The sequence below is a fragment of the Trichosurus vulpecula genome, chromosome 7 (assembly GCF_011100635.1).
Source record: "Trichosurus vulpecula isolate mTriVul1 chromosome 7, mTriVul1.pri, whole genome shotgun sequence".
In the NCBI taxonomy this organism is placed as follows: Eukaryota; Metazoa; Chordata; class Mammalia; order Diprotodontia; family Phalangeridae; genus Trichosurus; species Trichosurus vulpecula.
Window position 1 is genome coordinate 46,187,292 of NC_050579.1, and position 121,896 is coordinate 46,309,187.

General features: G+C 41.1%; 2 protein-coding genes across 2 annotated transcripts; both read right to left on the reverse strand.

The window, feature by feature from the left end:
* Positions 1–11,070: 11,070 nt before the first annotated feature.
* On the reverse strand, positions 11,071–23,553 carry PLEKHO1 (pleckstrin homology domain containing O1). Its single transcript, XM_036769242.1, has 6 exons — positions 22,921–23,553; positions 21,957–22,103; positions 16,165–16,305; positions 15,220–15,324; positions 14,754–14,855; positions 11,071–12,760 (listed from the first exon to the last, which is right to left on the reverse strand). Exons 1-6 carry the CDS (start codon positions 22,948–22,950, stop codon positions 12,065–12,067), a joined length of 1,221 nt encoding a protein of 406 aa, XP_036625137.1. The 5' UTR covers positions 22,951–23,553; the 3' UTR covers positions 11,071–12,064.
* A 23,108-nt stretch (positions 23,554–46,661) lies between these two features.
* Positions 46,662–113,538, reverse strand: VPS45 (vacuolar protein sorting 45 homolog). The gene is made up of 15 exons (XM_036768881.1): positions 113,293–113,538; positions 111,169–111,303; positions 110,354–110,414; positions 106,456–106,535; positions 103,471–103,539; positions 103,218–103,355; positions 102,575–102,685; positions 100,100–100,234; positions 99,436–99,549; positions 98,874–99,041; positions 86,574–86,732; positions 78,880–78,987; positions 77,578–77,699; positions 68,698–68,829; positions 46,662–47,333 (listed from the first exon to the last, which is right to left on the reverse strand). The coding sequence occupies exons 1-15, from the start codon at positions 113,383–113,385 to the stop codon at positions 47,246–47,248; spliced, it is 1,713 nt and encodes a 570-aa protein (XP_036624776.1). The 5' UTR covers positions 113,386–113,538; the 3' UTR covers positions 46,662–47,245.
* Positions 113,539–121,896: the final 8,358 nt, after the last annotated feature.

The following is a 121,896-nucleotide window of genomic DNA, read 5'->3' on the forward strand; positions in this document are numbered from 1 at the left end:
CTCCTCAAGGTGGTTATAATCTAACCATGGCCCATACACTTGCAGCAGTTATGTAGGCAAAATTCTTTACCTCTTCCTCCAGTGTCTCTGCACCCTTGATTAACCTGGTAGCTGCTGACATTCTTAAAGTTCAGGTCTGCTCATGGTTTCTCCTTTTCTCAATTAACTCCGGTGGTTCCCTATTGACTCTAGGATCAAATATGATTTCATTTTTATCTCATTTCTTTCTAATTTGTATTTTTGTGTAGGTTTTGTGTATACAATTATTAGAACAGTAGTACAAGTATATAATTTAAGAAATAAATAATACAATACAATTATACATACTGGGAATGTGTGCTCAATTTTTTTTTCTTATTAGGGGTATGTAATCAAAAAAGTTTAGAGACCTCTGCTCTAGAAGACTATTTATTGTCATTGGTTCTCAATCTGTGGGCTGGGGACTCCTAAGGGGCTGAAAAGTTTGTTATAAAGGGTCTGGGAATCTATATACTCACCAAGCATTGCCATTTTGGTCACTACTTATTGCTGAGAAAATATGTAGCTTGACTGAGTATGCCTTCTGTAGATTGAAAAATGACTTCCATATATATGTGTATGTATATAACATGTGTTCAGGTATTTATCGATGCTGTTATGATTAATAAAATATAAACTAAATGGTTATTGAATTCATAGTGGTTTTTGATATCATGTATTCTCAATGAGTAGATATTAATTAGTATTTCTATTAGTAGCTACTATCATGTGGGGGTCCATGAACTTTTTTGCTATTAAAGGGGGCTTTAATTTTTGAAAAGGTTGAAAACTACTGTATTAAGTTGTAGTTGCAAAATTACAGATTGAAATATTGAAGTAAGTATTAAGCCCTTTAAGTGTGAGGTATGTAAAGATCAAATCCCTTCTCTTGATAACTCAAAAGTCTCTTTGAGGACATAGGGACATAAGTATGAAATCACTAAAAAAAAAAAACCACTTTAAAAACAACATATCAGTAAGTGAAAATTGGGGCAGCTAGGAGGTGCAGTGGATAGAATGTTGAGCCTGGAGTCAGGAAGACCTGAGTTCAAATCCAGCCTCAGACATTTATTAGTTGTGTGACCCCGGGCAAGTCACTTAACCCTGTTTGCCTCAGTTTCCTTATCTGTAAAATAAGCTCGAGAAAGAAATGGCAAACCACTCTGGTATTTTTTGCCAAGAAAACCCCAAATGGGGTCAGGAAGAGTCAGACATGAATAAAAATGACTGAACAAGAATAAGTGGAAGTGAAGGTATGAGCAAGACTTGGACTAAAGGAAGGTTTAAAGGTGAGCAGAAGTCTGGAAAGTTGAGCGCCATGCCAGCACTCAGGGTAGGAAGAAGGCCCTCGTCACTGGGTTGTAGAGTATGTTTAGAGGAGTAAAACTTAAAACTAGAAAGATAAAAAGGAGACAGAATCTGAAGACATTTAAAAGCCTGGAGCCACTGGAGTTTATCGAGTAGGTCAGACCTGTGCTTTGGAATGTCACTTGGGCAGTTGAGTAGGGAGAGTCAATAGTGCAACCATGAGGTAAGGAGAGCCTGAACTAGGGGGATGGCTGCGTGAGAGAAGAGAAGGGGGCGTATATGAAAGATGTTGTGAAGGTTAAAAACAAGAATTGGCAACGGATTAGATGTGTTGAGTTAATGTGAGAAAATCGTCAATGATGACATTGAACTTGGGAACCTGCATTACTGGAAAGATGATGGTGCCCTTGATAGTAATAGGGAAGATGGGAAGAAGGGAGGGGTTGGGTGGAAAGAAAATCAGTTCTGTTTTAGACCTATTGGGTTTTAGATACCTACAAGACAACCAGTTTAAGATGTCCAAGAGGCAATTGATAATATGAGACTAAAACTCAGGAGAAAGACTAGACCTGTATATATAGATGTAGGAATCATCTACAGAGAGAGGATTGAAACCATGGGATCTGGTGAGATGACCAAGGGAGATAGTATAGAGGAAGAAGAGAAGAGGGCCTGGACAGGGCTTTGGGGGACATCCATTGTTAGTGGATATGACCTGGATGAAGGACCAGCAAAGGGACATTGAGAAGGAGAGATCAAACATGTAGGAGGAGAACCAAAAAAAGAGCAGTCTCATGAAATCTAGAGAAGACAGAGTATCCAGAAAGTGATCAATATTGTCCAAGGCTGTAGAGAGGTCAAGAAGGATAGATTGAGAAAAGGCCATTAGATTTGGCAATTAAGAGATCATTGGTGACTTTGGAGAGAGCAGTTTCAGTCACATGCTAAAGTCAGAAGGCAAATTTTAGAAGTTTAGTGAGAAGAAAGGAAAGGGGAATTACTAGTTGTAGATGGTGTCTTAAAAAGTTAAGCTTCGAAGAGGAAGAGACTTAGGATAATAGCTAGCAGGGATGGTGTGATTAAGTAACAGCTTTCTAAGGATGGAAAGACATGGGCATGTTTGTAGGCAGGAGGGAAGGGGCCAGTGGACAGAGAGAATAAAGATTAGATAGAGAGTGGAGATGATAGAGGAGGCACTCTGCTGGAGAAGGTGGGAAGGGATGACATCAAGGATACGTGTAGAGGGCTTGCCTAGGCAAGGAGAAGGGCCTCTTAATGAGAAACAGGGATGAAGGGGAAGATAGTGGGAGAAGACATTTGAGTAATGTGAGAAGAGGTAGAAAGAAAGTGGGAAGTCTGGACAAATGGGCTCAATTTTGTCAGTGAAGTATGAGTCTAAGTCCTAAGGGAAGAAGAATGGAGAGGGGATGCCATGCAAAGTCTGAGGAGGGAAGAGGTTTTGGAGCAGCCATTGTGTTGACTGGGAAAGCAAGTCTTTTAAGGAGGTGTGAAAGGCTTGCCTTGCTGCAGTAATGGTCCAGTTAAATTATGTAACATAAATTTGTAGAGGAGTTCGTGATTTTCTCCAGCTCCAGTCAGTGGTGCATAAATGAAGGTGGCAAATTGTGGGAATAATTCATAGTTGGGATTTGGGAAGGCATTATCAGTGATGAGGAAAGGAGGCAAGTGATTAAAATGTGGTGTGGATAGTGTAGAGTTGAATTGATTCACTGGAGCATCAAGATAGGGAAGGAAGGTGAGTAGAGCCAGTGCAGGGGTGATGGTCTGGGAAGAAACTGAGGGTGAAGTTATTGAAGATTATGACAAAAACAAGATTGGGGTGCTGAGGTCCAAGAAAAAAAATGGAATCATAGGAAGTTATGATCAGATAAATGAATTTCAGATTTCATGAACATGGAAGGGGCAAGATTAAAGGTATGACCATCTCTGTGTGTAGATAAGGTATTGTGTAGGAGTAGGTCATGGAAATTGAGTAGATCAAGAAATGGGAACTTGGGGTATTTGAGCTCAGGGTATTTGAGGGATATTATTATGCTGAAGTCTCAATATGAGGGCAAGAGATGGGGAGGAGAGTCAGACACTGAACTCATTGAGGAAGGAAGGAATGTCCTGAGGTCATTAGATAACCACCAGGATCTGGATTGGGGGATAAATTTGAATAGTGTGAACCCCATAGGAGGAGGAGTTGTTGAGTCATGATGGTAGAGGGAGTATCTGGATTTGGCAGGGGGAGAGCAAGAACCAGTTAAGGGGTATGAGTAGAAGCGCAGCCAGTACTGGAATGAGTGACCAAGGATGCTGTGTAATCAGGGCAGAGCCTTGTGTCCATCACCACCAGAAAAAAGGAGTGAGAATGGAAAAAAAATTTAAGACAAAAGCAAATCGTAATTCTTGAGCAGGTATTCCAGAAAGTACAGGAGAAGAGATCGGTAGATCTGGAGTGGAACATTGTGGGGTGGGAGTAGGGTTATAGGAGTGAGAAAGTAGGTAGCTGGGGATGGGGAAATGGGGTTTGTACTTCTGTAGCTGGGTATTTAGAATTACTGGAATGGAGAGATTATAAGTGGATGGGAGTGCCCATAAATGAGGAATGAGTTTAGTAAGGGTATCAGAGAAGTCTGTTGAGGGAAGCAGGTGATTAGATTATTCAAGCTCCTCCCCTGAGGTCCATCCTTATAGCAGGTGGTGACACTGTGTCCAAGTAAGCCCATCTCACAGTAGGTAAGAGCTGTCAATTCAAGGTAGAGCAGATCAGAAGAGACCTCAGGAGACCAGTTGAAGTTGCTGGAATAAGGAGGGCCTAGGGGAATGACCTAGGTCCAGGCTGATGAATTGAAAGCCTTCCTGAGAAGTCTCTGGAGAGGGACTAGGAAATGGATGTCCTAGATTGGGGCTGAAGTAGGGCTCTTTGGGGAAGCCCTGGGGTTAAAACAGAGGGCAGGAGTTGGGTGACCTGGATCCAGAGCCAAAGTAGGGCTCCCTGGGAAGTCTTTAGAGAGAAGATGAGTGGCTATTTCAAAGTTAACACAGAATTCCTTGGGAGAAGACTAAGGGCAGGAGGTGAGTGGCCTGGATACTCTGACTGACACAGAGCTCTCTGGGAAATCTCTGGAGCTAGGCAGGTGGCTAGATTTGGATTGGTTGAGGCAAATATTCTGTATATGTGTGTATGCATCCTCTCCATTAGAATATAAATTCCTTGAGGGCAGCCACTATTTCACTTTTGTCTTTGTGTCTGGGGCTCAGCACAGTGCCTGGTGCTTAATAAATGTCTATTGAATGGTTCTGCCTACTTCACTCTGGGACATGGTATCAGTTCAAACAAATCTCCCCATGTTTTTCTGAATTCCTCTTACTCTTGGTGGTGTTTTTTTTTGGTATTGCTCTAATTCATTCCTTGTCTCTCTAGAATGAATAACCTTAAGCATTGGTCCAGCATATGGCAGACTTGGATTGAGCTGCATCAGTGAGGTTGGTCTGGCCTGGATTGGCCTTTATTTTGGTCTTTGTAGTTCACACACAGGTAACTCATTTAGGGCCACATGGAGTTAATTCTCATACCTCTGAGTGCTCCCTTTGTCCATATCTTCTTTTTCTACCTCCCGATTAACTAGACTGGTTCTGAATAGTTGTTTAGGGACCTGTTCTTGCTAGTCATGCGGTTCTATGTATAACAGCCTCTGTTCCTCTCAGCGCATATGAGATAGGGTGAGGGAGAGAATGGGAAAGTGGAAAAAACAAAATTAGGGAAATGGGAGGAACTAGGAATCTCTCTAATCAATCCTTTAGGTCTTTTGCCTGAAGGTTCATTGACCTTCATAATGAGCACCTGAGATTTTTGCCTAGAGCCAGGTGAATTTTAAATCTTTTGGTGGAAAGTGCTTGGAAAGACTAAGCATATAGAGCCAAATCCTCCATGCTACTTATGTATTAAGTTTCCACATTCACATTGGCAAATTTCCTTTTTTCAGAGAGCTCTTGTTGGGAGCCAATTAGACCAGGAGCTCCTCGAGGAAAGAAAGCATGTTTCTCCCAATAGACAGAACTTTACGAAAGAAAGGATTCCTCCTTTCCCCACGGAATCACTCTGTAGTGCTGAGACCCAGGGTTGTTTTGCATGCTAACATCTTCCAAAAGGAGACACCCAGCCCCTCTTTCCCCCCATTTCATGGTCAGGAAAGCTTATTCTGCTACCAAAATCGTCATGTCCCAGCTGCCCCTTTCCCATGTTTTGTTCCTGTTACTCAAATGTCAGAAGTTGAATCTGGGGGGAAAGTCTGAAGACTTGAAGGGATTGGGAGGACAGGAAGAAGGGGTCTATAATCCTCTTCTACTGGTAGTTTTAAATCTACTTCCCAATTACTAAACAAAGCATCAGATTCACTCTCACTCTCCCTTTCCTAGCTCTCCCTGACAAAGCCTAACGCGGTGGTGGGGCACCATTTATCTGTTTTCTCTCTTCAGACACTGAGGGGAACCCAGGAAGATGGGCATGCACAGGAGGACAGAGATTAGGATGACACCTTCCCTCCACCTCATATTTCAGTCCTTGGGCAGAGAACATTTGTTCATATGTAACTGGGTTCCCAATTCCTTCGACTTCAGATCATTTCCTCTTTAGTCAGATAATAATAGCCAACATTTGTGCAGCACTCACTAGGTGCCAAGCTTCTCGCTAAGTACTCTGTCTCATTTGATCTCCACAACAACCTTGCGAGACAGGGGCTATTATTATTCTCACTTTACAGAGGGGGAAACTGAGGCAGACAGGTTTAAGTGACTCTCTCAGGGTCACATAGCTGGCCAGATTGGAACTTCAGATCCTCCAGCACTCGATGGTGCCACCTAGCTCCCAGATAATAGTGAGTTGGGATCTGACTAGGGGTGGACAACCCTTCCCCCTCTACTTTGTCCTCTTCCTACTGTAGTCGTTCTGTTTTGTTCTCCTCACTCCCAAGCTGTCCTCCATTCATCGGAGTAGCAGGGAAATTCTTTTCATGCGCTGGTCCAGTTTTGTGTCCTCTTGAGTAGTAGGTGTGCAAGGCAGCTCCACGCAGATAGCACATGGAGTCATTCAGAACTGCTGAATGCTCCCTCAGATACTTACCAGCTATGTGACTCTGAGCAAATCATTTAACCTTTGTCAGCCTCAGTTTCCTAATCTATAAAATGGAGATAATAATAACCTCATCAGGTTGTTATGAGGATCAATGAGATCTGTAAAATGCCTTGTAAACCACAAAGCACTATAATAAATGTGAGCCATTATTATTATTAGGAAGGGGAGGCAAGAATGCGACAGGGGCTTCTGAGAGCGTTTCTCGAAGTATCATTGGTTTCTGAGAAGTCCCTGACTGGTGAGAATGACTCAATGCATGATCTTCCTGTTCTTTTTCTCTCTGTCTTCAAGGAAGATGCTAAGGTGGGGGGGGGGCGGGGTGAGGTGGGGATAAAGAAATTAAAGTCCCCGAGGTACGAGATGCCCAGAGACCACCCTCTCAACACACAGATCAAGTTCCCGTTGCTGTTTGTTTTTCTCTAAGGTTACTTTTGTCTGTGAATAAGGAGTCCTAACCTGGATGCCTCCTAAGCCAGCTTGGGGAGGGGGTATAGTCGCTGAGCTTGGGAAATTGATACGGTGGGAATGCAGACGCATCTGGACAGCAGCATACAATCTCAACCAGTTCCCACCTATGTCCTCCTGTTGGAGATGCCATCTGTCTTCCCCGTTCATTCTCCCAGGTCCCTTGTCCTCTTTCATTTCTGCGCCGCCCCCCTCACCCCACCCCATCTCAAAGATCCAACCTTCAAAGAAACATTGATGATTTCCACAGGGTAGAGGGTGGAGGGTGGGTGTCTCTGGCTCCATCTCATTTCCTGAGCACAGCAGAGCTGTGAGCTGCTCTAATTGACCTCCAGGGTCTCAGCTGTGCTAAGTTGGGTGATGGGTGGATATAGTTAGGCCTGTAATTAGTGCAGGGGAATCTAGGTCAGAGCAGTTGGAGTGTTGATCAAGGGGGTGCGGTGGGGGTAGTGATGGGCAACAAATAGGTTCCCCAAGGGGTGGGGGTGGGGAAAAGGGAGGTTGCTGAACTGAGGAAATAGATGTGGTGAGACACACGGGCACATATGGACTTGAGAATATGGTCACAGGGACAGACTCACAGTTTTGTGTGTGTGTGTGTGTGTGTGTTCCCGCATTCATTTGGGTTTCTTTCCAACTTCTCCATATATGGTGCTGCTCTAGAGCGGGCTGGGGATTGGCTGCTGTAGTTGGGAGACCGGGAGGTAGGAAGAGAGCAGAAAAACAGAAAAGGAGCAAAGCCAAGGCACTGAGGTAGAGACGCTCCCCATGCTAGGCACTGCAGCTGGGCAGTCTGTGGCTCGCAGAACTAGGCAGTGTCAGCTTCCTTTGGAGGTTTGTTTGAGGGGACTCCCCCACATTGATTTTCGAGAGTGAAGAAAGGGGAAGGGGACTAAGGGACCCTGCTGCTTCCTAGCTCCTTGGGCTGCGGTGGGGTCCCAGCTCCTGTTTGAATTGGGAGAATAGCAGAAAGCCTTGAGGGGCGGGGAAATGATGGGGACAGAGTAGAGGGAGCTGGGCAATTTGGAGATTTCTGATACCTGAAAGAACATACAAATGAGACAAAAGGTGCACAGGAGTTCTTCCACTTGATGAAACAATAGCTCTTCTGCTACTCTTTGTAGTAAGACAGACCAGAAACACCCCCCAGCCTTCTGCTCCAGTCCCTTATTCCATAGCCCACTTTACAGGCTAGGAGGGTAGAAGTAGAGGGTTATGGCAGTGACTGGATGGTGAAGCAGGGGGGTGATCCTCCTCTTTCTAATGCTTCCCCAAACATTGGCAGCTAGTTCCTTGTCTTAGACTGCTCACTTTTCCCCATCCGGAGAACCCTGAAAGTTATCCTCCATCTCCCAGAATATTTCTGTGCAAAGATAAGACAGTAAATTTGTCATTGGCAAGATGGGAGTGGAGGCAAGGAAGGGGTATGTGTGTGTCTGTGGTTAAATATTTTCTGCAAATTGGCTGATAGCTCATAGACTCAAAATTTTAGAGCCGGAAGACACCTTAGAGATTGACACCTCTCCCCCCTTCTTTTTTTAACAGACGAACAAAGTCAGAAGAAGTTTAAGAGACTTTCCTAGGAAGACTAGGTAGCGGTAGAACTAGCTCTATGCTTCGGATCTCCTGTCTCCCCATTTAGTGGGTGAGCTTAGGATCTGACAGTTTCTCCAGCATCCCTGACTTACATGCTACTCTCTTCCTTCTCCCATCAATGCTGTCTTGTTAGGGTTCCTATGTAATTCACACAGCCACAAAAGACAAAGAATAATGGGGAAAGGGCTGGAACTGTGTGAGAGGGATGAAATATCCTAGGAGCAGCTGGATAACAGTGGATAGAGGGCTGGGCCTGGAGTCAGGAAGGCCTGAGTTCAAATGTGACCTCAGACACTTACTAGCTGTGTGACCCAGGGCAAGTCACTTAATCCTGCTTGCTTCAGTTTCTTCATCTGCCAAATGAGCTGGAGAAGGAAATGGCAAACCACTCCAGTAACTTTGCCAAGAAAACCCTAAATGGGGTCACGAAGAATTAGACGCAACTGAAATGACTGAACAACAATAACACCCCAGGGTGGTGGGAATGGGAATGATGGAGTCTCATTGCAGTGTAGGGGGAAAGAGGCTAGAACAAGGGTGGGGAACCTTCGGGACAAATCCTCGGGATTTGTTCTGTGAAGTTTGGATTCAGTCAAAGGGCCACACTTGAGGATCTAGAGGGCCACATGTGACCACAAGGCCACAGGTTCCCCATCCCTGGGCTAGAAGAATAAAGTATTCTTTGTCTTCATTTCAGTAAGTAGAACTGCCTGAGCTGTTGATCTAAAAACATGTCTATAAAGGAAGATGATACTACTGACCTGCTGTTAGCAGGGCATAAACTTTGAACTTCTTTTCTAGTAACGATGGCAGACTTGTACTAATCCATCCACACAATCACAACTGTAAAATAGTCAACAAAGATTAAAAGGGCAGACACTCTAGCCTTGAAACAGAGTGAAACAATTTAGGTTAAGCCAGGATTGAGCTTGTGAACTTGACCTCATTAGCGCCACATGGTAACCAACTGAACCAACAGGTCTATGGGTAACAAGAGTATGAGTGACAAAGATGAATTGTCCAGTTTCAGCATTTCGCTAGGGAGTTGGAGACTCACTCCTGGGTACCTGATTAATGTGTGAATAAAAAAGCATTTATTAAGTGCTTACTATGTGCAAAGCACTGGGGATACAAATTGAAAATTAAGATAGTCTGTTCTCCCCAGAAGCTCAGTTCTAATGGGAGAGACAACACAAATGGAAGGTTCTGGCTGCAAATCCGATGGAAAGGTCCCTGGGCTTTAGAAGGTACCTTAGAGCTCAGTACCTAGTGCTTCCATTACTTCTCACTGGGGAGCCTACTTTTGCTTTTCTCCCTTTTTCCTCTTTGGCTCCCCTTTCTTTAGTGTCTCCCCATCTCTCCAGTCCCCTGGGAACCAAGACTAAGTGGCATGTTTTAGGAATACGTGTCATTCTTACTCTTTGTCTCTCCTCTTGTTACGTGGGAGTGACTAGGAAGAAAAAAAGGAGAAAAGGGGAAAACGTTGGTAAAATAAAATAAAATAAAATAAGATAGAAGATTTAGAAATAGAAAGAAAGTGTAGGTTGAATCCAGACTGGGGGTGGCCACAAAATGGTTGCTTCTGTTTGCTGGGCCAGGGGGTTTTGGAGGTCTTATACCTTTAGCACCCCACAATTGTATTTTCTTCTTCCAGTACCCCCAAAAGATCTCTGGCATGGGCTGTGGGGAAACCAGTCTTGAAATTTAAGCCCCAAAGCACCATTCTCTGTTCCCCATCAAAGTGAGTTAAATTCCCTTCAGAGAAGGTGCTTGCTAAAAGCTTGAGAGGGAATTTCCTGACTATGAAGAAGTGGAGAGATGAAAGATTTGGTTGGTGGAGGTAGGAGGGTTATCTTCCTGACTGGCTTGGCAGGAGGTGACATCAGGAGGAGAAATGGAATGATCTTAAGTGCCAGCCTTGGGTTTGTGAGGCAAAGGTTTGTGTTCCTCCAAGTACTACTTTTCTGCCTCATCTTCAGATAAATTGGGGAGTGAGAGGGAGACTGTTGAAATGGGAATGGATCTTTCTGTTTGGTTTGTCTTGTCGGTCATGTCCTCTCAGAAAATTCCATTTTCCCACACACAAACATTCCTGTCCCCTAAATCCTAGATTGAAGGGTTGAAAGACACCCTGGGGAATAGAACCAAGAGGCTAATAGTGCAGGTCTCTCTCTCTCTCTCTCTCTCTCTGTCTTCCAGAAAGAGCCAGTTTTAAGCTCTGTCTCTGTCTCTCCTTCTTGAAATCACTGACATTTCTTTTCTCTCCTCTCATTATTGTTGCAAATGGCAGACGACAAGAAGCAAACAACTTGAAGTCTAAATTGTATAAGACCTCTCATAAACAAAAATGCATGGAAGCCTGGCACCTGTTGATGGACCAAAGAGGTCTGATTTAAGTGGTGTGTGTATGTAGACAAGAAGCAAACAACTTGAAGTCTAAATTGTATAAGATCTCTCATAAACAAAAATGCATGGAAGCCTGGCACCTGTTGATAGACCAAAGAGGTCTGATTTAAGTGGTGTGTGTGTGTGTGTGTGTGTGTCTGTGCGAGTGCGCGTGCGCGTGCTCGAGCAAGCATATACACATGAGCTCCTTCCCTGGTAGTGATTCTCTTTCAGAGACAGGACAGGCAGTCTTGGGGGCAGTCAGAGTAGGGGGAAGGACTCAGAAAATTCTGGCTTGGCTAAAAGAGGAACATGAACATGTGTTTGGTTTTTCCCCTCTTTCTTACCCAGCATGCTCCACAACCAAGTTTCATTCTTAGATCAGTTCTCCCTTGGGGTCAGCTGTGCCTCGTTCCTCTACTAGAGAAGCCCCACCCTCTGAAGAAGCAAAGAGAATGCTACCATCTCTTCATGGTTACACCATAAGTAAGCATCATGTCTTTAAACTCATTTTGGGGTGGGGGGGGAAGTAAACACCAAAATAAGAAATAAAAGAAAAAGAGAGGGAGCTCAAATAGCAATGAGGGCTTGATGTTAGAAAGATAATGTCTGATTGCGGTTTGGATTCTACAGACTATCCTTCTGTCCCCTCTCTAAGCCCTCTTCTCTTTCCTGATACCAAGGGCTGAAAGTGGAACCCACCTCCCTAGAGTCTGGACTTTCTGGCTTACATGTCACCCTTCCGAGAGCAACCCTGGGTGGCAGCATAAAATGATTATTCCCTCTGCCCTCATCAAAGTAGGATTTGAACTATAAGCACATAGCCTCTGTGTTGGGGCAGGGGACTGCAGAGAGTCTAATTCTTATTTCTCCTCCCCACATCTAGTACTAGGGTCAGATAGCCTCCAACATCTCTTCTCTCCACCATTCAGTAGGGAATACCTCTCCCTCAAATCTGAGTCCAGTCTATGGCTCCAGAGGGAAAGGAGGAGGGAACAAGGGAGGATTAGGCACCAGCAGGAGCCATGAGTTGTTTTTTTTTTCTTTTTGGATTGTGGTAAATTAAAAAACAAAATAAAACAAAACAGCCCCTATCCCAATATCTGCCCATCCCTCCCCCCAACATGTCCCAGGTCTCTCTTTCTTGCCCCCTCACATCAGGCTTTTCCGGTACTGGCTGTGCTGAGGAGTATGTCTGAGTTGGGAGTCTGGGGTCTGAAGGTCCATCTGTCTGTACAGGTCCCTCAGCTCCCTCACCTCCTGCAGTACTCTCTTTGCCTGGCTCCAGTTGGATGATGCCTCCCCAAGTAGTCGCTCTGTCTCCAGCAGCAGCTGTTCAGACTCAGAGTCAGGGGGAGAACGTGGAGGGTCCCTGGCTTTTCGCTTCCCATCCCCCAGCCCCTGCACCTCCGCCAGCAGCTCCTGAGTCTTCTCCAGTTTCCTTGCTACCAGGTCCTGGATCCGAGACAGCTGTCCAGGGTGAGGTGGGGTTGGGGTAGAGTGCTCCTCAGGCTGTAGCAGGCCATGGGCTGGGGCAGCATCCCGTTGAGACAAGATTTCTTCCAAGGAAGCACATCGGCCTTTCTCTGAGGGTGTCTGCTTCTTGGGAGCCTGGGGAGTGTAAGGGGCCCCCTTCTCTGGCTTCTCCCAGGGCCGGGGAAAGCTACGGCCCAAGGGGGTATGGATTCTGTCTGAGTCTGCCCGTCGCCGGCCTTCTGCCAGCTGAGCCATCGACTTGTCCAGGTCAACACGGAAGCTCTCAGCACAAGAAGTGGGATCCTCAGGGGAGGGGTCCTCCTCTTGGATCAGGTCCAGGGTCAACATTCCATCAGAGGTAGAGGTTGAGGCCTGCATCAGGAAGTACAATGATCATAGTCATGAATAGAGATGTTGGGAATGACTACCCAGGCAAACATTCCTCCTCCCTGGCTGATGCTTCCTCCAATTCAATTCTAGGCAGCAAGTATTTATTAGGTGCCTATTTTGTGCTAGGGAATTAAAGACAGGGAGGAAGCAGTCTCTGCCTTCAAAGTTCTTTCCAAATTGTATGATGATAATTTACACTTGATTATTTGAATGGATATAAGGATTTTTTTGTGTGGAAGGAGGCACGTGTTGCTTCTCTTTGCCCCAAGCACCCAATATAAGGTTCCATACAGAGAAGATATTCTGTATCTCCTCATCCACATCCCTCTGGGGGGTGGGAGTGGGAGGGCAGTGGTTACTGAGGCATCTAGTGGTATACTGGATAGAGTAATGGGCCTGGAGTCAGGAAGACTTGAGTTCAAGTCTGACCTCTAGTAGCTCGGTAACCTGGTGAAAGTCACATAACTTCTATTTAGCTCAGTTTCCTCAACTGTGTAAAGGGGATGATAATAACACCTACCTCAAAGGGCTGTTGCGAGGACCAGACGAGGTCACATTTGTAAAAAGTGCTTAGCACTTTAGACTGGCACACAACGGGTACTGTATAAACGCTTATTCCCTTCCTCCTCCTAGCTAGATGACTTCAGCTCCCTCTTCTAGCCTGACCTCCCCAGCCTCATACTGGGACCTTAAAACAACAACAACCACCCAAAACAAAACAGCAATGTTCAGCATACTGAACCCCTCTGAAACATGGACATATATATGGGGGTTAGCAAACATAAGAAGATGTTAATTGAGACACATTTATAGAGTGCTTTGATATACACCGTCTCACTTGAGCCTAATAACAACCTGGTGATAAGCCACCTCGTCGATGTTTTCTCATATATTACCTTATGACATCTCTTGTAGTTTTTTTTTTTAATTCTTGTAGTGTTACTTAAATTTTCATATTTTTCCTCTTTCCTTGACTCAGGGGTCTTCTGTCTCTAATCCTTCTTAATACTAAAGTCATGTTCCTAAAGTACTAGACCAGGGATGAGGAACCTTTGGCCCTGAGGCCTTGAAAAAAGGATTTGTTCTGTGAAGTTTGGATTCAGTCAAAGGGCCGCACTTGAGGACCTAGAGGGCCACATGTGGCCTCAAAGCCTCAGATTCCCTACCCCTGTACTAGACTGACCATGTCACATCCCTGCTGCTAGGATCATATGTAAACCTGGCATTCAAAGCCCTTCCCAATCTGGCTCCAACCTACCTTTCTAGGCTTCCTATCCATTATTTTCCTACAGACATTCTTTAGTCTAGTTAAACTGGCCTTCGGCTATTTCTCATATACAGTATTTCATTTCTCATCTCTGGGCCTCTGTCCTCCATATCTGGAATGCACTTCCTCTTTACCAAATTCTGCCTCTTAGAATCATTCCTTCAAAACTCAGTTCAGGTATCGCCTCTTATATTTTGATTCCAAACCCTGCTGACTCTAGCTACTAGTGCCTGGCCCCGCAGATTTCCTTTATTTTATTTATACTTATATGTGACCAGGCTTTCTCCCCTGATAAAATGTAGGTTTCTTGAGTCCCTGGACTTTTGTTTTTGTCTTTGCATTTCCAGCACTTAGCAGGGGTTTAATAAACGCTTGATGATCCATTGATCTTTCAATTAGACAGTGTTCCCTGAGGGTAAGGACTTTATGTATTATGGATTAAAATTTTTTGCATTTCCTACAACCTAACACTTTCTAGGCAGGTGGTATAAGCTAAGTATTTGAATATTTATTGAATGAAGGGTTTGGTAATGATCCACAAAGCATTAGGGGAAACTAAGATGTTCTACGATGATGGACACAGCCTGGCAAGGATGATTATCGCACCCATCTACAAAGACGTACCCTGGTGCCCTTTTATAAGATAAATCTTGACCCGGATGGAAGAGGGGTCCCAGCTAGTATGGAAATTTTGATGTTCCTACTTACCACGGCCATTAGGTGTCCTCGGGTTGGGGGACGTCGAGAGTGCTGAATCTTTGCTCTGTCACGGGTGGGATGGGCAAGGAAGCTGTCCTCTTCAACAGTGACCTGGGGATGAGAAGACTCGTGTTCCTTACAGCCTCCCTCCTTCTGTCCCAAGTTCCCTGAAAATACCTGCACTGGGGAACAGATTCCATGACCTGTCCCACAATACATCCCTTGGATTTCAGGATCTCCTAGTTTTGAAAGAACCTCTAATCTGGCCCCTAAGCTCTGGTCCTCACATCCTAATATGGGAATAGAAGACCTGGGCAAGAGAGAGCTGGGAAGGGGGTAGGAGGAGGTAAGCATGAGTTTGAGAGAGAGAGGGAGTTGGAGGGGAGCAGGTCAATGGGGCCAGTTAGTTAATTCGGTTTTCCTCTTGGTACTAGCTAGACCTGCCCATCTCCACACTGATCCCAACCTCACCAACCTCATCCAGGATTCGGTTCTTGGCTCGAGTGATGGCAGAACTGAGGGCGTTAATCCAAGACTCCTTCTCCTCTGGACTCACTGCCAGGAAGATCAGGTTGGGTGCCTGGTTGGGGGTGGGGGTGGGGTGAAGATTTTTGTTATAACCTGGGGATTACACTTAATGCCCCTATCCCTGAGGGTACCTTGGAGACTTAATACTAAGATGTCTTATCTGTTTTGGCCCCACCTTTTCCAGGAGGGAGATTCTATTTCTGCTGTCATCCCTTCTCTTCCCCTCCCCACAAACCCACACCACCTCTTTGGGGATGCTACTATGTCCCCTCTACAAAACTGCACAATTGGGCACTCTGTCTTAGGAGTGATCATGAATTGAAAGGGGAAAACATTTTGTATAGGATAGAGTCTTGGGCTCTGCTGTCCTGGCCCCTAAGCTCAAATGAGGTATGGATGTGAAGGAGAGAATATTGAGAGGGACACAGGTGATTATGGGGCTGGAGAAGAGAAGGCTGGTGGTGGGGGCAGTGAAGGACAGGCAAAAAAAAAATCTTTACATGTATGAAGGGACATTTTTTCCAGGAAATGGGAGTAGCTGCTGTGTGTTCACTTAGACAAAAGGAAATAGGCTTAGGCTACAACTTGCCTCTTAGGGACAATGTAAGCATTCACTCCCAAGAGAAGTAAAGGGGCTTTCTTTTCTGGGAAAATTTAAGAAAATAGGATGGGTATCAGTGGGTAGAGGAGAAGAGCCTGAGGGACTGGGGGAGACTGAGAGATGAATACTTTCCAAGAAAAGGTCAAAGTTGACGGGGAGCCTGGGGACTCTAGACTTGGGAGGTAAGAGAAGTCACTGAGAGAAACAGTGAGCATGTGTGTGGGAGAGATCTTCTCAACACGGCTGTGTACAATAAGCGTCCAGGGGGCTAAGACGGTAGGGACGACATACCATGTTCCCAGGCTGTTTGGAGTGTGCCAGGGTAAACTTGCTGTGATTCTTCTTGCTCCGGCTCTTGGATTTCCGAAGCTCCTCGCATTTCTCATAGTCGCTCAGGTCAAATACTTCCTGGACATTTTTCTCATCTTTTATCTAGGGGGGCGGGGGCGGGGTGAATTGGTGTGGGGGGAGATAAGAATTATTTGGCCCTTTCCCCTATTAATTCATTGGTTCAAACCAGCCCAGGGAGAGAAAACAAAAACAAAAACAACAAAGTCTGGGATGGTCGCATGCCAGGAGGCTCTGAGAAGGTATCACAGAGAGGGGAGGAATTGGGAGGGCTCATTTGTTAACTCCTAGCTGGAGGATTTGTTCACAAATACCCTGCTCCCCTATTCTTTTCCACCAGGGCAGAGATCCCCTTTTCTCAATCCCACTCTTCTCCTCTTCTCCCTTGTCCTGTAGGGGACATGGCTGAAGAGGCGAAACTCATCCCCTTAGCTTGGAGAAGGCAGGGATAGCCTCTGGAATCTCTAGAAGCTCGCAGATCAAACTCTCTTCACCTTTCTCCCCAGGTTCCTTTTTAAAACTTTCTCTTAGGATCCTCTCATATCCTTTCCCAGAGTGTCCCGTACTGTTTTCTGAAGCTGGGGGACCTTGAACTGGCTCTTGGGTTCATTTGGGTCTGATTAGGTCAAAGGCCAGCAGAAATAATCTTAATCAGTTCTCCAAATGAATTAGTCCATGATCTTAAAAGGAAGGAGGTAAGAGGTTAAGGCTAAGGAGGATCCACCTGTAGCATCCCACTATAGTGACACTCACTGTGGGTGCCCCTGGCTCTGCCCCGTCTCAGCCCCCACCTTTACTACTCCTTTTTATAAAGACAATCATCTGCCTCTTGTATTTCAGGAGCCAGATTGCCATAGCAACAGAAACTCACTCTCTGTACTGCAAAGTTTGCTCAGTATAGTTAAAAACTACAAATGCTTCCTCTCTTCTCAAGCGCCCAGGCCCCCCTTAAGGGTCCTGTGTCAATTCAACCTAGACTCATTGAATCTATATGATCCCCTAACGACAATGACAGCTACCACGAACACAACACTTTACAGCCTCCAAAGTGTTTTCCTTACAACAACAATGAAGGAGATATCGCAAACACTATTAGCCCTATGTTACAGACAAGAAGACTGAGCTCTTTAGAGGTTAGATGACTTGCTAAATCAAGATCATTGGCCAGGAAGTGGTAGCAAGACCCTTACTTCTTGCCATGAACTTCTATTCCAGCTCTTCCCGAGCTACCTCTTCTAGAGACACAAGACTCTTCTAAAGAAAACACTTCACAATCTCCTTGCACCCACTTGGAGAACTAAAGGTTCCTTACTGCTGAGAAGTTATCTCTTGTATCTAATCTCAATCCTTCCTGATGCAGTTTCCTTCTAAGAATCTACCCTTATTCCCCTGGCCTTCTCTGACCACAACAAATCAAACTTCCTTAACCTTTCTCCCCACATTCATTTTAAAAAACTTTTTCTTAGGATCTTCTCATATGCTTTCCCAGAGCATCCCCCTTTGTCTTCTGAAGCTGGGAGACCTAGACCTAGCTCTTGAGTTCCTTTGGGTCAGAGTAGGACAGAAGACAGAGGAAGCACTCTTAGTCAATTCCCCAAATGAATTAGTCCACTCATTGTGCCTGTGCTTAAGGGCTTTAGAGGCAGTTAGGGATCTATAATGGGTGTATAGTTGGGGAGAAGGTGGCATCTGTTACTGTTTCCCCACTAGTTGGGAGGTCTGGTGTGAGGGGTGATTTTGAGGATAAGCAGGCCATGGTTTCTGGAAGAGAAATAGCTGGGATGAAAGAAACACAAACCAATCTCCACGTGTGTCTCCTAGTGCTGGCCTGGTTGTAGATAAACACACAACTACATGTAGCTACATGTCTGCCAAGTGTCCCCTGGGACACAGCCCCATGCACAGCAGAGTCCCCTGGTCAGAGATAACAAAATGCACATACTCAGATACAGAATTCTGAGTCACATATGTTTTAGAATTACAAGCCTGGCACCCTAGAGGGCACTTTGCCCCTCCTCCTGCTTCCAAATAAAACTCTTGGCAACATCTCAGATAAATGCAGGTTTCTCTACCAGTCCCTAAGCCCTTATCTCCAACTCCATTCTTCACCGTCTACCTATCCTTTGGAACTAAGAACTGCTTTATAGTGTTGAGCACTGTAACAAAAAGTTCATCCTTCCACGCTCCCGGCTCCAATCTGGCGTATACATCTACTTGGATTTTTTTCATGGTTGGGGTCTCTTAGACCTCTTCTCTTCTTATCTCCTTAGACTTTTGGAGAGAGGAAAGGAACCAAAGACTCTGAAGCCACATTGGTAGAGGTGTGGCCAGACCCTCCTAAGTCAAGAACAATTCCCAGAAACATGGGGCAGGGACATACAATGATGTGTCACTTCTCTTCCCCCTCCTTTCCGAGAGTTGAGAATATCAACAGAGACCAGAAATTATGGAGAGGAAGGCAATGGGTGTGTGTAAGGGAAAGGGCATAAGAGTGGGTGGTTTGTTCTTTTTTCCCCAGAAGAGGGGAGTGGGTTCACCTATAATCAGAATTGAGAACTTGGAAGAGGCTATAGGTAAAAGGGGAAATTGAGCTGCATCCTAGGTAAGAAACAGAAGTGGTCTAAGAGCAAACATTCTGAGGGGTCAGGGTCAGGGAGTCTAGACCTTGGTTTCCTTCCTGCATTTTATTATTTTTTTTAATCAAAAAAATCTCTAAAAGCCACCCACAGAATTATTGATCTTTTGAAATTGCCTCTTCCCTTCTTTTGCCTCTATGTCCCAGGTCTACAAAGGCATAGATGTCTATTAAAAAAAAGACCTGGCCTGACCCCCTTGCTCTAGCTATTCCAAAGTCTTCCTGAGTGAGATTTCTCTTCCTGCAGGGTCAGCACCACTTATCTTGAGGACCCTTAGATCTTTCTGGAAAATGAGACCTTAGTCTTAGGAACTGGAAAACCTATCAACAACACAGACAGGCTGCTTTGGGGCAGGGCACTTGTGGGAACTCAAATCACCCCTAAAGAAACTCTCTCTTGGCATTAGAGGGTCCCTTCCCTCCTGGGGTTGCCTGTCTTTTCTGTGGTCCCAGGGCTGAAAGGGAATTGGAGGAGAAGGACAAATATGGGAAATTCACTAGGAGTGGTAGGTATAAAGATAAAGACATTCTTGCATCATCATTATCATCACCATGACTTGCATTTATATAGCACTTTATATATGTTAATCTTGTATGAAACAACTTACAAATGAGCTAAAATACAATATGCAGTGTGTCACAAAAGTCTTACTGCATTTTTAAGTTAACTTTAAGACGAAAGTCTATTGACAACTATTAAAGCTTAAAATTTCACTAGGATGTCCACCCCTTAACTTTCCCTTTAAACTCATATTTATTATTCTGAATCCTCAAGACTCAGTCCTGTTGGTGCTCAAATATTTTGGGGAAAAGGGCTGCTTTGGCCTGAGATGGGGGCATGATCACCAGTTGGGGTGCTGGGGAGAAGTTATGAGGGAAGTATGGGAACTTTCATATCCATCTCTATGGGCAAGATGAAATCTGGGGCCCTGTTACGGGCCCCTAAAACTTAGGCTGATTTCTGCATAGAAAATGCCTCACAAAAAGAGAAAGAAATTGACCTATTTGTTTCCCAGATCACCTAATGCCTCCTCCTACCCTAATCATTTCTGTTGGAGGAGCAAAGTCACACTTTGAATCCCTCCTTTTAGATAACCTCTCCCATAACTAGCTAGATGCTGCTGATTCATAGAACACCAGACATCTCTGCCTGAGGTCATTCCATCCCTCCCTCTGCCTCCCCACTCCAACCTTCCTCTCCTACAGGCAGGGGTGGGTCACCCTGACCCTCCCCATGACTACTCCCTTGCTAAAACATGGACAAGAAAGGGATGCCCTGTTTCTTTTTGTTCCTTCCTATTCCCTCCTCCCCCTCACCATACTTGTGTTTCCCCTCGTGATGTGACGTGTGGGAAGTCCTCCCTGACTGTTCTCTGACGTTTCCTGCCATTATGAAGTTCAGGGAAAACAGACGATACACTTTGACACTTGTTCAGGAAAGCCAGAAAACTGTGGAGCAAATCCTCTGCAGGAACTGTATGTATGTGTCTATGTGACATTGAAGGGATATTTTCCTGTCAAACTCCCTAAAAACAAATCAACTTGATTCTTTTTTCTTTCTTCCTCTCCTCCAGGCCCAGACTTTCTCCAGTACTCAGATAAAGACCTAGGCCCCACACTGATTTGGACAATTGAAGTTTCCCTCTTTAAAAGAAATTTTGAGGGTAGAAGGTTTCCAGGTCTTTCCTACTTTGCTACAACCTTGATTGCTCCTGTGCCTTTAGTCTCTAGTCTTGACCAGAATGTATATGAATACCATAAAAGGATTTATTTAGCCAAGCACAATCTTCAGAATAAGAAATGCTGTTCTTTAAAGCAGGGGGCCCTGGGAAGTCAGAATTCAAGGAGGACTCCCCCCAGTCGGTGCTGGGTAGGGAGACAAGGGAAGGAGGAGAGGAGGCAAAAGAAGTCACACTATCTTGACTGGAAAGTCCAGGAGCAGGCTTCTAGCTGTGTGACACAGAGGTAGTAAGAGAGATGAAATGACTTCTGGCCAGGGGGTCATTTTAGATTTCTCATTACTCTATAAGCTAAGTTCTGTCTGTAAGTCATCTTTTTTTTTTTTCTGGTTTGAGATACTAAGTCCTTTTCTTCCCTCCAAGGAAACACACAGAAAGCAGGGAGTAGGGGAGAGGGAGAGGGAGTATAGTGTCCATGGTCTATGACCAGGACCTGGGTATCCTAACCCAACATGAGTTGAAGTTTGTAGTTTAACAACAGAGCTGGAGCTGGCTGGGGAAAAGACAAAGACTGTTGTTGCATTTTCCCCCTGTGGTTTCCTCCTTCAGGGAGGCAAAAATTGGGATAAGCAACCCTTCCTCTGGTCCCCAATTGACTTGGAAGTTTTTTCTGTCCCTTTTATTTTCCTGGGAGGTGAGGGAGGGAAAAAGAGCATAATGGACACATAATAAGAACTTAATAAATGTTTGTTAAATTGAATAGCAACAAATAGAATCCCCACAGCTCTACCCCAGGTCATGTTGAACTGACTGTCACATATCCCAGTGATCTTGGGCCCTATGTGTGGCATTATTCTATCTCCCTTATGATTCAGTGCAGCTGAGTTGTTGATATGATCAATGTATGGGCTCGCTAGAAACAGGAAAAGGGAGGGAGGTTGGCTAGGGGCTGGGGGTTGGGGGGGTGGTGGTGGACTGAGCAGAATGTTTTAGCAGCAGCAGAGGAAACAATTCTGTCTGCAGATGGAGGCTGCAGACAGGACTGGGGGTGGGGTAGCAGGGGACATTGGGGGAAGGGCTCCCCATTTATCAGAAGGGTGTTTTTTTTTAAATCTTGGGATAAAATTACCATTGTTATCAGAAAAATGTATGCAAAGGAAAAACCACCAACTAGGCTTTAAACTCAACGTCTGCCACCCAACTCAGGGCAATTTCTCAGCGAAGGGCAACCTTGTCATCGGACAAGGTGTGGTGGAGGATAGACAGTCTGCTCCCTCAACTTGCTTTGGGAATACTAAAAATGGTTTATGGGGGTGGGGTGGGGGTGGGGAGATAGAAGTGAGGGGATGTAAAAGGCTGATGTAGAGAATGAGGGAATGTGGAGAGGAGAGCTGGGGTGGTGGGAGGCAAGGGGATCCTACCTCCTTCTCGGAGATGTAGAGCTGGTCCCCTTTCAACACCACGTAGCGGTTTTTCCAGATCTCCCTAAAAATCCCTTTCCCACAGAATTTCCGCACCCAGCCGACCTTTTCAGGCAGTGCAGACTGATGGTTTCCATCCTGGGGCCCCTGCCGCAGGGGGTGGGGGGTGGGGAAGATAAGAAGCACATTATTAAGTGTTAATTTCTTCTTTCTCCCACTCTCCCCTAGCTGCCTCCCTCCCCGCCTTCTCGATCACCCTAGGGATTGGAGAGACTGGGGGCAGCCAGCGAGGTTACCGCGGGTCCTCACTCTTGGCAGTCAGTCCCCTTCCCCATCATGACCTCTCTCAGCCTGAGATAAACAGCTGAAACGACCCAGGAGGGGTGATGCAGAGGCTGGGAGCTCAGGCCTTGGGGAGGGAGAGGTGTGAAAAAGTGGGGACTGGTGCCTCTTTCTCCCCCTGTCCTCCTTTCCCCCTTTTCCCGCCCCCGCCCCCATTTCCCCCTTTCCAAAGCGCCTGGGGTTAAAGGCATTTTATTCTATTTTCATTGTCTTTTTTTCCTCTCTCCACCGCAGAGCACGATGCAAACTGCTGCTGGTTTCCCAGTGGAGAGGAGGTGGGGGTAGAGGAGAAGCTGAGGCAAGTACTAGCCATCTCGACCAGCCTTCCCCCAGCAAAAAGCACCCCCGAACACCGAAGGTTCTTGCTAGCAACTAGGGTGACAGGCTCAGGGATCCGTGGGAGGTAACTGCATCCCATAGATTGAATGAAATGTAAAATCTTCAGGCTGGGATGGCAAAGGGGGGGGGGGGGAAAGGGAGCGGGCGCGGTGGGGGGAAGGGGACAAGACTCTGTGCTCCCATGGTCCCTGCCCCCCCAAAACAGGCCGGAACCCCGGAAGGAGATGGAGGGGGTCCTGGTAGGAGAAAGTCAACTGAATTAGAGGAAGCAAGAGACACTCACCCTCTTGGCGGAATTGTTCTTCTTCATCATCCCGGGTGGGCTCGGGCAGAGGGGAGGGGGTGGGGGGGCCGGCCCGGGGTCCCAGTGGCGGAGGCCGGTTTGATGTGGCTCGTTCCAAGGGGGAGGGTGTTGGAGATGCCCCGGCGCCGCCTCCGCCTCCTCCTCCTCCTCCTCCTCCTCCCTCTTCTAGACTCTCCCTGTCTCCCTTCTTTGTAGCTCCGGTTACACTAAGGGCCAGCCTCCCTCGCACTCACACTGTCACACACACGCATGCCTGCCCCCCCTCGGCTCCCTCTATCCCGCCCCCCGCACACCTCCCATCCTGATCCCAGCGCACGCACAAACACACGCCCGCTCGGGGTCTGCTCTCTCCTCCGACCCGGCTCGCTCTGGGCAACCCAGTCCGCTCCCGGCAGCTCCATCCACAGTTGCCCGCCCGGGCCCCGCTGACGTCGTGAGTTCAGAATAAAGGGCGAATCGCGGAGCCCGACCTACTGTGCAGCTTCCCCCTCCCTCCTTTGTTTCTGACTCACCAGGGGTAAAGAAGAGAAGAAGCGAGATCGAGACAGAGAGACACACAGAAGAGAACCACAGAGAGGGCCAGATAGATGGAGATGAGGCACACAGAGACACGGAGAGGCGGAGCCAGAAAGACTGCTGGAATCAGCAAGACAGACAGAGACAAGCTGGGGAGGGGAACCCTAGGAACAGAGAGAGAGTCCCAGGGGCAGGGGGCGCAGCAAGAAATCACAGGATCAGGACAGGGTTAAAGAGACATAGATTTTAAAGAATTGGTATTTGGGAATTTCTCCCACAAGGGGAGGGCTTGACATTTCTCCATTTTGGACTTTCCCTCCAAACAAGGGAACGTGGAGGGTAGGAGAGCTGTAGGAGAAGGGAAGGTGGTAGAGAAAGTAGTCTAAGGAGTTTAGGTATTAGGGAAAAGTTTTCTGTTTTTTCTCTTCCAGAAGAAGACTGTGGGTGGGGAAGGGCATCAAATGGGGGAGGGAGGGACTGAGGAGAGGGAGTAAGTTCTGATTGGGGGAAACCCTGCAGCCAGCCCAATTCCAGGAGAGCCTGTGGTTCTGAACCTATAGCCTCAGTGTCCTCAGCTAGTTGCTAAAGGAGAGAGGACTGGGAGTGCACCAGTCTCCCTTCTGCTCATAGGTTCACTCACCAGGTGGCTTTGCCCATCTGTAAAGGGGAGAGAATAGTGTCTTCTCTACTTTCGGGGATGTTGTTAGAATAAAATGAGATTAGAAATAACAGCTCTTTGAAAATTAAAATACTGTGGCAGTGAAACGGATAATTATTACCGTTGGGAAAGAAGGGCTGGTCAAAAAGGGAGAGGTAAAAGTCACAGATGGACAGAACCTGTGCTCATGCATTGTCAGGCTCTAGTTTGGAGGAAGGCCACCACCCATCTCCACCGCCAGTACACTGGGTGGACCTCCCGAGAAGGATCTGTAAGAGGACATGGACCAGTCACATGGGATGAGAAGACAAGAGTAGTTTGAGACGTGCGTGTTGTCACATTAATGAGATCCTTGATCCACCAAATTATTGTTAAGAACCCAGCTGGTGGGTGGGAGAGTGTCATTTCCCCCCTGGAATTCACTTAGGAGTGGGGATAAGGGTTAGGGGATGTCCTCCTTAGAAGTAGATAATAAACTGGATGAGTGTTTCCCATTTTTTCCAGTGTTCCTGACATGCCTATAACTTTTGTGACAAAGACCAGGGAGAAGTCTGCCTCTCTACTATCCATATGCCTTCTCACACTGCACACCCCAGCCACGTTAACCAATAATGACGGCAATTCCTTACATTTATATGGGCTTTATGGTATCCAATAATTATTTTTATTGTATCCGCAGAAAAGCTCATAGAGCAGGTGATATCCCATTTGACAGATCAAGAAATAGGTTGAGAGTTGTGATTTTTCTAGTCTCTGAATTTGTCCAGTTTCAGTATCTGAACTAGGACTAGGAAACCGCAGCCCCCCCCCCCTCCTTTCTCTCTGTTTCTCCTCCTCCTCTTTCTTCTCCTTCTCCTCCTCTTTCTTCTCCTTCTCCTTCTCCTTCTCCTTCTCCTTCTCCTTCTCCTCCTTCTCCTTCTCCTTCTCCTTCTCCTTCTCCTTCTCCTTCTCCTTCTCCTTCTCCTTCTCCTTCTCCTTCTCCTTCTTCTTCTTCTTCTTCTTCTTCTTCTTCTTCTTCTTCTTCTTCTTCTTCTTCTTCTTCTTCTTCTTCTTCTTCTTCTTCTTCTTCTTCTTCTTCTCCTTCTCCTTCTCCTCCTCCTCCTCCTCCTCCTCCTCCTCCTCATTCTCCTCCTCCTTCTCTCTCTCTCTCTCTCTCTCTCTCTCTCTCTCTCTCTCTCTCACACACACACACACTTATTAAATATCTTTCTTGCTTTTGCTACCTTGGTTACCCACAACCCCTGTCTTCTAGCCTACTTGTCAAAACAAGCAAAAAAGAATGAGGAAACTCAGGCTATTTCGATATGACATCAATCAATCAACAAGCAAGTAACTATTAAGCACCTGCTGTGTGCCAGGCAACCAGGGAAGGAGAACAAGCATTTATTGAGTGCCTACTATGTGTCAGGTGCTTTACAAATATCATCCCATTCGATCCTCACAACAACCCTGGGATGTAGGTGCTATTATTATCCCCATTATACAGTTGAGCAGATAGGTTAAGTGACTTGCCCAGGGTCACACAGCTAATAAGTATTTGAGACCAAATTTGAATTCAGGTCTTTCTGACTTCAGGCCCAGTGCTCTATCCTTTGTCCTACCTAGCTGCCTCTAATCAGTATACAAAGACAAAAATAAAAGCCCTTGTCCTTAAGATGCTTATATTCCATAGAGGAAACAGTATGCACACATGAAAGCAAATACAAAATAATTTGGAGGGACACTACTGTATCTTTTTTCTCTTTTTATTGTGAACCTAAACATTAACAAACATTTAAGTATACTAAGAACAGAAAAGAAGATTACATATGAAATGGAACTTTTTACTGTTTCTTTCCCTCTTTCCCTCTTCCTTCTCTCTTTTATAAAATTAAATTTTATTTTATTTTCAATCTGAACTTTCTTCCTCCTCCCTCCCTTTCTCTTCTCCTCCAATTAAGAAAAATAAAACTTGTTACAAGCATGTGTAGTCAAGTAAAACAAATTCCTGTATTAGCCATGTCCAGGAAAAAATGTCTCAATCTACCCTCTGAGTATCATCTTTTTATCAGTATGTGGTAGCATGTTTCATCATAAGTCCTCTGGAATAGTGCCTGGGCATTGAATTGGTTAGAGTTCCCAAGTCTTTCAAAGTTGTTTTTCTTTACAATATTGTTATAGTATAAATTGTTCTCTGGGTTCTGCTCACTTCAGTCCACATAGTTTTGTGCAAGTCTTCCCAAGTTTTTTTTTAAGATTATTTACATTTTTGTTTATTTTTAAAACTTTTACCCAAGTTTTTACGAAACCATCCATCCTCTTCATCATTTCTTACAGCACAAAAATATCCCATCACATTCATGTACCATACCTTGTTTAGCCAATTCCCAAATGATAGGCATCCCCTCAGAAAATAAATTTCTATTACATACTATTCTATATTAAATTTAACATGATAGTAAGAGCCCTGGACTGCTTGTTTGTGTCCCTTTCTGAAATTCTCATCTTTTCTGTGAAATTTTAATGTTTTGTTGACGCTCTTTTCTTTCTTCTTTTTGTATCACTGTTACTGCCCATCAACTCCTCCAATAGAAACTCTCCTTTTAAATAAATATAGTCAAGTTAAACAAGCTGACACATTGGATATTTCTGAAAATGTATGTCTCATTCACACCTCTAGTTTATCATCTCTCTGCCAAGATGTGGGAAGCATGCATGCTTCATCATTAGTCTTCTTAAGTCATAAGAGATCATCAAATATATTAGAGTTCCTAAGTCTTTCAAAGTCTTTTTTTTTTTACATTATTGTGTTCAATGTAGAAACTGTACTTCTGGATCTGCTCACTTCACCTTGTGTCAATTCATACAAATCTTCTGAGGTTTCACTGAATCCATTATATTTGTCATTTCTTCTAGAGCTGTAGTATTCCATTGCATTCATATATCATAATTTGCCCAGCCATTCTTTAGTCGATGGATATCCACTTTGTTGACAGTCCTTTGCTACAACAAAATGTCAGTGGTAGCATCTTTATATTGTTAAATTCATAATTTAAAAAAAGGAAAGAAAAAAGGCAAAAAGGAAATGATAGTTTGCTTGTGCTCATAGAGGGCAGGTGAGGGACTACTAAGGCAAGAAATTGTATATATTGTCAGACATGATTGTTGTATTAGTGGTTTTTACTTAATTGTTTTTCTTTGTTATAGAGAAGAGTTTAACTGAGAGGTTGAGGGGTAAGAAAGAAATGACTAGAGAGACAGAAACAAACTTTTAAAAAAAGGTTAAAAAAAAAGAAAACAGTGGTTTATATTATTTCCCTAGGGTCTTGCTAGCAATGAGGTAGAGCCAAGCCAAGTCAACAAGCATTTATTTGGTGCCCACTCTATACCAGGCAAAGATATACAAAAAAGGCAAAAAAAAATAGTCCCTGCCTTCAAGGGCCTCACAATCTAATGGTGGGGGAAGGAAACAATATGCAAATGACTATGTGCAAACGAGAGATCTACAGCATAAATTGGAGAAAATCTAAGATGGAAGGCACTAACATTAGGGAGGACCCTGGGAAGGCTTCTTGCAGAATGTGACATTTTAGCCAAGATTTGAAGGAATTCAGGGAAGAAAGGAGAGAATTCCAAAGTATGGGAGATTGAATCAGAAGATGGAGCATCACTTGAAATGTAGTAAGGAGGCCAGACTCACTGGCACATAGAGTATGTGGAAAAGAGTAAAGTGGAAGGAGATTGGAAAGGTAAGAAGAGATGAAGTTATGAAGGCCTTTAAAAGCCAAACAGAGGATTTTATATTTAATCCCAGTGGCAACAGGGAAACACTGGAGTTTATTGAATAGGGGAGTGACATTGGCAAACCTGCACTTAGGAAGAACACTTTGACAGTTGGGTGGAGGAGGGAATGGAATTAGGAAAGACGAGGCTGGGAGACCAACCAGAAGGTTACTATAATTGGCCAGCTGTGAAGTGATGCAGGCCTATACCAGGACAATGGCCATGTCAGGGCAGAGAAGAGAGTGAATGTTGATAAAGTAGAAGCAACAGCACTCGGCAAGAATTTGTATATGGAGGGTAAGAAAGAATAAGTCAAGTATGACACCTAGATTGTGAGGATGGGTGACTGGAAGGACAATGATACCCGGGACAGTAATAGAGAAATTAGGAAGAAAGGAGGGTCCTGGGAGGAGAAAGATGAGTTCAGTTTTGGACATGTTGAGTTTAAGATATCTCTGGGATGTCAGTTCAAGATGTCCACTAGGCAGTTGGAGATATGAAACAAAAGAGAAGGCAGGGCTGGACAAATAAATCTGAGAATCATTAGCATGGAGATGATAATTGAATCCACAGGAGCTGGTGGGATTACCAGGTAAATAGTACAGAGGGAGAAGAGAGGAGGGTAGAGGAGTGATCTGGGGTTGTAGTTCAAGTGGTTTCTGGTGAAAATAAGCACTTTTCTTTCTCATTTTTCTCTGTACTGTTTTTTCAACACCATACGTGCATGAATACATTCATTAACTTGGTAAGTGGTTAAGTTCAAGGCATTGTGTTCCCCAGACATTGCTTTGGTTAGGAGAAGATGGAGCTCTATGAAACATTAAGTAGGGGGCTGCTAAAAAAAATCCTAAAGTAGTGTTCAGATGCCAAAGCAGATCCATGTGGGCTGCAGAGTCTTCCCTGCCTGCTTGCTCCTTCCTACGTTATATAAATCTTGGGCTTCCCTTATAGATGATGGCTTCTTACCCTGTCCCCTCCATTTGTTAATTTCCAACTCCCCTCACTGCAACCACCCTCTCTCACTCCTTTCTCCCTTTCTTGTCACCTCCCCCCCTTTTCTTAATCTATCCTATTATCCTGTCTCCTCTTTCTTTAGGCTTGCTGGTCTTTTCCCACCAGGAAAACCCAGGTGGAATCTGACTTTGAAGATTGTTTCTAGGGGCCAAGTCTTAAATGAGCAGTTTATTAACAGGACTTCTGGATTTCATTACACATTTCCATAGCACCTTTCTATCCTTGGATGCAAGGTAGTATAATAGTATATAGTATAGTATATATACTGTAATAGTAAATAATAGGCACTTTAATTTCTATACAGTTTACAAGGTATTTTCATATACATTGGTCCCATTTAATCCTTAAAACAATCCAATGAGCTAAGTAGACGGGCAGATGTTATTTTCATTTTACAGACGAGGAAAATGAGGCTCAGAATAGATAAATGACTTGTCCATAGTGATACTGCTAATAAATGGTGAAGCCAGAACTGGAACTTGGGCTTCTGCATATACTAGCACACTAATAACTCCTCCCCACCTCAAAAAAAAAATCCAGCATTTATTTATGAAACAAGGAAGTGAACACTTCCCTGCTGAGAAAGAGAGAGGCAGAGATTAGTATGGCGTAGACATGAGAAACAGGAGTCCTGAGTCACTTTGTCAGCCTCACCATCATGGGTCAGAAGACATTAAACCTCATGAGACTCCCACACCTCACTTCCTCAAACGGGAATTTACTAGCTCTACATCCACTTTAGAGAAAAGGGAAGGAAGGTGGGAATAAACAGTTGTGAATTGCTTCTGGCAAATTGGTTGGTAGGAAGTTTTTAAACCAAACAGAGAAGAGAGTTGTTATTATTAGCAAAAGTAATACTCCTGGTTTATGTAGAGAGCACAAGGTTTGCCTGGACAATATGCAAATGATGTAGGAAAGCAGACAGTGGGTGTTTAATGAAAAATGATGCTGTTTTTTTTAGGAGAACAGGTGAAAGGAACAGGAAGGGAACTAAGACTGGCAATCCTTGTACAAAAAGTGCCTGTGTTCTTGTCTTTTAATTAGGAAATGATAATTTTCATAATAACCCCGAGTCTCTTGAGGATTGGCCCTAGGTTTGTATGTCTTTGTGTTCTCAAATCCTCGATCTTAAATACTCTCTCTCTCTCTCTCTCTCTCTCACACACACACACACACACACACACACACACACACACACACCAGGTACTTATAGTAAGTATTCAGTGGTGATCATGATTCGAACAATTGCAGCTTACTAGAAAGAAGACTGGTGAGAATCCCCCTTCTGCCAATTACTACTTGGGGGACCTTAGGTAAGTAATTTAATTTCTCAGAGCCTCAATTTCATGTGTGAACAGAGTAGAAAATGTTGGTTTTTTTAAAAAAAAATAATTTATTGTTTATTTATTTTTAATATTCTTTTCTTTTAAAAATTTGAGTTCAGAATTTTCTCCCTGCCTCTCACACCCACTGAGCAACATGATATCAATTATACATGTGAAATCATGCAAAACCTAATTCCATGTTAGCCATACCTATTTCCAAAAAAAGCGAGAAAAATAAAGTGAGAAAACTATACTTCAATTTGCACTTAGAGTTCATCCGTTCTCTCTGGAGTTGGATAGCATTTTTTCATCATGAATCCTTTGGAATTGTTTTGGATCACTGTATTGATCACAGTAGTCAAGTCTTTCAAAGTTGATCATCATTATAATATTGCTGTTACTGTGCACGATGATCTCCCCGTTCTTCTCACTTCACTTTGCATAGTTCACATAGGTCTTGCCATGTTTTTCTGAAACAACTTCCCCTTGTCATTTCTTATAGAATAATACTACTCCATCACAATCATATGTCACATATGTTCTGTCATTCCCCAACTGATGAGTATCCCCTTGATTTCCAGTTCTTTGCCACAACAAAAAGAGCTGCTATAAATATTTTTGTACGTTATAGGTCCTTTTCCTTTTCCTTTGAACTCTTTAGATCTAGTAGTGGTATTGCTGGGTCAAAGGGTATGTGCAGTTTTATAGCCCTTTGAACCTAATTCCAAATCATTCTCCAGAATGACTGGACCAGTCCACCAACAGTTCATTAGTGTACCTATTTTCTCCTCATCCCTTCCAGTATTTTCATTTCTGATGAGTGTGAAGTGGAATCTCAGAGTTGTTTTAATTTGCCTTTTTAAAATAAATAGTGATTTAGAGCATTTTTATATGACTATATACATAGCTTTGATTTCTTCTTCTAAAAACTGCATGTTTATATCTTTTGACCATTTATCAATTGGAGAATGACTCTTCTTAGTATAAATTTAGGTATAGACTCAGTATATATTTGAAAAATTAGGCCCTTATCAGAAAAACTTGTAAATTTTTTTTGATATTACTTCATTGTCTATGGTACCTTTTACCAAAATGTAGTTTTGCTAATTATCGCTCTTAATTAGGTCTGTTTTTACTTTTGCTTTGTCTAAGATCATGATTGCTACCCCTGCCTTTTTTTTTTGCTTCAGCTAAAGCATATTAGATTCTGCTTCAGTCCTTTATTTTAACTCTGTGTGTGTGTCCTTCTGTTTCAAGTGTGTCTTTTGTTAAACAGCATATTGTTGGATTCTGGTTTCTAATCCGTTTTGCTATCCATTTCCATTTAATGGGTGAGCTCATGCCGTTCACATTCACAGTTATGATTACTGTGTATTTCCCTCCATCCTATTTTCTTCTGTTTCTTCTTCTTTTCTCTCTTTCTTTTAATCATGTCCCTCCTCAAAAATCTATGAGTACATGAGTCATCTCCTCATGTAGGAATATAAACAGTTTAACCATATTAATTTCCTTATGATTTCTCTTTCATGTTTACCTTGTTATGCTTCTCTTGAGTCTTATGTTTGAAAATAAAGTTTTCTATTTAGCTTTGATCTTTTTTATCAGGGATACTCGAATGTCCTCTATTTCATTTAATATCCATTCCTGCCCTCCCCCACCCCCGCCCCCCCCAGAATCATATGTAGTTTTCCTGGGTAGGTGATTCTTGATTGTAATACAACTCCTTTGCCTTTAGGAATATCGTATTCCAAGACTTCTGATTCATTAATGTAGAAGCTGCTAAATCTTGTGTGAGCCTAACTGTGGCTCCATGATATCTGAATTGTTTCTTTCTGGGCTACTTGAAATATTTTCTTTTTTTACCTGGGAGCTCTGGGATTTGGGTATAATATTCTTGGGACTTTTCATTTTGGGATGTCTTTCAGGAGGTGATCAGTAGATTCTTTCAATTTCCATTTATCCTCTGATTCTAGGCTCTCAGGATAGTAAGTCCTTGATAATTTCTTGAAATAGGATGTTTAGGCTGCTCGCAGGTTTCAGGTAGTCCGACAATTCTTAAATTATCTCCCTTTAATTCATTTTCCAGGTCAGTTGTTTTTCCGATGATATATTTCACATTTTCTTCTATTTTTTTCATACTTCTGACTTTGTTTTTATTGTTTCTTGATGTTTCATGGAGTCATTAGCTTCCATTTGCTCAATTCTAATTTTTAAGGAATTATTTTCTTCATGAGATTTTGTACCTGTTTTCCATTTAGCCTATTCTGCTATTTAAGGAGTTCTTTTCTTCAGTGAATTTTTGTGCCTCTTTTACCATTTGGCCAATTCTGTCTTTTAAGGTGTTATTTTCTTCAGTATTTTTTGTGCCTCTTTTACCAAGCTGTAAATTCTCTTTTCATATGGACTATTTGTGCCAGATGTGTGGTCAAGCCTTCTGAGCTCATATTGGTTTGATCAGCCACAGCTAGACACACTGTACTCTGACCTTGACATGGCAATGTCATTTTGGTCTTCTTCAAGCATGAAGGACAACAACCAGTTCTCTTGTCATAATTTTCTTGCATCACTCTCATTTCTTTTCCTAATTTTTCTCTACCACTCTTACTGTTTTCTTTAACTCTTCCAGGAATTCTTGTTGGGCTTGGGTCCAATGAGCATTTTTCTTTGAGGATTTGTTTATAGCTGTTTTCATATTATGGTCTCTTCTGAGTTCATGTCTTGGTCTTCCCTGCCACTGTTGTAGAATTTTATGGTCAAATTATTATTTTTTTTTGTTGTTTGCTCATCTTCCAGCCTATTTCTTGATTTTGAACTTTATGTTAAAGTTGGGCTCTGCTCACCCCAGGGTCGGAAGGCATTATCCCAAGCTTCAGGCTTCCTCATGGCTTTTTTCAGTGATAGTTCTGGGGGTTGCTGTAAGTTTTGGTGCTTCTAAGGTGGTGTGATCCTGGGAGAGGTATGGTCGTTGCCCTCCTGGTCTGTGCTCTAGCCTTTAACCAGGAAGGGTCACTGGTCCCTGGCAGCCACAAGTGCTAGTGCTCCTCTTGCCTTGGAACTGAGACCAGGGCCCCTGCTCCCTTGTGACTGACCACCAGCACTCCTCTATGCCCTGAAATTGTGATCTAGAACTGCATATGGGCAATAGAGTTGCCAAGTGGCAGCAGCTGTACCCAGTGCCTGAAATTTTTTTCACTAATTGAGGGGATGCCCATCAATTGGGGAATGGCTGAACAAGTTGCGATATATGAATGTAATGGAATTCTATTGTGCTATAAGAAATGATGAGCAGGCAGACTTCAGAAAAACCTGGAAAGACCTATATGAACTGATGCTGAGTGAGGGGAACAGAACCAGGAGAACATTGTACACAGCTGCAGCCACATTGTGTGATGACTAACTTTGACAGACTTGGTTCTTCTCAGCAATGAAAGGTTCTAAGACAACTTCAAAAGGCTCACGATGGAAAATGCTATCTACATCCAGAGAAAGAATTATGGAGTCTGAAAGCAGATCGAAGCATACTGTTTGCTCTCTCTTTTTTGTTTTGTTTTGTTTCTTCTTTCTTGTGGTTCATTCGTTATAATTCTCCTTTGCAACATGACTAACGTAAAAATATGTTTAATGTGAATGTATATGTAGAGTCTATATCAGATTGCATGCTGTCTTGGGGAGGGTGGAGGGAGGTAGGGAGAGAAAATTTGGAACTCAAAAGCTTGTGGAACTGAATGCTGTAAACTAAAAATAAATTAATTAATTAAAAAAAATTTTTTTTCACCAGCTGTCTGGCCTGAGAGCTCCCAAAGCTGCTGCTGCTGCACCCCTTGTTGCTGCCCTCTATGGGCCTCCACCCAGGTGTCAGAGGTGTCTCCCGCTGAACTCCTAAGTTTGCTAAGGCTGGTCAGATGTCTCACTCTGACCTTTTGTTGGCTCTGCCACACCAAAGTTTGATTTGAGGCATTATTTTAAAGCAGTTTGGAGCAGAAAGTTGAGAGAGCTCAGCCGAGTTCAGCTAATCCACCATTTTGGTTCTATCCCTCAACCTCATGATGCTATTTTAAAGATCAAATGAGATAATGTGTGGATATAAATCACTTTGTAAACCTGAAAGCATGACATACATGTGAGCAGTTAATATTAATCTCTTTAGAGCCTTGTAGAAGAAGAGGAGAAAAGGCAGGAGTGATTTTTTAAAAAGTCCCTTAAAAACTGTCCCCACCTTTTGTGTAGTTTGTAAAGGGTTCTGATACCCATCCCCCCAATCTGAATCTTGAGTCAAGATCAGAAGGAAACCAAAGGTACGTTGCCTCTTCATAGAGTGCATTCACTTGAAAAGATCTTGTATTAATTTCAAAAGTGTAGTTCAAATGACATACTCCCAGATATGAGATTCTCAAATGTTTGAATGGGTAAGGAAATTCAGAGTTTAGGTTCTAGTTGGATACATACTTAGATATATATGAGTATGGATTTTTGGGGATGGATGAGGTTACTTATCAGGGTGCCTAGCCTCTGTTTCACAAGGGGCCGATTTCTGGAGGTAGGTTAACATCATCTTGTGTTATGACTTTGCATTCCTAAATCTACTTAAGGGAAATTGAAAAAAAAGAGGTGAATATATTGGATTGTTTACCATCTCAGGGAGAAGGGTGAGGAGGGTGGGATAGAATTTGGAATTCAAAACTTAAAAAAAACTGAAATGTTAAAGAAAATTAACATTTAATTAGGGAAAATAAAATATTATTTAGAAAAAGAAAAAGGTGAAAAAGAGGTGAAAATTGTTTTCCCCTGGCCTCAAAGAGTCTGTGTGTGTGTGTGTGTGTGTGTGTGTGTGTGTGTGTGTGTGCCAACAATATGGGTGCATGACCTGAGATGGGGAAAAGATGAATGTAATTCGCTTACCCTGACTTTTTTAGTAGTGAGGACCAGGGAGAAAGAGAATATCACTTCAGGGACCTGGAGTCAGCACCAGAACATCAGTAGGGGAAAGGATATTGGTAAGAGAGTGATTGATATATTAGGAAACCCTGGACCTAAGGACCAGAAGAGCACAGAGTCACATTATAGAGAAGTAAACCTGGACCATGACCTTCACTGGTATTGCAAGTCATGTGGACTATGCATGACCAGAAGAGTACCTTTTAGTGACTCCAAGTTTTTACTCCCATTGGTGAGACTTCAACCCTAGAGTGGTATCACAAGTCTAGAGCAATTATGTAGGTCCTTTGGGGAAGATGAGGCTCACTGGGGGTTACTTGACTCCTCAGCAATCCCAGGGCTTTTTCTTCTATGGTGAAGGACTCATCCTCATTCATAGAGTGACTATATAGGTACCTGGGGAAGGTAGATTCCACTAAAGGAGAAAAGGTTTTTTTGACTATCTACAAGTCCTTCCTGTATTCTTTATATGCCTTATAATGAATGTTCTGTGTTCAACTCCTTATTGGGAGCTTGTTGCTAGTAGCAGAGTTGAAGCACACCTAGCTGGGACTAATAACAAGTATAATTCAGACTGAACCCTCAGTGGGGGCAATACAAGTTTGATAGATTTTTTTTGTTTTTTTTCCAGAGTAAGTCCCAAGGCTGAACTTGGTCTGTCTGCCAGAGAAAAAGGATCTAGGGGCTGATATGATACATGTGTTACATCTTAGGAACTCATCTGGGGCAATGGGGGCTTTTGGGGGTGAGGGAGAAGAGTCTTTTACAATAGTTGAGTGTCTGTACAAGCCATGCACTAATCAGTACAGACCCTGTAAACATCAAGACAATATACTTGGTATGGTTCAATTGTACACTGTACAATCATGAGTTCAGGGTTGAGTACCTAGGCACCATGGCTGCCTAGGTATTAAAGGGCTGGTGCATAACAATGAGTATAAATCCTTAAGGATTTATATGTTTATATTTGTATATATTATATTTTAAATAAACATATATAAATATATTTGATTTATAAATATATTTTATTATTATATATTTTTATATTATTTGTATATAATATATTTATATTTATATAAGTGACACCCCTTAACAACTGATGTTCAAAAGACTTTAAATACTCTTTGGGGGGATAAAAGGTATTGTTAAAAGTGTTTAGGAATAAACACAAAGCACTTGCAGCATTGTATGAACTGCTTGAAACTGTGCAGAAAGATATCTCTTAGAGGAAGTATTATGAGATTAATTAGGGCAAATAAATTATTAAACTCTGAACTTTTGGTCAGGATTTACTAAACAAGTTCAGGTCCCTCACAGATAAGGAAGGATAGGCAACAAAAGATGTTTGGGTGTTTCCAGGCAAGAAAGACAACCTATTCTTTTGCCAGTCAACACAGAGACAGTGACTTGGCCCATGGAATAGGCTGCCAGTCAATTAATATATGCAGAACGGACTCATTATGACAGTCAGGGTTATGTGTGAGATTTTTGGAGGGACCAAGTGTCTGTTTATCTGGAAAGAAGTCACTTGAGTCTTGGCTAGAGCCCACTAAAGATATGATACATAAGAAGGGGAAAATAGGCAATACAAGAAGGGAGGGGTTTTGCCTTTGACATTCAAAATATCTCTGTGACACAGGTAGGTGATGCTGCAGAAAGTATTTGATATTATCAACTTCCTCCTCCCTTCTTGAAGAAGAGAGAGTAGAATCTCATCAAGGCTTTGCCTGTCTCCATCCTGTTCCTCTTCCTTTTTCACAGCAGAAACTGGTGATTAAATTAACCATGTAATTACAATGGCTAACTCACTTCTAAGGGCAGATCTAGGTGGTCTCTTTCTCGGCTTATGTAATTTATACCATATAAAATTAATTTGTACAATCACAATAACTTAGAGCCCCCAGTTAGAAAAATTCCTAACAATCTGCCCTAATTTAAAATTTTTATGTCTTTTTAGCTGACTCTTGACCATTTTATATTCAAGGCGAAATCAGGATAAATGAAATATTTAGGTAAAAGAAGCAAGCAGACTACATTACAGTGTCTATTACTAGACAAGTATACGGAAGGGAAATTTGGAAAAGAGCAGATCATTAGAAAAACCTAACAATTTCTCTGTCTCCTTGAAGAGGTCTGCTTAGTCTGATTCTCTGTTCTGAGAAGCCTGCAAGGAGCCTAATGGCCTGCCTCAGTCTCTCTCTCTTCTCTGTTGTAGCTTAGTCACTCTTTCAGTTTCTTCCTTCACCTGTTGCCTCTGTGTTGCCTGATCTTTCTAGATCAGCAGAAAGTCCCCAGAAATGCCAGGAATACTGTGTCCCCACTCTTCCCTCTAGATGCACTCTCTTGAAGGCTGTGTGTGTCTCTCTCATTTGAATGTGAGCTCCTTGAATCCAGTTACTGTCTTACATTTCTGTTTGTATCCCCAGCACTTGGCATAGTGCTTTGTACTTATTAAATGCTTCCTTCCTTCCTTCCTTCCTACCTGGACTCATAGGACACTGTAAACAAAGACAATAAAAGGCATAACATCTCCAGTGAAACTCATGTGAGAATTACATTCCAGTCATTTTGTGAAGAATATGGGAAGACATTCCTCTGTTGACTATGTAGGGGTTGGGCTTCTGTGGATTGACTGAGAAGGACTATAATACTGAGACTAACAAAAAAGTCACTGCTGCAGTACATTCCATAATATCTAGACTATAGTTCTATATCTCTTTCTGTAATGTATATAAGGATATGTCCACTATTTAGTGCTTTTAAAACTACAAATGCTGTTCTGTTGAATGAATTAACATTGTCTATTAGAAATTTATCAAGGAAAAGCTGTAACTCTTTAAAACAAAACTTGTTGTCTTTTTCATGAAAAGAACACATCTCAAGGCTATTCTCTTCGGCAGTGGTCAAGTTAGTTAGAGATAAAATAACTCCTTAGTATACTTTGTTGTTTTTCTGCTTACCTATATAATTTATTGCCATTTCACTATTTCGCCTTATATCCCTAAATGCTGGGAAGATCTCTCTCTGTTTCAAAAATGATGATAATGCTTATCTTTTGTCCAAGTGAGGTAATTTCCTGCAGGACACTAGTTCCTAAATATAACAGTTTCTGCATCTGAAGGAGAGATAAGAAAGATGAACTTTCCTGAGGAATGCCATCAGCATTTTATTTAGCAAATCATTGCCCATGAATCCTTGGGAACTAGAGAGTTGAAACCTGCCTAATATGTATCAGAGATGAGACCTTTTTGCATATGTTGAGGAATCAATGAGGGCCCAATCCTTAAAGTATGTGCAATATTCTCTGCCAGCTGCCAATCCAACAGATGGAATTTTGGAGAGCCAGTTCTACTCCAAACATTTATTAAGCACTTACTATGTGCCAGATGCTGGAGATACAAAGACAAAAGTGCGGGAAGGGAATAAGCATTTATATAGTGTCTACTATTTGCCAGGCACTGTGCTTTTTACAAATAATTCATTTGATTCCCACAACAATCCTGTAAAGTAACTCTTCTTGTTAGAGGAGAAGCTGGAAAGACTAATGACTTGGTAGAGGCTGAGTCTAAACAGGGTGCATACAAAAATTTTAAGAGGATAATCTCTCACTCTCTTCCCTGGAGGCTTTAGAGTGAGAAGGAAGAAATGCTATGGGCCTCAGGGCTTGGTACAAGTTCACATCATCTCCCTGTGGCCACCATGTGGCCATGAATGCATGATATATTTCTTTTGTTTCTTCCATTTGTTTTTGCCTGATCGTAGGTTGCTGACTATTTCAAGGCATAATTGACCAAGTTAAGACCCTGTGAACTCCAAAAAGGGGGGAGAGCCATCAGAAGACTAGCAACTAGAGTTGGAAACAGTGTGCTGGTAGCTGTAACAGTTGATTGTGGTGAGGAGACTGTGCAGCAGTTGGGTGATCTGCTTGACCCATTACAGAAATAAGCCAGCCTGCTAATCAAGGGGGTATCCATTGGCAATGCTACACCCAGAAATGAACTTGATGTGGACTCTGGAAGGAAGAAGGGGACTCCCAGGTGGTATCTCTTGGACATACATGTTCCCTACATTCTGTACAGGTGTTTCAGTACCTTTGTGCTTCTAGTTTGAGCCCACTTTCCATGTATATGCTAGAAGGAGAGGGAACCCCTCTCCTTTGGGGCTGGGCAGTGTTGTGTATCCACCGCTTAAAGTTTAGAGCTCATTTTCTCCAGAGATTGAGTGGGTATGGGGTGAAAGGATGAGCCTTCCAGCTTGAGGAAATGCTTTCATACTTTATTTTTATTGTTGTTTGGTCATTTTTTAGTCATGTCTGGCTCTTTGTGACCCCATTTAGGGTTTTCTTAGCAGAGATACTGGAATGGTTTGCCATTTTTTTTCCAAGCTTGTTTTACAGATGAGGAAACTGAGGTAACAAGGATTGAGTGATTTGCCCAGAGTCACACAGCTAGTAAGTGTCTTAGGCCAGATTTGAACTCAGGAAGATGAGTCTTCCTTACTCCTAGCTTGGTGTTCTATCCACTATGGTGCCACCTAGCTGCCTCATATTCATATTCAAATCTTCATGACCCCATTTGTTTTCTTTTGTTGTTGGCAAAGATAGGGGAGTGGTATGCCATTTCCTTCTCCACCTCATTTTACAGATGAGAGACTGAGGCAAACAGCATTAAGAGACTTGCCTAGGGTCGCACAGCTAATAAGTGTCTGAGGCTGGATTTGAACCCAGGTCTTCATGACTCCAGGCCCAGCACTATTTACTGTGCCACCTAGCAGCCCATATATAACTTTGGTTATGCCTTCTCAGTAAATATCCCTTTGTAAAAGCTAATTGATATAAGTTATTTAGTTGATATTGGAGAGACATCAACTGGTTAACTGATAACTAGGGAGCATACCAGTTGGGAGCTCATGAATTACAGTTCTAGAAATCACCTTGAATCCCTCAGGGTTACTCCTGGAGCCCTTTGCGGGGGAAGCAGTGAGCTATACTCTGGGGATCTGACCTGAGAGTGTGGGTAACACTTGGGAGGTGGCCTGAGAGGTACTCACAGAAAAGGAGAAAGCTTGAGCAATGGGCTTGGGGGTGGGTGGTAGGGCAGTGTGAAGCCCTGGATTTAAGGCTAACTCCAGGTCTCTGTGCTGCTCAGTAACTGGTTGGTGCTGTACCCTTCCCAATATGTCTGGAAGGAGCCACCTTACCTCAACTGGTTAATCTGGGAATGTAGGTCTCTGTGCTGTGCAGATAGTGAGTAGAAAGTCACTCTTGGTGCTGCCACCCAATCAATGGTATTACTACTCCTACTAGCAGAGCTGCCACTTCCCCCCTTTCCCTGCTAGCTGACCTAAGACTGAAGGCCTCTTGTGCTGCTCACATGGCTGGTGGAGACCAGGCTGGAGACACAGTCCTGAGAAACTTTCCATATCACCTTCGGCTTTCCCAAGACCTCTGCAGGCTACAAAGCATATCCTACAACAAATCTCATTAAGACCAACTTCTCTGCAGATGGCCTGTTTTTTCTTTCTTGGGTGTGGTGGCTAACTTATCACAAAGTCATCCATGAGAAGGCAATTATTGCTAAAAATAGGAATATAAAGATGAGAATGTATTCAATTCTCATTTTCAATTATATTCTATAAATCCTCAAAGTCACCCTGACTCATCTGAAAAAAGGAGTAAGGCACTTAAATGACTACTCATATTTGGGTTATGTTACATTCTGTCATTAATTGCAAACGTTTATTAAGCACTTACTATGTGCCAGATGCTGGAGATACAAAGACAAAAGTGCGGGAAGGGAATAAGCATTTACATAGTGTCTATATTTGCCAGGCACTGTGCTTTTTATAAATAACTCATTTGATTCCCACAACAATCCTGTAAAGTAGGTGCTATTATTATCCCCTTTTACAGTTGGGAAACTGAGGCAAACAGAGGTTAAGTGACTTGCCCAGGGTCACACAGCTAGTGTCAGACTGGGTTTGAACTCAGGTCTTCCTGACTCCAGGGCAAGGAGCACTAGCAGGAGTGGAGACCCTGGTCACGGTTCCAGGGAGAAAAAGAGTACTTGTGGTCACTCACAGACCAGAGCACAGGCCAGGAGAACAGTGACCACACCTCTCCTTAGTCATACTACCTTGCAAGCACTGAAAAGTTATAGACGGCCCATCCCCATCCCAGGACTCGCTCTGAAAACAAGCAGCACAAAAACCTTGAAGCTTGGAACAGTACCCCTCCACCCTGGAGGTAGAGCCCAGCTTTAATATGAAGTTAAATATCAAGAAATAGGCTGGAAGAATGAGCAAACTACCTCCCTCCCCTGCCCCAATTCGACCCCTGCAAAATACCTGACCAGAGAAAAGTTACTATGGTAACAGGGAAGATCAAAATACAAACTCAGAAGACAGCAATTTCAAAACAGCTACATGCAAATTCTCAAAGGAAAATGTCTCAGGCCCAAAAAGAATTTCTGGAAGAGTTCAAAAAGGATTTTAAAAACCAAGTAAGAGAGGTCAAGAAAAAATTAGGAAAAGAAATGAGAGTGACAAGAAAATCATGAAAAAAGTCAACAGCTTGGTAAAGGAGGCACCAAAAAATGCTGAAGAAAATAACACCTCAAAAAACCAAAATAGGCCAAATGGTAAAAAGAGGCACAAAAATTCACTGGAGAGAACTCCTTAAAAAACAAGAATATCAGTCTTTCCCGAATTGATAGTCAAAGGATATGAACAGCCAGTTTTCCAATGAAGAAGTAAAAACAATTTATAGTCACACGAAAAATGCTCTAAATCATTATTGATTAGAGAAATGCAAATTAAAACAACCTTGAGATATCATTTTACAACTACCAGATTGGATAAAATGGCTGAAGGGGAAAGTGACAAATTTTGGAGGGGATGTGGAGAAATTGGGACACTAACTCATTGCTAATGTAATTGTGAACTCATCCAACCATTTTAGAGAGCAATCTGGAATTATGCCCAAGGAATTATTAAACTGCCTATCCCTTTTGATCCAGCAATACCCCTACTAGATCTATTTCCAAAGATGACTGGGGAAAAAAGAAAAGAACCTTTATGTTTTAAAATGTTTCTAGCAGCTCTCTTTGTGGTGGCAAAGAACTGGAAATTGCAGGGATGTCCATCAATTGGGGAATGGCTAAACAAGTTGTGGTATATGATTGTAATTACTGTGCTTTAAGAAATGATGAGCTCAATGATCTTAGAAAACCATTGAGAGACGCACAAAATAATGAGGAGTGAAATGAGAAAAACCAAGAGAACATTGTATGCAGTAACAGTAATATTGTTGTAAGAACGACTTTGAGCAAATAAGTCATTTTGACTATTATAAATACCCAAATTAATTATAAAGGCATATGAAGAAAGATGCTATTTGTGCCCAGGGAAGGAACTGATGAATATCAGCATACATAGAATAATTTTACATATATGTACCCACTTGTGTCTGATGGTAGCTATCTCTACGGTGGGGAAAAGGAGGGGAGAAAAAAAAAGAAATTTACATGATAACTTTATTGTATAGTTAAAAGGAATAGCAAGTTGTATGTAATAGATTTGCAGTTTCATGTACAATAATCTTTTTTTTATTATACTATGTTATGGAAGTGCTTGTTTTATTCCATAAATTAAAAATAAAATAAATTACAATTAAAAAAGCAAAATTGGCCAAATGCAAAAAGAGGTACAAAAACTCACTGAAGAAGAGAACTCATTAAAAAGTAGAATTGGGCAAATGCAAGCTAATAACTCCATGAGACATCAAGAAACAACAAAAGAAAATCAAAAGAATGAAAAAAATAGAAGAAAATGGGAAATATCTCATTGGATAAACAACTGACTTGGAAAATAGAACCACGAGAAATAATTTAAGAATTATTCAACTACCAAAAGGCCATGATTAAGGAAAGAGCCTAGACATCATATTTCAAGAAATTATCAAGGAGGATAAAATAGAAATTGCAAGAATCCATTGATCACCTCCTGAAAGAGGAGTCCCAGGAATCCCAGGAGTTCCAGTCCCAAAATGAAAAGTCCCAGGAATGTTATAGCCAAATTCCAGAGCTCCCAGGTCAAGTAGAATATATTTCAAGCAGCCCAGAAAGAAACAATTCAGATATGGTGGAGTCACAGTCAGGATCACACAAGATTTAGCAGCTTCTACTTTAAAGGATCAGAGATCTCAGAATATCATATTCCAAAGGTAAAGAAGCTAGGATTACAATCAAGCATCACCTGCCCAGCAAAAATGGAGTATAATCCTTCAGGGGGAAAATGAATATTCAATGAAATAGAGGACTTTCAAGCATTCCTGATGAAAAGATCAGAGCCAAACAGAAAATTTTACTTTCAAACACAAGACTCAAGAAACATAAAAAGGAAAATATGAAAGAGAAACCACAAGGTATTCAATAAGGTTAAAATGATTACATTCCTACATGGGAAGATGATATTTGTTACTCCTAAAAACCTTCTCATTATTAGGGCAGTTAGGAGTATACATAAATAGAGAGCATGGGTGTGAGTTGAATATGATGGGATGATTATCTTAAAAAATGAAATTAAGGGGTGAGAAAGAGGAAGGCACTGGGAGAAAGGGAAAGGGAGAGATAGAATGGGGTAAATTATCTGACGTAAAAGAGGCATTAAAAAGCTTTTATAGTGGATGGGAAGAGGTGGGAGATGGAGGGGAGTAGGTGAACCTTACTCTTATCGGAATTGGCTCAAAGAGGGAATAATATACACACTCAGTTGGGGTATAGAAATCTATCTTACCATACAGAAAAGTAGGAGGGGAAGGGGATAAAAGAAAGACAGGGTATGACAGAAAGGAGGGCAGATTGGGGGAGGTAAAAGTCAGAAGTAAAACACTTTTGAGAATGGACAAGGTGACAGGAGAGAGAGTAGGATAAACAGAAGGAAAATAGGATGGAGGGAAATACATAGTAATCATAACTGTAAAAAAAATTTTACAAGTCTCTTTGATAAAGACCTCATTTTTCAAATATATAAAGAGTCAAATTTGTAGAAACAAGAACAATTCCTCAATTGATATATGATCAAAGGATAGGAACAGGCAGTTTTCAGATGAAGTAATCAAAGCTATCCATAGTCACATAAAAAAATGCCCTAAATCATTACTGGAAAAAATGCAAATTAAAACCACTCTGAGTTACCATCCCACACGTATCAGATTGGCTAGTATGACAGAAAAAGAAAATGACAAATATTGGTAGGGATGTGGGAAAATTGAGATACTAATGCACTGTTAATGAAGTTGTATACTGATTCAACTATTCTGTAGAGCAGTGTGGAACTATTCCCAAAGGGCTATAAAACCATGCATACCCTTTGACTAAGCAATACCACTACTAGGTTTGCATCTCACAGAGATAAAAAACAAAAAGGAAAAAGACCTATGTGTGTAAACACATTTATCATGACTCTTTTAGTGGTAGCAAAGAATTGGAAATTGAGGGGATGTCCATCAGTTGGGGAATGGCTGAACAAGTTGCTGTATATGAATGTGATGAAATACTATTGTGCTATAAGAAATGACAAGGAGGATGCTCTCAGAAAAACTTGGAAAGACTTACATGGACAGATGCAAAGTGAAGTGAGCAGAACCAAGCGAACATAGTACATAGTAACAATATTATATGATGATCAACTGTGAATAAGTTAGCTATTCTCAACAATACAACAATCCAAGACATTTCTGAAGGACTCATGATGAAAAAATTCTATCAACATCCAAAGAAAGAATTGATAGTGTCTGAAAGCAGATCAAAGCATACTTTTTTAAACTTCATTTTTCTTGGGGTTTTTTTTTGGGGGGGGGGTCTTTTCTTTCACAACATGACTATCATGAAAATGTTTTCTATGACTGCATATGTATAACCAATATCAAATTGTTGCCTTCTCAATGTGGAGTAAGGAGGGAGAGGGAGAACTTGGAACTTAAAATTTTGAAAAAAGAATATAAAAACATTTTAAACATATAATTGGAAAAATGTTTTTTAAAAATGAAATGTTTTCAGTAAACGAAAGTCCAACTTTTTTCCTTTTTCCCTTCCTTCCTCCACCTTTTCGCCAAAGGAATGGGGAATGACTTCCCTATTTGAGAAAGCAAGAAAAACAAAATCTGTTACTAGTATGTATAACTGAGCAAAACGAGTTCCCACATTGGCCATGTCCAATGCAGGAGAGGTGAGGAATCAGGCCTCAAAGGCCCTTCTACTATGATATTTGGTAACTCATTTATGTAGGATTCAGGTCAAGACATATAGGAAGAGGAAGCTATGTGATGACATCCTCTTAGGGGCTGCGGAATCTACTAAAATGGCTATACCCTGAGAAGGACCTTTACCCAGCACTGAATCCATAAACTATCCCTTTTCTGCCCAATACTCCAGCTACGGAGGCTAGATAGCATCATTCAGCCTAGGTCCCTTCATGGACACAGAATTAGGGCTACAGGCCAAAGAGCCTGAGACTACTTACTTTGCCACAGTATCTGTGGGCTAACCTAGAAGTCTGGCCAGTGACTGAAATAAGATGCATGTATTGAGGATCATAGCTTAGGATATCTAGGAAGGAGACAGAAAAAAGGAGTATATGACAGAGAAAAAAATTTCTGCTTTATCCTCTTGGCCTGGGGTAAGAAGGTCTCATTAAGGATATCATGGGACCATAGAGCTGAAGGCACTGGTGGTGGCAGCAGCATGGATGGCAGACAGAGGTGTCAAACATCTGAGTGCCTGGTGGAAAGGATGTTGGACTTTTACCTCCCATGGGACTGGCAAGTGTGGTGTACCCAGGCTCCTTGACTTCCCTAAGATGGTCCCTTATTGGTGTTGTAAATCTTTCTGGAACTGAGAAGTTATTATGTAGGAAGGGGGAAGGGGAAAAAATGGCACTTGCCTGCAAGTGAGATAGATATTACGTGTTGTGTTCTTTGGCTAAGTGGCTGAAACACCAGTCCCTTCTCTGTTAATTACTGTCCTAAATAAATATCCTGTGTTTAAAGGCTGATTGGAAATCTTGGTTTGCTTGCAGGAGGGAAATTGAACTTAACCCAGGAAAAAACTAGACATGAGTCAGATTCTGATTTTCCCAGAGAGATTCTAGATAGGAGCACAGACAGACCAAGGATATCAATTGTTAAGAATTTCCAAGATCAAAACTGGGTCCTCATGTGCCCAGATGCTTTGGTAAGGGGAAGCAGGTGATGGGATAATAGTGTTTTTGCTGTTTGTGTTTGCTATTTGTCGAGTTGTGAGGTACCAGTTAAGACTACTGTCATTAATGACCCTTCATTTCCCACTGGTTTCCAATGGGAAGTAAAGATGACACTAGATTAGGCTCTGTTGTTTGTCTTGGCAGAGTTTAAGGCTACTGAAGGAAAGGACCTCATACATGTTCACTGGAAAGTCAAGTCCCCTTTGAATGTCCATGTACGTGAATTAAAACGGAGACAATAAAAACAAACCTTCCACAAAATTGACTTTATTTTATTCATACGTAGCTTTTCAGGGCCAAAAACAATCAAAACAAGGGGGTTGAACGTTATTAGATAGCTCTCTGAGGAAGTACTGCTTTGGAGTTTTCAGAAATTAGTTGTGCAGGAATGTAGTTAATGAAAAATGAGTGGGGAAGGTTAGGGAGGGAGTGGGAGAGAGGAACGAGGAAATGGAAAGTGAAGCATGTATAGCGAATGCTCATAATTTGCACTCCCTTCTGATCTACTATACTGGTATCCCTTCTTTCAAATTAGACAATCTCACCATTCCCCATTAGAAACTGAAGTGACTGCCATGTCAAACACATAAAGAACAACAGGTTTACTGGACCACGAAAAAAAGGATTGAGTGTGGACATAATTCACTCTTCACACATCTGTGACAGTCCTGGAGTGCCAGTGTCTTAGTGAGTGGTGACCGACTGAGAGTTCCTCTGGCCTGGACATGGTTACGCAGTGGCCAACTTGAAATCCCTAGTTCTGTGAAGTGCTGCTCACCACATGGGAAGTCTTGTAGTGTTGGTGAGCAGGGAAGCCACCTCCTTCTTGTCACTCTCATCGCCGGCTTGCCGGTCTCGATGTTACCTGAGTAGACTCTGTGCTTCGCTTGTGCAGCCCAGCCGCTGAAACCTCCTCTAGGAAACTGACAAACAGATGTGAGATTACTCAAAGAATAAAAGTAAGTCATACTTTCCAAAATAAGGAGTAAAGTTCTCCTACCCAGGTCAGAAACAAGAGTTGTTTAATAGCTGATTTGACATTTGGGCTGAGCCTAGACCCTGGCATCTCTCCCCAGAGCACTTCTGGGGCTGAGTATACCAGATATGCATAACTCATAACTGGTGTAATAATTCTGGATTCCCAACACAAATTTCCAAAAGATTATCCCCTTATCCTTTAATTACTGCAATATAAATGGAGAGAGGGATGCCCACTGGGGCCCTCTCTGTAATTTAGGGGATGCTCAGATAGTATTCTTACCTAAGCTTAGGTTTCTTTCTTAATAGGAACAATTTCATAGCACGATAGTAAGTTAAGGGGTGGGTGAAATGGTTGAATAACTTTATTACTACTCTTTATTAGGCTTTTATATTTTTGCTGTGCCAAGAAGTACACAGCAAATGCTATGCAGGCTTCGGTGGCCAACATTTTAAACTGGTCATGCAAAAGGTAGAAGTGGGGGCAGGGGGAATGGGAGAAGACTCCATCTGATCAGCTACGCTAGCCTACTCACGGCTCCATGCACAAGACATTCCATCTCTAGTCTCCATATTTTTGCCCTGTGCATAAGACACTCCATCTCTGGTCTCCATGTTTTTGCCCTGGCTGTCTCCCATTCCTGGAATGCTCTTCAACCCTTCTCACTTCTGTCTTTTAGTTTCCCTGGCTTCCTTCAAGACTCGGCTCAAATCTCATCTTCCCCATCCCCCTAGCTGCTAAAGCCTTTCTCTGTAAGATCACCTTTCATCTACTCTGTTAGATAGCTTGTATCCAGCTATCTATTCTGTATACAGCTTATACCCCGCTACTTGTATCCAGTGAACTTCTTGAGGACAGGGGCTTTTTTTTTAAACTTTCTTTTCTTTTGTATTCCCACAGTCCCAGAATTTAGCACACTGCCAGGCACATAGTAAGTACTTAATACATGCTCATTGCCTGACTGCCCTTATACTGATATTCAGCTGCTTTTGCTATCCAATTGATTAGAAATGAAATAAGGCAATAAGTGGAAGCCAGAGAAAGGTAGATTTAGGCTTGATGTCTGGAAAAACTAACAATCAGGGTTGTCTAAATGTAGAACAGGCTCCCTGGGAAGAAAATGGGTTCCTTTTTTACTGGAGGTCTTTGAGTTAAGACTAAATGACCAGAATCACAGAATCTGTGGGTTGGTTTGGAAGGAGCCTCAAAGATCATCTAGTCTAATCTGTGCCCTGAATAAGAATCAATTCTACAACATACTTGGCACTGAGCCAAAGAGCCTTGGCTTGAAGAATGCCAGTAAAAGGGAGCCCACTAACTCCCAAGGCAGACCATTTTATTTTTGGACAGCTCTAATTTTTAGGAATTTTTTTTCCTTTTAATATTAAGCCTAAATACGATTCTCTGAAACTTGTACCCACTGATCATATCAAGTCCCATTCATCTTCCACGACTCCTTTAATTACTTGAAAACAGTTATCATGTCCCGCCTCTCCCCCCCACCCTGCCAAGTCTTGTTTCTGTAAAACTAACCCAAGTCAACCCTCAAATGGCGTAACTTTGAGATCCTTCATCATCCTAGTTGCTCTTTTCTGGAAAATTTCAAGCCTAACAGTTTTTTAAAATGTGCTACAAAGAACTGAACACAACCCTCCAAGTGTGATCTAAGCAGGGCAGAGTATATAGGAACTGCACTAGTGCCCTTGACACCATGCGTCTCCCTATGCAGCCTAAAACGCTGTTAGCTTTTAGGCTGCCTTATTGCCCTAGGCAGCTAGGTGGTGCAGGTGCGGAGTCAGGAAGACTTCCCCTTTCTAAGTTCAAATCTGGCCTCAGACACTTAGTAGCTGTGTGACCCGGAGCAAGTCACTTTTCCTCGGTTTGCTCATCTGTAAAATGAAGTGGAGAAGGAAATGGCAAACCACTCCAGTACCTTTGCCAAAAAAGCCCCAAATGGAGTCACGAAGAACTGGATGTGACTGAACAACAACAAATCACCCTACTGACTCACATTGAGGCTGTGGTCCACTAAACACCTTTCCCTCCCAGTCTTTCTCTAATACACTATGACTAACCAGCCACACCACCACCATGTTGTACTTGTAAAACTGATTTTTTTTGAACCCAGGTTTAGGACACATTTATTCCTGCTAAATTTCATCTCAATAGATTCTGCCCAAAGTTTTAGTCAACAAGCCATTTTTTAAAGGGTCTACTATGTTCCAGGAACTATGCTAAGCACTGAGAATACAAAGAAAGGCTGTAGACAGTTCTTGTTCTCTTACAGTCTAATGGGGGAAGACAACCTACAAAATAACCCCGTACACACAAGAAACGCACAGGATACACTGGAAACAATCCACACGAGTAAGGAAATAGTGTCGGGGGAGGGGGGAAGGCGGGTCAGGAAAGGCTTTTGCTGAAACTTTAAGGGGAGCAAAGAGATGGATATGAAAAGACAGGTAGTTCCAGGAATGGGAGACAGCAAGTAAAAATCGAGAATCAAAATGAAGAGAGTGTTCGACAGTGTCAAAGGCTGCAGGGAAGTCAAGAAGGACGAGGACTGAGATTTGGTGACTAAGAGATCATGGGTAACTCTGGAGAGGGCATTTCTGCTGAATTATGAGGTCACAAGTCAGACTGAAGACTTAAGAAGGGAGTGGGAGGAAAGTCAGTGGAGGTAGTGATTGTAGATGGCCTTCTCAGAATTGGCCATAAAAGGGAGGAGAGATATAGAATGATTGCTAACCTGTCAAGATCTTTTTGGACCTTACTGTAATCCAGTGTGTTAGCTATCTTTTCTAGCACTGTGTCACCTACACATATAATAAGCCCATCATCTACTGCTTTATCCAAGTCACCGATTAAAGATGTTAAAGTAGCACAGGACCAAAAAGGCTATCTTTTGTTTCAGTTCTTACCAAGCCCATAGTCATTCAATGGGCACTGCCTCAGACAAACTGAGACCTGGGAAACACCTTTATTTAGAGAGGTTGAGGTCACCCAGTGCATCCCGGGCCATCACCACTTGTCTTGACTTTCTCTTGTCACTGGATTTCAATGACCGGAGGAGAGAATGAGGCTGATGACTTTGAGCAGCTCTGCCTCACTTAAATCAGTCAAGACATCATCCTTGTGATGTGACTGGTCCTCTTTGAGAACGAAGGACAAACGACAATAACAAGTGGAGATCCCTGGAGCACCCCTCTAGAAGCATCTTTGTAAGATAATACTTAAATAATTAATGACCACTCTTTTAGGTCTAGCCATTTAACCAGGTATGAACACATCTAACTGTACAATTATTAGCAGATGATCTCCCCATTTTGTCTGTAAGGACAGTACAAGTGACACTGTTCAGAGCTTTGCTAAAATACATTTGACAATACTCCTCTAATCCATCAGTTCAGTTCATCAGGGTCAAGGTTTCAAGAAGCTATGATTTTGTCAGCGGTGGGCATTCTCTCCACCAATCCAGATTGTAATCAGACTATAATTTATGGTCTTAAAGAGTTACTTGGGGCTCAGAGAGGTGAAATGACTTGTTCTACGATCACACGGTAGTTATGGGTCACAGAGGCCAGGTATTTCTGACTCCAAGGTCCAGTGCTCTATCCCCCAAGCCACTCTGCCCCTCTTCTATGCTGGTTACCTTGTCCAAAAGGAAATGAGCCAAGCCTGCCACAACCTGTTCTTGAAGCCATGATTGTGCTTTCCTTTTCTAGCTGTCTACTAACAATCCCTTTAACAATGTTATAGAATTTCGCTAGGAATCGAAGTCAAGCTCATCAGCCTATACAGACTTTTCTCCTTTCTGAAAATTAGGACAACACTTTGCCATTGAGTTCTGTGGTACCTTCTCAGTTCTCCAGTCTTTCAATAATTACTGACAGTGAATCAGTAATCACATCTTCCAGTTTTTCAGCACCCTATAATGTAGCTTGTTTGGGCTTAATGATGTGAAATCCTCAATGGTGGCTGGGTGTTCTCTTACCACTTTCCTATTTATCTTAGGTATCAACTCCCTATTAGCGATTTTTGTTTGGCCTTTCCAGTCAAAAGATTATTCTCCTTGTTAGCAAAAACAGAGTAGTTTTGTCCTCTCTCTGTTGCCTGTTTTCACTGTTCCACTTGCTGTAAGCAGTGGTGAGGTTTCATCTTTGATTCTTCTTTCTTCTCACCCTAAAAATATTTTTTTTAAATCCCCTTTTTGTCCTTAGTTTTCATTTTGAACTTCACTAATTATTTGTACAGGGCTATACCACTGTTTGGATTCCTCCTCAGTTACCTGTTCTTGCTTCTCTCTTCTGTAAATATCTTTTTAAAAAACCTGATGAGCTGATGAATTGGTTTCCTGAATATCTACAGGGACAAGTTTAGACAACTTCCTTTTTTTTCCTCCTGTTTGGAATTGTTTCTCTTTGTACTTTCAGAATTTCAATCTTGAAACCTTTTCATCCTACTTCCCCCACAGATTTTTAGTCCACGGGAATCCTACTTATCCTTCCTCTGAACCCTCCGAAAATTCTTTAAAAATGTAGAACACTGCAGTGAAATTGTGCCCAACTTTCTTCTCTTCTCTCACATATTCTGAGATGAGCAGGTCACTTCCCCCCGTATTCCCATCATCCTAAGTCAGCAACAAGTTCTTTCTTTTTGGTGAGAATCAGGTCCAGAACAACAGTATTCCTCACTGGCTCCTCTACTTTTTTTTTAAAGGCTGTTCAAAGTTTATTAATTTTTGTTGAGTTCAAAGTAAACAAAGCTCCTGAGACTGTTGGAAAGTACTGAGGTGACTTGGATAGTTTAAAAGAAAGAAAAAAAGTGTGGTTTCTTGTCTTTATTTTTGATGTTTTGCTTTTGTTTTCCTTTAAGACACACACACACACACACACACACACACACACACACACACACACACGAGACAGCTATTTCTACTCTTAAGTAGCTTGCCTAATCTAAGGGCAGGGAGCAAAGAAGGGGGAGGTGGGAAATGGGCTCAGATGCACCTCAGCAGTGGGGAGTGGGAGGGCAGCTAGGTGGCAAAGCAAGTAGAGCATTGGCCCTGGAGTCAGGAGGACCTGAGTTCAAATCCGAACTCAGACACTTGATGTACTTACTAGCTGTGTGACCTTGGACAAGTTACTTAACCCCAATTGTCCTTCCTTCCCCCCTCTCTCCTCCCCCAAAAAAGAGAAGAAGTGGGGAGTGCCTAGGAGGGTGCTACTGCTGGTGAAGAAGGCCCAGGAATGGTCCTGCTGAGCTGCAGCTTCCTCTTGACCTCCTGAATGAGAAGGAAGGTCACTGGTGATTCTGCCATCAGCAACCTAGAAAGCTCCTAAGTACTCTGAAGATTCAGATGCTGCTGTCATGAATGGATGGCTCAACTTCCCACTACTGGCCAGGGCCTGATACTGTAGGACCAGGACAGTGGGGGGCTGGGTGGGAGGGTGTCACTTCCTGAGAGTATGTGGCACTTTTCACTGGAGCTGCAGCTGGAGATGTAGCCATCATGGATTTCTATAAGTGAACCACTGGGCAGGACTGATGATGCAAACTTTAGCAGTGCCTCAAGAGCAGCCCCCGTCGGGCAGTGGGCTTCGACAGACATCATCAGTAACTGAGCACCACGCCACAGAGCCACCCATTTGTATAGGAGATCATAGGAACACATCAACGGAAAATGGGAGAGTTCTTTGGGTTTTGTTCTTCCTCTTTATTAAGGACAAAATTGCAATGATTAAATTAGTACATAGAAAGTCAACACTGAACTTAGGAAGCTTTGAGTTGAAGTCCTTCTGACATATACTGGCCATGTGATGTAATATTGTAGTGCTCTGGCCTACTCTCTAAGACCAGGGCTGGATTTATGTGGCTTGCCTACAAGCATAAAAATTTACATAAATGCTTTAGTAAACAAAGTCAAGTTGCTAAAGAACTCTCACTAAAATGGCAAATCAAAATATATTGTCTATTGTTTCAATAAAAACCTACGGTTGGACAGCCCTGCTCTAAGACTATAATCTTCAGGGAAGGTGTTGGCCTGCATTAGTAGAGGAAGCTCCCCGGTCTGGTCTCTAGTCCTTTCCTTATTATTAATACACTTCTTGGAGATGTTCTAGACTAGATGCCCTCTTGAGGCCCTTCTAGCTCTAAGATTTTCTGATTCTGGGACAACCTGATTTAAACAAGGAACCATGGGTCTTGTCAGGTGATCTTTATTTCATGCTCCATGCCCTGAATCTATTGATATTTTCAAAGGAAATGTGAGACTTTCACAGCCAGTGAACCTGATTTCGATTCTTGGGGAAAATCTAGAATGGATCATTAAAGGGACGGGTGATGGAGATCTAGAACAGGCAGCGAAGGCTTCAATGATGTCCCATTTCCTTTTCTGACAGAGGCAGCTGGTGGTGCAGTGGATATAGACTGCTGAGTCTGGAGTCAGGAAGACCTGAGTTCAAATCCTGTCTCAGACATGTATTAGCTGTGTGACCTTGGGCAAGTCACTTAACTCCTTGTTTGATCAGTTTCCAAAACTGTAAAATGGTTATAATAATGGTACCTACTTTGCAGGGATGTTGCGAGGATCAAATGAGACGATATTTGTAAAAAACACAGCACAGTGCCTAGCATGCAGTAGGCACTATATAAATGCCGATTCTCTTCCCCAGAAAGGATTACAAAACTAGAAGACATGGAGAATGCTTTCCCTAGATTTTAGCAAAGCTTCTGATAAAGTTTTTCATACTATTTTTAAAAAGAAATGTATTTTGTTTTCCCCCCAATTACATGCTAAAACCATTTTTAATATTAAAAAAAAAGTTTTCAGTTCCCTCCTTCAGTCCCTCCTTTCCCTCCCCCTCCCTGAGACAGGAAGCAATCTGATAGAGGTCATACATGTGCAACCATTTCATACTATTATTGTGGAGAAGATGGAGAGCTATGGATTAGGAAAGAAAACAATCATATGGATTCTGAACTGACTGAATAGGCAGCTGTTAATGGTTTAATGCCATGGAGGCAGGGGATCTCCAGAAGACTGTCCCAGGATCTGTGGTTGGCCCTGGACTGTTTAACATTTTTACTGATGACTTGGATAAAGGCACCAAATTTGCTGGAACAGTTATTCAGCTGGCTGATGGAGTCAGGAGAGCACTGAGTTAAATTCATTAAGATGAAATTTAATAGCGATAAATGTAAAATCTTGCACTAAATGTCAATTTCACAAGTAAAACATGGTAGGATCATAGACAGATAAAGTTATTCTGAAAAAGATTTGGGGTTTTTAGCGGACTGCAAATTCAATATGAATCATTCAGATTATGTGCAGCAAAAAGGGTTAATGTGATCTCAGGTTGCATTAATTGGGACAGAGCTTCCAGGAATATTGGGGAAATTATCTCACTGTGCTCTGCCCTCATCTGGAGTACTGTTTCAGCTCTTAGCTGTACAGTGTCTAGCCTTGGGCAATGAGGATGGCAAAGGGCCTCGAAACCATGACAAATGAGGACCGGTCCAAAGAACTGCTACATTTACATGGAGAAGAGAAGACTCAAGGGATGTGATAACTGTCTTCCAGTATTTAAAGGGTCATACAGAGGAATTAGACTTGTTCTGTTTGGCCTCAGAGGGTAGAACCAGGAGCAATGGGTCTAAGTTTCAAAGACATCATCTGATGTCAGAAAAAACTACCCCGTCATCAGAAGTGTCCAAGAACAGCATGCTCTGCCTTTGGGCAGGTTTCTCCCTTTTGGGAGAGCTTCAAGCAGAGACTGGATGGCCACATGGTTGGGATATGTTTATAGTGGTGTGGACTAGATGGTCACTGAGGTCTTTTCCAACTCTAAAATTCCATGACTCTCAAAGTTACCCTTAGAGACCCTTCTATACAAATGGGCAAAACCTTAAGTTCCTGATCTGCACAATATCTCTTCTCTCCAACTGGATTTTGTTTTCTGAAGCCACCTTTACTTTATTTCTTTAAAAAGTCTATTTGGAGGCTTGTATTACATATGAGTCACTGCACAGAATGCTTAAAAAAGTTATGAGAGATGAATATGTTCCTGTTTGGACTCCAAATTTAGACCTTGTTTAAAAACACAAATATGAAGATTGACGTTTTTTCTTTTTTGATTTATTAAAACTAAGTTATCCTCATTTAAAAAGAAAAAGCCACCTCCAAAATCGACTCCTTTTCACTTGGTACTATGAACACAGAATCACTTGGTGGGTGGGGGTGGAGTGTAGGAAGAAACAAAAGCCCCACTTGTAAATTTAAAAAACCAGCCTCAAAGAATGCAGGGTCATATTCTCAAAAGCATATTTAATCTACTTAGGGCTCTTGCTAAGGAAAAGAGTCATAAAGTAACATAGGTGGGATTAATTTTTTTTCTAAAAATAAATTTAAATTCAAGATATACCTTTCTCTCTTTTTAGTAAATACTACACATTTAAACTGATACCGTGCCAAAGACGAGAACCGGAAGACTGAATAGATCAAAACTGAAGGGTAGATACAGTGAAAAGTGAAAAGGACCTTTTGGTTTAGGGGGTGGATGAATCAAAAGAAAAGAATCTTGGGAATTAATGATTAGGAATAACATAATATCTCCATTAATGGAGTAACAAGCTCCTAATTATAGCTAAATAGTGTCACGAAGGGAGCCCAGGGGGCTGGTGCTTTTCAGCACCAAAAGTCTTGAAGTGTGGAATATGATCTCATGATTTGGAGGCACTCAATGGCCTTAGCCTGAATGCTATCAAGACCGGTAAAGTCTGTCCAAACTCTCAACAACAATGGATGAGGGCAAGGGGAAGGGCCTAATGAATTTCTAGCCAAGCCTGGGCATACCATAGAAAACTCCTATGCAAAGATCCTCTAGGTATGCATTCATTTTTGTAAATGTCTACTGAATGCCTACTATGTGTTAGACATTGTGGGGGATATAAAGATGAGGAACACCCAGACCTAAGTTGGCTCTGGGATTGGAGTTAATTCTTCCTTGTTTCCTGACAAGAGTTTCTACTAATGGCTCCAGGAGTGAACAGTTGATCTGGTTACTTCAGAAGATGGAAAATGTTGAGATGGGCACGCCTCTTCTTTGACCCCTAACCCTGTTCTTCAGTCTTACTAGGCCTCCAGTCCCTCTCCCTGCCTGGCATTATCTCAACATGTCCCCTTTCGACTTGCTACACTCTCTTCCCATTCTAATCTCTGGTTGGGCCAGTTCAACCTCCCATCATCCTCTGCCCTCTCCTCCCATCACAGATCACATCTTGCTGAATGCTTGCTCTCAATTACTCCTCCCATCTGCCTCCTTTGCTCCTGTATGTAAACTTGTCACCCACACCAATCATTCTTCTAAACATCCCTATCAAAGGTACCACCCCCCTCCCAGGTGCTCAGGCTTTCCACCTTGGTGTCTCTCCCAACTCCTCAGGTTCACTCACTCCATGGAGCCAATCAGTCTCCAAGTCTTGGTTCTACCTTCATAGCACCTTTGGTTAGATTCCCTTCTTTTTGCTCAAGCTGTCACCACTGCAGTTCAAGGTCTCATCACCTCTTTCCTGGTGGCCTCTCCCTACTCCATTTATCCTCCACTTTGCTGACTATGTTCCCCCCCACTCCATAAACTCCAGTGGCTCCCCATTACCTCAAACATCAAATCTTCTGGCACTGGCCCCTTCCTCTCTTTCCAGTTCTTACACCTGCTCTCTAGCTTTCCTAGCTCTACCTGCTGCTCCTTCGTGACGCTCCACGACCTCTGTGCACTGGCTGTCCCTCATGCCTGAGAGGCTCTCCCTCTTCATACCCACCTCTTTAAGGTTCAGTTCAAATGCCACCTTTTGCAGGGGACAGTTTTAGGTTATCTTCCATCTCATCTATTCTTTTTTTTGGGGGGGGGCGCTGTACAATCAGGCTTAAGTGATTTGCTCAGGGTCACATAGCTAGTTAAGTGTTTGTGGCCACATTTGAACTCAGATCCTCCTGACCTCAGGGCCAGTGGTCTAACCACTGTGCCACCTAGCTGTCCCATCTGTACTTCTTTAGGTACTTCTTTTCTCCTCCGTTAGAATGCATGCTCCTTGAGGGCAGGGACTGTTTGTTGCTTCTTTGTATCCTCAATACTTAGAACAGTATCTGACCCATGGCACTTCATAAATGTTTGCTGACGGATTTAACTTTTAATGTCCTGCTCCATAATCTTGACTTTATGAGGAAAAGAAAGGAATATCAGCAACTCCTCTGCTGTGGTCCTGAGGGCAGGGTCCAAGTCCTATATTTCTCTGAACTCACAGGGTACAGGCCATCAATAAATTCCTACTGAACAAATAGAGTCGTTTTGTGGTCATATAGCATAAGGACGGTGGGGTTGGCCTGATTCTTTTATTAGGGACACTTTATCTGCTTTGGGGTGAATCAATCACTCTTTTCAAGTATTCAGCCACAGTAAACACAAACAGAACACACTGCATCCACATACAAACCCATCTTTCTCCCCAGGCCCAAAATGAACAATCTTGATTGACAGCTGATAATACATTTGGCAAACATTTTCTCTTGTTCCTTACTGCCCTGACAGAAACAGCTGAGACACATTCTAGGGGGCATTCTCAAGGATTTGGGTAAAGTTTGCTTGTTTTGTTAGCCAGCTCCACACATTTATAAACTTAAAACTGAGTAATCAGTAGTTGCTGAGAAACATTTGAGTCCTTTGATCTTAAGCCCTAGGGCTGGGCATATACAACAGTACCCTTTTTTGTCTTACTCGAATAGTTTTATTACAAGAACTTTTTACCTCTATTCTAGAAATTAACTTTTCTTACATATGCTAGGGTTTTTCTGAGGCTCTTGGATAAACAACAGTCTCCAATAACTCCATGGCCTGTTTGATAATCATGGTTTTTTGGATGCTGTGTTTTCTAAATCATTTCTGAGAATATGAGAACCTGGGACCATAAATAAAAAAGGATTCTGGATCGTAAGATGTGGCCAAAAGGAAAAAAAAAAGGCACAATAATTTATAAAAGTGATACATCCCAAAATAGCAGAGAGAAAAAGTCTACCTGCCAAGGTCAGGGCTCACAGGGGCTTAAAACATATCAGCCACTGTAAAACTGTACCACATTCAAAGACCTATAGGCCTATCTCCTAGTGAGAACACAAGGCAAGAGAATAAAAGCAGCTCCCCTTTCCCTTCACTGTCAGTAAGCTCATGGTTAACTTCTGGATCAGGTCTGGAATCGTACAGTGACTAAGATAGGAGTACTTCTGGCTTCTGAAGGATACCACTACTGACCACGTCTGGAGGGAGCAGCACCAGAAGGGGGCCCGACCTGGGCCCCCTTCTTAAGAATGGAAGGCATTGTAAATGGGGAGCAAATCTGCCTTTGTTCACTTACGAGCATTCAATTTGTCATATCAACATCATGGGGTTTATGAAAGAGGGTTCCATTCCTTTAAGCCATTGTTTTTAGTGGGTTAGGCTGTATATTTTCTTGGTGAAATCAACAAGGCTATCACTTATCAAGCATTCTAAGCCAGCTAATCACAGCCTCCCACTCAAGGAAGATGGTCAGCTATGACGGAATTTCGAGGGAGAATCATCCTTCTACTCTTTGCCTCCCATAAGCGACGATAGAAGGGAGTATGATTAAAAGCCGAGCCTATTCAGATCTCTGTTAGTAAGGATTTTAGAACATCCTCTCTTCTAAGCTCTGGCCTTCAACAAGTATCTACACATAAGCTACTCAAAATGGGGAGGGAGACTGTAAGAAGGAAAGAGGAAACGAGCATCTATCTTATTCTTTGACTCTCTATCCCAGGGAATTTTTGGCTTCTCTTTTAATAGCTAATTCTAAACCACTTCTGGGAATTTTCTTATTATCTCTAATCTAAATCTCGACTATTACAATCCAAGACCATCAATGGTGTATATGTGTGTGTGTGCGCGCGCGCGTGTGCATGCGCGTTGATGGTTTCTCTTATTCTCCTGTCCTCACGCTCCTACATTTTTTTTCTGTGACCTAATTCATCTCTACCCTTCTCTCTCTCACCCACCAAATGAGCCTCTTTTCTCCTACTGACCGATCCAGCTGTTGCTAGATATATCAAAATTGCCTCATGATTAATTTTATCCCAGTTGGCAAATGTGCCACAAAATGGCCCTATGATGAACCTGACTCAGTGGTATAATGTGCAGGTCTGAGACCTCAAATCAAAATAATTTAGAAGTTAACTTGAATTTTTCTGATACTTCCTTAGTAATTATTCTCCTTTCCTGATATGGCTTTGTTTATATTGAAATTTAAGATTTTTGTCAGTTTAGCTATGCTGAATGCTAGCAATGAAGACTCTAGGGTTTTCTGCTTAGATCAGCTCCTCAGACTGAGGCCTTTATGCTTTGAGTCTCAGTTTTGTTCATTTGCAAAAAGCAGTATTATCAATACTCACCATGTTTCCTGAACCAGAGAGAAACTGAGATTCAAATTACTGATTAACAAAGGTATAACTTTGGAAGAGGGGTGGGGAATCTGCAGCCTTGAAGCCACACATGGCCTTCTAGGGCCTTGGGTGCAGCCTTTCGACTGAGTCCAAGTTTTACGGAACAAATCCTTTTATTAAGGGGATCTGTTCTGTGAAGTTTGGATTCAGTCAAAGGGCCCCACTTGAGGACCTAGAGGGCTACATGTGGCCTTAAGGCCCCAGGTTCCCCACCCCTGCAAAAAATACTATATTCTAAGATCCTTGGTTGAAATTTTTCTTTTGAGTTTTATTACCATTTAAGAATTTGTAATATCAATGTCCATTGACATCCCAAGTTGACTTAACATCTGTACCTAAATACCTTACATGCATCATCTTTTCTCTGCCTAGGAAATAAGATAACATGCTCAGACTGCTGTAGGGTGCATATACCAGATCTGTAACTTTCTGTACTCAAATACTAACGACAAATTCTACAGTTGTTTCTGAAATATATCTTAGGTTAAGACACCAAATAGTCTTCTGGGATCATAAGTCCCAATGAGATTACTTTTCCCTTTGACACCTTCTTGGAACAAGACAGCACAATTCTGCCTTTTCTAAAACGTGACTGTTCCTCCTCTCGCCCTTATTAATGTAATTAAGGACTCGAACTATGAAAGGGAAAAAAATTGAGCATCCTTGGTGTTTGTCTCTTCCTTGCAGAGAGAAACAGACTCAAAAATGTAACTAATGACAACGGACACAGAGTTCTACATGTAACATTCATTGGCATATCATGTGAGGAGAGGACAGACAGATAACCTTCAAGGCCTACAAAGCTAGAGATGGACGGTATCCCTTGGGGAGAGGACAGACTAAGATATCAATTACAGGGAGGTCTGAAAGGAGGTTATCACCTAGGATAAGAAGAGCTATTAATGTGCTCTCTCACTAGCAGGAATCACCAAGACAAGGATAGTGTTGGGACAATTGCAACCTGAGGGTATGGTAGAGACCATTCCTTAGAACAAACAAAAACCCCAGCACATCAAGAGAGTCCATTCAGAGGACGTGATGAAAACTGTTAAAACTCTGAAGATGTAGTTAGTTAACTCTGTGGAATTCAAAGGGGATATATATATATATATATATATATATATATATATATATATATATATATATATATATATATATATATCTAGAGAGAGAGAGAGAGAGAGAGAGACAGTGAGAGAGAGAGAGAGACAGAGAAAGAGAGAGAGAGAATGAGCTACAAACAGACTTCTTTTCTTGACAATATTTTTCATCACTGTCCTCTATAAACATTTCCATTTTGGCTGGTATTGCCATCCCACCTTTTAAAGTCTCACAAAATAAGGCTTTTAAAAACAATATTTTGGAGGGGTCAGGAAAAGGGCAGAGAGGAGGAAAGGAGGCTGTCCAAAGTTCTTTTTTATCATCAAGTCAAAACAATAGCATCCCGGAGGGGGAAAGGGGACTACATTTGGGATAACAATCTGTGTGACCTGGGCAAGCTGTTTTACTCATTGGGGCCTCAGTTTTCTCAATGGTAAAATGAAGGGTTTGCACGTGGTGACCTCCAACATACTGTCAGCCTAAGAAGTCATTTATGAGGAGCTGCCCCACACTGTCCTAGTGACAGACCACATGCCAAGCCCTTCCCCCATTTAACCAGGGGACAGTGCCCAACTTTAGACAAGATGATGACAACTCAAAGGCTGAACTGAAGACCATATCTCAAAGAGTAATCCAAATGGATGCATTACCATTTAAATGGTTTTGCCAAACTGGAGCCAAGCAACATACCCACTGCAAATCAGAATTCTGGGTTAAATTTGCTTTAATTTGCATAATACCAAATAGCAAAAAACAAAAAAAACAACAACAACAACAAAAAACCAAACCATGCTATATTTGCATAATAATGTGTTTGTGATTCCAATACTTAGGGAGGTTTTTTAATTACTAAGAGAGATGAACTCTGTCTCTGTTACCATAGCTCAAGCCCATTTACCTATTACAGTAGGGAAGCCAACTCTGGTTGACTTAATCTCAACAGTGAAAGCCATGGCTCTGATAGTTGGTCCTGAAATACCAATATGTGGGGAGTGCCCTCTGGATTCCTCTCCTTTTGAAATGCAAATTCTGTCACAGTATCCTAATTTTTCTGTAAATAATTCAGAGATTGCTCCAACTCACTGTCACAAGAGAAGCTCCAAGTTTCTAGTATTACTTGTTTAGGTAGAGATCTACAAAGTACCTGTTGACAATACGAATTTGCTCCTTGGTTCAAATTTACTTACAGTAAGTACGTGTCAGCTAGTTATTTTTTTTTAAATGCCCTAAACCAAACCCTTTGGCAAAAAGTCCTGCCTGACATCTGCCACTGTTAACTGCTACCAGCAATCAGGCACCTCCTTGGGGGGCTAATGTAAAAGCTGCCACTTTTAGTCAAGCTGATCCTTTTAATTTGAAAAGAATGTTTATCACTTTTAATTTTTATCCTCAATGATACCTGGACAGAGTAAATCTTAAGACACACCTGAATGTTTCTCTATTGCTCCCCCCACCCCCCAGCCTTTAAAAACCCTCCTCTGCTTTAGTTTACAATATTCTTTAGAAGGCAGAAAACTTGAGGTGGTGTATATTTGACAAAAAAGGGGTTTGCTAATGACATCTGAAATTAGCAAGAGATTTTTTTTTTTAAAGGCATCCTCCTCAAAATGACTAAACTTCAGGTAGGCCTAGAGGGAGAAGTGGAACAGGAGTGTTTTCTTTGTTTGCTGTTTGATTCATTTGTATTTACTTTGCTGAAAGTCAGACGTTTGGGGTAGGCTTTTGCTCCTTGTTTTCTACGTTTGTTTGATGAATTGGGTTTTGGTGAGAGTGGCTGAATTTATAACACAATTTTTCAAAAAGTCTCTCTCTTAACCTGTGCAGCAGCACAATTTCTATCCTTAACAGCGTAAGTTCAGGGATGTGGCCAATGAGCCACATAGGCAACAGAATTTGGCATAAACAGTCACCAATTTCTTCATACATTTATGGCTGACCCATGAAGGTTTCAAGCTTGAAAGGGAATCTGACAATTGGAAGATCTTAATTCCAAGGGGCACCTCCTGCCATGTTATGTCTTTATTCTATGTAGACAGTTTAGTGCCTGTGAAAAGTGCTGAACTAACAGGGCTCTGGTCTAACCTGCTGCCCACTCACCCACAGCTTGGGCAGACTTGAGCAGAAACAACAGTGCTGTGGTTTCACACATTCATTCAGCGCCCTTTTTTTATGCGACCCCACATCAAGGTCAGGAGTGGAATGATTTCTTCTAGGGGATGAGCAGTTCAACCTCTGTGGTTCTTTTGATTCTTGGCCTTTCTGCCCACACTGCCAACTCCAGGTGTCAATTGATACTGTCAGGAACTAGGGCTCTTTAATATTGATTGAGTTGTGAGGTGATAAGGCAGACCATCCTAAACCCCAACCAGGATACATGTTTTGTTGCTAGGTAGAATCATCTGCCACAGAAATACTAAATACATCCAAAATGAATATTTCTAGGACGAAAAACCCCACTGATTCCATATCACTGGACAGTCAGGGATTTAAGCTTTTAAAATATACTTAAGTCTATGGGGGCTAGGAAGAGAGATTTCCTTAATTCATCTTCTGTTCCTACTCTCCACCTCACCCAGGATTTTTACTTCTAAGCTTGGTACTTAGCTTACTTAGTAAACTTAGGTTTGTCTAGGCTATGAATGGGAAGATACTATATATGATATAGTTTACTCACCTGGGTAACAGGCTTTAGCCAGGTCTAGAATTATTAGGGTAAAATCACATTTGAGATACCCAAGCAAGGTGCCACCTGAATTGGACATGGGATAGCTTTTTGTAGGTGAATATGCATTATGGAGGTAAAGGAAGGTAAAAGAAGGGCTGAGGTGGCCCAAGGACCCTGGGAGAGGCAGACTTCCCCGCCTTCAACAAAAGAGTTCGGAAGTTGTACCTTCACAGAGAGCTCTGAGCAGCTGCTCTCATCTCTTTGTATTTCATCATATATAAAGGGGCAAGAAAAAGCATCATGACTAAACCTCCTACTGCCTCTGTGTTCAGAGGATGATTTTAAAAAAAAATGGTCCTGGGAAGCCTCTAAGTTCTGTCCTATCAGCTAAGTGGCCCAGTGGATGAGCGTGTGATGTGGAGTCAGGAAGGAAGAAGGGAAAGCAGCCTCTATGAAGCATGTATACTGTGTGCCAAGCTCTCTGGGAGGTGGGGGCTACTGTGACTCCCATTTTACAGATAAGGGAACAGAGGTTTAGTGACTTGTCCAGGGCCACACAAACTAGCAAGTGTCTGAGGCTGGGTCTCCTTAACTCCAGGCCCAGCGCTCTACCCGCTGTGTCTTTCAGCTGACTTTGATCTCACCTTAAGTACTAACTGTGTGAACCTGGGTAAGTCACTTAATCCATCTTAGTTTCAGTTTCCTCACCTGTAAAATGAAGATAATAATATCACTTCCCTCACAGCTGCTGTGAAGAGAAAAATGGGCTCACACATGCAAAGTGCTTACAAGCCATTCTGGCTGTTATTATGATGTCCCTTAGCTCTTAAAAGGAAGTAAGCCGTTTTGTCTCCTATGGCCTTTAAATTTAAACAAATACGGGCACATGTCATGCCTCATCAGGTGGCTCTATAGAAAGAAACAGTATATAGCCAGGCATTGCACGTGCGCACACCACACACACACACACACACTTTTACCTCTCTGGAAAGCTTGCGCCACTGAAGAGATAAACACTTGAAAGACTGTTTAAAAAAACAACCACTCCCAAAACCAAGGTACTTAAGAATGGAAAGCTTAATCTATAACCTCAGAGGCAAATTAAACTTCAGAGGAGAACGACAAAAAGGGGAGAGGACAGGAAGATGGGATCCTGTCCAGATATTCTACTAGTTTATGCTGGAAGAAGTTCTCTTAATCCACAGGTCTTTCTGATTTCTCACCAGAAACTGAATTCTTTTCAGCAAATGGGCAAATGTGGCCTATGGCTGAGAGTCTGTTTCAACTACAGCAGCACAGGTTATGGCACTGTGGACTGCAGAAACGCCATGCATGGGAAGAGCTTCTGGAATATAAAGTCCCTGGGTGGTTGATTACTTAAATTGCTACCTATGACAGGCAGTGGTCATGTAGATGCCATTTCTCGGGTAAAAGTGGGACATATCTTGACACCAATCTTTTGATTGTTTGGGGTAAAGAGAATTTCCAAGTTAGTCTCAACTTCTTTTCAGTTAAAGACTGTACCCAAGGGCCCTGAGACATCTGCCTCAGATGCTTTCAATGGGGCCTTATAGTTGCTAAACTACCTCAGAATGATATGGGAAGATTATTTTCAAAGTGAAATAAAACATACCAAATCACCCCTGTTTTTTATCTTGTCAGAATCCACAGTCACATGCAATAGGATGGGAGCCAGAGGCCAAACTAAGAACAGAGAGTAAAAGGCCACTCTCCCCTGCCGTAAACACTGCTTCTGCTGACAGAGCTGCCATCACATCAAGGAGTTGGGGTTCTGCTAGGCCCTGGCTAAAGGTTCAGAAGGAGGTGAGTGTGTCCTCTGGCTTAGAACTGCCCTGGGGTGGGGGTTTTCCACCCTATATGGAGCAGTTCTTGTACCAGTGCATGAAACCTCCAGCTGCCCACTGCCCATTTTCTTCCTATTCACTGGAATATCTGCCGGTGCTGACCCTTGGGTATCTCTAAATTCTTCACATTGCTCTATGTTCTCTGCCTTCTGGGGGACATTTCTTCTTTAAAAAATTTCCACTTGACCAAAGAGAGCTTATAATTAAGTCCAAATCTTTGCTAACCTGTTGAAGTTGAGATTTCTAAGCCACTTGTATTTTTGCTGAAAAACAAACAAAATCTGAAATTCTTGTACCAGAATGTGACACAGATGTTACAGAGCTGGAGAACTAAATAAATAAATAAAATGAAACAGACCCAACAACCCAGTAAAATGAATGCATTACATTCTTTTTACCAAGATTCGGCATCTTCTGGTTCAAACCAGTCCCATCAAGTTGAGACTTACAAAGTTTATTTTCAGTTTCCTTGTAACTGCACCTCAATATGTTTAAGGAGCTGCTAGCTTTAGCTGGGAGTCGGAGGTTTACTGAATAGGCTCCTGATAACAAAGGTGGCATTCATCATGGAGATCAAGCCTCACTGCTAAGAACTTCACACCACTGGCTAAAACTGTCTTCATGTGGCAGTTGAATATTTAAGCATTTGTAATACGTGATCTCTGAAATGCACGTTTTGCTATCTACTAAGAGTTCTATAAAAAGGAAACAGAGCCTACAGGGAGTAGAGATTTGCAAGTGATGAGTATAAAAGCTGAACAATGAATTGTATGGTCAGGTGAATTTTTCCAAGTTGACGTGTATTTTGGCAATTCTTAAAAAAAAAATCCCATTAGAGATCACTGGTTCAAACTGAGTATCATTCAGAAAGGTGGCAGACTTGGCAGAGATAAACCAAAAGGGGATCAATAAGTGAGTATCTGGTCAAAAGGGTTTTCAGGGTTGACTTCCTTAAAATTATCTGCTCTGGAACTCAGATACTGACTTCAGGGGAAATCTGAATGCTCAGTCTTAAGCTCTGATTTTAAGTGAAAAGCAAACTTGCCCTTAGGAACAGGTCAGAAAGCAGCAGAATAATTTCAGAGGGAAAAATGTGTCTTTCAGAAGGGTTACCTAGGTATCAATCTTTCTGAACTTTGACACACATTTTTGAGGAGGGAGGTTATCTAACTAGAGATGAGTGGGTTATTCAGATAAGCCTAACCACTGAGAAAAAAGATCCTTACATATCTCTCCGTGGTCAACAGAAAAACCCCTTGATTCCTAAAGCGAGTTTACATCATTCAGCAATGATATCATCTAAGCAATAATTTCAAAGGAAAATGGCAGAGTTTAGATGGCTTAGAAATATTAAAAGGAGTTCCAATTTGAGACAAAAATTCAAGTTACGACCACAGGAAAGATTTCTGTTTGCCTGCTTCCTGAAAACTGCAGCAGGAACATGCTTTCCTACTTCCACCTGGCTTTGAGAACACAGCAGAACATGTCAATCATCCTCCTAGCCAAATGTATTAGCTATTTACCAGTCGGAAATCATTCCTTCCCTTTAAACCAATCAGGGCAAAACAGTCCGCTCCCATTTGCTTTGTGGCATATTTTAAATACTGAGCCATACTGGATGCCCACTGCCCAAAATGTACTTTGGGAATGCAAGTTAATTCCAAAATTAATGTAAAGCAAATCTAAGTGCAAAGGTATCACTTCAACCAAAAACTCCCATAATTCATCCAAAGCCAACTACAAATCACTTGTTTATAAGCCATTAATAAAGAGAATTAAAAACCTAGAGAGGTTTGGGGAACAATCAAATCTCCTGCCATCTTAAGATACAGGAATGGCCTTCTCAATAAGATCATGTGATTATTTACAAAATGAAATAAAGCAGAGCTGAGTCACAACTGTTATATCTTGTCAGAGGCAGAACCCACAGTGACCATTTCACTCTTCGTAGTTAGTATCCCAAAGAAACTCTGAGGCTGAGCAGCTGCTGAACAACTCCCCTGGTTTGGGCAGCAAGCCTCCCACTCTGGATCTTTGGTTTCACCACGTTTCTGCTATAGCAAATGGGAGTGGGTCACCTGTTTCATTCCTTCTTACTATCCTCTTCTGTTGAGTTAGTTTATTATGAAGCAGAATGAATGATTTCATTACAAGATGAGGGAGTTTTGTATACTCAAAAGGGGGAGGGAGTGAAGAATGCTTGGTTAGCAGCTGGCAAGGGAGGGCAGAATTATAAGACATGACTGTGGAAGACTTAAGAGATAAAAGAATATGACTTCTTGATTAGATGAATATGACCCACCCACTACTATTCACAGAGTATCCTAAATGGTTTTCCCTTAGCATGCTATCAATCACCATCCTCTTAATGTTCAGATGCTATGGGAATGCAAAATCATTTTATCATTAACCAATGCTAAATACAATTAAGAATGTAAATTTTCTTCAAGAAAACTGATATAATGCATTATGAAGCCAAATTCCTCTAACTTTTGGGTTCCTTTAGCATGGGTGATCAAGTGATGACTGAGCTGTCATTTTCTGAAAAACCTCTGAGGATGTTATTTTGGGGAAGCAGAAGCAGATGGAAGGAAAGGATGAATAAAGAGAAGTCTGAGGTTTACTATCAAAATGGGGAAGCCCAGATATGTCGAGCATCAGCATGTTGTAGTAGAAAGAGAGCTGACCTTGGGAGTCTGGAGAGCCAGGTTTGAATCCTACTACCAACACACTTTTTAACCAGATAGTCACACAGGCAAGAATCTTAACATCTCTCGTGACAACACTTAGCCCTATCTCACAGGGCTGTAATGAGAAAAGTGTTTTTTAAAACTTAAATCAGTATAGAAGCAGGAGCTACACCCATGAGTATTAGTACTGCTCAGAATTTTCAATGATCCACTGTCTGTGGTTAAGTTTCTTTCTCCTCTAAGATACAGAGACAATAGATTTCTCACATTAAGGTACTCCCTTGGTCCCTATTCTCGAGACCTGCCTTAACAAAGTAACTGAGAAGAGTCTCAAAGGATAGATTCTGCATCTAACTCCAAACCAATGTGTGAACTAATGCTTTTGGTACAACTGGCCTCTACTTGAGCAAACCTTTCTCATCCATGGGGGATGTGAGTCATGCTATCTGGGATAGAGTTGGTGGTGTTGTGTCTTTTACCTTTTTGTGTTGTGTATTGTGGTTCCTCCTAGGACAATCCTAACTCCAGGAGTGGTGCGGTTCAAATTATAAACTGTCAGCGCCTCTTCATAGGTGGTCCCTCCAATTATAAATACGATGATATCTTGAGGCCTGTAGTAAAGGAGAGTGTTAGTATTATAGAATAATAAAGACCAGACTCTGATGTCATATATGCACAGTTTCAATATTTTGGTGGGGAAAGAGTGAGAGGCTAAAGGCGGAGGGGGGAGGGAAGTGACTAAAACAGTACAGAATGAAAGGTTTCAATTGGCAGGAAACAGAATCTTAGAAATGCCGAATAGTCATTTACTCCTTATTTATGAGCGGATGTCCTATAATCCCTATACAGTGGGTTTTAAAATAGCACACTAATGGTTGCAGGGACAAAATGAAGAAATAATCTTTTATATTCAAGAAGCTCCAGAGTGCTTTATTGTATTGTGGAATCAGCTTTCAATGGAAAAATAATTTATGCTTGTGCTAAACATCTCCTTTCATGTATAAGCAATTAAGCCATATTTGGTAGAATGTGGTGACAGCAGCCTATATCCAAAACCTCAGAAAGCACTCTAGTTCTGAGGCACTTGGTCTTCCCTATGAGATAGGAGCAGTAATTTTGTACATGCAGCAACCTCAACTTTCTCCAGAAACCTTCACACCCAAAACCTTGGTTAAATCAAGAATATTGAATGCATAGGGTATGGTTTTTCAACTCGCCAATGACTCATCTGCTGAGCTGGTTTCGACACCGTTGAGCTGTTTCACTGATTTTCCATTTTTATCAAAGTGACTCCATATAAAATTGTCCTGGGTCTCCTGTCATCTCTTAGTGCAAAAGGGAAAAAATTGGTGCGAATGACAAAAATCACCAAGGTCGGCTTTGTTTTGCCTCTCACTGGATTACTGTTCCTTAAGCTACTGCACAGAACCACTGAAATCAAGAGTGTTTGTGTCAAATCACATCCTGCACATTAATTAAGACGACACCCATGAATCAAGTGGAAAAATCTACTGCTGCATTTATGCTGCAAAGCAACCATTTTCAATCAAGGCATGTGACTCTCCAAAAAGCAAAAGCCACATCCCTTCTGTTACTGCCTCAAAAACACTTCAAAAGAGTCAGTGGGGAATTCTGTAGCATGCACCTTCTCTTGTGAAACTCTGAAGGGAATAAAAGCAATTGGTGATAGTTATAAACACCTACTTAAGTGGCTACTGCATTGTAGGGGAACCCATGAAAGGAACCAGTCCTCTGGGATAGAGCTTACTATTTTGCAATTAATAAAGGGTTATGAAACCCTTTCTGGAATTTCACTTTGAGACCTGAACTTAACTCACACTACTACCAATCCTAAATTCATGTCATAAAATCAAAACAAGATCTACCTCATGCAACAGAGGCAAACTAAGACAAAATCTTCGTGCCTTTATTTCCCATTCAAGCAATGTAATTTATTTTCATGCAATATATGTTTATATTTTCATACAACATAAAAATGTTACAAATTCAGCAATTATTTTAAAATAGTCAAAGCTCCTTTTTCTCTTAAGTTAATAACCCTACTTCTTCAGTCTTTTATTTTTTTCCTCTTGGCATTTTTCCACGTTCACTGCATGGTCAAGTGTCCACAATCTGTGACTTCTAAAGTTCAGGCCTTTGATCTGGGCAAAAGGATCATCTGGGGGGATGGGTCTACAACAGCTTTGGGACTTATGACTAAATCCCTGGAAATGCATATAGCTTGCCTCTGAGACTAAACAATGAAAAAAGAAGGCTGGACTTTGCAGAAAAACAGCTGCAAGGCTGAAATAGCAAGCTGTCCTCACCTCCACAGGCACAGAGAACAGGGGGTATGTCTCAGCACATTTTCGTTTACCAAAGAAGGGCGTACCTTGATGTTCTTCCAAGAAGAAAAGATGGCTCTGCATTTTTAACACCTCCATCCCACATACTCCACCATTTGAATTCTGCCTGAGTTTCACCTCTGGAGATTCAGCATCTTAAGGTGAGTAGCAGGAATTTGGTTTTGCACAGAGGCCTAACCACACAAAACGGCCATGTTGGGAAAAGCTAACAACCCATTCACGGGGCAGGACAGTGCTGACACTATCATTATATAGTTTTCCTCTTGGTTGGTAAGAGTGCCCTTATCAAGTTGGAGAGCTTGCCTCTGGAGCATCACTGGCTCTCAGCCTTAACTCACCACTGGATTCTGGGTAGGTTACTTTCTTCCAAATGCTAATTTTTGTTCTGTGGTTAGACTGTATTATTAATAGCTGGAGCTGCTTGTTGTGAGACTTCTTAAAGTATATATTAGGAAGGAACAGGTACTTGTCTGCTGTCACAGTCCAAATCGTATAGGCAAATGACAGTGAGAAGTGACTTTTAACAAATATGAGGGGAGTTTCCCAATGCTGTAGAGATACTCTGTTTTGTCCTGCCTTCTGATTTGCATAATCTACTGCCTAGTTACCAAACTGAAGACAAAATATCTTTATTAAAGACTAAGGTTCAGTAGGAACCTTATATTTGCCCAAAATAGAACCACTAAATTAAAGGCTGAGATTAAATCATTAGCTAAGTAGGACCTCATCATGAGTGCAACCATCTTGCACACGTGCACACTTACACACACAAATCAGCAACTCTCCAAAACTGTCTTTTCTTGAATTATCCATACAGCATCTCCCAAATGCTTTGATAAACGTATGTACTTATATGGAAATCACCTCCTCAAGTGTCCACTGAAGAGTTAAAATGCAATTGTTCTTTAACTCCTAAAGCACAACATCAGGCCTCTATCCAGAAGAAGAAAACCTGAGATGTTTGCTCTGACTCAGAGGGCAAGGAGAATTTGGGGAAGTCAGAACTCAATTACCCATTTTGGAACAGAGCCAAAAATCCTAGGCTGAGGGCTTCTGCTCATAAGTACCCCTTCCCCTCACACAAAGAAACTTCACCGATATAAATGGCCTTGTTCTCAAAACTGACTTAAAAGATGGCATTATGAGAAGAACAGTTTCCCTTAGCTGGGTTAAGATATTACTGTAACCCTAACTTGGTACTTTAGGCTGCACAGAGAGAAGATCTTCAGAAATACAGAGAAAAGCATCATTATATTTCATGCATCATTAACACTTTCTGCAGCATCTGGACTTCTTCTTTCCTGTCCTCCCTTTTGTTACTGACAGAGCCTCTCCTTGCTTAGTGTAGTCCCATTGTAGAACAGTATGGCTTTAGCATTGTGGTTTTTTGCTAAGTACTGTGAACCTGTAGTTATTCAGGGGCTGAATTATTCTGTGGATTATGCAATAGACCCTTGTTTCTTCTTCTCCCACTGATCTGAGCCATCTGATTACTCATTAGCATTTCCCTTAGAAAGAAGGAAGAGGCTAAAACTCAAAGTCTGTCCTCAACTTCTCTAGGAATATTAAGGGGACTGAATTATCACTAATTGGATTTAATTAGAAATGCCTTCACTGAGCCATAAAACACTGACCATACTTCCTATGGCAAATGTAGAAAAGTCTTAAAATTGTTTACTCTGCTCATGAAATTTGTTCTGCCTAGCAAAGATCATTGGCTCGGGAAAACAATCAGAATTATTTCATCAAAAAAGACATGTTTTGGTTCTGAGGGTCACATACATGACTATGACAACATGAATGAACTTGAGTTTAGAATGCAAATAATACGGGGGCAGTTTAGTGTGCAGATAGCAAATTTTTTAAAACAGCCTGTCAAGATATTTAGAATCAATTGTTGCCCTTTGGACACAGAACATGTTACATTATTAGAAAATGAAGCTTCCTAGTAATAATTTCTCACATGCTGTACTACTTATGGTGAGTAAAAAGGCTGCTCTAGGTAGCTGAAAAAATTAAATCCCTAAAAATTACCTAGGTTATTACGATAAGGAGGAAGGAAGGCTGCTCCAGTCTCTGAACAGTTTAGTTTAGTCTCCCCATCAGGAGATAAAGAGATGATAATACCTTTGCTTCATGCTTTTAGTCTACCTGGTTCAAAAAAAAATGGACTGAGTGGTCTAATGAGAGCCTCCAGGAAACATGATGCTGATTCTCCATGGCTTAATTCTGACCACCACCTGCTTCTGGGGCACACTTGCCTCTTGTTGGAAAAAAAAGTTTATATGGAACTCAGGCAAGAGAAGAAATGAACAGAAGTAGGCTCTTCGAACGACCAGAGCATGAAGCACCACAGCCTGGTAATTTTAGGATGTCAGAGCATTTTTGTTGAGTTGCATTTACTTGAACATGAAGAGAATGCTTGGGATGGTGAACTGTGGGAGTTAGTTATATAAATGTAATCGAAAGTACAGATCCAAGGGCAGTGACAGGGAGCAGCTAGGCTCCGTGTGCCTACCAAACATGATACTGTCAGATTTTGCTACAGAAATATTAACCAATGTTTTCCTGAGCCTCCCACATCTTACTCAAGTGAAACAGAGGAAGAATATAAAATAACAACAATGATAATAACATTCTCTTATCACCCCCCATCCCACATTCTTGATAATTCTCATTTTTATTCTCATCCCTTGATGATTTTAAAAATGAAAGATGATACTGCGCTGATGATGCCAATGGCAGGATATACAGTAAATCTTCTAGTGTGATGGTCAAAGGCAAAGAGGGTATACGAGTTCACTCCTTTGTGTACATATCCCCGTGCTCAGTAATTCACCATGGCAACTGGAAACGTTAATTAATGCCGAACGCAAACAGCTGAAAACAGCAGTCAGGACACACAAAAGGTGCCATCTACCAATAGAAACGCAAGGATACCCTGAGAACCCAGGTGGTTTTGCATCAAACTGTTTAAAAAAAAAACAACAAACTTTCACCTCCAATTCTTCTAGAAATCAGTGCTGCCAACTACGGAAAACATAAGCAGAAAACCAAGTGTTAATGAAAAGTACCATTTTTATTAGCTTTGTGGAAATACTAATTTTAAAGATACTCATGGATTGTGAGCATAAGTACTTAACTGAAGTTGACAAAAGCTGCTACAGCAAAAAAAGACTCACCCTTTCCTGGGACCCCAAATAAATGGTTCCACTAAGACCTCATTGAACCACTGGAAAAAGGGAGAAAGGTTTCTTTGAACTGACTCCCCCCGGAATGTACTCATGCAGTTCCATTTTTTTCACCAGCCTCTCAGAGTGCTTGTTTCTCTCAAGGACGAGCAGTAGGCAGTTCCAGAGTAAGAAAGCAAACTAACAAAAAGGATTAATGGAAATCTACCCTGTGGAAGGAGTAAGATGTCTACCTCAAAACCCAATTTGCGGATATGGCTATACTGCAATCTAATTTAATGCTTGAAAACTTTACACCAAAGAAAAAGCGTTATATAAAGAAACAAGGTCAGGTAGGAAGGGGCCAGCACTCACAAACTTGTCATATTTCCCTTACTTTCTAAAAAGCCTGCACCCTAAATCTGCCCATTTGTGCCAAGCCCAGACTGGTATGAAAGATGAGCTCTCCTGATCTGGGGGTGGATGAAAATCTTTCTTCCCTTCATCCACCTGAGATACAGCAGAGTTAAGAAAACCCTTCCTCCCCCCAAAGAGTCTATAGGATAATTAAGGGGGAAAGCAGGGTAAAACAATCAGGTATCAGAGCTCCAGATGGTCACAATTACATAAGCATGGAGATGGGATATGATTTAACTCTCTTCTTCCAATGGCCACCTTCTCAAATACTGGGAGAAGTTTACAGTGTCATAATGTAGGATATAAACCACTGGAGCCAGGGTTCAGCTATGAGTGCTTTCTCTCTACCTCACTGGGTTTGTTTCTTCTTAGGCCAGGCTTTTTAAGCGATATATGGTGTCTATGTGGCAGATAAAAATGTACCAGTCAGTTAGAAAATTTTCACTATGCAACTAATTTTTTGTTACCTATTTTTTTCTTGCTATATTTTCTTTTGTAGCACCTGAGATTAAAACTGAGAAAGTTCTATCAATGATGAGGCACAAAAAGCAAATATTTCTTTCTCACTATATGAAAGCTCACATTTTAAGATACTTTGCAAGGTTTCCAAATTGATTTCATCCCTTCATCCCAACCACCATTATGATTACTAGGTTACAGATGATGACATTATTATGAAATTGTGACAGGGCCGGCATCCAATAAGTGTCAAAGGCTTGCTGACTGACCTTGTTAACTGACCTGTCCACGATCAGAGCCAGTAAATGTAGGAGCTGGTAGAAGTACCTAGTTCTCCTGATTTCAATCAAGTTCATCATACTCACTACCAGACAGACCACAGTCGTCACTCAATTCCCTCCCCTCCTCTGTACTCTCATCTAGTGTTAACCACAACAGGGACCGGGACTCTGTCAGGAGCTGATGACTGTGGCAGGTCCGAGATGGTCCAAAAACTGTATCTGGAGTTGAGAGACCAGAGTGTGCACTTCAGCTACTACTACTTACTACCTGTGAGGCCTTGGGCAAGGCACAATCTGAACTTCAATTCCTACAACTCTAAGTGTTCTCCTTCTCAAAGACAGGAGAGAGAATACAGTGGACTCGAGGGAACGGGATCCAACTCCTGCTGGACATTTACTGGCTATGTGACTCTGAGTGAGCTGCTTCAGTTGTCTGAGATCATGAGCTATGTGGTATTTACTGTTCTGGGGGGTTGTGGGGACAGTGTTTGATAAACCTTAAAGTGCTACATGTCATCAAAAATGATTATTACGACCACTGGGCTGAGGCTTTGGCAGAGTCACAAGCCCTGGATTCAAGGTTTGCCTCTGCCACACAACTATAAGATCATAGCAAAGTGACAATCTGGCTGAGTTTGCTTCACATAAGAAACAGAGAGATTGATGCTTGCTTGATCTCCACATTCACAGGACTGTTATCAATTAGACAATATATATGAAAACATTTTGTAAATGGTAAGCCTATAAAAACCTAACTTATAGTAATTCTAAAGATCAGCAAAATACAAAACAACCATCCCTCACTTCCCAAGGTGAGCTTGAAGGAGTTCCTGCTGTGTGTTTTTATTACAAATGACTTAGTGTGTGTCCTGTAGTTTTAAGGGTCCTTCTCTGGCTTTTAATAATACAGGACTGCAAATTAGAGCCAAGCAAAATGTTGGTTTTAACTGTTATGATGTATTTATCTCATCAAACTGTTAACTAAGACCTCAACTGGCCAAAAGAACCCAATGGTACCCCTGAAAGAGCACAAGTCCCAGGTTTCAGGTCACTGGTTACCGGGTGTGTGTGTGTGTGTGTGTGTGTGTGTGTGGTGTCCCAGGTTTCAGGTCACTTGGTACGGGTGTGTGTGTGTGTTTGGGGGTGGGGGGGCTTTTTATGAAGGCCCTCTGCAGACATCCTGTTGTAAAGCAGTAGGACTGTTGTCTGGATACACATTCAGGTGAATGGTAGGAAATAGCAGCAAGGACTGTGCACGCTGTTAGAATGGTGCTACTCTGAACTTGTTAGAAATTAATCCCAGGAAATCAGAGAGGCTGGTTAACATAAACCACACACAAAATCTCTTTTGTGACTCATAGTTTTCCATTTAGATGTAAATAGTATCATTGATGTCCTGTAGTTTTTCTTATATGTAAGTTATAATTCATTGCAAAATATAGTTTTTATTCTTATCCAATTAATCATAACGCCCTATAATACATTTAGGAATGATGAATAGAAAGGAGGACAAGACTTATAGTATATTTCTCAAACTATCCAGCAAATGGCTAACTAGGCTTGGACTGGTTTCCATTCTTTCCACTCAGCTGACATTTCTGAACCTTGATCCTGAGATCTCTAATATATTTCATCTGAATGACTGTATGTTCTGAATTGAACTACAAACATTCTGCTACCAGGCCCTGGATTTACAAAAGGTCATTTCTATCTTCTTTTATGGAAACTGTAGAGATTTTTGAGAGAGGGCAGAAAAAGGCCGTATGGAAAAAAAGGAAGGAATTATATTCTTCCAAAGAAGATTCATCTATGCTTATCACAATACTTTCAGGAAATTAATCATGTTTGCAAAGTCTTGCTCTTTCAAGGGTTCTGATCTACAACTATTAGCTAAAATAGTACAGCAATTATAGAAGTGATAAAAAAATTACCACTCAGATCCCATGTGAATTTCCCAAAACAGATTAGGTTACACACAATAATCTACATTTTTAATACACTGTACATATGATCTTGACTTAGAATATTAACACACATTTTAGTACTAGGTACTGCATGGGTACATGCTTTATAATTCAGGCTGGTCTAAGCTATGGTGGTCAAGTTTTTGTTTCTGACCAAACTGCCTGATCATTGGATTAGAAGGATCATTTCAACCAAGTGCTTCCTTTAGCCAGTCCCCATGACAAAAGCCATCCATGGATTGTGTAATTTAGCAACTGCGACTTCATTAAGCAGGGCTCTCAGCTTGCATGCTGTACACATTTGGCAAAGTCCAGTCACAACCAAAAATAGCAACAACCTGCTCTGGACCATAATCAAGCAGTGAATTTATTCTGGGCGTTTATGCCCCAAGCCCCAGATGCCACAGGCTTGAGCTTGGAGGGCATACGAGATGATCTGTCAGATTCTAATAAGCGAATATGACACCGTCTCATAGGCTTGCAGGAATATCTGAAGCTTGACTTAAAAAAACAGGTGTGTCTGAGGACCAGGCAAATGTTTCATATGACCATAGCCCAATCTTTCAGGGCCAAAAGAACTGTCGCTTCTCTTGGCCATACTGGTACTCTGGAAGAGAGGTCTCCTTAATTGGCCCTAGCTTTTTTCTTGGCTCATCTTTCCTGGTCCGTGTCACTAAGGTTTTTTGCTGTCGTTGCTCTTACCTGTCTCTCAGTGTGCTGGGGCCTAAGTAAGGGTACTGATTTTCCTTAAGCTTCCCTTTGATGAGATGGTCCAATGTCTCATATAGGAAAGGCTGATGCTGTGTATAAACATTTTCCACTCCCTAAGACAGAGGGAAATGATTCTTATGTCACTTATAAGATATTTTGCAATATAAACACATTAATGATGCTCAGATCAGAAAAAGATGGGGAGTTCTAGGAAATAGTTTTAAAAATTGAATTCTAGGCTCATTTCAATATTCACCTCATCAGGTGTTCCTACCCTGTAGAAAATATTATATGAATTTAGGGCTAGGCACCGAAAAGGATTTTTATAAACTTATCACCCCATCTTCAATGATTGCCTTTGGTGATGTTATTTGGTGTTAAAAAATGGTAAGGGGAGAAGGGAAAAGGAAAGATGTGAGAGAAAATTGACTATGTCTAATAACTGAATTATTTGTCTTTTCAGCCTTAAATGTCTATTAGGGAAAGGAATAAGCATTTACATAGCACCTACTATGTGCTAGACATGTGCTAAGTGCTTTTTACAAATCCTATCTTATTTGATTCTCACAACAACCCTGTGAGGGAGGTGTCTGTAATATCCAGGGTCACACAACTAATACATATCTGAGGCCAGATTCCAGGCCCATTGCTTTATCCACTGCACCACCAGCTGCCTCAGTCTACTAGAACTTGTTTTCACTATTTCCTACTCTACTATTAAATCCTATGCTAACACTATTCCAATACTGAAAACTCCTAAATAATGATATTGGCTAGCATTAGAATATCACTTTAAGATTTATAAAACACTTTATATATGCTATCTTATTTTTTCCTCACAAGAGCCTGGTCAGGTTATTATGATCCCTATTTTACAGATGAGGTTCAATGACTTACCTAGGGTCACACAGCTGTTGAGTGTCTGAGGTCAGATTTAGGATTTGGACTGAAAATCCAATCCAAAGTCCCCTATGCTACCTAACTGCCTGGATGAAACTTTCTCTAGGATATCAGCTCTAATTATTTAACTGGAATGGCATCCGATCAAAAGCAATTTTAAGATACTTTAAGGTTTGGTGCAGCTAGGTAGTGCAGTGCATAGAGCACCAGCTCTGGGATCAAGAGGACCTGAGTTCAAATCTGGCCTCAGATACTTGACACTAGCTTTGTAACCCTGGGCAAGTCGCTTAAATAAAAGATACTTTAAAGTTTGTATTTATTCATTTACTCATTTTCAACATCTTGACCTTCAGCTACTTCTCATCTATGGAAACATGATAGAGATTTTAATACCTTCAGTCCTTTGAGGAACTGTTTGGTAATAGCCACTGCATCTTTGGGGCTAAAGAGGTCACTTCCCCTTGCTCGTTTGCCACCATACTCAACAAGGGCAGGTACCAGCTACAGAAAAAGAGAAGAAACCCTGGTTACAAGGCAGTGTCTCTGGATAAATCTCACAAATCACTAGCTTTAATCACATTCCTTTCTAAGGGATAAAATCACATACAGTATGTAAAGTCACATTGTGGCCCTCAACATATTTTTGTGGTTGTTTTAAATAAGTTTTTATTGGTGTATTTTGCTTTTTACATCACTATAATTTCTCCCAGTATCCCCTCTCCTCCCCTTCCCATATAACAAATACTGTTTTTTAAAGACTTGAGAGATCAGCATACCTGCCAAATACATTGAAAAATTCTAAAAATAAGTGAAATGTACACCACTTGCACCTCTGTACAATGCTGGGAGATGTCTTCTCAGAGTTCTTCTTCTGAGCCATGCTTGTGCTTTGTAATTTTGCAACATTCCCTTTTGATTTTTTGGGTGGTTGTAGTTTCCATTTACATCACTGCAGTCACTGTGTATGCTGTTCTCTTAGCTCTGCTTACTTCACTTTGAATCTGTTCATGTAGATCTTTGCATATGTCTCTGCATTCATCACATTTGTTCTTTCTTATAGCCCAGTAATACTCTATGACATTCATGTACCACAATTTGTTTAGCCATTCCACAACTGATAGACTTTATTTCCAATTCTTTGCTTATCGCAAAGACTGATGCAACAAATATTTTGGTGTATATGGGGTTTTTCTTCGTTTCCTTGGAGTATATGACCAGTAATAGAATTTCTGGGTCAAAGGGAATGCACATTTTAGTCACGTTATTTGCATAATTCTAAATTGCTTTCCAAAATGTTTACACTGATTCACAGCTCTGCCTACAATGCACCAGTGAGTCTCTTCTCCACAACTTCTCCAATACTGACTTCCCATGTTTGTCATCTTCGCCAATTTTTGAGGTGTGAGTTGAAACCTCAGGGTTGTTTTGATGTGCATTTCTCTTATTAATAGGGATCTGATGGATTCTTTTATGTAGATGTTAATGGTTTGCAGTTCTTTTGAGAACTGTTTGTTTTACCTCCTTTGACCCTCTATCTACTGGAGAAATGGCTTTTGGTCTAATATATTAATTGTTTACATATCTTGGATACCAAACCCTTATTCCCTTTGACTGCTTTAATTCTTATCCTAGGGGCATTCATTTTGTTTGTGCAGATACTTTTTATTTTCATATAATCAAAAGTTACCTACTTCATCTTCAGTGATTGCCTCCATCCATTGTTTTGTTAAGAATACATCTCCCAAATATGCTTTGCAGTACTTCCCATGCATAATCTATATCAATTTGCTTGCCTTCTCAAGCAGGGGGAGGGATGAGAAGAAAAGAGAGAATTTGGAACTCAAAATTTTTAAAAAATGAATGTTAAAAACTTTTTATGTGTAATTGGGAAACATTTACTGAAATAAAACACATTTTTAAAAAGAGTACATCTCCTACTCTTAGTTGTGAGACACACAGGATTTGCTTTTCATCTAATTTTCTAATAGAGCATTAATATTAAGGTCACATATCCATGTGGAATATGGTAAGGTGTTGGTCTAGACCTAATTCCTACCAGATTACTTTTTCATTTTCCCAGTAGTTTTTATCAAATAAAGGGTTCTTTGCTATTTGGAAAAACAGGAAAGTAATTTTGTTTTCCAGTTTATCAAAGTCTGAATTAAGTTCCGTTGCTTCTGATTCCCCCTTGTCTATCATCTGTTCTACTGATTGACCTCTCTATTTTTTAACCTCTACCTGATGGTTCTGAAGACAGCTGCTTTATAGTAAGAGTTTGAGGTCAGGAAGTACTAGTTCCCCTTTGTTTCTACTTCTTTTCATCATTTCCATTCTATTCTAGAGCTTTTATTTTTCCAAATGAATCTGATTATTTTATTGAGTTCTGTAAAGTATCCCTTTGATAATTTGATTGGAATAGCATTACCAGTGTAAATTAACTTTGGTCCTACTGTCATTTTTATTATATTAGCTGGGCAACATGTGCTGAATATTTCCTCCAGGTATTTAAGTTGTTCTTCATTCCTTTAAAGAGAACTTTGTAATTGAATGTATACGGGTCATTTGTGCACTTTGTCAGATTGATTTCCAGAAATTTTTATGCATTTTGTCATTCTTTGGAATAGGATTTCCCCTTCTTCTATAGCTTCTTAGACTGTGTTACTGTTATATAAAAATACTATCGGTTTCTGAGGGTTTATTTTGTAGCCTGCAACTTTGCTGAAGCTATCGTCTCAATCACTATGTTTGATGAGTCCCTAAGATTTTCTAAGGTAATGATCATATCATTAGCAAACTGGGATAGTTTTATTTCCTCTTGGCTTTATACCTTTAATTTCTTTCTTCTGTTTTATTGCTATTGCTAACATTTTCAGGACTGTAACAAATAGTAACAAGGAGATTAAACATTTTTGTTTTACTTTCATATTTACTGTGAAAGGTTCATGTGTATCACCATTGCATATGATGCTTACTTTTAGTTTTAGAAAGACACTTTTTATGAAATTTAGAAAAAGTTCCTTTATGCCCAGACTTTGTAAGGATAAATGAGTGTTGTATTTTCTGGAAGGCCTTTTTTGAACCTATTGAGATATTCTGTGGCTTTCAATAAGTTTTTGTTTTTAATATAATTAAATTGATTGTTTTCCCCCTGTTGAACCATCCTTAAATTACTGGTATAAATCCAACCTGGTCATGATGATTTCTTGGATGAATCACTTGCAGTCTGTTCAACAGAATTTTATTTTAAAATTTTGAACTGCTATCCATTAATGATACTGGTCTACATTTCTCTGATGCCTTATCCTTCCCTGGTTTAAGTAGTAGGACTATATTTGTCCCATAATGGAAATCTGTTAGTGCTTTCTTCCTCAGTTTTTGAGAATTGTGCTGTAATTATTCTTTAAAAATGTAATAGAAATCTCCAATGAAACTATTAGGACCAAGAATCGTTCCCTGGTGCCCACCCCCTTCCCCTCACCCCCCCACCCCAGCTGCCTTTGGTAGTTCCTTTACAGCTAGTTCTATTTTCTTTTCTGAGACTGGTTTAAGATGTTTATTTGGTCTTGAGTACTTTACATTTTTTTTTAAAGGTACTCTTCTATTTCTTTTGTGTTCTCAGTTTTGTTAGCATATAACTGTGAATAGTAGGCTCTGATAATTCTTTTTATTCCTTCTGGTTTTTTGTAATCTTTACCTGCTTACTATTTTTCTGCCCATTTCTTCTTAATCAGGTTGGGTAAAAGTTTATCAATTTTATTAGTCTTTTCAAAGAACTAAACTTTTACTTTATAATTTCTTTAGAGGGTTTTTTTTTTGGGGGGGGTGTCTTCCAATTTATCTATTTCTTGAATTTAAAAAATCTCCTTTGCACTTATCTTAGGTTCATTTGTTGGTTTTCAAATTTTTTAAAATGCATACTCAATTCATTTATCTTCTTTTTTGTTAATATGTTTATAAGGATATGATTTTTCCTCTAAGGATTGCTTTAGCCACATCCCAGAATTTTTGGTATGTTATGTCAGTATTTCATTGTTTCTATGATTTCTTCTTTGACCCATATTTTATTTAGGATTTCATTGTTAAATCTCCATTTGGGTCTGTGTCTTTTGTTTATGCTCTCTAAACTTATTGGTATTTTTATAATATCATGGTCTATTAAGGATATGTTTGCTATTTCTAATTTTTACATTTGTTTGTAATCATTTTGTGCCCTCATATACACGGTCAACTAAAAAAAAAAAAACTCCAAGTGGTACAATTATACACACACACACACACACACCCCACTTTAGCAGTCCCATATAGAAGACATCAAAAGTCTTTGAGCTCTCATTTCTCCAGCAATTTATTCAAGGCTTTATTTTCTCCTTTACCTATCCTTCTGTTAGACTTATACAAAACTGAGAGGGACATTGAACTCTCCTACCATTATTGTATTACTATGTCTTCTAGTAATTAAATTAACTTTTCCTTTATGAATTTAGATCCTAAGGCATTTGGAATATATAAGTTTAATACTGATATTTGTTTGTTATCTAAGGTTCCTTTTAGCAATATTGTGGTTTATCTCTTTTTAGATTATGAATGTCTGTTTTTGCCTTGTCTGATAGCATGACTGCAACTCCTTTTGGGTTCACTTGATACATTGAAAATTTTTCCAGCCAGCCCCTCTTTTTTCCCGTCTTTGTTTTTTAAATGTTTCTTGTAAACGACATATTGTAGGATTCTTTCTTATCCAGATAATCCGTAACTCTTTCCCCTCCATTTTACTGGGTTATTTAACTTATTCACACTTGAAGTTATGACTTAGATTTATATTTTCTTTCATACATTTCTAATATTTTTTTTTCCAAATTAGGATTTTCCTTTCTCTTCCTTTGTAAACACAGTACTTTAACTCTTCAGTTATTTTAGCTTAATCTGTTTTAAGGCATTTCTATTCCCACTGGCTCTCTTCCCTTCACCCTCAATTTCCCTCCTCCTTTGTTTGTTACCCCTCTCCCTAGTTTTGGAGTTTTGCTTAGCTTATTCGTTTTTTTCTTTATTCCTTTTACCTATTTAATTCTTTCTCTTTTTTTTCCGGCTAGTCAAGTAAAATCCTTCTTAATCATCCCTTTCAACTTGTTTTATTTGTTGTTTTTAAATTTTTATTTTCTGTGCCTTTTTCTATAAAAGATTTCTTCCTCTTATTCTCATACTTTTTCTTCCCTTTCCCTCTATTTTAGATTTTTATTCTTTGATTCATGACACTTACACTCATTTTACTTTCTTTACTCTTTGTATTCCTCATGGAATTAAAGCTTCTAAGTTACCTATTTTGGGTTACCTCTCCTAAACAGTTTCTATGTTATTACCTTGCAGATTTCTCCCCTGGGCCACTTTTTCTACTGTGCTTCACTCTTTGAAATACCAATTCTTGCAGGTGATACAGAGGATATTGTGCCATGGTATGAATTTTCCTGTGTCCCTGACTATGCAGTTTATTATTAACAGTTGCCTCTTCCATGGGCACTTTTCCCTCAAGTACCTTGAAATCTTCTCCCTGCGTCCCCACTCTTCTAGGTGTCACTTGCCTGTTCCCCTTTTCCTGAGGCAGGATGAGTGTCCTCTCTAAGAAATGCAGATTATACCCATTGTAAGGTCCCCATCACTATTTATAGGATATCCTTCTTCCTCAATAGGAGCATTAATCAGTGGTGTTTCCTCTGACCAGTGAAACAAGATTTTTCCCTTTATTTATCCCCTTTCAATCTTTCTCTTTGCCTCATGAACCCCTCCTCTTTGGGCTCTCTTCTTCCTGAGAAATGACAGGAGTTATTTTCCCTTCGTTCTTAACCTTTGGCTTGATTGGGGTACATCACATATTCTCCGCTATCTTCTTCCTTCCTCCCTCCCCTTTTATATGCCCTCTCATTCTGTAATTTAGTTCTACAAAAAAAACCAAAACCCAACAACAACAATTTACCTATAGTCAAGATGTTGCAAGGGTAAGTACATGATGTTTCAGGGCTGGTTCTCCACCATCAATTCTATTTCACTTCTGCTTTCATTACTGACTCCTTCTGTACTTTTGGAAGGAAATCTCTTAATGGTCTCTGTTCTTATTTTGTTGTTTTTGTCATTGATTGATGTATTTGTTTACCTTTCCTGTATATTTCACGTCTGGGATGTTTAAAAAGCAAATAATTCCTTCAGGTCTGGGCTTCTCTCTGAAAATCTCATTTTTTATTGAACATTAATCTTTTGAAATGAATGTTTAGGCTCAGATTTTCAGGGTAGGCCACAATGGGATGTATTTTGAACACTTCTGCTTTTGAGAACAAATTATTCCATTCCCTCCTATGGTTTCTGGAGATGCAGAAAAGTCTTGGGTTTTTTGAATTTCTTTTCATGTCTGAAGGCATTTTCCTGGTCACATGCAGAATCTGTTGTTTGTTAGTAGAACTGTTAAATTTAACTACTGTGTGTCTCTTAGCTTGTAACATAGGGTTCTGTTTTAAAAATTTTTTTTGGAGAAGATCTGTGGATTCTTTCAATTAGCACTTTGTGTGTGTGTATGTGTGTTCCTACATTCAGGGCAATTTTCTTGTATTATTTCTTGCACAGAGGTGTTCAGGTTTTTCATTTGTCTTTTTCTGGGAGTGCTAAAATTCCTAAGTTGTCTCTACGCATCCTTGTCTTTGAAATCAATATATTTTGCTTGTATGGAGATGATGTTTTAACATTATTGTTTTTGCTTCTCTTTTTCAAGATTGTCCTTTCCTTACATATATTTGCATTCCCAATTAGCTATTCTCACTTTAGTTTCTTTGGTAAGTCTTGTCAACATGCATTTACATTTTTTCTTTATTCTGCCACTTATCTTTGTCGTGTAGGCAATAAATTCGGCTTTCATAACTCTTATTTCTCTTATAAACCTTTCAGGAACAACCTGCTGTGGTTCCATACTCTCTAGGGAATCTACAGAGTCCTCTGCCTCAGCAGATGTTACATAATTTTCCTGTCTTGTAATAGCTTTATTCATAGATGTTTGGATTCTTTTAGCTGATCAGAAGGACACATTACCTTATGTTATCAACAGCTTCCTTGTTGGTTTATTTCCTTATGCTCAAGGTCTTAATTGTCTTCTTCCTGAGATCTTTGGTAATTTCAATGTTTCCCTCTTATTTTGACTCCTTCTCCTTTGATTGTAGTTTCCCTGTAGGCTGGACCTTAATGACATCTCAGTCTTGTCCCATGCTGAGCAATTCAATTTTCACAGTCCTCTACTCCAAGTTTCTTCTGGAGTGACAGAAATGCCCCTGCCGCCCCCTCCCCTCCCACTCCTTCCCCTAATCCCCCCAGCTGGATGCTGGGCTCTTTTCCTCAGACCTAGTGGAGTACCAACAGATACACACATATCCTGCTCCAGTTCTCTGTTCCTCAATTCTGTAGCTGAAATCTGTTGTGGCAGAGCACTACTACATGGCAGTCCCAGCCTGCGGGAGATTCTGCCTTTTGGTTTCCTAGTGGCGCTGAGAAGGGGTGTGGAGAGTGGAGTGGAATTCTGTTGTAAGCCCAGGGGTCTGCCTGCATAGCCATGCTGCTGGAGCATGGCGGGTGGTGGAAGAGGAGGCACTAAGTAGGTCTGTTCAGAGTGAGCACTCCTTTGCTGTTGGTTCACTGAATTGTTACTTCTTTAGGCTTTTTAGTGATCTAGACCATGGACACAGCTAAAATTGCTTTATTTCTTGCACATAATTTCTATTTTGGAGAAGCTTTAGAAGTTATGAGGATCAGAGAAAATGTCTAGTCCTCTAGCTTGTTGGTTATGTGATCCAGAAGTCCACTCTATACAGGATTTCCCGTGTTTCAGCCAAATCCTAAATCCTCCAACCAGGATATAAGACCAATGTTACATTCTATATTGTCTACCAGATTGTTTCTGATAACTCAACATCAAATCACCATGTTTTTACTCACAAAAAAGTATTTTCTAAATTGGTATTTCCTGGCTAAATTATTTTCCCCAAAGGCAAGCTACTTTACAACACCTCCTCTTCTCTCCCACCCCTCAATCTGACTAAAGAACCTTCTATAAAGATTACCTTTCGATACTTCTCCGAAACCCCTTTATTTCTGAGGTCCATCATCAGTCCAGGAAGGCCATTACTGCTGTGCCGTTCATAATGCAGGGCATAAAGCATCACTAAGCGTGCAGCATCAAATTCAGTTACTTTGGGATTCTGCAGTAGCCTTTTTATGTTCTGAAAGGAGACAAGAGGTTCTATTATTTCCCTTCACTTAGGAAGTAAGATGTAGTACAATGACTCAGTTTCACTTCAATTGATCCGCAGTGATACAACTGAATTTGTGATGATTCAAAGTACTAGCAGAGCATTTTTCATTTCATGCATTTGACTAGCTGCTTAAAATACAGAAAATTGCATGCCACTTGACTAAGACCAGAATTAAACAAGGAAATAAGCCCCTTCTGTTAGATATTTACCATTCAAAAAGCTTCTTATGTGCCAGGCATTGTGCTGGTGCTGGGACAGGAAGACAAAAATAAAGGGTCCCTGCCCTCAAGGAACTCATATGCTCTAGAGGAAGGCAATATATACAAAAAAAGAACAAGGTAATCTTTTTACCAAGGAGGCCCTAACAGCTGGGAGGAATCACAAAAGACCTCATGTGGGAGGGCATTATAGCTGAGTTTTGGGAAGAAGAGCCTCTAGGAGACAGGCCAGAGGAAGGAGGACATTCTACACATTGCGGATAGCTCGTTCAGAGGCAGGGAGACAAGAGGTGGAATGTCAGGTGTGTCAAGAAGGCCAGTTTGACGGGGCCTTTAGAAGGAGAGCAATTTAATCAATCCATAGATATTTCTTCTCTCCTTCATCCAAGCCCAACTTTTTTAGTAAAACAAGGAACAAGTAACTAGTACCCTACCAGCACTGGTACAACCAAAAGGCACAACAATGGAACTGACCAGCACTTAGCACGATGCCTGGCATCTAGGAAGCACTTAAACATTTACTGACTGACCGACCAGCTGAGGGGAGAAAATCCATGTCATATAAGAATTGGCTGAGCTTGGAAAGAAGAGGATTCAAGGAGAACAGGGTGGCTGTCTCCAAGTATCTCATGAGCTGGCACATGGCAGAAGGTTTAGGCTTGTTCTATTCAGCCCCAGAAGGCAAAACCAGGAGCAACGGGTGGAAGCTAAAAAGAGGCAATTCAGGTTTGATGTCAGGAAAAATGTCCAACTGCTCAGGGCAGTACCAAAGCAGAACAAGCTTCCTTGGAAGGTGGTGGATTCTCTCTCAAAGGAGGTCTTTGAGCAGATGACCAATGGTCAGAGTTATTATAACAGGACCTCCTATCAAGTATGGGTTAGATAGCTTCTAGGGTACCCTCCAACCCTAAAGCTCTGTGATTCTTTGAAAAATCATCTTTTTTCATTCAGTGCAAGCAATTATTACTAAAGTAAAGATTAAAAGGATTAAAAACGGATTCCCTCTCAGCTTTGTGACCCTTGGAGGGTAGACAGTGATGGTGGAAGGAGCCAGAGGCTTTCCACATAGTACAGATGTGACACTTTTCTTCTGCAACAGAGAGAGGAGAAAGATTCTTGACATGACCCATGGATGCTACCTGTGGAGGAAATACACTATTTGGTATACCTGACCATACAACACACAAGAAATTCTCTGCTATGATGGTACTTTTAACATGTTGAAAACCTATGAATTATTAAATAAACTTGACTGTAACTGTAATGCCTTTTGTGAAGTTCTCTGTGACACTCCAAAAAGTAGCTAGGAGCAAAATATCTGTGCCCTTCATTTTCTTGGTACATCACCTAAATGGTAGAGATACTTAATACACCAGAATATAACTACAATACACTTCTCAGGGTCCATGTTAGAGGAATGTATTATAACAAAAAAGAGTTACAACAAGGGCTCTCAACACTCAATGTATAGGGACAAGGGTCCCTAGGCAAGAGACCATCCAAATTTACAAACAGTGTAATTCCATGTAGCACCACTTGGTCTAGCTAGACTTTACCCTTGACGTTCCACTTTACTTACATGCACAATCCAGTGTGTAAGGACCCTCCCCCTGCCTTCTTAAGGGGTAGTCCCCATGTATAAGACTATCTTCAGCTGGATTATTGAAGCTATGTTCTGAGTCTGCTTTCTACTGCTAACACCTATGAGGCCAAAAAATGGGGGACTTAATCCTAAGAAGACCTTGCCCCTGGACTTACAATCATTTCTTCTTCTTTGAACCTGCTATTAGGCCACTGAAGTACATAATGTTCCAAGCCTATTCAAGTGCATAACTCTTATTCCAGTGTTTCAGGATTTTGGTGCACAAACTATATATGGTGGAGGAACATTAAAAGCACATAATTAGCCTGCTCTTGGTTTAAGACATTAAGTTGTCTCAGCCTCTGGCTCTCTGATTTATCATTCTTCCAATCAGCACGTCCCTTTGCTAACCCCTATCTGTGGGGGAATTGCCTTTTCTTACTGTCAGGAATGCACTGTGGAAAGAATGTGCAACTTGGTGTCAGGAAAGATGTGACATTTGGTAGTTGAATAAGTTATTTAACCAACCTCTCTGAGTCTGCTTCCTAATTGGTGAATTATCACTTACTTCACAGAATTATCTTGCGGCTCAAATGAGATTACATATGTAAAGAATTTTTAAAAACTTAAAACAGTAAATAAGTGTCAGCTTTCTCTTACTTATCTAACTCCTACTCCTAGGTAGAGTTCACTTTTCTTCCTCCAGGACTCTAAAGATCTTATTCTGTCTGCACCTTGTGTCTACCCCTCTGCCTTTAAGCTGAAAGTGCTCCCCTGCGAGTCACTTGATGTGCTGACTGGGTCGGTGTATCCTAGGCTCTGCTGGCAGGAAAATGCTGACTAGCCTTTCTTTTGGTTCTACAGACTCAGCCCCTTAGCTAAGCAACCTGTCCCATCCACACATCCTGAGTTTCATTTTGTTCCATTTATTTCTCCTCCTCAACATTTACTGAGAGTCTACTGTGAACAGGGCACTGGTTGGTGCTTGAAATATAAAGAGGCATAGAAGTCTTTACCTAAAGCAACTTTAAATCTAGGAAACTCCATGCTCTTCCAGTGTCTTATTTAGTATTTATTAAGCACATATACTGAGCTAGGTGCTGTGCTGGGGGAGATATGAAATATGTGACTTGGTCCTTGTCCTCAAGGATATTACAATCTAGGAGAGGAAGACAAGAAATGCACATAAATAATTATAGTACAAATTAGAATGTTAAGCGCAGATGAGGAATATGAAGTGTTAGGACATCAGGAGATGAAGAAACAACTTGCAGGTATTGAAATGCTAGAAGCCTTCATGAAGACAATGGTATTGGAGCTAGGCATCAAGGATGGATAGGATGCCAATAAGCAGAGATTATCGAGGGCAAGAGGGCCTTTCAGAAGCAAAGGCAAGGAGGTGAGGAAGCACAGGACATATACAGGAGTTACCAAGTCATCCACTTTAGCCAGAAAATATTGTAGAGGAGAGATGCCACAGAAGTTCTCTGGGGGAGATGACAACGAGAGCTACTAGTAAGAGGGATAAAGGACTGATTATTATTAAATACTTTTTTCTTTTTAAATTAAATTTCCTTTTTAAAAAATTAGCAAAAATTGATTTTTTTTTCTCCCTTCCATCTCCCTACTGGAAAAAAAAGAAAAGAAAAAACAATCTCCCCAGCACATATAGTTAAGCAAAACAAATTCTTGCACGGGACATATCCAAAAAATATCTATGTCTCATTTGGCACCTTGAGTCCATGACTTCTTTGTCTGTGGGTGGGCAGCAAGCTTCATCATTTGTCTTCTAGAATTGTTGTGTTGATTAGAGTTTTTAAGTCTTTCAAAGTTGTTTGTTTTTACAGTGTTGTTTACATTCTCCTCCCAGCTCTGTTCCTGATCTTTTGGACTTCAAAAATCACACCTCTACTGCTATTTTATCCAGGAATCTCTCTCAGGACCTGCGGATTTTTTCACCCTGGAATATCCTACAATCCCCAGTCCAGTTTACCACGGAATGTCCTTGCACATGGCCTTCCCCCATTCTCCCACTGGTGAGTTCCTCCTGGAATCTGATTTGGTAAAGAGGTAAGGACTGGCCTGTCTTTACCCTCCTCCTGGCCCTTGTCCTGATGCTCTGAACTTCGAAATCAAGCCCTGATTGCTGTGTTGCCTTGGAACTTTGAGTGCCTGGGGCCTTCTTGCCCTAGAACATCCTACCTACCTCCCCCACAGTCTTGGATTTGTTTGTGCAGAAACTTCTTAATTTTATGTAATCAAAACTGTCCCCTTTATCTTCTGTGATCCTTTCTATCCCTTGTTTGGTCACAAACTTAAGCCAAGGTTAAACAAGTTAAGCCATGGAAACATGACAAGAGAGTGTCAGAGTTAGGCCTTGACGTGAACATGGGCCTTTTAAAACCTAATGCTTTTTCCACTACATAAAGCTACTTAATTGAAGTCCATCAGGAGCCATAGAGAATTCCACATTATAATGGAACATATCATTATCAAGTTCTAATGTGCTAACTAATAATGATATGAACAGAGAATGTGAGTGTCTTTCTGTTACACAGCAGCTGTGTGTCATGTGGCAGTATTTATATGACAGAAATATAACTGGATTGTACTATGAATTTTTGGTGCTAAGCCTTATGGGAGGGCTTAAAATAGATGTTGGAGTCATATAAGAGGAAAAAAAAATATCTTCCAGATATATAATAGCAATGACTAAGCAAGAGGATAACAGACAAAAACTTTTGTCTACTCAAGAAGATAAGATCCAAAACCTTCTATTGAGCCCTAACACACGTACAAGCCTAATCAAAGAGAAGGAAAAGAAAAGCCAAGATAGTATCTTTGGAGACCAAGGCCTCAAAAGGAACTGGTAGGACATCGAGGGGAAAACAATTCTCTTTACCAATGTTGAGTGATTCTTCATCATTTTGGAAGGACTGCTTTTTATCTCTACCTAAACCATGATGAGGAGAGAACAGGAAAAAAGGTGATGTTGATAATCACTTTTGCTATTAAAACTTTACCTCTCATTATATGATTTAGGAATGAAGTCAGTAATTAAACATCACACCTTTTCTTCTAAGGTGGCTCTCACAAATATTCCACCCCCTTGTTACTGTATTGGACTGGGATGGAGCAGATGATGGCAAAAAGGACACAAAGATCAGGGCAGCAAGGGAAGCCATTAAGAATTTCCAACATGTTCATGTAATAAAATTTGACAAAGTCCAACAATCTGAAAGGACAGTGACCAGGGAATGTCCAGATCCCATTTAACAGAAATCACCGGAAAGCAGGGAGGAGATAATGCCACTGATTCGATTTAGCAAATACATTTGCATTAATGTTTCTTCTTGAAAAAGTACCAGAATCTACCTTTTGCCCCAGAGTTCTCATTGCTAGATATATACCCCAAAGAGGTCAAAGACAGATACAGAGGTTCCATTTACACCAATTCTTTCTAACACAAAAAAATGCTATGAATATTTTTTTTCATATATATTGTAGGCACTGAGTATATTGTTTTCCTAATTCTGCTTATTTCTCTTTGCATTAATCCGTGTGTCTTTTCCATGTTTCTCTCAATTTATATTTATTAATTCTTATGGATCAGTGATATTCTTTTGTATTCTTATACTAACTTGTTTAGACATTCTTCCATTGATGAGCACTCTACTTAGCTGGTGTGTTAGCCAGTTTTGCTGAACTGCCCTTCCCCCACCCCCACTCTTTGTTACAAGGGATAGTTCTCTTGGTAGGTGAAGGGGGGTTTTACACACTTACACATACACACACAGATACATACACCCCACCTTTATTTCTCTACACACATATATAAATTATGTATTATATAAAAATTTTATATTTTAAATTACATTTAAAATGTATTACATATAATATATATATGGAAATGAAGGTGACATAAAAATAAAGTTATCAATTCATTCTTATAAATACTAGGATCAAAGAATATTACTATGAGAAGGGACCTTAAAGATTATTTAATCAATGATCTCTACTCAGTCAATGACAGGTGATCACTGATCTTCTACTTGAAAGCCTCTCATGGCACGGAAGCTTCTACTTAATGGGGAAAGCCATTTCGTTTCTTAATAGTTTTAACAGTTGGGAAGTTCTTATTAATGCAGTCTTAGGGTTATGTTAGGTTTTTGTTTTCCTGGCAGCTTTACCACATTCTAGACTTGAATTGATCATGGTCAACAAAAAAAAAATCTGTTTATTCATGAATAACTGTTAATACAGGTCCCCTTATTTTTTGAACCAAAGTTCAAGATTTCATATTTATCTTTACTAAATCTCATCACGTTAGTTTTGGCCTGTCTTTCTATCCTGTCAAAGTATTTTTGAACCCTGATCACAGCATCCACAGCAGAGGTGTCAAACACATGGTCTAATTAAAATGTAAATAAAAATAAACGAAACAGATAATATTACATTTTAAATCAATAAGAGCCTGCAGGGATCCTTCTATATGAAATAGTGGCCCCTGTTCCTATTTGAGTTTGGCATCACTGCTGTGAAGTATCAACTATCCCTCCCAACTGGATAATTATGTCTTCTGTATCTTTGCTTAATAATCATGGGTAAAATTATTCAGCAGAAAGGCCTTGTATGGGACCAGACCTATAATTTCAATGCTATAGGAAACACCTTCTACCAATGGCTTGGCACTCAATCTGCAATTTACAGTTTTAGAGGTGCTGCCAGTGAGAGGTTAAATGATTGCCTAGGGTCACACTGCCAGGATATGTCAGAGGCAGGACTTGTGCCCAGGTCTTCCTAACTCCATGGCCAAGTCTCTCCATTCTATCACAATGTCTCTCTCTCTGTTCCTCAGGGGGAAATCATTTCATCAGTTATAATCAACCTGTTTCTCTCTTTCACAAGGATTTCATGTAAAAGTCTGTCAAATGCCTTGATGAAATGCAGAAATGCTAAGTCTCCAGCACTGCTTTGATGAACCAGATCAAAATTCTGCTTAAAAAATAAGAGACTGGTCTGGAAGGACATGTTCTTAGTAAAGCCATGATAGCTTCTAGTGATCCCCAGTTCCTTAAGTACTCACAAACCATGTTTAAAAATTATTCTAAAATTTTGAGGGGAGTTGAATCACCAGACCACAGTTTCAGATCTATAGTTTCTTCCCCTTTTGAAGATCAGAACAAGTCATGCCCCTCTTCCAGCTTTATAGCACCTTGTGTAGTTATTAAATAAGGTTCAGGTACCATCTCTTCATGGTCTTTCAGGTGCCTGGGGTATGGTTCATCCAGTCTACAATAGTTGGTAAAGTGGAAGTAGTGATCCCAGATTTGTAGTTTGAGCACCTGTGTTGAAATCCCAGCTCTTGCATGACTCATCAGTAAAATGAGAGGGGTGGAGTCAATGATCTTGAAGGTCCTGCCAGCTCTAAATCAATGCACACAAGTCTTGGACTTGTTTCTAGCAGTTAGGTAAGTACTCTGACAATTTCCTCACCATCTTAGTTTTACCTTTTCCAGTCTGAAAATCACTCTCCTTTCCAGAAGAGGGCCATGGATGTTCAGTGTTAGAAGGGCCCTTACTTATACCTGACAGAAATCCCCTCTCCATTATACTCAATAAGTGGTCATCCAACCTTTGCTTACAGACTTCTGGTAAAAACAATTCCCGGCCTCTCAAAGCAGCCCATCCCACTTTGGCATGACTAAGTGTTAGGAAATTTTCCATTATCTCAAGCCTAATTTTGCCTCCCTGCAGCTTCTACTTACTGCTCCTAGTACTGTCCTCTAGGTCAAAAAAAAGCAAGCACCTGTCCCCCCCCCTTCTCTGTGGCAGCCCTTCAAATACATGAATCTTGCTGTGACGTTCCCCCAAGTGTTTTCTTCTCCTGGGTAAACATCCATAATTCCTTAGGCATGATCTAGAAGTCTCCTCATCATCCTGGCTGTCCTCCTCTGGACACTGCAGTTTATTAATGTCCTTCCTGAGATGTGGTAGGAGTCAGCTGAAAGAGCCCCTGATTTAGAGGTAGAGGCCTTGGGTGCAAATCTCAGCTCTGCGACTTATAACCTGTGTGATGTTGGGCCGTCTGCTTGACCACTCTGAAGACAATGGATGAGGTGATTTCTAAGTTTCCTTCTGGCTCTAAACCTAGGATGCTAGAGTACCCAGAACTAAATGTGACTCTTCAGATGTGGTCTGGCCAGGGCACAGGATGGTAGGACTTCTGCTTCCGAACATGCCTGCCTTCTTAATGCAGCCTAATATTGCACAAGACTTTTTGGCTGCTGTATCATGCTGTTGACTCACACGGATGCGGCTAACTACTAAAACCCTTTCACAAGAGAAATACTGTCTAGTAATGCCTACCCTATCTTACATTTGTAAAGCTGATTTTCTGAACCCAAGAATAGGACTTAGGTCACATTTGTCTCTGTAAAATTTCATCTTTACATTTTCAGTGTTACATTTCAACTTATCAAGACCTTTCCGAAACCTAATTCTGTTATCTGACGTGTTAGCTAGCCCTCCCAACTTGGCTGTCTGCATTTTTGATCAGCATAGTAATAAAAATAACTAGCATTCACATAGCACTTTAAGATTTGCAAAACACTTTAAAAACATTATCTCAACAACCCTGAGAAGAGGTGCAAATATTATTCCCATGCAAGGAAACTGAGGCTGAGAGAGGTGAAGTGACTTGCCCAGGGTCACAGAGCTGGGAAGTATCTAAGGCTAGATTTGAACTCAGCTCTTCTTGACTTTAGGGCAGTTAGGTGGCTCAGTGGATAGAGACCTGAGTTCAAATCTGGCCTCAAACACTAGTTGTGTGACCCAGGGCAGGTCACTTCACCCTGTTTGCTTCATCTGTAAAATGATCTGGAGAAAGACACGGCAAACCATTCCAGTATCTTTGCCAAGAAAACCCCAAATGGGGCCACGAACAGTCAGACAGGACTGAAACAACTGGACAACAACAATAAACCTCCTGACTTCGGGTCCAGCACTCTGAACACAGCACCGACTAAGCATTGTTTTGCCTGAAGGTGCTCGTTACTATCTCCTCCAATCTGGGGGAGTCACTTCTCAACCATTTTTGTTTTGTTCCACCGTGTCTAGTCCAAGAATCACTCTCCTCAACAGACAAAATAGCAGAAAAATAAGACAAACCTTCTCTTAGCATCCATTATTCTACCTGCAGCAACTCTGAACATCTTTAATCTTTTTTTCCCTAAACATGATAGAATCCCTTTTGGTTGTCCCCTTGATTCACAGCCTTGGCTCGCTCTGAGCCCACCGAATACTGTTCTGGGAAGACTGGCCGAGGAGGAAGAGAACTGCTGTTCATTTTCTGCTCACATCGTACCCCTAAGATCCTCCTGCAACACTTCACTGCAGTGTGGGGAGGATTCTACACCCTCAAAGTCAAGCAGGCCGTCAAGCAGCAGTTGTGGCAGGTTCTATTAATCTAATAAGGCTTTGAGTAGGGGTCCAGCAAGGAAAACTGGATGGTTGTTGTCTGAGGACTAGTGTGGGTCCAAGGAAGAATCAAAGAGATTCTTAGATCTAAAAGAAGTTCATGGCTCTCCCCAATGAGAAGTCAGAACATGGGGACAAAATCCAAATAAATGATACATTTTCTGAAAATGTTTCATTTTCACGGTACAACAAATAACCTTTCCTAATTATATGGGATCAATGACCAGAAATGATAGCAGCTTAAGAGATTCAGATTTATAGTTATTTCTGTGTGTACGAAGAGTACACTGTCCCATAAGACAATACTAGTCAACAACCCCAATTCATTGCTTCATGACATACCATGAACCTTAGGTCAAGCAAAGGAATGCAATAACCCATTTAGAGGTCGGAACACTGGCATTAACTCACTGTCAAACAAAAGTTCCCTTTTTGGGCTATTTAAATCATCCACCAAAGACACTCTTTCTCTTGGTGACTCCAAATCAGCTGCTCACTGCAAAAACCTAGTGCCCTGGGGAAGAAAACTTTTTAAAAGGAAATTCTTAAACATGAACTAGAATATCTACAGCTTTGGTATTTTTAATAAATCTAATTCTTTACATGAAAAGAGAAAGTAAAAAGTTCAGGCAAGGAAATACAGTCACCTGTATAATGAAACCAGCTAATAACTTTCTTTTTAAAATATAATACATATATATAAAATAAAATAACCAAAAAGACAAGAAAACTTGAGAATAACCATACCTACTTTCAGAATCTTAAATTCGATAATAGGCAGAAAACATATTCGATGAAATAAATAAAATAACCTTTCTCAGGAAAATTCCTGCTTAAGCCCATGAGACCAGGACAACTGCAGCACCTTTTTTACAAAGCAAGTTAGTCAAAGATCCAAAACTACCAGCTGGGTTTTTGTATAGGTTTGGAAAACCAGAGGCTAAGTATAAAAACTAACTTGATAGGAAGTCTGCATAGAAAACTAAGTTTATTTTCTCCTTTCTTCAGTATGGTGGAGCTTCCATAAGAAACTATGGGATGCCTTCAATAAAGATTATGGTCAACCTACAACATTTTATACAAAGATCTTTCTCTTTAAACTGTATCATTATATAAAAATAGATGACAATTTGTAGGTCATTCTAAATGACACAGGGGCTTTGAAATGCCTTCTTTTAAACTCTGCTACCTCCCAAATAAACTCTGGAATTTACTGTATATAAAAGGGAAAAGAGATAAATTTTTAGGGTCAAAGTTCCTATTTAATGAAAAAAAAATCTTTAAATAAGATGAATTTTTACTTCAAATCAGTCTAGGTAGTTAAACCTCTTTCCAACTGCCCATCTGCAAGTGGTACGGCCATGAGTCATCTTTGATTATTCTATCTCCTTCCTTGCCTCTAACCCATGTGTCATCAAGGTCTGCTGATGAAATGTTCTTTGGATTTGCTCTTTACCTTTCTACCTCTCTATTCTCACTCCCATTCCTTGTCCATACTATTACTGCAATGATCTCCCAGATGCTTTTTCTGCCTACCGTCTCTTTCCTTCAAGTTCACTCTCATATTATTTCCAGACTAATGTTCCCAGTCAATTGATCAATCAACGTTTCTTAAGTGCCTACTCTGTGCCAGATGCTGTGCTAAGTGCCGGGCATACAAAAATAGGCAAAAGACAGTCCCTGCATTCAGGGAGCTTACAATCTAACAGGGGAGACAACGTGCAAACAGGTATGTACAAACTATATGCAGGAAATAATTAACAGAGGGAAGGGACTAGAATAAAGGGGGATGGGGGGGGTAGGAAAGGCTTCCTGTAGAGGGTGAGGTTTTAGCTGGGACTTAAAAGAACTAGAGAACTCGGTAGGTAGAGTTGAAGAGGGAAGCCATTCCAGGCATTGGGAACAGCCAGAAAGAATGCCCGGAGCCTAGAGATGGGGCATCTGGCTTGTGATCAGCAAGGAGGTCACTGGGTCAAAAAGTACATGGCAGGGAGTAAGGTGTAAGAAGACTGGAAAGGTAGGAGGGGCTAGATCATGAAGGGATCTGAATGCCAAACAGAGCACTTGGTATTTTATCTTGGAGGCAATAGGGTGCCACTGGAGTTTACTGAGTAGGGGAGTGACGTGGTTGGACATGAGCTTTAGGCAATTCACTTTGATGACTGAATGGAGGATCGACTGGAGCAGGGAGACTTAAGTAGGCAGGCCCATCAGGAGGCTATTTACTTTTCTCATTTCATTCTTCTGCCCAAGAATCTATAATGGTTTTCTTCTGCATCTTACATAAAGTCCAAACACTACTTCCTTCCTCTCAAGGTCCTTCATAATCTGGCTCCATTTTACATGGCACTTCCTCCTACTACTTCTCAACATGCATCTTTCTTATTCATTTGGCTCAGACTACTTGCTCATACAATATTCATTCCTGTCTTTGTTCACCACACAAATATTCCTAGGAAAAATCCTTCCTTATTCTTCTCTAAATCCTAATCATCTGCGGATGGTCTTCTGTAGGTGAAGATACCAGTCATCTTATCTTAGAGGTGAAGCTCAGCTCAAGTCCCACTTTGTAGCAATGATCTTTCCCTCACAATTTTTCTCTTCTCTCAACTTCTACTGTTAAAACATAGCTCCACACACTACTGCATAACATACCTTGTACTGTTTTCTAGTTGTGTCATACGTTTTCATCTTGTTTCCTCAAATGAACTGTATTCCTTGAGTGCTGGAACTACATCTTACACTTCTTTTATATCTCCCACAGCATCTACCACGAGTTAAGCACATATTAAATCTTCACCAAATACAGGCTAATTGGCTGACAGATACCTGGAGAGCAGCAGAATGATCATTTTGGCAAGCCAGCTCTTGCTCAACTTCTGAAACCTCCAGTAGATTCCTCTCACTGACCAACCGAGACAGCTCCCCAACCACAGTCACATGTTTTGACACAGTCCCAGACATCTTCTTGAACTGTGGATAATTCTCCACAAAGGCCTGTAAGAGAAAAAATTGGTGGGAGATTCTGAGTCATCACTTCTCAGCAGAGGATGAGTGAAAACAAAAAGACAATCTCTACCCACCCCTGCTGACCAGAATGAGATTTCTACAGCTCATTTTGCAATGCATAAAAACAGAAGAACTGTTAGGTCTTGAAATAATGAGTTTGAGAACAGTGCAAATACAACTGATGGGTACAATGGGTACCAAAGAAATCAGGCCTTAACTGAAAAAAGAGATCTCAGAAAATGTCTCAAAAAAGACAGGCTAATAAAAGGTGACATAAACGCTATGCACAAGAAAGAGTCTGGATTCTTCCAGCTTATACTGGAACACTTATAAATTGTAACCATTTCCATAGCAACCCATTAGTCACCCATGTTTAATTTACCTTCATATCTGCTATTGATTCTAGTTTTTGTTGTTCTTTTGGTTTCTTTTTTTGGAAGTCTTCCATGAGATTCTTGATGTTGCTGCCAATCTCAGCAAAATTCAGGTACATGTTCTGCGTAAAAGCAAGGAAGAGACATGGCTTGGTAATGCATGGTCTGACTATCCTACAGTTTAAAAATTAGACATGACCAAGAATCTCCTATATAGCTGGAAATGAAAGGAAAACAGAAGCCACCATAATTACCCAACTTGGACTTGGGCCAAGATAGTTGAGACCAACACCTCTACTATTCTGTCCAAGTGCTACTGGATCACAAGGGGCAATATCAACATGGTGTATAACTATATTGAATTCACACTGCTTAATACAGCAAGTATTATTATTACAGAATAAACTCTGCTAGTTTATTCAATGTTAAGTGTGCAGATGCTTATCCAAGAAATGGTGTTAATGGGTCAAAATGAAAGTTCTAGGTTTCCTCTGGAGATGCAGACCACACACACACGGATACATATCTGTGTTATATGTATATAAACACATACAAATAGCTGGACTGCAGATGACATCTATTTATCTTTTCATGTCAAATCCTGCCTACTTCTACTAGCCCCCACTCTACGGATCCAATAATACCCTTCTTGTAATTAAAAAAATTACCTACGTTGGCATAGAATTCATCGTTGTCAGCAGATAAGACCACCTCTCTCAGGTCTTTACTGATTCCTGGTACTCGAGAAAGGTCAATTCGATTGTTGTTTATGCCCAGCAGTTCGTGGACCATGGCCTGATACGTCCACTAAGTAAAAGGCATACAACAAGAAAATAGGTAACTATGATAAACCAAAGAAATCTTTAAAATGTAGCCAACTCAAAAGGGCCTCAAAATAACAATTCACTTACAACCTTAAGTATCTATAACTTGTCTACTCAGTTTAACTAGTATTAACAATTTGTATTATAAGGAACATCAACAGCCTGTCATTTAAATTGGTAAAACATTAAAAATTTAAAGCGCCTCTGTAAGTTTATATTTTACATTTCTGGAAGAAGGGCAACAAAGATTAGCCTCTCCGATAGAAAATAAATGCAATATCTATCACGAGTTCCAAATCTTTGCCTGCAAATTATGCATCTATTTTTGGTTTCACAGACAGAGCTATACTGGTCCTGCAGTTACAAGCTGTACCATTTCCTGTGAGCTTTTGTGGTTTTCCGCCGCACGAGGAGTGTGCTCTTGCAGATCTGTGCGGTGCTATATTTATCCTGGGAACACTAATATTATCAGAAGGAAGCTCGTGAGTGGATCAAAACACTGGCATACTCAGAAGCTTGCCTTTGTATCCATTTGCTTTTCCATTTCTGCTCAATTTGAATTGAGAAGAAAACTCAAACGCTTCCAGAATGTGAATTTATCTGGTAAAATTGGTCAGAACCCCTGCCCCTTTTCGGCATTATTGTTATTTGTAGAGGGCAGATTATTGTCGATGAAAAATATGTTAAGTTCCTCAGAAAAAGTGTTCATCACCTCTCCTAGTTATGGATAAATAAGGGAGCACCCAAACTTAGTACAAGTCTTTCCCTGCATTTCATATTCCTGTGAGGGTTCCAATTAGCGTGAATAATGAATTGTGAGAAGTGGCTGAATTATTCTAATTTGCACCATAGATTTCTACTGGGCTCAGGTCAGTGACAACATTTCACATAATTATAACTTTGAATAGTGCAAATTAAAATTCATGCAACCACTTTAGGGGATTCATTATTCCCACTAATCAGGGCCTAGCTACATATTTCAAATGTAACAAATATAAAAGGCCTGTAGATTAAATTTTAAATCTTGGTCCACTAGAAAGTGCTATGTAGGTACACTTCACTTGAAGCAAAACTAATGTATGAAAATCTAGACTTACCAAAAAATAAATCAGGAGTTGATTAATCATATGTGCTCAGAGAACTTCTTTTTGAAAGGAATCTTATGGTTAGCTATTTTTTAATAAAGCAAAGAACACTTTGGTAAAGTGTCTGAATCATTTATAATCATTTGATTTGCACACAATAACTTAATCACATGTGAATTTGCACTATAGATAAATTTCACTGTACACAGCAATGGATATGTGATTTCATGGGGTGGAAGTTTCTTCCTCAGATACAAATCACAATTCAGCCATGTACCTTCATCATAGGGATGGTTATCCATTTTTTTCTGGAAAGACAATAGAAACTTTGCTACATTTCTTTTAATATTTTACAGATGCCAATATAACACTCAGGGTGTCCATCTGTTATCTGTCACTATTGTTAGAAGATCAGCTCATTTCCTCTTCTTGTGATGATGGTCTTACACCATTTCTTACAGGTAAATGATAACTGGTAGGACACTTACACCTTCTATGTATCTTCCCATTGCTCACTGAGCAACCTGTAATTATGATTCTTTGGAAGATGGTATTCCATTTTTTGCAACCTTTCAGCATCACAAAAAGAATACTGAGTTTTCTGAAATGAGCTTTTATGGCAATGAGCAGTATGGAATCACTGAAAACCACGTATAACTTCTGCAATTACAATCCAGTATAACCTTCTCTTTAGATCAGTTTTGAAACCGGTTCACCATTCTTCCAAAGCACCTATTTAACGTGTGTACTGCTGAACTAATAAGGCAATGGGTTGCCTGTCCAATTGCACTTCATAATCTGGACAATACGTGCTCATGTTGACTTTTATTTTTCCTCTCCAGACAACCAAGCTGAGCTCTGTGGAGGGAGCTCAGGTCTCACTGAGAGCCTTCTGGGGTGGGATGCATTCAGCACAGTATGTTAAAGAGGAACTTCTGCAGAACCTCTCCTTCAAAAGAGTTTGGTGCAGGATATTCTGTGACCCAAGAACCAAATTTTATTTTAAAGCTACAGATTTTCCCTTGATATTACTGTAGAATAAGAATAAATTGAGAGGATGTACCTTTGATGACAAACTAAAAGTGGTGTCAAGACACACAAGAAAAGGATGGCTGAGAATAACGTGGCAAAAAATGGGTCCCTACATCTACTCTCTATTTCCACTGTCACGTCCTGTTGCCATAAAGGTCAGGTGCTCTGATTCTTCCTTTCTCATATGCCTACAGGGGTCATGGCACCTGGTTCAGAAGTGGAGTTATGGCGTCATCGCAGCGATCCAAAATTAGCAGCAATGGAGGGACTTCAGTTCTTCGGAATTCAAAAAGCTCATACTCTTTAGTTATCACTTGCTATGGGTGAGAAAAAGAAAGTTTGGTCACCAAATGGCTGCAGATGGAGACAATGTATATAGGAAAGGCGTGAATAAAGAGCACAGTTGTGTGACTGAATGTTGTTTGCACCGGCACAGGCTTTCCATAAAATTATTCATAAGCTCCTTGTAAAGTGAATTTAGTAACATCCTATTCACATGAAATCGGGATGAAAATCCTTGTTTTATAGGTAGTTAACTGAGATATAAAAGGAGTTATATAACTTGTATACTGTCAGCAGAACTAGGGACAGAACCCAGGAATTTTAATTCTTAGCTTCTTACTTTTAGTCCCTTAACTTGGAATACATTACAATCTAGACTCCTTTGCTAGTGAATCTAGGTCATATTTTTAGTGAGTGTTTGGAAGTGGAAACACTTAAGCCTTCATTCTAAAAATCTGTTTCTTAAATAGGAAAAGGAGTTTGAAAGAATCCCCTTGAAGTCTATTCTATCAACAGCTGAGGAGCCTAGAGAAAGGATGATCTGGCACAGTACTGGCCATGTCTCACCTTCACACATTCAGCAAGTCTTTTTGCTGAGTCTGATGAAAGCTGGTAACGTATCATGGGACATTTCTTCAGAGATAACAGAAGAGCTGTCAGTCCTTGGGTTGTCCTAGATAGCTGGGCTGGATCCCAATTTCGACCCTGCAGGTTAAGATTATAAGCCCAAAAAAGCAATTTTCATTCCTTTCATGCTCAACTTCTAGCTGTAATAGTTCCCACCAGGTAAAAGAACTGAGGTATTTGCCCTTTTTCATACCTGGCAACAACCCAAGATATTGAGGGAAAACAAATGTGGATTCACAGCAATGTAATCACCATAAAACTCCTGCAAATAAAGAACACCAACATTAGTTTTCACACCAACACGTCTTTTATCCTGTAATAACATACACAGTATAACAACAAAATGTTTTCTCAGAGGCAAAAACATAGATTATATCAATTTAATATATACTAAGAGTCTGTTATGTCCAAGACATTACTCTCTGTGCTGACAATACAAAAATAAAACCATCCCTCACTCCCAGAGCTTACATTCTATTCAAATAATGAAATCACCTTCCTCAGAGAACAGCAGTTAATAAGAATAGAAGAAGTGTCGGATGTGGCATAACACTGTAGACAGGGCAGGTCATGGGGTCAAGAAGTTTGGTTTTAAGTCCTACCACTGAAAGATAATGACTACCCAACCATAGACAAGTTGCTTAACCTCTTGGTGACCCCAAGTACTCTTATCAATCAACAAGTGCTTATTAAAAGTTTACCATGCACCAGGCACTGTGCTAGGGACTGTGATCACAAAGACAAAATCTAAACAGTCTCTGCTCTTAAGGAGTTTCAACTCTGTAGGAAATTATAATACATACAAAATATACATGAAATAAATGTTGGTTTCTGGAGTTGGTCAGTTGACAAGCATTTACTAAGTGCTTCCTATTTGCCAGGTACAGGGGCAAGTACTGGGAATTCAAAACAGTGAAAACAGTCCCTGCCTTTGAGGAGCTCACAATCTTATAGGGGAGACAAACATGGCAAAAGTGAGGTACATGGAAGATGTAAAGATGTATTCTGTGAGGTACACAGAATAGATGTAAAGTCAGGGAAAGGCACTAGCATTGCGGGGACTAGGAAAGCACAAGCTGGTGCTAGACCTGAATCTTGAAGGAAATCAGGGAAATTAAGAGGCAGAGGATAGGAAGGCAAGCATTCCAGGTATGGCAGATGGTCAGTGTGAGTGAACTGCAGAACTGGATAAGTCAAGGAAAGTTAAGAAGCCTGGAAGGAAAATGAAAGCCCAGGTTGTGAGGATGTAATCAGCACAGGATGTTAAAGAGGAACTTCTACAGAACTTCTCCCTCAAAAGGGTTTTGAGCAGGATACCCTGTGACCCAAGAAAAAAATTTTACTTTACAGCTACATTTTAGTAAGCTCATCCTGGCAGCTGGGTGGGTGGAGCTGGTGGGGCTGGAAGATCAATTAGAAGGCTAATGAGATAGTACAGGTGAGAGGGGATGGACCTGATTAGGGGGGTGGCAGTGTGAATGGAGATAAGGGGATATAACCAAAAGGTAGAGTAAGGGTAGAAATGACAAGATGTGGCCACAGATTGGATAAATACAGGGTGAATGACAGTGAGGAGTTGAGGCTTTGAGCCTGTGTGACTGGGAGGATAGAAGAGAGAAGGGGAAAGATGATGATTTCTGTTATGAAGATGCTAAGTTTGGGAAGCCTCTAAGGACATCCAGTTTGAGACGTCCAAAAGACAATTAGTGATGAGGGACTCAGGCTCAGGAGAGAGACTAGGGCTGGATATATAAATCTGAGAATTATTTACATGGAAATGATCACTGAACCCATGGGAGCTTATGAGATAACCAAATGACATAGAATAGAGGCAGAAGAGGGCTCAGGAAAGAGCCTCAAGAAATATATACCATTAATACCCAGCAAAGTAGACTGGGAAGGAGCGGTCAGATAGACAGGAGGAGACCAGAAGCTTATGAAAGCTTAGATAGGAGGAAAGGGTGATCAACAGAATTCAATGCTGTTGAGAGGTAAAGAAGGATGAAGACTGAGAAACGGCCTAGATTTGGTGATTAAGAGAACATTGGTAACTTTGGAAAGAGCATTTCAGTTGAATGATGAGATCAGAAGCCAAGTCACAGAGGCTTTAGAAGACAGTGGGGAGAAGGAAGTGGAGGTATCTAGTGCAGACAGCTTTCTCAAGGAGTTTAGCCAAGAAGGGGAGGAGGATGATAGCTGGTAGGAATGGATCAATCGAGTGAAGTTTTTTTAAGAATGGAAGAGACATGAGTATGTCTGTAGACAGCATGAAAGGAGTTAGAAGACAAGGAGGGTATGAAGATTAGAGAGCAAGAATAGGGATGACAAGAGGGCAATATGTAAAAAAGGGGACGGGATCAGGTGTGCATGCACAGTAGCAGGCATCAGCAGAAAGCTTGGGGCCTGGAAAAGGGTTCATGTTTAAGCTAAACTTTGAAGAAAACTACAAATTCTAAGAGACAGAGGTGTACAGACTATAAGACTCAGCTACGGTGCTGATGGTATCAGCAGAGGAGGGAGTTTCCATACCAGGAGTTCTTCACACTGACGAAATCATAGGCTCAGGAGAGACAGAGAGAGACAGACACACATACACACAGTAGTAGTTGTAGCAGTAGCAGCAGCAGTAGTTATGTCTTCCATACATCAAGGCTAAGTAGAGACTGAACGGAGCAGCAATGTACCTCCATATAAATGGTTTTTCCATTGAACATACTATTTTCAATGGGTGAAAATATAAGCAATTAAAGAGGTCGTCCAATCTATTAGATAAAAAAAGAACAACGCAATCCAGTGCATCCTTTTGGGGGGAAGGGAGTGATTACTGTATTTAAAATAAGTCAATCTCCATAGCCATTTATTAAATCATTATACTCTACTGAAAAAAAAAACAGTTACTTTTCTGCCTTTAAGGTACAATATTCTTCCCAACGTGCACATATCATAGGCTTATTCAAGGATGCAATACTATGTGAAAAGAAATAGATGCCATGATCCTGTTCTATGGTGGGGCATCATACAGCACGTCTTACCAATGTTTAGGAGTCTCAGGGCTTTGATCCAGCTGTAAGTCTATTTTTCTACTGCTCATTATCTTGTAATGCATGGGGGGTGGGGGTGGGGAGAGAAAGTTCTTTAAGGAAACACAAAAGATATGTCAGAGAACCGAGACGTTTACCTGAACCTCAGCCACAACTTCCTGTTCATCAGCCTCGGCCAATGACTTCACATCGCTCTTGCTGATGACGTTACTGAAATCTGAAACAGATACATGAGCTTCAGGAGACTCGGAGGAGATCCACTCTGCAGCAATTAGGCATAGATGAAACTGGCAGTTAGTGCTTAACGAATGAACAAGGTTGGTGTGCATATGTGCCCAAGTCAAAAGTTCTAAAACTGGGATTAGGACATGGCCAGCTTAGCGGGGAGGTTACCATTGATGGGAAAATTTATTATGATTAAAATCACAACATATACTTATTTCAATTTGTTCTTTTAAAAGTTTTGTGACATAGTAAGATAGTAATAGACTCTGGGCTAATAAGATGTTGGGACTGACTGGCTCACACTAAATTCAATGTAGATAATCTTTGAATGGATATTAAGCATTGATGTGTTAAGTACTGAAGAAATAAGCAGGCCCACTTCTTGCTCCATATACTCATAGTCTAAATCAGATAAACCCACAGAATTGAAATAAGAAGGTGAGACCAACTCTAAACACAGCAAAACAAATATTAGACTTATAGCCCATATCTGTCTCAACCCAAGCATTAAGGAACTCTCCCTAGAGGAAAAAGGGGAATTTCCTCTCAGGACCCATTCAATTCTTGGCCTCAAGGCAGAGGCTTACTGCCAGGAGACAAAGCAAATGAATGGTTTTATTACACACAAACTTATTCTGTGTGAGAGGTCCCAAGAATCGTGAAGCATGCATGAAACATCAGGGAAGAAAGCATCTACCAAATCCTGTGAGCCTGAACAGCCTGGAACATTATGGGGTGACAGTGTACAGTGGGTAAGCTTGCTGTTATTCTTCTGAAGGATGGTTTACTTTAAGCAAACAAGATTTTATTTTTAATAACAACGTACAGGTATATAGCTGTTAAACTGTAGGCTGGGACCAAAGAACTAAAGTCCCTAAGGCCACCAATATTATTCTGACACCCCAAATTATTAAGCTTGAAAACTGGCTGAACAGAGCTTTCTAAAGGGTCACATTTCATTCTTCCCCTTTTGAACTTGATCTGCTAGATTCCTTTCCTCCAACTGCACAGATCAACCATGACATCTAGAGGTGAGAAGATGTAATTCAATTCAACTTTATCAAGTACCTACTATGTGTAAGGTACTGTTCTGGGGCTGGCAGGATAAAGACAACCACTTGCTTTCAAGGAGCTAATTCTACTTGGGGAGGGGGGGATATAGCAAGTACACAGAGAAGTAAATGGAAAATAACTGGAGAAGAAATCTAGCACTAACAGTGGGGAAGGGGAGGCTTTACGTAGGCATCACCTGAGTTAAAGATGAAGGAAGATAGGGACTCTAAGGGCAAAGAGTGAGGAATGCAGGAATTCCCTGTGGACCACACAAAGGCTACTGAGATGGGAGATGGACTGCTGAGTCTGAAGAACAACGAATAGAGAAGTTAGGCTGGTCCATAGAGCCAATGGAGGGAGTTGTATAATTATAAGTATGGAAAGGTAGGTCAGACTGTAAAGGGGTCTTTAAGAAAAGATTTCTTGATGGATTTTGCTTTTCATACCACAATCATTTCCTGATAGCTGCAGTCCAACGCCAACACTGGAACCTCTCTTGTAACAAAGCAAACCAAATACGGCAACTGTGTCTGATTACACACACAGAGCTCACCACCTCTCAAGGGAAAGAAGAGGGGTATGTTCTATCGTCTGGCCTACTGGACTGTTTGTTCATTGCAATTATTCGGTCCTGCTACTTTCTGGCATTGTTTTTGCTTACATTACTTCAGAACTGTGTATACTGCTTTCCTGTTTCTGCTTTCTTTAATCTGCCTCAGTTGTTCCAGTTACGTAGATGTCAGGCTAAGGACATGCGTGTTGTATCCCAGAGATAGTAGGGAGACACTGAAGATTTTTGAGTGCCTGGCCCTACAGTTCGGCAATATGAACTTATCAGCTCTGTGGCAGACATATTGTTGGAAGTGAGAGAGTGGAAGTAGACCAATTCAGGTTGTTTCTGTGGTCCAGATAAGGGATGACCAGGGCCCAAACTAGACTAGTGTTTTGTTAAGAGAAGGGGATAGATTTTGGAAGGATACAACCAGCAAGGCTTGGTAACTGATTCGATATGAGGGGTTAGGGAACTGTCAAGAATGACTCCAATGTTGTGAACCTTGGTGCCTAGAAGGATAGGAGCATCCTCAAAAGAAACAGAGGTATTTGGAAGAAGCTTGAATAAGAAGAGAATAAATGACATGATTTTTGGATGCTGAGTTCGAGATGTCAATGAGTTGGCTGATGGAACTGAAGTTTAAAGAAAAGGGGGGGGACTGGATATATAGATTTGAAAATTGTCTTAAGAGAGATATTAATTAAACCCTTGGGTGCTGACAAGCTCACTAAAAGAGATAAAGAGAGGGAAGTGCAGAGGGCCTAGGATATCCCTTTAGAGAATGGGAGATGAATGGTGATTGAGCACAGGAGACAGAGGACTAGTAAGACAAAAGGAAGAGACCTAGGAGAGAAAAGTGTTTTGGAAACCAGGAGAAGAGAGAATATGAGAATGGTGTCAAAAGCTGCAGAGAGGTCAAACAGGAAAAGCCATCCACTTTAGCAGTTATGGGATCATTAGCAGTCTTGAAAAGAGCTGTTTGGTTGAGTGGTGGAGATGGAAGTTATGATGGAAATGGGTGAGGAGCGAAGGAGAGATGAGCAAATAGACGCAACGAGAGTAGGACAGCGCTTCCTTGTTTAGCTCTGAAAGGAAGAAAAATTACAAGAGGATAGCTTTGGCTCTGGCGGCGTCAAGTGGAAGTTTATGGATAGGGAGATTCAGGTGTTATAGGAACAGGCAAGGATCCCGTGGACAAGGACAGGTTGAAGATGGAAAAGAATGCTTGAGAGGGCAAGTTTCCAGGGGAGGTGGGGAAGGGTGGGCTCAAAGGCCCAAGTGGAGGAGAAACGCCACTTCTTCCTCAGAGACTCTGCACTGAGAACCAGAAACAAGAGCTTGAGGAGCTGCCAAAGGAAATGAACAATGCCTTGGGTGTACTTTGTTTTGCAGTAATCACACCTCAGATAAATCTTAATGGTTATGAATATCCCCACTACAGGCAGTCCTTTGCAGACAGAAGAATCCATATAAATCCTCTATAACAATTCTGACTTAGATCCAAACCTAAGAATTGCTCAGTTTTGGGCTCTTACGATATATGTGATGGCAAATTTATAATTCTAGCTCACAGAGAGAAAAAACAAGGGAACAGGAATTGGTTTCAGCCCAGCAGGCAAAGTCATTCAACGGCGACTTTTATTACTATGATGTTTATCAATACCAAACAACAATCCACCCCAAACCTTTTATCTATTTATATATATTTGGTGGAGGAGGCACTTGAGGCTAGAGGCACAAGAATTAGGGGGTAACATGTGGGATGAGCTCTGAAGGAAACTAGTGAAACTACTTATCCAAACAACTATACTTTTTCCTCTTCTTCCACAATAAGGAAGGGACATCTATGCCTTAATTTATAAAAGCATAATATAGATATATTTTTGATCAGAGGCATAAAATGTGACCATTTGCATATTTAGAAATTTGAAAATGCCTCAAAAAGCAATGAAAAACTTATTTTTGATATTATAATTTCTTTTCTTAAATGTCATTAACTTATGGTATTATAATCAGCTCTCTATACTAGGATAATGGCTACTTGAACTTTCAATACTTGAGCATAAGACAATAAAAAAGAGAAAACCACGCATATAATATGTTTTCATTATCCCTTAATCTATAGTATGACAAGGTATGTCTAACAAAAAAATTTAACTTGCACAGAACTAAACATATCAAAAAGAATATACTTATATACTTACAAATGAAATACACGCTATATTTAGGTCTTCGGAGTTCCTGAATTAGGTAATCCACATTTTCCTTATCAAAAAAACAATGTTAGAGTAAAGACTTCAGTAAATAAATAATAGTAATGATAACCCATTAATTGAATCAATTGAAGCATTTGCTGTGTACCTAGGGTGATATGAGGTGCAATATGTTTGTCCTTTGTTCTCGAAGAGGACCATGACATCAGGGAAATGATGACATGACTTGCAGCTGACTTGGATTAGAGTGAGGGAGGGCTGTGGAAGGTCACCAGCCTCACTTTCTCCTCCAGAGCCATCTGGGTCCAGTGGCCTTATGTTCACCAGGAAGACTGGAGATGGCCAGTATGAATTAGGAGATCCTGGACGGTCTTTTCAGGTTCTCACTTTGAATGAGGTAACGCCCGTTCAATGAAAAGGTTTCTTTAAGAAGTGAATTTTTGGGGAGGCAACTGGGGTTAAATGACTTTCCCAGGGTCACACAGCTAGTAAGTGTCAAGTATCTGAGGTTGGATTTGAACTCAGGGTCCTCCTGACTCTGGGACCAGTGCTTTATCCACTGAGCCACCTAGCCGCCCCTCTAGGTGCAATGAGGGGTGTATAAAGAGAGCTTTTTAACATGGAGAGAAAAGATATGTTTTTTAAAGGCCAAGGTTTTAGATGCCAGAGGCCAGAATGATGGTAGCACACCTCGAACAGTAACAATTCAAATTTATCTTGACTCCTATTCGTATTTTTTGTACCGTGTTCAGACCTGAATATAAAAACCTGCTTAAGCCTGGACATCAGCTCAGTGTACATAGTACCTTTGTAGGTCGAAGAAAACAAATGGCTTTCAGGTGTTTCATGGTCTCTCGATTCAGAGAGTCGATCCGCTCAAAAAGGTACACTTCCTTCTGAAGAATCTCTGACTGTGTGTACACCATACTCACTATACCAGTCTAGACATAAAAAGAAGGAACCAAGATGACACTGTTCCAAAGGACATATACCCATTTTACTACGGAATCATTTCTAATCTCTCCTCGTCACTACATAACTGGGTACTGTATATGCCATCAAATTTAATCAATCAACAAGCATTTATTAAGTACTAACTTCGGGCCAGGGAACTACCTAAGGTTTAAGACAAAAATGAAAAGGAGGTTACATTCTATTGGAGGAGACAAAGCATACATACAAACCAAACATAGATAGGATAACAGTGCCAACGTTTTTTTGAGTGGTGGCGGGCTTTTACAAGAGGCATGGAGACTAGAAAAACACTGTCTCTGTCCACGTTTGTTGACGCTTGAATTCCAAATAGACTTTCTGCCCCAGTAACGATAGCTGAAATTATATACTAGTACAGAGATTACCCCCCCCCCCCTCCCACCCCAATCACTTAACATACATCTCAGTTACTCCTCAAGAAAACCCTGGGAGGCAGTTATTACTTTTTTCCATTTTACAGATAAGGACACTGAGACTCTGGGCGGTTAAGTGACTTGCCCATCGTTACGCTGTCAGTGTTAGTCAGGATTTGAAACAAGGCCTCTCCAGACTCAAATCCAATGCTCGTTTTGATGTGCCACAAATCTCAAGTAGAAAAGACAAGTTTAATTTGCGCTTTAAAAGCATGAGAGGAAGAAGCAATAACCTGTAATCTCCCTTCCCATCGCGCCATTCACCCAGACCATCTGCCTTGTCCATTTTCAGTGGTGCACACCTGACTTCTTGAATCCACACCTCTTGGTTTTAGAACTCCCTTCCTGGTTAGGTGACTGTGATAATCAACTATATTCACTATAACTTTTTTTTTTTTCTGCAGGGGGGAAGGCAGGGCAATTGGGGTTAAGTGACTTGTCCAAGGTCACACAGCTAATGTCTGAGGATGGATTTGAACTCAGGTCCTCCCTACACCAGGATGCCACCTAGCTGCCCCTATATTCACCATAACTTGATGGTCCTTTACATCTCCCCCCACCCCTTTCCCATGTCTGACTCAGGACACAATACTCAATTACCAAAAGCTCATGCCCATTGCCTTCCCTATGGATTCTAACTCCCTTTCTAGCCCTAACTTCCTCTTCTGGCCACCACACTCCTACAGACAGGAGACCTTGTCTCTAAACAGTTAAAATGTGGCCTCTTCAAGGGCTCTTAGCACAGTGCCTAGCACACAGTAGGCGGTTAATCAATGCTTTTTAATTGGTTCTTCAGTGCTCACTCTCCTACCTGCCAACCTTTTCTTGAAAGGGACATCTAGGCACGCCTATTAGGGCTGTGGACCAGCTGGTTAGTAAGTTTCCTTGTCTCATCAAACTGCTTAGTTAACCGGAAGAGGGCTCTAGGGAGAAACTAAACTCATTTAATCGGAAACCCACTGGGCAGGGTGGTTCCCAACTTACAGAATTAAAATTCCAGCCTTTCCTGATCCCCTTTAATACTACTACTTTCCCTCTAAGATTATCTCCAATTTATTAGTACAAACATACAGGGTAAATGGGAGGTAATCTGATATACATATGTATAATAGATACATATGCGTGTAATAAACACGTATATATACATAGATGATTCATAGATTATATTTACATAGACACTCATATACAACCATACGGCATAAATTGGAGGTAGTCTGAAATATACGTATATACAGCATGTGCGTATATGTATAATTCTATATACATCGTTCGTACATCAGTGTTTTCGTGTATTCTCCCCATTAGACGGTAAGCTCCTTGAGGGCAGGGGTTGTCCTTTACTTTTCTCTCTATCCCCGGCGCTTAGGCACACTTTATGTGCCTGGCACGTAAAAGGCGGTTATAAATGCTTGCTGACTGTACACACTTAATGAAATACTAAATCTCCACATCGGGGAAAGCCCAGCTTGGGGAGGACGGGGGAGGAAGAGAGGGGGCGGGCTACGGAACCAAAACCAAACTCACCGTCTCCTTATCCATGAGAAGTACTTTCATGCTGGGCCCACTGTCCTCTATCATTTTGGAAATGTACTGCTTCACGGCAAAAACCACGTTCATGTTGGCAAAAGGCAGGTTTTCGCGCAGCAGCTGTCTCCCCACCCCCCTAGAGAAGCAAAGAGCCGGTCTGTTTATTTGGCAGGGCCGCCTTACTCCGCGGCCTGAGCGTTCGCTTCCGGGCGTGAGATCTTCCGCGAAGACTTCTGGGAGTTGTAGTCCTACGCCTGGGGCCGGCGGCGCACGATCGTGCGTCCGGCGCAATCCGCTGGACCACGTGGCCTCCAGAAGCCAATACTTTTTCGTGATCCATTTGGAGGCCTTTTCTCATTCATTCTTTTGTCTGCGGTTTTTTGCTCTTCCGAAAGCCGGAGTTGGGGGATGGTACTAGGGGGCTGCTACGTTTAGGATTGAGTTTAGACACCAGTGTAGTTAGCCAGGTGGCAGAGAGGATAGAGCGCCGGGCCGGAGACGGAAAGATTCCTCTTCTTAATTTCAAATTCGGCTTCAGACGCTAGCTGTGTGACCCTGGGCTAGTCACTTAACCCTGTTTGCCGTAGTTTCCACATCTGTAAAATGAGCTGGAGAAAATAATGGCAAACCAGTATCTCTGCCAAGAAAACCCCAAATGGGATCACGAAGAGTCGGGCACGACTGAACGACCGCAGACAGACCGCGCGCCCCAAGCCAGAGTTGAGGTTTGGGAGGTGGGTGGGGTCGGGATGGCAAGTGGGATTCCCCAGTAAGAGCGACCCCGCTCCCCTGCCCGCTCCGAGGGATGGGGTTGCTAATGAAAACGCAAGGGCCTTTCTAAGAGGCGGAGGCAGCACCAGCAGCAGCCAGCACGAGGGTTTCAGCTGCCGCCTCTGCCCCTTGGGCACAGTCACTTTGCGCTTTAGGGCCTGGTTTCCTCATCTGACAAAGGAGGGGACTGAACCGCGTAGAGCTGTCAGACTTTAAAGCCCCAGGCTCCCAGAGTAGTTATTGGCTGGATCTGTTTAAAGAGACGCCAGAATAGGCGCTTTCTGAAAGAACTAGGTACCGACGAGATGGGACCTCGGGGGAGAGCATGGAGCAACAGGCTTGCACAGGGAGGGGCCCAAGGCGCTAACTGCGGAAGGCTCCAATCCCTGGAAACCACCTTCAAGAAACCTCACTCGGGGGCGGGGCTGGGGCGTGAGCTACGGCTGGGGAGGTGGGGTTTTCTGCCTGAAGGCGGGGCTAGGACTGGGGGTGGAGCCAGGGTCAGAACTCTTTGACTGCGGGAGAGGTGGAGACCTAAGCAACCAGACTGAGAACGAGGCGGGGACTCGGACTACAGAACTGGTAGCTGGCTAACTGGAGGCGGGGTTAGGGGCGCGAGCTCTCTCGCTGGGGGCGGGGCTCGAGGGCGAGCTCCTCCACTGGGGGCGGGGCTGAGTCTGTCCCCGGCTCTCTGGTGGGGGTTTGGGGGTGGGGTCGGCACGGGATTCGTGTACAGGAACCCCAGGTATCTGACAGAGACCCTCTCGACCTTCCGTGTAGGAGGTGCGCGCGAGTCCGCGAGGGGTCTCTACCTTGAGCGGAGCGAGGCCACGCGCTGCCTTCGCTCAGGTGCAGAGGCCGGTTGGAATTTGAATTCCGTACCCTGCGCCCCCAACGGCAGTCGGGCTGAGGGGAGACTGGAGGATCCCACGTCCCGTATGCGCTGGAAGGAAAGGGAGTTTGTCGGGTCCGAAATGGGTGGGGGTACTCTGCATACCGGGAGGGCGAGAAGGATTTTTTTTTTTTCTCCTAGAACGGAAGGGGAATCTCACATATTTTGAATTATTTATTAACAGGGAAACTTTGCAATGGAAGCAAATCTTCTAGTGCCCAGAGGCTAAATGTATACATTTCTGTGTTTATACCTCCAGGTCTCCTCTTCACCATGCCATTTCTTGAAAAAGAGGGTAAATGTTTCTCCTTGCTGCATTTGTTTAAGATGAGGTGTGAAATCAAACACGGGCAAAAAAAGTTATATCTCCCCCCCCCCCCATGGGTACTGTAGTTCTTTACGTGCAACTAAGTGGTTTTATATGTATATAGTATTTTCTGACCATGAACACTAATATGAAATATATCAAGTGAAGAATTGAACATTAACAGGATGGCAGATGTAGCAGTTAATGTTAACTTAAGAAAATTCTGTTCCTTATAAGGCTTTATTGTATTTAAGACTGTTCAGATTGTAAATTCTTCCACTGAAACTTTTATTACCATCCATTAACTGTTAGGAACATACTTTAGGGGAATCAGAAACCCCTTAAGAATATCGGAGAATTGATACAACCCAAAGCCTGAGGCATTATTAGCAGCCTTTTTTTCCCTCTTTGATTTTTCTGTGTCCATCAAAAAGAAAACAAAATTTTGTTTTCTGAGATGTCTTAGATTAAGAAAAATCCTTAGATGTGTAAATGACAATATTAGACTAAAAAAAAATCTAATTTGGAAAGGTCTGGTCATAGTAGATTAAAATGTGTCTAATATCAAATATTAATGTATTATAGAAAACAGTGAACCTATGTTGATGAAAAATGAAACACGCCTGCAAATCTTGTAAGTTAAGACTGACCACCTCCAGTGCTAGATTTTTTTCTTCCATGAAATTTATCCTAGACTATAATATATAAGATTATTCTGATTTTTTTTAATTTGTAGAAAGAACAAGGAGCAGAGAAAGAGACTTGTTCATGAAATTTGTACTTTTTTAGATAGCAGCCAGTCTGTAAGTAATAAAGTACCCTGATGGTTATAGTTCATTCAATTATAAAGTTTTGTGGAGGTGGGAAAAATGCCTGTTTTCCATGTCCTACAATTTCCCATGAAATGGCTATTGACCTCAATGACAATTTTAACATGATAGGGATATACTAGTATATCGGCCTTAAATGTTCTAATGGAAATTGTAAATAATTATTCAAGTTCAGAGAATGCTATCATGGTCCTCAACTTTGTCAGCCCATTCTCTTCCTGAAGGAAATGTGTAATTCATTAAAAAAAAATCTTTTATTAGGAATTTTTAAAAATATCAACACTTCCTCAAATAGGACTGAAGTTAACGATAAAGTTGGAGTAGAGGGCAGGAAAAAAAGGGGAATAAGCATTTATATCATGCCTGCTATATACCAGGCACTGTGCTAAGCACTTTTGACAAATATTATTTCATTTGAGCCTCACAGTAACCCTGAGAGGTGGTTGCTATTATCATCTCCATTTTACAGTTGAGGAAACAGAGGTTAAATGACTTGTGATTCATCCAAAATAAGCTCAGGGATACTTGTTTTAGTTGTAAATATGATACAGTTACTTCATCTTGCCTTTAGACTTGATTGTTTCTTTTCAAAGTAGATTAATAAAGTCATAACTAAATTTTGGAATAATTTAGGTAATACTTTTAGACAATAGAAAAAGTATTAACTTACATTTATGTATCATTAAATCAGTAACAAAAGTTTCCAATATAGTTATCTGAAAATTTTTTTTCATTAGGTCCAAGAAATTGATGCTTTAAGGACAGAAAACAGGAAATTAAAAAACGCGGTATTTATATTTGTATATTTTCTTTAGACTTAAAAATATCATGTATGTGAATGAATAAATTAGAACATGATTACATGAAAATTTTTCATTTTTTCCATAGTATATACTTTTTTTTTTACAGGATTTAATTACCCATTTTGTATTTATTCAAAATCATCTTTCTTTCCATTAGAACTCCAGGCTTCGATATAAGACAAAGGGTATGTAATCTGAAATGAGTTATATATTTCTCATTGGAATTAGAGAATATAGCAATTTCTTGGTTACTCAAGTGTTGATTGACTGGTTTACAGATTCTACCAACTCTGCTTTTGTTTAAATCTTTCCTTAAAGAAGCAACCTGTACAGGCGTAGAGCAAAAGTGAAGCTTAAGCCAGCCAGTTTTCCCCTTGTGAACAACTCTAGAAAAATAATGGGAGTAGGAATTATAATAAATTAATGTGTAAATCTTTTGGAGCTATGAATTTTGTGCCAATTTTGGTCCCTGTTAACAGGAAGCATTGAGAGGTGACTGCTTTTGGTATACTATAATTTCTAAATATCTCTTTAGTCACTATAATCCCTTCATCTTACACCAATTTTTATTTGTAATCTTTTGAAATTAATGGAAAGGTGTGATTTTCCTTGTCTTAGTTTTTGAAGTATGTACAATTTTGAAAAGATAGATATATCCCAGAAAAAAATGTATTCCACAGTGATTTTTGAAAGCTAATTCACTATAATAAGAAACAGGAAGACTTTAACCATGTCATTTGTTTATTGATGACATCTACAGAAGATTCAGTGGAAGAATTTACTGCTTGAGGGACACTTATATAGATAGGGCTTGGCATTGGGAATCATACCACTGAGTAGAATAAATCAAATCAATCAACAAGCATTCATTAAATGCCTACTAAGTACTAGATGCAGTGAATGCAAAGACCCCAAAATGAAACTATCCCTACTATATTGGAACTGAGTACTAGCATTAAAGACATACAGAATAAACATGTATAGATTAAATACAAAATAAATATAAAGCTAAATTAAAAATTAGGAAGGGGACTTCCTAGCATTTGGAATCAGGAAAGGCTTGGTGTACAAGGTGGTACCTGAGCTCTGTCTTGAAGGGAAAGAGAGATTCTGTGAGGCAAAGAGGGGACTTGAGGCAGAGAGACCAATTGCAGTAGGCCAAACAAGAGATAAGTGCCTGAACTAAGGTGGTGGCTGTGTGTGTATAAAGAGAAGGGATTAGATACCAGAGTGTAGGCCAACTGATTGGATATGAGGAGTGAATAAGGACAGGGAATTAAGGTTAATGCTGAGATTGCAAACCTTGGAGACTAGAAAAATGGTGGTACCTTTGACAAAAATAGGTAAGTTTGGAAGATGGGTGGGTTTGAGGGGAGAGATGATAAATTTGGTTTTGGCCATTGAGTTGAGTTTGAAATGTCCCTGAAATATCCACTTTGAAATGTCTAATAGGGAATTGGGAATTGTTCTGGGGCTTAATAAAAGAGGATAGACTTGGGGAGCACCCACAGGTAGGGGACATGCTATGGATGATGAGCTGGTAGAGGGGGCCAAACATATTGGAAGAGAATCAGGAGAAAATAGTGTTATAAAAACCCAGAGAGGAGAAAGAGTAGTCAACATTGTCAAATGTAGGAGAGAAATGAAGAAGGATGAGGACTGAGAAAGACAGTCAGATTTGGTAGTTGAGATCATTGGTAACTCTGGAGAGAGCAGTTTCAGTTGGGTAATGGGATCAGAAGCTAGCTTGTAGAAGTTCAACGAGTGTGGAGAGAAAGAAGAGCAAATGAGTGTAAAAAAATTTTCCCCTAGGAGTTTGGTTTGTAAAGGGAGGAAAGGAGATGATAGATTGTGGGAATGGTAGGGTCTAATAAAAGATATGTTTGAAGGCAGGAGGGAAGAAATCAGTAGATTGGGAGAGATTGAAGATTATAGGGAGAGGCCTTGATTCAGGGGAGAGTCTACTGGAGAAGACAAATGGGGATTGAATGCCTTGGTGAGTAGAAAGTCTACTTGGTCTGAAACTGGAGGAAGTGGGAGGGGGAATGTCAAGGGATCTTGAGAAGGGAAGAGTTAAGCCCATGATGAGTGGCTTCAATTTTGTTGGCTGATTGGGTTGAGAGAAGAGAGAGTTTGGAATAGTTTCTATTGAAAGTGAGATAAGGAATTCATTAGAGAAGATTGCCTTGGTCTGTTAGGGTACAGTTGAGATTAGATAACAGTTGACCCAGGCCTCTTAGTTTTGTGACTTTCTCCAGCTCTGTTTAGCCAGTGAGTAGGAACAGGGAGGCCATTGGTGGAAGTAATTCAGAAGAAAGATTTGGCAAGACACGAGCATGATAAGACAAAAAGGTGACAGATTGTAGAGTAGTGGACATTGGACACTTCGATTGGTTAATTACAATGTTGAAATTGGGAAGGGAGGAAAGGAGAGTAAAATCAAGAATAATGGCCTGAGAAAGTGCTGAAGGATAAAGGAGTTGAAGTCAAGGTGAGGCAAAGAATAAGTTTAGGAAGGGTGAGGCATAAGGGGAAGGTAGAATGATAGGTTATGGTCAAATAAATGTCATTTTTTGATGAAGGAACACTTGGAGATAATGGTGAGATCCAGAGTGTGACAATTAAGGATTCATTTGTTTCTTTCCTTACTATACGAATATTTCCTAACCTATCATTCCATCTCTCCATTTGCCTCCCTCTTTCCAAGACTGATCTTTGTTTCCACCATAACCCGTCGTTTGTTCGCTCCTCCGTGTTTTGACAGGCCATCACATGCCTCGTGTTGGCTGCGCTTTCTTCCCTTCCCTGTCTCAGTCCCTTAGTGAAACGGTTCAACTTTATACTATCTTGTTTATACATTGTTGTTTGCACGTTGTTTCCTCATCAGACTATGAGCTCTATGAGAACAGGGGCTGTTTTTTGGCTTTGGTTTTTTTCCTTTCTTTATATCCGCAGCGCAGTACCGGGCATGTAGTGGCTGCTTAACAAATGCTGCTTTTCTTGATTTGTCTTGTGATCTCCTGCACCTAGCACAATATACTATAAAGTAAGAACTTAAATACTTGTTGATTTGTTTTTTGATTTTTCATAGAAATGGACGGCACAGGTAGTTCACAGAAGAGCGGGTGAAGGGAAATTTAGTAAAAACATATTACTAATTTATTTTGGTTCAACTAGTTGCTTTGGTTGAAACTCAGATCAATCAGGTGATTTGGTACAGTCTTTCATGACTTACATTTTGACCCAGTGTAATTGAGTCGAGAGTGGACTGTGGATTAGCTTGCAGGGTAGTCTGATGGGGTGGCATCTGGATGAGGTTCTTAGCAAACAAGTGAGAAAAGGGCAGCATTTAAGTGATTTTATTGGTAAAAATTCAATGAGAACAATTTTAGACAGAGTCATTTTGTTCCCACCGCTAGTGCTTAGTTTTGGGGGAAAGCATCATCCTTTATTTCATACCAAGGCAATAGAAGTTTCCTAAAAGGTGAGGAGTGAAATGAAAAGTTTCATTGAAGGACATCACGTCTGACATTCTCCTTCCTCATTTTAAATAGGAATCTATGGCTCTGGCCTCCACCCTACAGTCCCTCTCCTGTTGTACTCCTTGCACCATGAAATAGCATTTTCAGGTAGTTGAGAACCAAACAGGCAGAGGATGATCCTTTTGGAGCATGCTTTTGGGTTTTGGTGGTGGCACATAGCATGTGGGGGTGGTGGTCTGCAGGTTGGTTTTGTTTTGTTTTGTTTTTTGCTTTGTCACATGGATTACAGAGGAAAAAATGGTTAACCATTGGTGTATTAGGTCTTTTGATAGTTTTCTTTCTCTCTTCCCCATATCTCTTGTCTGACTGACTTTTCTAATGACCATTTGATGAGCTGTGCCTATATTTATATTGTATATACTATATATATATGCATACACACACACATATATAAAACATGCTTTGACTGTTCTTGCATTCTTACATTGAATTTTAATAAGCAAATTAGTGAATGTTAATCTTTTCTACCTAGATTGGGCATTAAAGAAAGAAGAATATGAAAAGTAAGTATTATCTTACATTCAATTGTTTCCTTCTGTGTTCGAATTTTTTTTTTTTGAGATGAGGTTTTTCTCTTGGGCCGAATATGTAGCAGCCACTCCCAGGCTGATCATACCACTAATCTGCTTGGAAGAAACTTTGATCTCTTCCATTTCCAAACTACACTGGTACTTCTTTGGTAGCCTGGTGGCTCCATGCTCCCAGGGGCTAATCATTTTGGTTCCAGATTTAATATGGACACCTGATGGGCTTTAGACCTGATGCAACTCAGAACTTTCAAATTCAAGCCATCCACCTACTCCCACTCCCAGCAAGGATTATAGACATGCCCAGCCTGATGTGTAATTCTCTAAAATGCCGGAGCAATTTTCTAGAAATATCTGCTTTAAAACATTATCCTTGAGAACAATTGTAGAAGACTTGGTTTTGATTCCTGGCTGTAACATGAACTAGGGGACTGTAGCCAAGCTATTTAACCATTCTGGGCCTCAGTTTCATCATCTCTAAAGTGAGGGAGTTGGACAACATTTCTTCTAAGCTCTCTTCCTACTTTAAAGGCTTGTGGTTCTGTGGTTTGTGTAGACAGGCCAAATTGTTGTAAAAGGAAAAATTAGTTACCACAAATAAGAAAGATCCATTATCCAAAAAAAAAATAATTAACATAACTCATAGAGTTCATAAAACATTAACATTAAAATGTAATGTCTATCACATTGTATTTTCCTTCCCATCCATAGTGAGATTGAGAGGCTATCTAGTGAGATATCAAATTATTTAAATGTCACCAATTTTTGGGTAAGTATTAGCCCTTTATCTTTTTATGCCTTAGCCAAGTGTGCTAGTGGAAGTGAGGATTAAAGCTGGGGAGGGAGAGAGTGGGGGAAGGTTGTCTGCCTTCCTTACCTTCCTTTAATACTACTACCATTAGGGTATTTCCTCCCAAACCCATTTTTGC

Coding starts and splice junctions, on each gene's coding strand:
- PLEKHO1 (XM_036769242.1), bottom strand. CDS start 22,950: ATGATGAAGAAGAACAATTCCGCCAAGAGG. Junction 15,325..16,164: donor CCAAACAGCCTGGGAACATG/GTATGTCGTCCC, acceptor ACCCCCAACCAG/GCACCCAACCTGATCTTCCT. Junction 12,761..14,753: donor GAGGACACCTAATGGCCGTG/GTAAGTAGGAAC, acceptor TTCCTGATGCAG/GCCTCAACCTCTACCTCTGA.
- VPS45 (XM_036768881.1), bottom strand. CDS start 113,385: ATGAACGTGGTTTTTGCCGTGAAGCAGTACATTTCCAAAATGATAGAG. Junction 99,042..99,435: donor AATCAATAGCAGATATGAAG/GTAAATTAAACA, acceptor TTTCTCTTACAG/GCCTTTGTGGAGAATTATCC. Junction 68,830..77,577: donor CCCAGCACACTGAGAGACAG/GTAAGAGCAACG, acceptor CCTTTACTACAG/GCCTCAAGATATCATCGTAT.